At 43.9% G+C, this 144,179-nt stretch overlaps 1 long non-coding RNA gene across 1 annotated transcript; it reads right to left on the bottom strand.

The window, feature by feature from the left end:
• Window positions 1-35,672: 35,672 nt before the first annotated feature.
• On the bottom strand, window positions 35,673-86,562 carry LOC136637939 (uncharacterized). The gene is made up of 3 exons (XR_010793586.1): window positions 86,462-86,562; window positions 43,570-43,652; window positions 35,673-35,741 (listed from the first exon to the last, which is right to left on the bottom strand). It is a non-coding gene; the product is annotated as an uncharacterized lncRNA (long non-coding RNA).
• Between the last annotated feature and the right edge of the window lie 57,617 nt (window positions 86,563-144,179).

Raw genomic sequence — 144,179 nt, forward strand, 5'->3', positions numbered from 1 at the left:
TGTTCATAATTGAGGTATGATGAGTTACCTTAAGGAACCATTCTCAAAAGATGAAAATAACACAGAAAAGATCCTGATCTCACCCCTTTCCCTGGATTCATGTGGGGGAACACATTTTCTGAAATACATTAGGCCCAAGTCATTGATGAACACTGGCAATCTAAAGCAGATTACTTACTTGCACCTTGTCTTGACATAAAGCTTTCCAAGTGTGAGTATACATGACTGTAACAAACGGGGACATGCGTCAGAATACCTTTGGAACCTGACAAGCGCAGTTGCACTCTTATGCATGCCTTCTCAAAGTTCCATTATAGTCAATGGGCCTTTCTCCCAGGTAAGTGTGGATAGGCTGCAAGTGTGCAGCCTGAAGCATTTAATTTGGAAGAAGAGACAAATCTGACCTCAACTGCCTCTGTGAAGAACTAGATCAAATGGGTACAAACAGCAATATAGGTGTTTCAGGTTGGATATCAGGAAGAAATTCTTGATGGTAAGGGCAGTTCAACAGTGGAAAAGATTGCCAAGGGAGGTAGTGGATTCTTTCTCACTGGACATCTTCAAGCAGAGGATCGAAAGGCACCTGCTGGGAATGCTCTAGGAAAGCGTTAATCAAACTACGGCCTGCGGGCAGCATTCGGTGCAAAGCTGAAGCGCTCCACACTGTGAGCAGTGCTTACCATTCCAGCATGATACTCACAAGAAACCCACTCAATTGCTGTAACACAGCACTCTAAGCAGTTGGGTTTGCCTGGAAATGCACGTGCAAAGCTTGCTGGGGCAGTGGGCTACAGATGTGACTGCCTAGAGTCGTGTTGTAGCAATCAGGTGGGCTTCATTTGAGTGTTGCGCCAGAATGGTCGGAAAGACTTTGATCGGACTGGCATGATCAGGTTATTTCTGAATTTCTGCAGCATCCCGAATCAAACTGGAGCTGCAGCAGAAGCCAATGGTTGACTCAACGGACACTACAGACAGCCATGGATAAGAGGAAAGAGGAGGGAAGGATTCTCAAACTCCACCATCGCCTGCACTGCCATGCACCCAGGGTCAGCCCTGCAGCTGTCAACAAACTTTGTCCAGATTGTTGCAGTAAATGTTTTTCAAGAAGCATACACCATGGCCATTGAGGCCTACTTTGAATTTAGTGCTGCATTGTGCTTGACTCAGCTTAGAATTTCCATTGTATTCCTACATAATCTGGGCAGACCAAAGGTTAGTCTTAATGGGTTGCTATCTTACTACTGTGGTATGTGCAAGGAATAACACTTGGAGGCCCCCCTACAGGGCAGCTGCTGTCTTCAACATTCCCACAATTTTTTTTTTTCCATGAAAGGATAAAATGATCTAGAAACACAGGATACCTCCTAGTAGATTTGCTTTCTTCTCCCCTCCCCCAAACAACTCAGTATATTCAAATTTGCAAGACACTTGGGGGGGGGGTACTCTACAATAATGTTTAATCCTATTACTAATGCTTATTTTAGAACCTACTTGCCTATAAAGGCATGATAGGGATCTTAATTACCATCTCCGACATGTATTTGCTTGAAATAATTATAATACTTCATTCCTACAGAGACAATGAGATAAAAATCTAATTTGGTTTTATTGGCCTTCTATCCTTCAAGAAATGAGCTGCTTCAGAGGGCTTTGAAGTAGGTCCCCTTCACAGATTAAACCCCTCGAAAGTACATGAACCGAGGGAGGGAATGGGGGACTAGGGTAATTTACATCCCAGCAAATGTATAATGGGAACCAACAATGCAATGAGACCTACATGATGGTTGAGAGGGAAATGTTGAGACACGCTGTTCATGGGAGGGGGGGGGCTGTCTGCTTTAGCTTCAGCTTTTTGCTCAGGAAACAGCCAAAGGCTGCACTAAGTCAGAGGAAATAAATAGCAAAAAAGCTTCCCTAATCATATTTTCCAAATAAGAAAACACTTCATTGGATAAAAGATCATCAAATGCTTAACTGTCAGTTGGCTAACAGCCAAGCTTCAACCAGAAGGATTAGAATTAATGGTAAAGAGCCTGGTGAAAGAGGCTATAGATCTTGTTTTCCTCTCAGCATCCCTCCCTCTCTGAAGCGTTGATTTGATACAACAGAGCAGAAAATTACCAGAGTCTTTATTAAACTCAAAATGCCACAATATTTTAAAGGACTTTGCTTCATCCGCACAGCACCCTCCATCCCAGTTACAGCACGTACACATTGAACTGTTGAGGGAAAAGGTCTCCAAAGGCATCCGATTAAAAAAATACTCTAATGTATTATTAAAAAAAAAATGGACAGGGCTGTATCCACAGAATGTTAGGCATGACAAGTCCCATTGAAATTAACGCAACATAAACTTGACATGATGCTAATTTGTAACCAACCCATTATGTTTGGGTTAAATTCATCGTTCTGGTGGTTTGATGCATGATTTTATTTAGGATGTTGATCCCATGTGGGCCCCACCAATGGACAGCCTTAGACAGAAGAGACCACATGTGAACTTATCAGATCATATTTTGTGCACGGGCAGTTCTCAATTTTCACAGAACCTTTCTTCCAGACAAAATAATCCACCAAAAGAGGGGGGGAAAGGCTGAAATGGCACTGTGTATACATGACATAGCTGAATTTGTACAACAAAAACCTCAAGCCGTCATCAATGCTCAGTGTTTCAAACAATATTTGATTGATTCTGGATTGCGATGTTAGTTTTGTGATTTTTCTTGCACAAGGACACATTGAAACACTGATAACGAATTCTGCCCTTTTGTACTATCAGTTCTACCAGTTCACATAACATGGAGTCAACAGGAAGTGTTTAGCGCCAGACTTCCAGATCTCTGTTCTATCCCAAATAGAATACTATTGCATCTGGATGATGCAAAAATTGGACATATTTGCATATCTCCTGACTGGGCAAAATGGAGAAATGCAGAAATGTTATTTTGGATGTGATGATCAAATGAGACCGGAGGGACTTGGGCTTTTTAAACTCTAAGTGCCAGAGAAGACAAAAAAAAAAAAAAAAGATTTGTGCTATTCTCATATCTTCTGGACCAGTGTTTCTCAAACTGTGCTTTGGGACCCACTAGGTGGGTCGCGAACCAATTTCTGGTGGGTTCCCATTCATTTCAATATTTTATTTTTAATATGTTAGACTTGATGGTATGTGACTGGGGAAATGTTACAGCTCTATACTTTTAACTGGCTACTTAGGTATATGTTTTTAACAATGATAGTAAATGGAACTTACTCCTCGATAAGAGTGGGCAGAATTGCAGTCTAGGATTGTTAAAAATTTTCCTGCTTGATGATGTCACTTCCAGCCATGACATCTCTTCTGGTGGATCCTGACAGATTCTGACAGATAAGAAGTGGGTCCTGGTGCTAAATGTGTGAGAACCACTGTTCTGGACCATGGAGGTGAACAAGGGAACTGCAACTTAGTACGTAAGTTCAACTAGAGCAATGTTTAGGTAGCTTGTGTTTGGGTTTCATTTCATGTGCTTCTAATTTCAAGACCTGGTTTTCTGTAACTTCAGGTGCCTGTTTTCTTTTTTCTATTTTGAACCTTGTCTAATTTCCCTTTTGGCTCTTCTTCCCTTGACCCTTTCCACCTTCCACGCTGAGAAGATTCCAAGAAATCTGGCTTGCCCTGGACAGGAAGAAGGGTGTGATAAGGTGCCATGATTTTTTGATTCTCTTTTCCTTGTGGCACAATGACCTTTTCTGGGTCTGTCTCTGCCAGAGGGCCATGTTTGTCATAGTTACCCTAAGAGGTGAGCACGGATCTCCATAGAATGGTTAGGTGCAGGGCCTATGTGCCTTGCTTCTTCCACTATCCCTGCATAGTGGGCCATAGCAGCTTCACCACAGTTTGCAAACTATATGCAAATCAATGCCCCTTCATACTCTCTATCCATTGTGCTACAATAACTGAGGGCAAAAATCCTAACCCACTTTCCAGCACTGACATGAGGGCAATGCAACTTGGAGATAAGGGAACAAACATTCCCTTACTTTGAGGGGGCCTCTGTGAGTGCCACCCAATTGCAGGATGCACCACATGACCCACTGACACAGCTACGCAAGTGCTGGAAAGTTGGTTAGGATGTGGGGCTGAGACACTGGTTCAATGGTGTTTCAGTCCCACTTTGATCTTTCAGATCTTCTGAGGTGTCTGATTCTGTGGTAAATCTGTTGCAGGCAAATTCACCTTAGGCTTCAATTGAGCTCTGTGTAGGTGAAAGACAAGCACTGTGAGACCCCCAACTGTTTGTCGACTATTTGACAGTCCCTACTATCCTTTTTGGACCTTGCACGGAATATAGTGGTACTGCAACCAAGAACTCTCTCCACGACCTGAGTTCAATCCCAGTGGAAGCTGGGATCTCAGGTAGCCGACTCAAGGTTGACTCAGCCTTCCATCCTTCTGAGGTCAGTAAAATGAGCTTGCTGGGGGAAAGGTAACATGACTGGGGAAGACAATGGGAAACCACCCCACCTGTACTCTGCTATGAAAGTGTCACAGAAGCAGTGATACCCCAAGGGTCAGTAATGACCCGGTGCTTGCACAGGGGACCATTCATTTTTTACTATCCTTTTTGTTTAGATTATGAGCCCTTTGGGGAAAGGATCAAGGACTATATAATTGCTAAATCATCTTATATAAATAAAAAAGAACTTATATAATCATGCCAAAAAACTTTGAGGTTTGTTTATTTCTTTATCTCAATGCATATCTTGAAGTCTGGAAGCAGGGGTGTGTGTGTATAGATAGATGTACATATACATACACGCAAACACACATAAACACAAAAGTATTCTATTAAAATGCATATCTGCTAAAAATATAACATGGATAATTCTTGCACCTCCCAAACTAATCCAACGGAAACAAGAGTTAACAACATGTCTGAGGTCTAAACATCCAGGCAACTGAACACCAACCTCAATATTTCATCTGGCACCCAGCTTCTAAGTCTGGCTCCTCTCACTTTGCCCTAGACCAGTGGTTCTCAAACTTTTTAGTAACAGGACCCACCTAAAAAAAGTTTCACTTCACTCACCTCTCAAGCCTCTGTGGCTATAATGGTGATTGGGCTCCCTCCAAATAGCAGTTTGTTAAGCCCTTGATGCACGTAGCCTAATCTACCCTATCAGTTTCACAAACCACCAAGTATTGGGTTGTGACCCATTGGGGTGCCACAGTTTTAAGAACCACTGCCTCACGCAGTGAAAGGACTTTCAATCCTAGGATGATATGAAAGGTAGGATATAAGACCTTTTTGTTTACAATGTCACCTTGACTTCTTTTAGCTTCTGTTATTTCTTATTTTATTCTCCCAAATCAGGTGGTTTGTGTTTGGTTGTTGTTTTGCTTATTTCTGTAATTTTTGAGGATGAGAAGCCCTTGGGAACTAGAATACTATATTAAGATATAGAAAAATGCTCTAGGACTCTCTAAACCCCTAAGAAGGAGTGGAATATAACTCTTAACAAATTATGAATAAAAATGTGATACAGGAGTTCTGGGATTGGCCCTTCCCACTTTCTTTTCCAGCTCGCAAAGCAGATGTAGGATGGTGTATGGAAGTGACAGGTAAATCAAGTCGCAAAATTCAATCTGACGGAAGGGGCTGTGAATAGAATGTTGGTGGAATGAGAGTCAGACAAGGATGTTTGAGGATATTTTGAGATGAGGAACAAGGGAGCTGAAGTGTCCAGAGGGTCCCTAAAAATACAGGGACTCATATAATTGGTTCATCTAAGTGTGGATAAAGTTTTATTTTCACCTGTTAAGGCAAAGGATCCTCTCTATGGAGACAACATTGAATTGGTAACCAGGAAATGACCTTCTGAAGAAATCCAGACCTGTTTTGATGCTCACATGCAGTAACAGCACTACTGCTAGCCTCTGAAACTGAGGAATGTTACATTTTGGGATAGCTTTTATCAACACTACAGTGGTGTTAACTCCCACTGGATGTAATCAACCCTAAGTTATATTTCTAGAACAGGGAATTAGCATTGTAATTCTATGCACAGATACTCAGAAGTAATTCTCACTGTACTCAATGGGGCTCACTCCCCAGGTAAGTATGTAGCCCTCTGGCCCAATCAGATGGGCCAGTTATGACAGCAGACGTCACTGCTGTAAATGCAGTGGTCTGGCCACAAATGACACACCACAGTTGAAAGGTTTGGAGCTGCCAATGGATCCAGATGGCATCTTCATATGGCCACCATGGAGTCTGGCCCACACAGACTTAGGTAAATTGGCAGAGGGGGCAGAGAGGTATGGGTGGGAAGTGGGCTGGAGGGTATGGGTCTTACAACAAAAGTGTGCGCAACAAAAGCGCACACTAAATCCTATCCCCATTTTCCAACACACCCCACCCTCTTCTGCTCCTCTGATTTACAGCAGCTACACAGCATAAAATATAAATACGAGCTATTGTGGATCTGAGGAGACCCATAGGTAGTCAGAATATTTATTTATTTTTCACATTTTTATACCGCCCTTTCTCCAGAGAGCTCAGGGTGGTGTACACAGCTGCTCCCCTCCTTTTGTTCTCATAACAACCCTGTGAGGTAGGTGAGGCTGAGAGAAAGTGACTGGCCCAAGGTCACCCAGGAAGCTTTGTGGCTGAGGGGGGACTTGAACCTGGATCTTCCAGGTCTAAGTCCACCTCCCAAACCACTACACCACCCTGGCTCTAGTGTTTTACTTTCCTCTGGTTGGCCTTCTGGTTGCTTCCCACCCCAGCCCCACATTAGTTGCAACACGTGCTCCATCAGCATCTTGTACAATGATGGAGATTGGATTGGGCTGTTCATCTCTAAACACCATAAGATTTTTTAAAAATATGATCTATTCTACATTACACTTACTTACTGGATACTGGGTCTAATCTCTTACCATTGGATTATCATCTTTCCATTTAGGGATAGAAAAAAGGACTATCAAAAAATTGATATTATAATTTTATTTAAGATATAAATATATTTGTTGCTGTTGATTATTAGTTAGAACTATTTCTTATTCGGTTATTCCAAAGTAAAAGCTTATGTTTTACCAGTAGTTTGTTTAAAGTGAATGGGGGAAGGGGGAAAAACTCAACTTTAGCCTGGGAGCTCATGCCAAATTTATTTATTTTATACATTTCTACCTCACCTTTCTCCTGGTAAAGGCACTCAAGGCAGCTTACAAGATTTAAAAACATATAACAACGATAAAGCAATATGTTTGTTGGCAACCTTCAGTCTCGAAAGACTATGGTATCGCGCTCTGAAAGGTGGTTCTGGAACAGCGTCTAGTGTGGCTGAAAAGGCCAATTCGGGAGTGACAATCCCTTCCACACCGGGAGCAAGTGCAGTCTGTCCCTGGTCTGTCTCCCTGTTTAAAGCAATAAAACATTTTAAAAATTAAAAGCATCAAAAACAATCAACAGAACCCAGATGATTGCATTAAATTAGACAATTAAAATTACATTCAGTTTAAAAGCCATTCCACACATCAGCCATAGAAAGCCCTCCTGAATAAAAAGGTCTTAAGGCCCCACTGAAAGGTGTCCAAAGAAGGAGCAGTTCTTAGTTTGAAGGGAACAGAGTTTCACAATCATGGTACCACCACTGAGAAGGCTCTGTTCCTTGTGGCCATCTCCCTCACCTCCATCAGCGATGGTATGGTTAAAAGGGCACCTTTGACTTCAGAGGATGGGTTGGTTTATATAAAAAGAGGCGGTCCCTCCAATATCCTGGTACGGAGTCATAAAGTTTACTTCTAACTTGAACTTGACCCATTTGCTATCATAGAACTGCCAGCAAAGTAAGGTTAGTTTTCTGTGCATGGCACTGCCCCTGTTATTTTCTATCTCAAAAATTAGATGTGGGATTTGTACCCAATTTGAACAAGGCTCAAAATGCAGGGGAGGGGGCTATAATGCTTCATTCCTGCAGTGATCTTCCTTCAAAGCTACCGTTGGCCACAGAAGCAAAAATATATTGTGCTTCTAAGTTTTCCCCACCATGGCTAATCATAGCAGCTTCAGAGGGACAATTTAGATTGAGGTCATAGTGTTGGGACAATTGGTTAGCCCCAGCCCTTACCTTGATCCAAGTTGGGCTGCTTTTTGAGACAGAAAAAGAGCAGCTTAGGATTGGGCTGCCGGTTATATTTGCAACCTATTCTCTGAATGTGTTGTTAGATATGGCATTCCAAAGGTTCAGTCCACAGATGTGATGTTTGCGACCTGCTAGATCTGTGGTTCGCACACATTTAGCACCGGGACCCCTTTTTTAGAAAGAAAATCTGTCAGGATCCACCGGAAGTGATGTCATGACCAGAAGTGACGTAATCAAGCAGGAAGATTTTTAGCAATCCTAGGCTGCAATCCCACCCACACTTACTCAGGAGTAAATTCCATTGACTATTATTAAGAGAATATACATAGTAGCTCATTAAAAGCACAGGTTTGTAACATTTCCCCAAAGGCAGTCACATACCATGGTAGCATCAAATCTAATATATTAAAATATTGAAATGAATGAGGACCCACCTGAAATTGGCTCACGACCCACCTAGTGGGTCCTAGTTTGAGAAACCCTGTGCTAGATTATAAGTGCATCGGAAGAGCAGTGGGATGTCTCATCTTATGGAAGTAAGAGCTTTTGCTTGCCAGGAATGAAAATGTCATGCAACAGTCACATAAACTAACATTTCATTGCCAGAAACATGTCAGTTTGCAGGAAAGACACAAGCTAAGCCTAAAACCAGCAGTGGTTTTGTATAAAAACATGCAAAATAAAGTATACAATCCACAGAACTCAACAATGCTCTGTCAGAGTACAAATCCAAGCTAAAACAAGCCTTGGGAGAGATGAACAGCTATTCAAGTGAACCAGCTTATGATCTGGCATTCCCAAAGTATGAGTTTGCATGTCACATTATGCAACATGGGGAAACAGTATGTATCACTGCTGCAGAATTCAGCCACATCCTTTATGGGTAAACCATCAACAACCCCTGGAAGTAAAGGGCTGAGTGAGAACAGCTTTGGTAAAGTTTAGATTTGCATTTGGTGATGATAGGAAGACAACATATGCTGGTCATTTAAAAACTATACTGATTTGTGAAATACGACGTTGTGGCCCTCTAATTCTCTGCCACAGAATATTCATGGTGATAAAGGGAGCAGTTTTATTTTTTGCCAATCGAGAGGGCATAGTTTGAATGTTTATTAAAGCTTGCAACATATGTTACTCCCTGCACAGTCATTAATGTATAGTTGGTGCATACATTTAGATCAGCCTTTTTCAACCACTGTGCCACATTGGTGTGCTGCGAATGGTCCCCAGGTGTGCCACGGGAATTTGGGAGAGGGTCATTTATTAGTAGGCCATTGGGGGATGTGAGCCCCCCATTGGCAGCACAGCACGCCCTGTCCATTGTCAAAAAACCGGTGGTGTGCCTTCACCATTCTAGAGCCTTGCCAGTGTGCCATGAGATGAAAAAGGTTGAAAATCTCTGATTTAGATGCCACCATTTCCCCAACCATACAGCTACATTGTGTGGCACCTTAGCAGCACTCCCAATTTCCTGACCTGCCGCTGTAATTGCCCAATAAGATTGGACTGCTAGACCCTGAGTTTGCTTTTACACTTTTATGAAATGCTTAAAAGGGAAAAATATACTATTACTGACAGCCCAATCCCATGAATGTCTCTTCAGAAGTAAGTTCCATTGACTTCAATTAGGCTTGTTCCCAGGAAACTTTGTATAGAATTGCAGCCTTAGTGCTGTTTTATCTACCACCGGTCTCTTGCATGAGACTGCAAGATGGGCAGGATATCACCATGTCAGCTTTTTTCCGGCACGTGCTACCAGATTGATGGGAAGAAAGGCAAGGAAGTAGGAAAGATGCAGTGCCCTCTTTCCTGGTGGAATCCCAAGAAGTTCACAATGGGCATTAACCCAACAGAATCAGATCCAGGCAAGAAGCCAAAGGTTGGCATTCTAGACAAGGCACAGACACTCAAGCAAGGAAATACAAACTGGAAAAAGGCTATGAACACAAAAAGTATCACCATTCACTCTCAGAGCACAAGCCTATATATATCTACTCAGCCCAACTGTGTTCAATGGGGCTTACCCCAGGAAAATGTGTATAAGATGTCAGCCATAATCAATCACCCAGGTTGACTCCATGGGTGCAATCCTAACCATCTTTCCAGCACTGACCTAGCCACAATGCAGCCTCTAGGTAAGGTAACGACATGCCCTTACCATGAGGAGGCCTCCTTGACTGCCTCCCCACTGCAGGACTTAGTCACACACCATTGGCACAGCTATGTCAGTGCTGGAAAGCTGGTTAGGATTGTGCCCTATGTCTGAAATAAGTCCCAGTGAGCTCAGTGCTGCTAAATTAAGCCATTTCTGCCCAGTGTTGCATATATGCAACAGGGATCAAATGTGTACACCTGTGGGCTGGGCAGAAATGGCTTAAGTATGCATAAGATCACAGCCTGGTTGTTCCTAATTCCTTTTCTAGGAGTTATAGGGAGGCTGAAACCAATCAGCAAGAGAGACTTCTATGGCTTATTTTTCTGTGTTTGCTCACCTGGTGGCTCTCAGGTTTTAAATGAACTCACTCTATCAGATATTTCACCTGCAGTTCATTGTTCTTCCAAGCAGAATTAGGCTACATTTTTCTGAGGAAATCACCACTCCCAGACATTCATTTTGTTCCCCTGCCTGGCCTTAACCACAGCCTCTGTGTCAGAGCAATAAACTGCATCTTCTGTTCCCTTAAAAATTCTGCAGTGGATTCCATTTACTAATACTAACAGGAAATCCCATGAATCTGCCTCATGGCCTTTTACTGACTTCACAAATCCAATTGATACAGACAGAGCCAATTCCTGCAACTGCAGCTGTCTACACTTACAAAGCTCTAACTGTTAGATAAGGAAGTGCCAGCTGGAACAAGAAGTTTCCCTTACTACTCTCCATACCATATTCTTTGCCAAGTGGGCAGCTGTCAGCTTGGGTGGTGGCAAAACGACATAAATGGGAAACCCCAAGATCCGATCTGCACACTCATCCCAAAGCAATGTTCTGTTGTAACTTTACAGCTTGAAGCAGCAGAGAGTGAAAAGTGAGTTAAGCTCCATCTCAGAAGAATCGAGGTACCGTTGTGTCTCTGAGCCTCTGATTCCCAGCGTGCCATTGTGTCAACAGTGCAATCCCATGCATGTCTGCTCAGATAAGTCCCAATGGGGCTTACTCCCAGGAAAGTGTGCATAGGATCGCAGCCTACAGCAGGGAACTATTGAAGTCAGGATGTAAGAGGTAGTGGACAGGGATTCAGCAGCCAGGTCAACAAACATTTTAAAATGTTTTACTTATGGAGGCAAAAAAAGGCATTGGACAAAACACTGAATGTTTATCCTCTGTCTCAGATGGACTGTGGTTGCTGTGGTTTTGTGTATGTGTTTTAGGGAGCAATCCAAAGTTGGAAATGAGCCGCGCAGTCCCCTGTGCCAACTTGGGAGTTGGCTGGGCTGGTGCGGAGGAGGGCCAGATCCATCTCCTGTCCCTGTGCCAGCTGGACGGGTTTTGTTTGTGCTGGTCAGTGCGGGGGTGGGATCAACAGTGGCAGCACACACCAAATCTTTACCCCCACTCCTAGGCCTTGCACGGGCTGCTTGAATTTGTGCCAGCTAAAAAGCTGGTGGAGATCTGAGTAGCCCCATAGGGGTGGCTGGCTTCCACATGGGGTAAGGAGAAAAGTATCCCCTTATACCAAAGTGACCTCCAGCCACCTCCTAATCTGCAGTGGATACAGCGTAGTATTTACTGGCCTCAATCCAGACCAGTATTTAGAATTCCTTGGGTTACTCAACAACTAATAAGCCATTCCAGGACCAGACCAACAGGACAAGGAGGATTGTAAAAGAATGGACAGTAGTCTTGTATGCAGTGGTGTATCCAGGGTATGGCAAGCCAGTGCATGAACTCTGGGTGCCATTGGAAGGTGGGTACCAGCTGCCCTGTAAGTGTGTGCACACTCCAGTCACTTCTTGAGTCAGAAAGCAATTGCAGCATGCAGGCAGTCACAGCAAGAGCTGGGACAATTTTCACAGTGACAACTGTTAGCCAACATGCACTCCAGTCGTTTTCAAGCCGGGAATGACAAGGGCGTCTGTTGGGCATTCACAGCAGTGGTTGGGGTTCGTAGCGCTTCCCCTGAAGTGACATCACATGACTCATTATGTTACCCTATGTCACATGATGCTGCACCATTGCTGCCCAGCGTGCAGTAGCCTCCAGGTACACCACTGCTTGTATATTGAGAATTAAACCCTGCCTCTTCATCCCTCATCTTATTTGAAAGAGTGCCTGGCACTTTGTTATAAGGGGCACCCATGTCTATCAGCCCACTCACCTCCACTCCACTTCCTCTTCCCACTTCCTGGATTGGAAAAAGGAGGAGGGAGCAAAAGAGAATGTGCTAAAGAGAGGAGAGTAATGGGCTAGAGCCTCCCCAGGGAGTGGGAGAAGTAGAAACTAGCAGACTACCTATCACATTGCTAGGGTCCAGCACAGGAGGTCTTGGCTGCCCCAAGCCTGAGTATCTCCAAACACATTTGAAACCACTCATGTTCTATAGTACTTTCATCACTTTATTCTGCAAAACAGTTCACCATATTTTGCCTTCACAACAACTCCGTGAAAAACAGTGCATAGACCCCTACTTTTGCAGTGAGGCATTGCAATTGCATCGTGACTCCGTCTCTGGAGTCTATGCCATACATAGGTCTTGTAGAACATACATAAAACATGACAATGTGGCATTAACACCAGAGACACAGATAAATTAGATAGCAAGGATGGGAACTTGAGTCAGGTGACTCGAGTCAAAGTTGTGAAAATGCACTTTTTCGCTGACTTGTGCAGACTTGAGTCGCCAATGTCAAACACTTGTCAAAACACTCAAGTCCAGGACTCCTGACTCCTGAGTCGCAATGGATTTGGGTGACTCGAATCACCCTCAAATGGCCAGGGGTTGCACCGCCTCCATCTCACCTGAAAAACCTCTTGTGGTGAACCAGAAGCCTGACTTTGGGTGCGCAAGCAGCAGAACCAGCAATTGGGTCTGTTATGCTCAGACAGGGGCTGGGAGGGGGTGGAGCAAAATGGTTAACTTTTGTTTGTTTGGGCTTAAAATTTGCAAGGTCTCATGTTGCAGAACTTGTAACAACTTCTGCAGAAGTATCAGTTTTAGCTGGGATAGGTACTCCACATGAGGGCCCTGCAGATGTACACAATATGGGGGAGGGATGTGCTCTTTCTTGACCCCTGGGCCATCCATTGGATGGAGGATGTGTCTCCAGGAGAGGGAGGGGGAGAGGAGGAGATGTTTTTCACATAGGGACAAATGGGTTTTGCAAACAGGAGCTAGCCTCCCAGCTGCTGCAGGCGAACAGTGCATCCCGTCCACCCGCCTGAGGCCACTTCTATCCCTTCATTTGATTGCTTGTGCTCCCCCCCCATTCCCACCTGCATTGCCAAATTGGGATATGTCCCTCCTTCCCTCTCTCCCATGCCTGTGATGTGAAGGGGTGTGGGTTTCATCACGGCTGGGGTGGGATCATACAAAGAGAAACCATCGGTGTGTTCTGCACTACTGCCTTACAGATGGGTTGGGTGAGGACGGCAGGGGAGTGTTTAAAATGAACTCCAAAACACAGACAGACAGACTGGTAGCTGTCCCATTTTTTCCCGCGGCTTCGTGGCTGTCTTTATAAAGGGAATGTCTCACGACTCAAGTCTTTTCAAGTCACAAAACCACTCTGGGAGACTCAGAAAGTCCACCTGTTAGGACTCATTTTCAAGTCCAGTCATGGGGAGCGGAGACTCCTGACTCGAATCAAGCCCATCCTTGATAGATAGATTCAATCATACTCAGGGAAGGGGTTGTAACTCAATGGTAGAGCACATGTTTTGCATGCAATCCCCAGCATCTCTAGGTAGGACTGGACTGGTACCCTGGAGAGATGCTGCCAATCAGAACATCGGCCTGGTTAGACCAGCAGTCTGAATCAGTATAAGGGAAGGCCGGACTGGAGGAAGAAAGGGGGGGAACCCTGCTACAGTTGCCTTAAAAAGCAGCCAAGTTGGCCAGGACATGGAGAGGCAGAGATCTTCACCACTCCCCTTTCCCGGAACTTTGGTTGCCCTGGGCACAGCTTCCTCGTTTTGCTCTGTGACCATGTGAAATGATCCAGAAGGGTGGAGCTTACTGGGAGCCCAACATTTCATTTCAAACGACCCAGCGAAAGAGGACAAGGTGGGTGGCTCAGCTTGGCTTGGCTCCCTCCTTAGCCAGCTAAGGGTAGGATGGGTTCGTTAATGCATTTTTTTTTAACACTGGGGCAGGAAGGGGGAAAAACGCAGCACTCTAGAGCTGATTCAGGTAGCATGTCAATACTGGTGAGGCTTGGTCTAAGACCTCTTCATATTTTCATTTGGAATGGAAAGCTAATCTAGTCCAGTATCCCATTTCTAATTGTAGCTCACCCAAGCAGGGCACAGAACAACAACCCCTCTCCTTCTTGCTTGTTCCCAGTAGATGGCATGCCAATGTCTACCGCATTAGAACATGGAGGTTTATGTGGCTGCAATGGCTAATAGTTGCACATGCTGAGAAGCACTGTGCCTCAGCAGAAGCCTCCAGACGTGCATCAAAGGTTGGTGAGGTCCCAGTCCTTTCCATCTCAATGTTTGCAGTGGAATGCTGTCTGTGGTGGAAATTGGCTGGCTGCATCCTTCCTAGAAATTATAAAATGAGTCTGCCCAGAGAGCTCTCTCTTTGTGATTTGTGACATTCCTTGTCGTAACTTACGGCCTGGGAAAAGGCTCTTGAAGAAATCGTAACCATTGGCTGAAAATAAACAGCCAAATCTCGGCAGTAAATAAGGCATGGCATGCATTTTAATGGAAACTTTATATAGGGTCCCATGCAGGTTACGTCGATGGAAAGTAGCTTGTGGCTTTGTGGGATTCCTAATATAAATATCTTTGACATAAAAATTACTATCTTAGAAGGCAATGTGGATGGCCTGGAAAATACTTTCTTGTATGGAGACCAATGTAAACTCTTTAATAACTAAGAAGAGACTTCTACACTTTTTCAGAGAGAGAAGCCTTCCCTCCCTGGCCCCTTCCTGCAAAGGCTTCTGCCCCACACGGTCTCCTTTCTTATTTTGCAAAATTGATCCTTCCAGCAATCAGTTTCATGGCTTGCCTTTGGTTCAGTGCAAATTGCATCTCCTCTCCTGAGATTGCTAGCTTTTATTCTTTGAATTCTTTTCATAATGCCATAATTGCAACATTAGACGGAACAATTAGAGCTTAAGAGAGCCACTTCTGAGTGCCAGGGCCACATAATAGCTTAATTAAATAAACAGAAATATAATTAGTATGTAAATATTTCCTTTCTTTAATTCCTAGATATCCTGAGAGCGTGTTAAGTGAATTTTTTTTTTTTTTTTGGAAGAAAACATATTCAGCTGTTCCCCTTTTCACTGCATTTCTAACACTCCTCTGTGGCAGTGAACAGACCCAATTTTTTTTATTTTTTTTTGTTCAAACAAATTCGTCCTTGAACATGAAGGACGTGATAGCCAAATGTGTTTATCACTGGAGAGGAACCAGGAGGAGTAAAATGTCCTGTCATGTATATAACTGCTGAGTTCCTTCCTCAAATTATTTGCAGCCGACCATTTTCTCTGAGAAACACAAAGATTTTGATTTGTAAAGGAAAAGATGGACAGATTATGGTGACTCTGGGCACGTTTGCAGCGACTGGCAACTCCTAGAGCTGTTTGGGTGAGGTCAATGAGGGCGGGCGGCCACATTTTTGTGACAGATATGCCGGGTGCTTAAGAGCTGCAGCACAGGCAGACATTCAATAGGGGCAACCTCCACTCGTAAAGATGTGTGAACCGGGAAAAGCCACTGGAATTTGTACAGTGAGTTTTTCATCGTCCAGCATGAGTTCATTACTCAATCCAGAGATATTCCTGGAATTCCTTCAAGGTGCACTCAGTTTCTTCAAGAGCTAGTCAGTGATAAACTGAGAGCTGGCAGTGTCTCTAGCCACTCTGCATAGTACAGCAGACAGCAAAGCTATTCACTATTGTTAAAATGGTTAAATGCTACCTTTCGACCAAAAAGCCAAAGGTCTCAGAAAGGCCCATGGAAGTGACCAGAAGCGATTTCTGGTTTGCGAACACACCTTCCACTTTGACCAGAAGCTTCTTCTGGTTACTTCTGCAGGCTCTTCTGAGGCCCACAAAGGCCAATAGAGTGGGTGGCAGGCCCAGCACAACCTGAGAGGCTTCTAGGGCCACCTAATAAGACAGTGTGGCTCTACCAGGAGCATCATGTCGTGACCCACCATGGAGGATGAGGTGCATTTAGGAATCCCTGATCTAAAACATACATGCACAAAAGAGACAGCAGCAAACAATCAGTGGGAGAGATGCTGGTTGGCAACCTTCAGTCTTGAAAGACTATGGTATATAAGCCTACAGCACCTGGTATTCCTAGGCAGTCTCCTAACCAAGTACTAACCAGGCCTGACCCTGCTTAGCTTCTGAAATCAGACAAGATTGGGCATGTGCAGGGTAACAGTTGCTACAACTGGAGAGATGCTATGCTGGGATAAATGTGATCGTTGGTCTTCTCCTGCTAAATTTCAATGAATTACCACATTAAAAAGAGCCTTGTAGCCCTGTTAGCAGGAACAGCTGGGGCAAGAGGGGACACCTCATTCTCATTCAGAGAAAATACACAGTACAGTACTCCTGAGGGTTGAAAAGAGGTGATGTGTGTGATACATGTTCAGATCTTCCACTGTTATTTTTTTGCCCCTGACAAGCAGCTGCAAGGGGGCCCATTTTTTAACACTGCCAGGGGTGCTAGGGAGGGGGAATTTGGCCCCCTTTCCCTGGGCCATTTCCTAGATCTAAGTTGTCTCCCTCCAGCTGCTAACAGACCTGCAGCAGTGGGGAAAAAAGACAGGACTTGTAGTACGCCTGACTTTTTTTCTGCTGTTTTACATTGTGGGAAACATCACCAGGCAAGGATTAAACAGGGCTTCCACCAGCACTGCACTATGATTAGAATTGGCGCCCACAATGACTGTTTTTCAATGGGAAAAGTTCAGACAGTTGAACACGGATCACCTGTGTTGTCTCTTCTGACCCTAAGACTTCTGCTTCTGATCAGAACACAGATGTAGATGCGCATGGTGAAATACTCCCTCACATCAGAGAGCCAGTTCAGACAAGGGGCTGACACCTCCTCTCACAGGGGCATCATCTTGTCACCTAACTGGTCCAGGGGTAGTTTATCAGAGAATGGATTGAAAATGACTTCCTTTGCAATGGGTGATCCAGTTGAGAGAAAAATAGTAAGGAGAGCAGAATCATGTTTTTCCTGAATGTTTTGAACATATCAACAATCTGGATGAGTGGCCACAGTGGTCAGCAACATTAGGTCCACCACTCACTTTCTTTGCAATTGGTGATTTAAAGAGATGCAAAATGGGCATGCAAAAGACATGCTGGTGGACATGGCCTTCGAATTTGAAAAGTCTGATTACTGGACTACCATTTATGATTGCCTGGACAAAGCCCTCCTCATCTAGATAACTACCCTTTTCTTCAGTGCAGTGAATCTGTATAGGATTGGTACTGATATAAATAGTCAGTGAGAATATTCTCACTGAAATACACTGTACCACCAGATTTCAAAGAGAGGGTGGTTCATGAGAATAGAATAGAAAGGGACTATACAGTACATAGTTACATAAGCAACAACGTGATCAGGATGTAGCAAGAGTGTCATGTATGTTTACCAGCAGTCAGACATTTTAGCCTGTGATTCCTTCCCACCCAACCCCTGACATGGAAATGAAGCCATAGGAAAATAAAATTGTCAGTCCTACCTTAGTGACAGGGAAATGAGAGAAGGTGCAAGAGGATGCAGAAAAAATGGTGAAAACAATATCATCAAATAATGATAGGAAACAGTCACAATAAGGTGTGGTGCATAAATGATGGCTTCCTGAGCAGGTGGTGATCCCAGAATGCCATGTAAAGAGGTGATTATTCTTTTCATTGCAACTTGAAACATAGGAGTCAGGGTTGCTCTCTCTCTCTCTCTCTCTCTCTCTCTCTCTCTCTCTCTCAATTTCCTTTAATAGCGAGTAATAAAACTATAATACAATTACTAAACAAAATATTAACTGTAAAAAGACAAAACTATATTTAAAAAAACCAGTTTCAAGGAAAAACATGAGATTTAGTTGACAGAGAGATTGCACTATCTCCCTCAAGCAACAGTATGGACACCACACACATGCCCTTGGGAGGGTGGACTCCTCTCCCTTTGAGCAGCACCAAGGGCAGTTTAAGGGATCGTTCTGAAGTTCTCCCAAAGCAACAAGAGCTTTACTACAGTGGAAAAGACTCCATCAAGTGGATGGAGTTTCCTGAGCAGCTACAGTAATGGGTGCTCTAAAGGAGGGGTGTGTGCGTAGCTTAGGATTCTCATCATATCCCAAGATATCTGCCTAGAAGAAAGATATCAACTACATGTGGCCTAGATTAGTAGGCAACATTAGTACCACAGGCTACCACAGAGGTTAGGAACCAGCCAAGGATCCATGAGCCAAAGTATGTAAGATAATTGCTGGAAATCTTACAAGCAACCTAAGGACACACACACAAACCTGGGTTCGTAACTTGGCATCATACTAAGTAACAACCACAGTATGTAAATCTAGTAGATATATTTGAAGAGCAGATTCAATAGAACCAGCTACTAAATGACACCTAGCTGAAGATTCAGTTAGGGCACAATCCTAACCAATTTTCCAGCACTGGCATAGTTGTACCAGTGGGGCATGTGCTGCATCCTACAGTTGGGGGGCAGTAATGGAGGCCTCCTCAAGGTAAGGCAATGTTCGTTCCCTTACCTCGGAGTTGCATTACCCTTATGTCAGTGCTGGAAAGTTGGTTAGAATTGCAGCCTTGGGCACATTTAATTTGCATAAGAAAACATCACTAAGGTTTATGTGTTAAATAGAAGAAGAAGAAGAAGAAGAAGAAGAAGAAGAAGAAGAAGAAGAAGAAGAAGAAGAAGAAGAAGAAGAAGAAGAAGAAGAAGAAGAAGAAGAAGAAGAAGAAGAAGAAGAAGATTGTGCAAATGGAGCATCTCTCTCTGCTCTTTCTTTTTCATGAAGTCTAGTGTTTGGAGAAACTTTTGGGAGAACAGTAGCAACAGGTGCTTGCTTGGACACTGAGCACAGCCTTCTTCAGCAATAAAAGAATCAGGACTTGCAAGTTACAGAACACTAATTATAGGCAAACACTTTCCTTGGTGCTTCTGGCAATCGCTTCCTTCATTTCACAGTCTAATCCCATTACTTACAGCTGACAGCAGTCTCTCTCTCTCAGCCACTCGCTCCTACAGGCACACACACACACACACACACACACACACTCACAGGCTGGTTGTAAATGCCAAAAATCTTAATGGCACTTCTTGACTTCCTATATCAGCATGCCCAGTTATTTTCCCAAAGACCCTCAGTAGGCATACTAAATTATTTCCAAGCCTCAGTGAGTGCTTCCTCCTTATCATCCCTCTTTAGGCTGCAGATAGATTCCCCGCCACCCCCCATTCATTAGCCTAAGTGCATATTTTTTTTTATTTCATGAATCTGATGTTTTTAAAGAATCTACTGATGAAACGTCTCGTATCGCTGTAGGAGAAGCAGTGATGTAATTGGGCACAGAGCTTAAAAATAGATGTAGGCGATGCAGGCGCTTTGTTCCTCAAAGGAAAGGAAGATCATGTGTTGCTGCTGAAATTCACATGACCTGTTTGATAAAGCAGCAGTGTGTCCACATTCCAATAGCAGCAGCACTCTCTCACACATGGCGGGCTGGGGGGTGGGGGGAAACCAGGACCAGAGAAAACTGTCAGCCAGCACAAATTCCAGCTGTTGCCTGCACTCACTGCTTCCTCAAAAGGCTTTGGTTCTTTCCCTCCTAACATAAACCTGTCAGTTTTCCTTCAAACAAGTTACATTTCGGAAAAGATCAACGAAAAAAAAAAAAAATGTCTCTCTTTCTTATTACAATTTATACTATGGTGGGGCCTGATGGCTCCAGACAGGATCAGGATACTCTTTGTATTTCATGATATACAAAAAAGAGCACATGATACAATAACATTGTAGGGTGGTGGTTCTTCCTGTTTGATTGCCCCCTCTACCTCCTATCACGTGTAAAACGGACCCAAACAGATGACATTGTACTTTGCAGTGCATTCTGCTTGATTATTCCGAAGACATTTAACCTTAAGAGAATTGTCTTAAGGCAATGTCACCTTAATTGCATGTAAATCTCTAATCTCTCAAAAGTGAGGTCCGTGACTTTTGCTTTTACTGCTTTTTCACATCTAGCATGTACTCCTGCCAAGTATTCTGGGATCTCCCTTTCTGCTCCTCCAGAAACGTCAGTCCTTTTGTTCAAGAGGGTGAGAATCCATAGATACCCTGAATTTTTCTCCATTTTTCTGCTGCCGCTAACACAAAGACGTTTGCAAATCTGCTGATCATTCTCTGCTTTCAAATCCATAGACATGTGCAAAAAGTTCATTACACAGTCCGATCAGTTTTACTAAACTTATAAAGATACTGCTGATCTAAATGGAATTGGGCACTATTTTTTTTTTTAAGTTCTGAAAGCCAATGGTTCTTTAAATTAGAGGAAAACATCCCAGTCAAGTGTAGTTGTCTCCCCATTTCTGCATAATAGGAGACAGCAGGGCTATCTTTGCATGACCTTATAAAATCCAAAGTTTTATAAGATCATAAACAAAGATGTTTGTGTGTATTGCCCAAGTGCAACTTGGGAAGCTGTGTCATGGGATGGACTCACCACCTCAACTTGCTGCATTGTAAGCATCAGGACCATGATGCTGGAAGAGTGAATAATCAAAAACGGGGACAATATCAGTTGGCTGCACCAGGCAATGCAGTTTTTTGTTCGTTTTGCAGCATGCATTTTAATCCTGCCAACCTTTGACCAACATTCCCCTTTGCCATTTCTGTTTGCCTTTGGATTCATGCCGTGTTTTGATGGTTTGCATCCCCCTGTTGTTTTGTTCCTTCAGCCTTTTAAATAAACCCCTATTTTTCACTGATTTACCTGCCTGCCCTAAATACACTCAAGTGGGAGTGTGATTTATATGTCCAGCTACTGACCTGTTCTGTAAGAGGCTCTCCCGGATTTTGGTACTCTCTTGGAGGAAATGGTTTGTCCCAAGGTGGCCTCTTTCTGTCTGGCCTTCCTAGTATTAGAAGCAGAGCCAGCCTTAGGAGCTGCAGGACTCTTAGGATGCAATCTTAAGCAACTTTTGAGCACTGGCATAGCTGTGCCTGTGGGGCATGTGCTGAATCTTGCAGTTGGGGGGCAATCATGGAAGCCTCCTCAAGGTAAGGCACTGTTTGTTCCCTTACCTCGGAGCTGCATTGTCCTTATATCAGAGCTGGAAAAATGGGTTAGGATTGTGCCCTTAATTTGCTGCAGTCAGCTCTTACCTTCAGGTAACCACAGGGTTCTGGCAGTGGGAGAGTAGGAGGTGCGCTTCTCGTTAGGAGGGGGCACATGCCCTTCTCATCCTCTCTCTTGTAGGCAAACAGAGGCAATAGGATATGGAAGGAAAAGTGAGGGAAAGTAACACCTGCCTGGTTCCCTGAGAAACAGTGCAGTCCAGATCTTCAGAATATTTGGAATGGAATAGCCATTCAAAGAGCCAAACTCCATGTTATACTGTCTTAATAAAGTGTTTGACCCTCACATTCTTATGGCACAATCCTACCATCTGATAGGATTGGATCTGTCAGGATCCTGGTGGAATTGCTGCTGGTTACATGTGTTTGGTGGGGAAGAAGACACCATTCACTGGCTCCAAGTTGGGCAGCAGTGGGGGTGGGTGGTGAGAGGGACAGAGGAGGGAATGGGAGAAACAGGGTGCCTCTGAATGGGGGAGGAGAGGAACTGGGGGGAAAGGAGGAGGTGGGGGTGGATCCAGCTGCAATGGCACAAGCCAGACTGTATTACTTCTTTTATAAGCCTCTTCACCCTTCCCAGAATAAGTGGCATATGTCTGAGGAGACCCATGGGTGGCCCCAGGACTTATGCAGAGGTAACAATCATCCATCATAGGATTCAGCACGTGCGTTTTTGATGCATCTTCATCAGCACTGTTGGTGGGGGATAGGATTGCACAGTTAGTTTTGATTCAATGATAGCCACAAAGGAAAACCCAATCCAGATCAATACCAGGATTTGTCCTTTACCTACCACCATAATTGCTACAGATCAGCACCCACTCATTCCTAGCTGTTATTTGCCTTGGGGAAAAAAGCTTCCATTGGTGCCTACTTCCAGAGAGGCAACTGTCTTTCAGCCCAATCCTGAACTGCCCGGCGCATGTGGCTGCCTCAGCGCCAAAAATAGCTGCCATGGTATCCTGTGCGCACCAGGCAGCTCCTCATCCCCTTCCCCCAGGTAAGGGAAGCAGCCCTGCAATGGGGCTACTCAATTCTGCAGTTATACTGTGGTTATAGCTGGCACAGAATCAAGAAGTTCCGTATTGGGCTGCACAGCCCAACACAGGGCTCCAGATCCGGCAGAGCCGAGCTGCCAAGTTTCACCGATTCAATGTCACATGCCACTGCAATTGCTACCAACCAGTCTAGAGGGTGGCCTGGCAGCCTATATTTAGGCCACTGCTTGGCTAGCTAAATACAAGCATGGAATAACTTTGAGGTTTCCAGTTCAGCCCCTGACAGCAACCAAAGTAACAGTTTTGTCATTGCTGGAGATAGGAGAACAAACAGGAGTTCTCTTTCCTTTTTTTATAAAACTGTTTTGGCAAAGCACAAAGTTAGGGAGGGGAATGGTGTTTAGAGGCAAAGGACAATTCTAACAAAAGGTTTTTCGGACAAAGGAAATGAGTTGTTTGAGACAGAAGGAAACTGCATGAAATTCAGGCTATTATACATTGTACTTCTTGTTTTAGTTATGAAAATCACAATTTAGCATAATCTTACTCATTTGAATGGCCTCAGGACAGCTGAAAGACATGGATAATGTTCTTATGTTCTTATGATAAGTATGTGCTTGAATACATGGGAGTTATTTACATAGGCTTCCTCTGGTGTGTGCTATTCCAGCAGTGGTGGACTGTGGGGCAAAGGTCCGCAATCGCACCCTCATGAGATGTGAACAAATCTGTTCGCCTACTCACTGCAACATTATGGAGCTTCACATGATTCCAGGACACACTGGAGAAGGCTTCTCCGCAATAGTAAACTATGCTTCTGGCAACCATAAGAACAGTTTCCAACCATGTCGAGAGCCTCAGAGAGGCTTCCATGTGGTCCTAGAGCAGCCATTTTCAATCTTTTTCAGCTCGAGGCACACTGACAAGGCACTAAAATTGTCAAGGCACACTACTAGTTTTTTACTTACATTAAATTATTTATTATTTCCCCAGGAAATATTCCTGGGGAAGGGGGTGGGGCGGGGGAGAAGAGGAAAGAGAAGTGCCAATTGCCTGCCTGTGTATTTGAGAAAAAAGAGTGCAACCAAAAGCCCAATCCTAGGCATGCCTGCTCAGAAGTAAGCCCCATTATAGTCAATGGTGCTTACTCACAGGAAAGTGTAGATAGGATTGTGGCCCAGCGCCCTTCCTCTAAAAGTGCAGGGAGGGTTGCTTTGGGGAGTTGCAGGCAAACTGGCAAGGAAAAGGGACTTTCAGGGACCCTGAAGTCTTAGGTTGGAGGACTCAGCAGACTCGCTCGCTATGTACCTACTTGCCTTCTTCTGGTTCCCTCTTCTCACTCACTCAGCAGCTCCCACCTCCAGGCTTCTCCAGGCTTCTCTTGTTGGCCAATCAACATGCAGGCGGGCAACAACCTCCTTCCTGCCCAACCCTATGCATGACTACTCAGAAGTAAGCCCCATAGTAGCCAATGGGGCTTACTCCCAGGAAAGTGAGGGTAAGGTTGCAGCCTGAGTTGTGCTCAGTAGCAGGAGCTAGCTCCAAGCGGACTCTTCAGCTGCTACGTGGGATGCAAAGCAGCCTTGACCAGCCCCTTCCCTGGCTGCTCTCTTACTTGTGCTGCCTGCCATGGGAGGCTCAAAGCAACCGCTTCTCCCACACGCAGGCACGCAGCTGCTGCCTGCCTCCTCTGATCCTGTGTGCCATGTCACAGCAGTTGAAAACCACTGTCCTAGAGGCATGTGGGGCTCCGCACCCAGGACATTTGTCCAGTTCAGTGAATGGCAGGTCCACTACTGTATTTCAGTGACACCAATGGAAATGAAATCATAGGAAGTAGGGAAATTACTGAGGTTCACATAATGGGGTTTAATGTCATCCATAGTTTTTAAGACATGGAAAGATGGAATTTGAGTGCACTGGACATGCAGAAGTGGAAACTAGATATTGACTGAACTTAGGAGGCTGTCTAGATTTAGGCACATTTCTTCTGCTAGGTCATGTTGAGAGGAAGCAGCCTCATAGCCTGATTGGATACAAACCCAAATAAAAGCTGGAGTTCTCAGGTCAAATCTTTTGACAACAGGTCTGTTTGTACTTCTCTGGAAATCAGATCAGCTCAGCTAGCCACACCTACCAACATCATTACAAGCCAGCTGGGCAAGATAGTGGATTTTCCAGATGGGACTTCCAAGTAAGAAGACAAGTATTAGCCTTCTTAGGTAACTTCCCACCAATGAAGTGGGTATGAGCAAATGAGACCAAGAGAAAAAGAAAAGGACCCAGAGCTATAATTTCTTTCAGACTATAATCAGCTGCATTTCCTTTTGTAATCTCAAAAACCTAAGAAGTATGCAACCCTGTCATTGCAGCAATAGGATAATTATTATAGTACAAACTGTTAAAAGTAAAAATGTCCTTCATTTTCCTTTGATCTCCAAGGAAGAAGAATTAATTCAAAGACATGCAAAAATTAGGGGAATTTAAAATACAAAACAAATGTAGTCTCGTCTTGTCGAGGTCCAGCAAGCTTTTTATAGATGTTTCCGAGCTTGCTCCACCACAATGAAGCCCCCGGAGCTTTTCAGATCTCCTCTATAGGGTAGCCAGTTTATCCTAGACTACAGCAGCATAATTAAACCGATTCCAATTAAAGTGGGTCCAACTTTAAAAGATTCTTTTCTGCAGCCTTCTGCTCTCTCTGTGTCACTTCCTGCATATGGAAAAGATGAACAAATCAGACGTGAACAAGCTCGAGGCCGTCCAAACGAGATGCTTGAGACGGATCCTGGGTGGCTCTCTTTGTGATCGCCATCCTAATGAGACAATTTTGATAAGGTGTAATCATCAACCATCAGTTGAAGAGCAAATCCAAAAATGCAGGCTGCAATGGTTTGGCCACGTCTATAGAATGAACACCAGTTGGCTGCCACACAAGCTCCTCTGGTGAGAGCAACCTCCCTACTGGAGGGTTCATTGGGCAGTGCCAAAGAAAACATGGCTCAAACACATTGAGGAAGATCTAAGGAACCAGCGATTGACCATCGACATGGCGAGAAATATCGCCAGCAATCATAAAGATGGAAGAATGTCTTGAATGACACATGGACCACAGCGGCACCTACAGTAGTGTATTGGCTAAGAGGGCAACTTACTCTCCAAGCACCAGCTAAGGACTGAAGAAGAAGAAGAAGAAGAAGAAGAAGAAGAAGAAGAAGAAGAAGATGATGATGATGATGATGCAGGACACAGTCAGGTTGCGTGCTTTGTTCCTGTGCTTGTTAATGACTCTGCCCATTCCCTCTTACTGCCCCTCCTACCTGGAACTCCTTTTCCAGAACTCCTACATGGCACCCACCTCTTTTTCTTCAAATCTCTGCTGCTTCCACTTTTTCCATGAAATTGTTGGCTTAACCCAAGAGCCCTCAAGCCCAACTCAGATGAAGCCAAAGTAGGGACAACTGCATTCATCTGTGTTCATCCATTTTTACCTGTCAGCTTCTTTGGGTCAAACTACATAGTACAAGAAGCACATAGTGCTTCAGTGCTTGGTTTTCTTACAATAAATAACTAGCATAGCTAGCAGGGGAGCAAAACGGTAAATACTGCAGATGCTGCATTGCCACTGCTGCTTGGGGTGGCTGTGATGATGAGTGGGAGGGGCCACTTATGCAGCACATTACAGTGTCTGTAGTACTTACTATTTTGCCTGCCCCTTGCTACTCTACTGCAATAAACAATAGCTAGATCAGGCCATCTAGCACAACCACAGCAGGAAAAGGAGAAGTGAAACCAACCTCCTACAGTGGTCTCCAATCAATCCTACAGATTGCCTCCACAGCCACAGCTACTGTTTGTCAGGGGGAGAAAAGTTCCTATTTGTGCCAATGTGAAATTTTTTTTTCCCTTTCAGAGAAAGCACACCGGGGGGGGGGATCCAGATCAGTCCATGGGGTTGGGGTTAACCCCATCAGAAAGCAAGAAAGAGGCTTGCAGCCTTAAGGAAAGGGAACAAACATTCCCTTACCTAGAGGAGGCCTACATGGCTGCCCCCACCACAGGATGCAGTGCATGCCCCGTTGGCACAGCTGCACCAGCGCTGGAAAGTTGGATAGGATTTGGCCCTAAGGTTGCAGTCCTATCCACACTTACTTGGGAGAAAGCCCCAATGATATTAATGTGACTTACATCAGAGTAGACATGCATAGGATTGGGTTCTGAGGGCCCAGTCCTACACAACTTTCCTACACTGATGCAGCCATGCCAACAGGGGATGTGCTACATTCTGTGATGGGAGAGGCAGTCATGGAAGCCTCCTGAAGGTAAGGGAATGTTTGTACCCTTGCCTTGGAGCTGCATTGCAGCTGCATCGGTGCTGGAATGTTGGATAGGATTGGGCCCTAAATCATCTACACTTCAGCACAAAATATGTCAGAGGTTCCATTGCTGTCATGCTTCGACACACATGATGAACTCCTGCTTTGAGGGCCCACATCTACTACATGATGGTTGTTTGCCATGAAATTATTCTTGAAATGCATTCAGCCAAATGCTAATAACAAGACAAAATCTGTAGTGTATGAATTATAGTGTGCAGTTTGGATTCTGACTGTGATGTTTGGCAGCCATTCCAGTTGTTTAGTCTAATCTTCATTTCCTGTTGGCTTGCTCTGGGTAGGAATCAATGAACGTCCACAGAACTCTACAGGCTAGACTCACAGTTTGTCACACTTTTTAACACCCTATAACAATTGGTTATATAGCTTTTGATTGGAATGTCTTGGAATTCTTTGTTGCCAAGCTTATTGAGAGCCCAATCCTGTGGTCTGCGCCGTGCCTCCACGGCGCAGACCACAGTCGCAAACGTGCTGTAAGGCATGTTTGTGAGGCTTACTGCCGGACTCCCACCCGAGCTGGCTCAGCTCCAGCCGGTGCTGAGTCAGCACACAACGGGCACCCGCGTTCCGTGGCTCAGCGATCTCTGTGACCGCCAGGCTATGGAATGGGAGATGGAGGCGTGGTCAGGGGCGTGGGGGAGGCATTCTAGGGAGGGGGGAGGTGTGGCCAGGGGTGGGGGTGTGGGGGAGGCATGTCAGGGGCTGAGCTCTGCAGGATCCAAGGCACTCAGGCAGTGCTGCTCACCCTACATGAATGCCTTCACTTTAGCAGCGACCGAACAGTCACCACTAAAGTGAGTAGCCCCATTGCGGGGCTGCTTCCCTTACTCGGGGGAAGAGAACAAACGTCCCCTTCTCCCGAGGAGCCTCCCGCAGTAGCGCAGGAGGTGCTGGATCTGGCAGGAGCCTTCCATGGAGCCGCCAGGTCCCGCAGCTCTGGGCAACTCAGGATTGGGCTGCCCATCATGCAAAACGATGAGTATATCTGTAGCTCCAAGTTTTGCATAGGGTTTTAACTGAGTTTTTCTGTCCTGATTTTCAAACCTCTGGTCCAAAAGGAAATATATGTATATATAAGATTTAAACCCATCAGCATAAATTTGGAATAAATTTACAGCCCAATCCTGTGAGCTTTTAGCACTGGCAGAACTAATGTTCTGCTGGTGCTGGCTGCCTTATGGCAGTCATAAAGTATACCCTGGCAGCATGCAGGGATGCATGCTGCTGAAACGCTGGCGGAAAGGCCAGAGCTTTCCCATATCCATTGGATGATCACTCCAGACTGACAAAGGCAGGTGGGACAGTGGTGGGGGAGAGTAAAACAAAGGGGACAGATGGTGTAACAAAGCAGCGATGGGGTGGGGGAGAACAGTTTGGCTTCAGGAAGGGGGCAGGTTCAGTGGCAGCCACTGCCTAGCCTCCTTGCCAGAGAAGCCTCCTTCGGTACAGGTCTACACTAGCACAGTTCTGAGTAGACCCCTCCACACTGTGTAGGCTTATCCCGGGTAAGAGAACACAGAGAACGGACCCCCTCCATAGGATGCTATGGTAGCCATTTTGGCATCACTGCAATGGCTGGGAGAGACGAATGGAATTGGACTGTTATAATTGTATTATTGACACAAATTCGTTCTAGCATACCATACATTAGGATATGTCAAGATCACCAAATAGAATTACAGCCCATTCCTATGAGTATCTACTCAGAAGTAAGTTCCAGTAGAGTCAATGGGGCTTACTTCCACTGAAATTAAGTGTCAGGAAAATTAGAACAGACCAAAAGAACTATATCTTTACCCTGTGCATAATGAATCTGTGAAACTCCTTACTGCAGAATGTTGTGGAGGCACGTGGTCTAGATGTCTTTAAAAGGGCATTGGACAGATTTATGAAGGAAAAGTCCATCACAGGTTACAAGCCATGTTGACTATATGCAACCTCCAGGTTTTAGAGGTGGCCTATCTCTGAATGTCAGACGCATGGAAGTGGCAACAGGATACACATACTATGTTGTCTTGAATGTTCCCTGGGGCATCTGGTGGGCCACTGCGAGATACAGAAAGGGACAAGATGGAGAAGATGGGCACTTGGCAGGACTCTTCTTCTATTCTTATGTATCTGCTAGAGACAGGGCAGGGCTCAGGTTGGACAGCTGGTCTGGATGATATAGAGCATCCTCATTGGCTTATGGACCCAGCCAATCACATTCAGACTAGGATCAGGTAACCATATTCAGGCAGGAATGGGGTCAGCTAACATATACTAGCACCACTGACTTGAGGATGTCCCTGATTTATTTTCCCATCTTGTTTCCTTCTCTGAACTGAGAAACCAGAATTATGATAAAAGGGAGGCTGCTATAAGGGATACACATGAACTGGTCGCAGTATATGCCAATATTTCATAGGTTCATGAAGAAGGACTATAGATACTTAAATATTAAATTTCTACCACTGCAGCCATGTTGACAAGAAACCTTACATTCAACACTCTGCCCAAGTTACTAGAATATTTTTTTATTCTATCAGCTATCAGATCTGAGTAAAGAGCAGCTTTCGGCCGGGGGGGGGGGGGAATGAAAACATGTCTATATGCCAATGCATAATTCTCAGCTTTGAAAGCTGTGATTGCTCTGCCACAAAAGCTTGCACCGGGAACACATAGATACTGTGCAGTCAGTCTCTTGGTAGTGTCCATAGTGATCTATACCACATTATGTTGAAATGGAGGGGGGGGGAGTAGCAGAGTAATCTGTGTAAGCCCCCCCCCCAATGGTAAAGATATATCCCAGCACCCAAGCTTGCTGCTATCAATAAAACAGATGCAGGTGGGGAGGCTTTGTTAGGGTTTCATAAGAAATTACTTACTGTTCATAGCTGATCGCGTGCATGTTCTGATTGTTCAGAGGCCCTAATGCTTTTGGAACAGAAAACCTTAGAGATGCTCTCTTTGTATGCAAGCACATCCTTCTCCTTTGGTGTCTGGAGAGAAAGGGAGAATGTAAGGAGGCGAGGAAGGTAATCATTAAGGACCACACCTTTGGAAAGAACCATAGAGAGGGACAGGTAGATGATCTCAAGGATCTATAGAACTCTGCTCCACCATATCCTGAACTATGTGTCCATCTGGAGGGCCTGACACGTAGTTTGTCAAGTATGTGCCGGAAAAATAGCTCATGCAGACTTGGGAAGCCCCATTGTGGGGCTTGGGGCTTTCCCTAAGGAAGGGGACAAATGTCCCTTTCCCCTGAGGAAACCTCTGGCTGCTTCCTAGCTCCCGTTGGATACAGCAGTAGCCACTTTGGCACTGCTGCTCCAGAGGGATCCAGGAAGCTCCGAATTGGGCTGTTAGTCCACAGCATTCCTACTGATTTTATTGGGGCTGTCCCAGTGTAAGTGATTTGAGGCTTCCAGCCTAAGTAGATTTGAGTCCAGCTAAATTTACTGCCTAGTCTAAGGAAACTGGAATGCACTCCCCTTGGTTTTGTTGCTGCATTGATTTGCAATTAAATTCTGTTGGTCTCCATAAATGAAACAGCATGTCTACAATGGAGGTACATATGCTGTGTATTACAGCTCAGGGCACAGCAAATTTTGCTTCCTCTGACAGCAAGAAGTGGAGCACTTCAGTCATTTTCAACAGAAATTTTAAGAATTTTATCTGCAAGGCTCTCATTTCAATTAAATGTAAAACAACACGGCTGGTTTTATAATCTTCAGTGTTCAAAGGCTTTGTGTTATTATTGCCTGATACCATACAAATATCTGGGGGGGGGGGGGAAATGTGCTCATGCACATCTTTTTGAACACTTTCAAATTCTATCCCAGGCAAATTGGTCGCAAGAGCCTCTACAAGCTTTCTAGACCAATGATGGTGAATCTATGATATGCAAGACAAAGGGGACACACTGTGATGTTTTGTCTTCACCAACACCTGGCAACAACTGAGTTTCTTTTACTTGAATTTCAGTTTTATAATTGGTTTATGTTTCTTTATATAATTCAGGGATCTCCAAACTATGGCCTGGGGGCCATATCTGACCCACCATAAGATTTTATTTGGCCTGCAGTAACTTTATTTTGTTGGAGCATTTGCTAATTTTTGACATTTTTATTCATTATATATCATTTCTCAGTTTCAGCATGGCATTGATTTTTTAAAATTGGTGGTGTTTCTCTTTTGTTCTGAATCAGATCATGCTGCTTACAAAAAAGATCTAAGTAAAAACTTGTTCATTCATTTAAATTTCATTCATTCATATATAAAACCGATGTTTTCCAATCCACAAAAATGTTTAAAATATATGACATTGCCTTTGTACTGAAGAGTTTGGAGACCCCTGATATAATGCATAGCATCAGCATGACTGGACTGCATTTTTTAAAAATAAATGGATATGCAAAAATTTGTTTCTCTTTTGTTCAGGAGGGAGGTGTCATGTCAGCAGAGTCAGGCTTTACCAAATTTTTGACGCACTGAGCCCAAAAGATTTGCCATCACTGGTCTAGACATATGTGGGACTAAGGGTGCAATCCAAAGGTGCAGCTGGACTGGCAGAAGTCCCTTGCACTGGCCCAACATTGTTGCGAAAGTAACTTAAAGCACTTTCACGCCAATGCAGCTGCACTTCGGCCAGCACAAGGGACTTGCACAGGCCTCCCTGAGCCAATGTGGGCTCCGTGGAGGGTGAGTTTGGCTGGCCGAGCTCTGCCGGCACTGAGAGCTGGAGGGGGTATGGGAAGGGCGGGGAGGAGGTGAGATGGAGGCATTCTGGGGCAGGGGGTGGGTGGGTTCCCGGGGCAGGAAGTGGGAGGCTGGGCCAGGACCTGGTAGTTATGCCAGATCCTAGCCCCGTTCCCAGGCAGCCTGAGACAGTCCCGGTCTGCTCGGATTTGCACTGCTGATTGCGGGGGCACAGATCCGAGTAGCCCCATTGGGACTCCAGTGGCTCTTCCTGGGGTAAGGGGAAAGGTTTCCCCTTGCCTCAGGGCAAGCCTCTGGCTGTCTGAAACTTGCACTGGATACAGCAGCGCAAGTTAGAATTGCGCTGCACGGCAGCCAGTCTCCCTTCACTGTTTTTCAAGTAGGTTGGGGCTTGATGATCATGACTCTGTGCATTTGTACAGCACTTATGAGTGCTCAAAGGACTATGCATGACTTATCTTGATGCTGTCTTTACAACAACCATAGCAATGAGTAGTAGCCACAACCAGTTGCAGGGGAGTAATGGTGGGAAAGAAGACTCTCTCTTTCTTTCTCGCTCCCATTCTCTTTCTCTCTCTCTCTCTCTCTCTCTCCTGCTTGTGAGCTGAGCTTCACAGAGGCAGCAGGAGAGCCACTTTCGTAAACAGAATGCTGGACTAAATGGGCCTTTGGCCTGATCCACCAGGACTTTTCTTATTTTTTATGTAACCCTGTTCTTCCACAGCCTCAGTACACAGATAAAAGAGTCAACATCATCCATGTATTGTGATTCTCCTACAAGTCTGTGATATGTGATACCCTCCTAACCTGTTTACACAACTCTTCTCCTATTGAGAACACCTTGGACCCCACAAATAATATGGCCAAGATTTCATTCAAGAAGCCTGTATTCTATTGTCCGTCTGTGGAACATCTGGTTCTGATTCAGTCATTTTCATTGAGAAAAATGTGGTCTAAAAGCAAAGCTGCTGCAGCAAGAAATGTGGAGGCCCCCTGCAAGAGTATTTAACATCAACTGAACTGAGCAAGTGAAGTGCTTTCTATATTTAAAATGTATTAACTGTCATAGGCTATCCAATCAACATACATTCTACAACAGTGTAAACACATGCAAAACAAAACCATTAAAAACCAATTTCAAATGGGGAACCAGATATGCTGTAGAGGGTCATTATTACTGTGTTTGCTTTTTGTTCATATTAGTTAATGAATTGAGAATATCCAAGCTAATGTGCTAATTAGTGATGCACAACTGTCTTTCTTCAGCTCTGTTCAGGATCCAACTCAATAAACTGAGCAATTGGTCCTTTTCCAAACTCAATTCCAAATTTGGAAGATTTGCTGTGCTCCTGACAACATCGTCATGACCACAACTAGATTTCTGAATGCCCCCATGAGACCCTGGTCTCCTCCACATGATTCCCGCAAACACTGTCCCTTCCGCCATTACCTATCTGACCTGCCAGCTGGTGTTATAAAACCAATGGGCCAGACCTTTGGCAAACAGCATGTTATTGGTGGAAACTCCTTCTTGGAACTGAAGGGGAGTGCATTCACCCAAGGGAGCATTGTGCAAGCACATCCACAGAAGATCCTTCTGATGTCCCTGCACCAGTGCTCTGCATACTGTTCCACGGGCAGTTAAAAAATAATGCTGGTCACAGCAGGCTGGAAACCTGGATGTGGACAGTCCAATCCTATCCTTCCTTAGCACCCAAGGCTACAGCAGTGCCAAAATATGACCAATGTATCCTATAGGGTCAGGGAAGCAGCACCAGGTCTCCTCAGAGTAAGGAAACAAATGGTCCCTTACCCTATGTAACACGTATGTGACCGCAATGGGTCTCCTCAAATCTGTGCCCACTATTGAGCAGATGCAGAACTGAGGTGACCCATGTTGGGTTTCCCAGTCCGGGAGGGGGGTTAGGATACAGCAGTGGAGCCTGCCACCATTTCTGTCCTCCTCCTGGATATGCTCCTCCCCTCCCCCGCCCCTTTTTTGCCCATTTCTGCCCCCTTCCCACCCTCCCCCCTGCCCCAAGAAGTCTTGCCACCAGTCACCGGCCATACTCAACGTTGGGAGCTCTCAGCATTCAACTTCAGCACTTTTGCGACAACCTGGGTCAGCAGCACCAACAAAACATTGGCTCTGCAACCCATAGGATTGGGCCCCAAGTCCCCTGATCCACATCAGGTGGTGATGCTCTGTGAATCCTTTGCAGAGTAATTTCAGGACCCTTCCTTTCCCAAGGAAAGACTTGAGAACAACCCCCTCTCTATATAGCTTCAGAGGGAATTTAAAAACAAATCTATTTTACTTGACTTTTCAAGAGGGATTTCCTTAGTGGCCTCTTTTTAAATTATTGTGTATAGATTTTTCTGTGTGGCTTTTATGCAAAGTTTTATCCTTGCTCTATTAGATGTTTTAATCTGCTCGTTGTCTCATGGTTAATTGTTTTTATCCTTGCTCATTTTTCTTGTATTTTATTACTGTCATTTTATAAGTTTTATTACATTAACTTTGAGCATTTGGAAAAGTTGTTTGTACATCTTTTAAATAAAGAATATGATTAGAAAATTGGGATAATCTATGAGTACATATGCACCTCTCCTCCCTTCTCCTAGCTTACCTTTCTCTGTCATTTTTTAATCTAATTATGGTTAGCTTTACATTTCCACTGGCAGTTCAGTAACCATAGCTAGCTTAGCCCAGAGATTCCAGACCTGCTTTTAACCATGTTTGCAAATTATGGTTTGGTGATAACTATGGTTAGTGGAGACATTTGTGCATGTGTAATACTAATTAGAGCTCTGAAACTGAAATGGAAGGGAAAATAGTGGCATGAGAGGGGAAGAGTACATGAGCCTGTCAGGTATCTAAGCCTGTCTTATCCAACCATGGTTAGGAGACTGGATTGTATTATATTCTTACTGAGGCTATATATGAGGTATACAGAAGGATGGCCACAGTTCCCCAACTGTTAGCTAGGGGATGTACAACATACCTGTAGGTGCAGGAAAGAGAGTATATAAATCAAGGGTACATGCTTTCATCTGCCTTACTTTGCATCTACAGAAGCACTTTGAGAGTGCCACGTATTATCGCATACATGGTCACCATCGATCAAGATAATGGTAAAGTGAATCTGCGGGGGTGGGAGGGAGGGCTGAAGTCTCAGCAATTGCAGGATGCATTGCTGGCTACAGCCCTGTCTCAACACTATAAAAATTTCATAAAACATGATGGATCAATCAATTTATTCTTAATGTCCGCAGAGGTTTTCTGATTTAGCCCATCTTGAATCCTTAACAAGAGTAAGAGCAGCACCCAGTAGTGAGTACTGAAGAAATATTCCCAATGCCCCAAAGCACATTGACATATCAAAGGGATCCACTTAATCACGTTCACTGAGGTTTGGATCATGTTATCAGCAGTTCAGAGTCTATGTCTGAAGAGGCCTTTTGTCTGAGTAAACCAAATGCTTTTGGAAGCCAAGCTCCAAATGCAGTATTGATGGAGTGTGCAGTTAAAAAATCGACTGTTACTCAAAGAAGCAATCTAAGATTCGGTCCGAATTAAGCATGCTTGAATATTTGTGCTACAATGGCTGCACTCAGTCCTTTCACAGAAAGGCAGTTCATACAGTGTGTAGGGTGAGGAGCAAAGGCTTGAGGCTCCAAATGGGGAAAGTTGGGAGGGGGGAAGAGAAAAACCCCAAATTAGAAAAAAAAATGGAATCCACAGTCAGATGCCTTTAAAACAACCACAAACATTCTTGCTGCCTCAAGCTGCAAATGTCGTGAAACAATTACTGGGCTGGAGAACTTCAAAGGTTCACTGAGAGCAGTAGATTTATTTTTCAATCAAACCCAGGAATGGCCTTTTTTCTCAATGAAACTGCAGCCAGGCTTCCTGATTTCAAAAAATCCCTGTTCCGCTTCGCTTGACCACTCCATAACCTTAAGAGAAGCTCAAAAAACTGCAAAACAAAACAAAACAAAAACCACTGTGACTCATTTGAAGAGAAAAAGAGACATTCTTACATTTCATGAAAGTTTGGAAACTGCTGCATTCCCTCATGGTGGATTTAATAGGGAAGGTACTTAAAATCTGCAGCTGCTGGAAGCTGTGCTCAGTAACTTTCTGGTGTAACTCTAAATTTGTATTTCTTACTTGATGTGGCATGAGACTAACAGCATAGTGAGGGTAGCAGACAAAAGTTTTACTCCACACCATTCATTAAAGTGCTGGGACGTTTTTCATAATTGTTTGCCATTTTATATTTTTTATAAATTAAATAAAATATATTTTTATTGTATTATAAAAAGAACAAAATTGACTTATGTTTGCTTCATCATTTGAAGGTGCAATCCCGGGGTCCTTAAAATCCAATGGAGACATTGGCCCACATCTGTCTGAGGTTGCTGGCACATAGTTTATGTGCATAGACGGGTAGTCCTGGATGTGGCTATGAATTACTATTTGCATCAGAAGATGTATCCAGTCAGTTCAATAATGCCTGGCTGACATAATAGAGAGCTGGGATGTGCACATCAGGAGTACTGAGTTATGACTTGGAAATTATTTGCCTGTTTTTCACGTTTAGGGCTGAAATAAAAAGCAAGCTAGAAGTTGAATACCAAATTGCAAGAGCAAAGGTCACAGTATAACTGGTTGCAAAAGTGGAAAGAAAATAAACATTTTCTGTGATTTTTGATGTTATGAGTTCCAGTATGAGTTCTTCAGAACACTTAGCTGGAGAAAATGGCATTGGCAAACTCCAAATTCCATCCTTGTCAGAACCATAATTTTGACAATTTCAAAAGTGTGGTTTTTGTTTTCGAAATGTGACCATCGTGTTTTGTTTTTTGAAACAAGCCAACTCAGTCCTCTTCAAAATACAAAATCAGGTTTGGCATTGCCTTTGCCGATGCAGTTTTTCCCAAAGCTCTGCCCCTTCCAGAGGACAGGACCTCCGCAGCTGACAGTAGCCTATCTTCTGGCTGGATCCCAAGGGGTAACATTTGCTTTGACCCCCTTTGTATAAAGTCAGGCATACAAGAATCATGCTGGAATAACATGCTTCCCCATTCCCTCCCCCTGCTTTGAAGAGAACTGAGTCAGATTGTTAAAAATGAAACTGACTCATTGTAGAAGAAGTGGTCACTGGAATGGCATCTCCACAACTGCTGTGGTAAGAGAGGAAGCAGCCTGACCGCAACTGCCTTTGTGCTTGTTCTAGCTGTTTAGGTTCTAAAAGCCACAAAACCCCATTTGAAATTCCACCATTTAGCTGGGTTTGTGTAATGAGGTTACCATTCATAATAGGATCATTGACAACTGAAAACAGGCAGCATTAGTAGATGTGGACAGCTTTGGAAAGTGCGAGCAGAAGCACAGTGATGTCATTTTTAATTAAAAGTCTGCCCATGCCCCCATGCGCATTAATATAAATAGGATACAAATTAAGGAACATGCATTGATGCCCACCCCGTCTTCTCCAATGATAGGAAAGCCCTTCCAGTGAGCACAACGATGCTTCTTTGCATGCCCTATAAGTCATATGGCATGGCTTTAATGGAACTAATTCCCAAGTATTCTGCTTGTGTCATGCATGTCAGAATTCTGTTCCCACATTGAAAAGAAATTAGTCACAAAAGGGTAAGACCGAAAGATTATCCAGTGACACCTCCTTGATCTTGTTTAGTCAGTGCAGCAAATATGCAGATCGGAGGAGGAATTCAGGTTGCAGTGCTGTGCAGCCCCTGATCTCGGTAGGGTGTGCGGCCTGGCACTATTCCAGAGACAAGAGCAGTGACAATCTACTGACACACCACACAGTGCTCTGGTTTTCTTTGTACACCAAATTAGACTTAACTATAGTTGGCTCATTTATTTATATTTATAGCCTGCCTTCTCACAGGGGATCATGGAAGGTATCAGCTAAACCAGGGGTGACAAACCCGTGCCATATAGTGGGCCAAATCGCATTCATGGCACCTGCTGACGGCCAGAAGTGACATAACTAAGCAGGAAGTGATGTCATTAAACAGATGATGGTCAGAAATAAGCACTTTATTGTAGAAACTCCTTTGCTGGAAATGACAGAAGAGAAAATGTGCAAATCTTGATCCTATTTTCAAGAGAGAGCCCAATTATCACGTGGCCTGCCTGTTCAGCAGCGTCGCTTCTGCCAAAGTGTCACATCACAGCTCAGCAGCTGAGAGGTGCTCTGCAACGTGGCACTGCTTAAAGGGCAGCCCATGTGATAATTGGGCTCTTCCAGCATCCTGGCAGCATCTCCCTCTCTCATCCCTCTTGCTCTACCCCTTACCTCATAGTGTCCCTTGCCTTTTGAAACCTCCTTCTGTCTCTCCCTCCCAGAGAAGTGGCACTGCTGAAGGGGGCAGCTCTGGAAGAGCTCAGTTATCACAGGGACCAGATAAAGAGCTTCTGGGGGTCGCATCCAGCCTGAGGGCCAAACGTTTGACACCCCTGAGCTAAACCCTTTCCCCAAATCCTCTGTTGCCACTATGCCAGTGTAGTCCCATTAATGCTAGTGCAAGAAAATGAACCAATAATACTTGACATATTCACAAACGACAAAACTAGGTAATTTTATTTTCACAGTATTTTATATACTGTATAGAATTAGGACCGTATAGTCTGTACACATAAGAACATAAGAACAGCCCCACTGGATCAGGCCATAGGCCCATCTAGTCCAGCTTCCTGTATCTCACAGCGGCCCACCAAATGCCCCAGGGAGCACACCAGATAACAAGAGACCTGCATCCTGGTGCCCTCCCTTGCACCTGGCCTTCTGACATAGCCCATTTCTAAAAAAGATGCTCCATACATTTATAAATAAGCAAAATAAATGTATTAAGAAGATATCATACATTTATACTATACAAAGACCCTATATGAACCTGCCCAGGCCCTGAGATCAGCCATATGCGTCCTGGTTTTTGATCCATCTCTGTCAGACATGAGGTTGGTGGCTACCAGGAGCAGGGTCTGTAAGTGGTGCCACTGCAACTTTGGAACTCCCTCCTTGGGGAGATCAGACACAGTTCTTCTTTCCCCTGCTGTAAGCAGAAGCTGAAAACAATTTTGTTCCTGAGGGCTGTTAACATTACACTTTAATTGTGATTGCTGTGCTATAAATACTTAGAAGTGCTACAGGTAAGAAAGGTACTGTGGCCAGTTGCATTATATAACCAAACTGGTACATATGAAGCATCAGAAGCAAAGGAAGGATTTTAAATGAGCATCTGCTGTGAACTTTTGGCCATTAGCCATGCTAATGAATGAATCTGAGTCACATGCAGATATGCTAGAAATGTTCTTTGGTACTATTTGGAGATATAAACCCATGTACAGTGGCCACTGTAACCCATCAAGTGCCTAAAACTGGAAGAAGGTGAATGTATGGATGAGAGGAGATACTATTTGCTGGAATACCATTGAACAAAAGAAAAGATGAAATCCTGAACCAGTGACATTGGACTTTTGGCTTGATTCTGTCCATAAACTGGAGCAAATTTTTTTACCTTGGATTTGCTCATTTAAAGCCCAATCCTATGCAAGTCTACTCAGAAGTAAGTCCCACTATAGGCAATGCGGCTTACTCCCAGCAAGGTATGGTTAGAATTGCAGTCTCACTTCCTTATTCTTGAGGGACAAGGAACCTAAGCATCTTCCTCTTTGTCACAGGTTCTCACACACTGTAGTATCCAGCTCAGTTGAGAGGTTCTGAAGATGTCAGTTTACCTACTGAAGTGTTCAGTGGTTTGTATTCCTTCCAGTCATCCTACTTCCTTGAATTTTAGGTGTTGGCTATGATGAGCACAGTAGATAAAGCTAATTTTGTTTGCTTTAGAGGGGCTACTCCGGAATAACGGCATCAGCAAATTTCAAGACTGCCTTTGAAGATATTTGTTGGGGGAAGGCTGGGGGCCATGCAACAAGGACATACAAGCTCCAGTGCCACAGGAGAAGAAAAATGAGACAGCAGAAGTGTGTGGTAACACAAAAAGAATGTTATCTCGAAGAAGGGAAAAATATTTTCAAATGTATAATTGCAAACACATCCTTTCAGCAGCTAGTCCAGAGCCCTTTCAGATTCTGAAGTTAAGGGACTGGAAAGCATCCAAAGTATCAGTTTTATATGACAGATCAAAGCATTAAGGGAAAGAGAAGAGAATCAAGTATGATTGATAAAAATGACTTCTCCATTCAGTTGGCTTCTATTCTCTCCCCCCAGTCCCTCCTCCCCAAGCCACTAGAAGGAATGCCAGATCTGTACTACATCTAGTAACACATACTTGAATCTGGAGATGTGCCTATAGAGGAACACCTGCTTACTGCACATACCTGCAGAAAGTCACCATAGCGAGGCAGCTTGCACTCTCTCTGGGTAATCACAATATGATTCTTCCAGCTGTTTAAAAAAATATGTCTTTGGGGCTGAATTGTACAATTCGTCTTCATGACTGAATATGTGTGCGCATGAACAAAACAAAGCATTTAAACATACAACACAGGTTTTTTTCACCACACCTGAAGGTCCACTGATCATCAGGTGAGACATGCTCTAGACTAGAGCAGTGCTATCAAACTCATTTCATTCAGAGGACGGAAGTAAGCACTGATCGTGCTTGCTGAGGGCTGGAAGTGACCACATTAAGCAGAAAGTGACATCATTTTCAAGATATGAGAGAGCCCAAGATATGAGAGATCCCAATTATCAAGCTGGGAGAGCTTAATTATTACAGGGTCCAGATAAACTGCCAGGGGCTACATTTGGCCCATGGGCCTTATGTTTGACACTCAAACATAAGAAGAGCCCTGCTGGATCAGGCCAAAGGCCCATCTAGTCCAGCTTCCTGTATTTCATAGTGGCCCACCAAATGCCTCAGGGAGCACACAAGACAACAAGAGACCTGCATCCTGGTGCCCTCCCTTGCATTTGGCATTCTGACGTAGCCCATTTCTAAAATCACCTACCCATTATTGCACATACCCATTATGGCTTGTAACCCATAGTGGATTTTTCCTCCAGAAACTTTTCCAATCCCCTTTTAAAGGCATCTAGACCAGATGACATCACCACATGCTGTGACAAGGAGTTCCATAGACCAACCACATGCTGAGTAAAGAAATATTTTCTTTTGTCTGTCCTAACTCTCCCAATTCTCAATTTTAGTGGATGTGCCCTGGTTCTGGTGTTGTGTGAGAGGGTAAAGCATCTCTCTATCCACTCTGTCCACCCCCTGCCTAATTTTGTACGTCTCAATCATGCCCCCCCCCCTCTGCTGTACAATGATTGTATCTTCTTTGGGAAACTGAATAAGTTATAGATTTTCTGGGGGTGTCATTAGCAACTTCTTCAGAGTCCCCAAATCCCAATTTTTCATCCCATACCATGACTACTCAGAAGTCTCATTATAGTCAATGTTGCTTACTTCCAGGTAAGTGTGGACAGGATTGAAGCCTTTATTTCTAGCCCTGACAGAGTTGGCCCAAGACCTCCTAGTGCCTGAGGTAGTATCATAAATGCTGACCCCTTTACCCAATGCTACACTAGCCACCTCTGCTTGTCCTCCACCCAGTATCTGTACTTAGAAAGGAAGAGGGGAATGGAATGGAAGAGGAAGTGTGGAAGAATGGAGACTTAGAGCAGTGGTTCCCAATCTGTGGGACAGGGACCCACCAGTGGGTCATGACCCAATCTTTTGTGGTTCATGAAACTGACAAGGCAATTTAGACTATGTGCAGCAAGGGTGAGATAAGCTGCTTCTTCCTGAGGGGGGAACACTGCTAACCACACCCCTTGGCGTTTATACATCAGGCAGCAGTCTCTAGGGCAGTGATTTTCAACCTTTTCCATCTCATGGCACACTGACAAGGCATTAAAATGGTCAAGGCACACCACCAGGTTTTTGACAATTGACAAGGCACACCATGCTGCCAGTGGGGACTCACATCTTCCATTGTCCCTATTAATAAATGACCTTCCCCCAAATTCCTGTGGCACACCTGTGGACCACTCACGGCATACTAGTGTGCCACAGCACAGTGGTTGAAAATGGCTGCTCTAGGGTCTCGACAAAGTTTGGGAATCACTGAGCTAGTGCATTGGAGCTAGAGCTAGAGCACATTCTAGCCCAGGGCTGTCAAATTCCTATCATACAACAGGCATTCAAGGCAACCGCTGAGGGCTAAAAGTGCCATCATGTCCAGGATCTGGCCCAGGGCCCATACACCTTGGGCATCCGGCAGAAGCGAGCTCCCAGCCAGTGGGCTTCCCCACGGTGGCAGTAAGTTCTAATTCAGCTGTTCAGATTTCAGAGTAGCATTATATATTTATTTCTCTTAAAAGTGTATTTTAAGCTCAGTGTTTATATTCCATTTGGAGGTGATCTTTAACGTTTGGCAAGCACTACAAAAGGAAGAGAAAGGAGAGGAAGAGATGTGAGATGGAGATGCAGATGCAGCATCAATGTGTGATGGCTTCACATTCCCCTTCTCCCTTTTCTTACTTGTGTGGGGTGCACTGACCTTGCTTCCCTATGTAATGTTTTTTCCCAGTATGTTTCTGAAAATGCACTAGTGTCTGGGGCATGTCTGTCAGACCTGTATATCTTGCTCCAGCATGTATGGATATATAATGGCATATTTCAGTCTTTTAATTGGCTTTTAATGTGTCTTTTTCACCTTTCTAACCTTTCCCCATTTTTCACCCTTGAAAGCATCCTGCCTCTAGAACAGAGTTTCTCAACATTTGTTCCTGCTGTATACTTCACATAGTCCACCTATTGGAAGTATCACCTGAAGTAACTGGTAATGATGTCATAGTCAGTTACTTCTAGATTGGGAGGCCAGATGCAATACAACAAACACCAGTAAGATGCTCATGGGGGATGTGTGGGTTTTTTTTTTTGTTTTTTTTTTGAGCTTATTAAAAGCACACTCTGGGGCCAAGACTCCTACTATTTGTTGCATTGCATTGCTGGTCTCACTGCTAAGTAGTAGTGGGTCTAGGGGGGTCCACATATACCACCAGACACCACATCAAGTACCACTGTTTGACAAACACTGTTCTAGATTAAACATTCCTTTTTTCGTACATTTCGAAACAAAAGTTTCAGAACTTATTGATGGGCCGATCCCCAAACTTGGATTGGATCTGTCCATTTCGCTAACAGCAACAACCAGTGGGAATACATTTTTCCCAAATCCCAGTATTCTGGCTGAACTGGTTTATCCACTAGGGTACTAATAATTTCCAACCAATATTTTGTATCTTAGTATTACTGTTGGTCCCCAGGATGACAAATGCTACAGCGAAGAGCCACTTCTAAAAAGAATGGCATTATATCTTTCCTGTTAACTGGCATTTTGATGCTAAAATTGAAGTTTGAGCATTGGTTTTTAAAGAGAAAATTTCCGTGATTAAATGCAAATAGGATGGAATTGCCCCTTCTCCCTTTTGCTTTATTGTGTTTTCTCTTTATTTATCTCTGCCAATGCCTTCAGAGAAACACTCCATCACTACATCCTGTACACTGACACCTTTATACTCTGAGACATTCTGAGTGTATTGGGATAAAAAGATGCACTCAGTCAGGCTTCCTCCTATTAACATTTCTCAGATATCCTGGTTGGACTCTTTAACTTTGTTTTATTCAAAGACACAATGGCACCACCTAAAGGAAGTATGTACAATTAGATGCAGTGTTGATCATGTTCTCTGCTGTGTTATATATACCAGTTTAAAAAAAATGAAAACATGAACCTACTTGTAATCAATGGATCCTTTCAAAGAATTGTATCATTTGAAGTGTCCATGAATGGATTGCCAAGTGAGATCAAGGAGCAAGAGCTGTGAAGAAACAAAATGCACTTATTGCCATACTGGAAATGAGGACAGAAAATTTCTGTGATATCCCAAATGAACAGCCCAGCACGATGCATGTTAACTCAGAAGGAAGGTCCACGAAGTGCAGTGGGATTGATTCTCCAGTAAGTGTGTGTAGCATTGCAACCTGAGTCTTTTAGGAGAAGAAAGGAAGCAAGGGAATTATTAACTGACAGGCCTAAATGAGATAGGACAATTTGTAATTTATGCTGAGGTAAATGCAAGTAAGAGTGCAATCCTATGATGTCTACTGCCATTGAGTTAAATGGAATTTACTCCCAGGTAAGTGGGTATAGAAGTGTAATCTAAAAAGATACAATGCTTTGGGCTGTTTGTGTCACAGACTTGCATATTTATACCTCCGTCCTTCTAACCACACCAATTAGGATGCTCTATTGATTTCACACCTCATGAGATGCTGGGTGTGTTATTGAATCAAGCAGAGGATTAAGGCTGTTGGGCTGTGTCCATGCACATGAACTTTGAGTGTAAATTAGCATTATTGTGTTATTGGTATCATTCCATCATTGGGGGGGGGGGCTATAAATCTAAAGAAACAAAAAAGTCAATACATACTTGAGTGGAGTACCATGCACCTGACATCATGTCTTCAACTGGGTGACTGGTATGTATTACACATATCAGAGCTCCGTTTGCCACCTTGCCATACTACTGTTGGAAGTGTTGACAGGGGTGACCTGCTAAATGGGATACCAGCCCATGGAGTTTCATTGTAGTATAGTTTTTGTGTAGCACACTTTGGCCCCAATACTATACTAGTGTTCTGGTAGCAAAAGACTCTATGGCAGCACAAAAGCTGGACCTCTGTTGTGCGCTTCCACAAATGAGCAGGAGCACAGCACATGCAGCACTGGATCCCAAAGCCTCTGTTGGTGCTGTTAAGCCGGTGGCAGTCGTACTGTGGGCAGGGAGAGTGAGGGCAAGGGCAATTTTGGAATGGATCTGGGAGAGTGAAACAGGGAGGGCAAGGGCTGGATCTCAGTGGCAGCTGTGTGTGTCAGATCCTAATCCCACTTTCCCAGGATGCCCCACCCCTTTTCTCTCCTTGGATATATGCCAGCAAAATGGCTGGTGTATGTCCCAAGGGACCCACAGGCCTACTGCTGGCCTGCTGGCCATCCAATTTCTCCCTCCCCCCCCCCCACACCATTGAATGCAGGGGTAATAGGATTGGACAGCTTGTTTCACATGTACACTGGGTCTCAGTGACTTTACAACCAAGTAAAGATGTTGAATAAATGTTGAGTAAATGTACAGATGTACCAAAAACAGTAGAAGTGGTTCACGCAAAACGTGCACTTTGTGGATGCTGTTTCAAATTGCATTCAAGTAGTAGTAGTAGTGGTAGTAGTAGTAGTAGTAGTATTTAAATACCACTTTTCAACAAAAAGTTCACAAAGCGGTTTACAGATAAAACCAAATATCTAATGGCTCCCTATCCCAAAAGGGCTCACAATCTAAAAAGATGCAAAAGAACACCAGCAGACAGCCACTAGAAAAGACACTGCTGGGGTGAGGTGGGCCAGTTACTCTCCCCCTGCTAAGAAGAAGAGCACCCACTTGAAAAAGTACCTCTTACCCAGTTAGCAGGAGCAGTTAGTAAAAGTCTTCACATGGTAGTGTTCATGAAGTACATTTCTACTACTACAGTAAATGGCTTAGCAGTAGTGGAGTAGCTAGAGGGGGTGCAAAGCACTAAGTTTTGCAGGCATCTGAACATGCTATGCAAGCGGCCGCTCCCCTTTGGAGCCATTCTGGGCAGTGGGAGCAAAACTGATGTGACAGTGATGTCACATTGATGTCACAATGTCTCCATTTAACTCCCAGCACCAGGAATGGCTCCAAAGGGGAGGGGGGCTGCTTGCATGGCACATTCACGCACCTGAAAAATGTAATGCTTTGACCTCGCTAGGTACTCCACTGCTTAGCAGCAATGTTTTGTGGCAGCATAGAGACAATAGTGTAGCAGCCATAGATGGGGATTGCATTGGCTTACTTGCCACTGGATATGCATCAGGAGCTGTGAATTTGCAGATGTACAATTCCACATCACGCAAAGGAATGTGTGCACAGAAGCTTCTTTCTATGGATAGCTTCATTTGTCACACTGAGGATGACAGACTACAACCCTACAGTCAATTTCATCCCGTTGACTACAAAGGAGGTTGTATGAGTGTATTGCAGGGCAGCCTTCAGCCCACTGATTTCTTTGGGATTTCTGCAAGAGTCACTGCTCAGGAATAAATTGCAGGTTAAATATATTCTTGGGAGGCAGATAGAAGTGCAAGGTCAAATATGCGGTAGAGCATCAAGCACAGTGCAACATTCACATGTACACTGCATATCATCGGTCTTCACATGAAAACTGTTTAATAGTGAAGTCCACTCCAGCTATCATTGCTAATGACACAAATGGGATGGGAATGGCATCAGAAGTCTTTTTGGAACTTGGAAGTCCACTAAATTAATGGCCTTGATCGTGTGAATCACTGGGCTTGTGAGTCGAGATATTCCATAGAATGTCCTGACACAGCAACTGAATCAACTTGTGAGCAATGGAAATGAAACAAGTATATCTGGAATAGGCCCAGCCCAAGACTTCCTGACACCTGAAGCGACATGCTAAATGCTTCTCCTCCAAGTGCTCTTCCACCTCATTCAGTAAGCCCAATGAGTTGCCAGCCTCTGCTCCTCCCACTCAACAATGTTCAGCTCAGCACTCTCCTCCTTTCCATACTTCCTCTTCCTCTGTCCACTGCTTCCTTTTCCAATCCAGGGAGTGGCAGGAGAAGGGGCTGCAGGGGAGGCAAGCAATTGGCACAGCCCACCAATTACTGCCTGAGGCTTTAGCTGGCCCCATGGATAGGTCAGCCCTGATCTGAATGGAAGCTTCTTGACAATAGGACTTCTACAGATCGAGTTCTGGATCAAGAATGTATTTGATAAGTAGCAGTACAGTAAAAAGAATTCAAGGTTCAATCCTATGCACTTACCTGGGAGTAAGTCCCATTGACATAAATTGGACTTTCCTCTGAGTAGACATGCATAGGATTGTGCTCTCAAGACTCACAGAACTATGCCGTATTAATAGATTACATTTCCCACAGAGGAAAAGTGTGATATAAGACTGAGTGACTTGTCCAAATTATTAGTCTGTATCAGAGATACAAAAAAACCCAAGCTTCTTGATGTCTGTCTCTGTGGTTTAACCACAAGAGCACTAGCAATAGAAGACAATCAAAGAGACAATCATTTGTCTTCATATCTGCCTGACGCATTCTAATCAATCCCAGAATGAGACTTTGACTTCCTGTCTCTTTCTCAGTCTGTAGCTGAATAATCTTTGAAAAGATTTCACATTATTATAGATTGGCAGTACCCAAATGGTGGGCTGAGGACAACTAAGAGGTCATAGTACATTTGTATGTTGGCAGTCAAACCAATTGTGATTTAAAGTGCAAAACATTGGTTGGAGCTCCAGCAAAGACAAAGAGCCTGGAGCAGTGTCCAGCGCATGCACATCCTCCTTTTCCGGTGCCAGAGAAAACCGAAGAACAAGATAGGCATGTCCAAGGCAGTGTTTTCAACTTTAAGCAGAAAACTTTCAGATGTCTGGCACCTTATTCATTCAACGGGCAAGTTTCACTTGAACTAATAATAACTACTCAACTTCAATAATCATCTCTTGATTATTCTTGAGTTAAAGATAGTGAAGAAATAAGGGGTGGATTTTGTGACAAGGATGCTTTCGGCTCTGGTAACAAGCTATATGGAGAAATCCATTTTCCTCCTAGTAGACCTTCCTGAAACATATTATCAGTCAGTCTCAATGAAACACTGTTCCAAGAGCTGCAAGAACTGTCTAGACTAGAGTATGTTTTGAAAAAGACATGAATTGTCCTATATGTATGGAGCAAAAAGCAAAACTGAAAAGGGCCCACAAACAGAAGTGACACGGAAACTACAATACCACCAGGATCTGAGAAAAGATTCTAGCAGTGCAATCCTAGACATATTTACTGAGAAGTAAACCCAGTTGACAGCTCAATCCTATCCACACTTTCCTGGGAGTAAACCCCATTGACTCTGATGAGACTTACTTCTGAGTAGACATGCATAGGATTGGGCTGTGCGGCTACAATCCTATACACACTTAACTGGGAGTAAATCCCACTGAAATCAATGACACCTGAGTAGATGTGCATAGGACTGTCCTGTAAGTATGGTTCACCTACTATAGAAGTCAGGGGCAGTGCATCTATAGATTATATTCTGTACATCACTATTTAAAATAGAGTCTGTGTTTTTAACAGGCCATGGTCTTATTTGGATAAATGTAATATCCACGCTCAGATAAATTATACACTGGAAATACTGGCTAGTTGGATTAATTTTACAGCAGTCAATTTAGGGATATAAAAATTAAGATCAAAATGAAATGAACCCACACACACAAGTGCACATTCCATGCTGAATGCCCTATTCCTCTTCTGATTAACACAGCATATTCTGCATATTTTAAGCACAGTAGGTGTGCTCATTCATCATTCACAACTTGCTTTAAAATGTAAGCCCTCTGAAGTCAGCACATACCCTTAACACAAACCACACACGCTTTTGTGTTGCTTTCCTTCTGAAAAATGTCTTTGACTGCAAAATGAACAATTCAAAATTTCAATTGGCATCCCTCCAAAATAATTCCTCAAAGAGATTAAACAAAAATAAATGATAATATGCAGAGGTTATATTCTTGATATAGCCAATATGAGTAAAGGAAGATCTATTCTCCATGGCAGACTAATTTAAACCAGAATTTTTGTTTCCCTTCACCAATTCTTCTTAACAGAAGACCACTGAAATTCTGACCTGAAAAACAATTATGATTCCACCTTCTTATCTCTAAAAAGCTCTATATTTCATCCATGATGCTTCCAATCTGAGTTGCAGAGTGGCTAGCAATTGGAGTAAGGGTGACAATAGAGAGCTATATACATGCATATCATTTCACTATTTTTTTTTATCCTAAGCCAACTTATTTACATGCGCACCTTTACCATATAAACCCATGAAACAGTGATTCATTTAGAGATGTTTGAAAAGAACCGATCACATAGGGTAAATGACTTTTAATTTTTCATCATGAAAGAACAAAAGAAAAAAATGGATATTACTATATAGTATCCAGCTCCTTGTTTTATTATGTTTTGGAGCAATATTCTTCAAGCATCCCACACCATACATGCATTTGCTCACAGTCAATCACTTATCTGTGCTTTTTCAAAAAGTGGACATCGCTAATGCATGAATCAGCCTCTAAAAAGATTTTTTTTTCTTGCTTCATGTTCACTTGCTGACTGAATACATGAGCAAAACCTAACTAAAGGTGAAATTCCAGGGTGAAACTAGTCTTTAACTTGAGGATTCTACAGTAACATGAGCCACAAATAATGTGCTCAAATTCCATCTTTAGTACCACAACATTGCAGGAAGCAAAATAATAGTTGCTAGCATTTATCTATGTGGGTACTAAAGCATGCCCAACATATCTCAAAAGTTTTTGACAGATGTCTTTGCATCTATGAATGATTGAGAAGATGGAAGAATATTAACAGATAGTATGTGTAGGTAAGACAACATGGAGTGATGGAAAGACATGAGAATACAAATATAAAGACAACTACAGTATTGATGAAGGGAAGAGTATAACATTTTTCTAGTGTCTGGAAAGTCAATGGAAAGCTTTCTTTTTTTAATGCCAAAATACCATCCAATGAATTCAGGATAAGTTCCAATAAATGCTTGGACTGTCTAGCCATGTGTCATGGATCCATTCACAACTGATTTCTGACAACCAAGATAAGATATGTCAACAGCTCTGTCCATGTTTTTTCACTTAGGTGTGTGTGTTTTTAAGCTCAGTGGAATCACATTTTCCCAGTCCCTTTGCTAGAATGGCCATCTCTAGCAGCCCATAGCAAGAAGCTCAAGCAGAAATAATGACCTAACACAGTGACAAAAGGAATGATCATGAAATAAAAGAATAGCTTACAGTCATGTTTTAAGAGGTCCAGTTCCCATTATGTGCCAGGTAAGGTTCCCTCCTTATGCACCTCACAGTAGAAAACTTCTGGTTTCATTGTGTTCCTAAAAAGTGATAATTGGGTCTTGTCCATCTGAAAAACAGTTCCTGCACAGCATCACAGTATCAGAGCTAAGTGCCATCTTGAGAAAACTAATGACACATATGCTGCACCTCTGAACAATATCAACAGTTTCTGCTTATCTGCTCTTTTTACTTCTACCATCAAAGCAGCCATTAAAGCACTCAGAGCTCTTGGAAAGATAATAATGGAAGAGTGCCTATGTACCGCAAGGAATCTGGTGCATTCTGCCGGCTGATGGTCAGAAACTACTAATTAGAGGAGATACACCTTATTAGCCTTGAGTGACTTCCAGTTCAATAGTTGGATGTACTATGAATGTCATATGCAGGCTGCAGATCACATGTAGACCTCTAGATACCACTATGCAGCCTGGAGAGTCTTGCTTTCTAAGAACAGGGGATAGGGAGATATATGGAGATATATACAATATCTACTGAAGCACCAGAATTACCACCTCCCAACAGATCTGATAGAAGAGAGTGGCAGATGTAAATGGCTGTCTTCCTTCACCCTGCCTGAATAGGATGTAATTGGAATCTTTTATTTTTCGCTATGTTGGTGGTTCCACATAGACAAACTTTGAAACACCTTGAAATGCCTGCTTTGGCCAGACTACTTCTCTGAGCAGAGAGGCTGGGTCTTAGAGGGGTCTGTATCCTCTGTCCCTCTTCTGTCAGCTTGACTTCATTAGTTATCAGAAGTGTCCACGGGACAGAAGTTTCAGTGAGCTGCTGCCGGCCAGCAGAGCCTCTGGCCATGTGACCTAGTGGCCACAGCCCAGCAAGCAGTGGAATGGTTGCTGGAAGTGGTTGGCCCTCTGGATGGTGAGGGAGGGAAAGGGGAGATAAAAGGAGACTTAGAGATTGCAGAGAAATTAAATGAGTTCTTTGCATCTGTCTTCACGGCAGAAGACCTCGGGCAGATACCGCTGCCCGAACGTCCCCTCCTGACCGAGGAGTTAAGTCAGACAGAGGTTAAAAGAGAAGATGTTTCAGACCTCATTGATAAATTAAAGATCACTAAGTCACCGGGCCCTGATGGCATCCACCCAAGAGTTATTAAGGAATTGAAGAATGAAGTTGCTGATCTCTTGACTAAGGTATGCAACTTGTCCCTCAAAACGGCCACGGTGCCAGAAGATTGGAGGATAGCAAATGTCACGCCTATCTTTAAAAAGGGAAAGAGGGGGGAACCGGGAAACTATAGGCCGGTCAGCCTAACATCTATACTGGGTAAGATGGTGGAATGCCTCATCAAAGATAGGATCTCAAAACACATAGATGAACAGGCCTTGCTGAGGGAGAATCAGCATGGCTTCTGTAAGGGGAAGTCTTGCCTCACAAACCTTATAGAATTCTTTGAAAAGGTCAACAGGCATGTGGATGCGGGAGAACCCGTGGACATTATATATCTGGACTTTCAGAAGGTGTTCGACACGGTCCCTCATCAAAGGCTACTGAAAAAACTCCACAGTCAGGAAATTAGAGGACAGGTCCTCTCATGGATTGAAAACTGGTTGAAGGCCAGGAAACAGAGAGGGGGTGTCAATGGGCAATTTTCACAATGGAGAGAAGTGAAAAGCGGTGTGCCCCAAGGATCTGTCCTGGGACCGGTGCTTTTCAACCTCTTCATAAATGACCTGGAGACAGGGTTGAGCAGTGAGGTTGCAAAGTTTGCAGACGACACCAAACTTTTCTGAGTGGTGAAGACTAGAAGTGATTGCGAGGAGCTCCAGAAGGATCTCTCCAGATTGGCAGAATGGGCAGCAAAATGGCAGATGCGCTTCAATGTAAGTAAGTGTAAAGTCATGCACATTGGGGCAAAAAATCAAAACTTCACATATAGGCTGATGGGTTCTGAGCTGTTTGTGACAAATCAGGAGAGAGATCTTGGGGTGGTGGTGGACAGGTCAATGAAAGTGTCGACCCAATGTGCGGTGGCAGTGAAGAAGGCTTGGGATCAGTAGGAAGGGTATTGAGAACAAAACGGCTAATATTATAATGCCGAGATCAGCAATTTTGTAACAACTCCGGGCCAGCACAAGGCCCAAGGTGGCTCAGGATTGTGCCCTCAGTAACATAGCCGGGGGGGCAACACGGTAAGTGTCGGGGTTCCCCCACTCCCCACGGACCCCAACTTACCAGGATAGGGGTCCCAGAAGGCAGAGAGCATCTGCCAGGGCCCCATACTGGGTCAATTGATACCAGGGGTGGGGCCAGGAATGCCTAAGGACCAGCAACTGCCAGCAGGTGCTCCTTTTCAATCCCTCAGGCAGGAAGGGGAGCAGCAAGAGGAAGCAGGAAGCCCCATAAGAGGCAGGTGGCCAGTGATGACAGGCAGAGCAGAAAGACCGGTGAGGCAGGGCAGTCAACAGCTCCTGCCCAAGACCAGGGCAAACCAGCCAAACCAGGGAGGAGGACCAGGGTGCCTTGACTCCCTCTCCCTGAAACAAGTCTGAGGCCTCTTGCTGGGGCATGCCTGCTTCAAACCCCTACAGTAAGTACAGAAGGCACCACATTGAATTGTGTAAGCAGTTCCTCCCACTTGCCCTTGGAGCAGCTCTGGAGCAATTGCTGTCACTGTCTTGAATGGCTCCAAGGGTGAGTGGGAGGGGCCACTTATAAGGCACATTACGGCGCCTGCTGTACTTACTGTGCTGTCCCCCAACTATGTTACTGAATTGACTTTCCTTCACATTATAAAGTAATGAGAGTGCCAGCTGCTTCTTGGGATTGAAAAAGAAAGGTCTTCATTCACCATGGATTTCATGAGTTAATATCACTCCACGATGTTGTAGGTATGGAAAATTAAAAAATGTGCGGGTCGTGACGCACATGAGACAAACAGTCCACTTAGTATGCCAAGCATAAATCACCAGCTTGTAATGTCAATTAGCGCATGTACCACATAGCTTCTGCTATCACCATAGTTTTTACTCAAAACATCACAGTTTAGTTTCCTTTGAGGTTTGGGTATCACCCATTTCCCATCTGCCAAGATCTAGCTGATCTGTGCCTGCAAGCAACAGCTACGCTTTATGAGTTTAGCATTATAATTACAGAGGAGCCTGCGAGAATGAAAATCAGTTTCTTTGTCTACCGACAGGGATGCCTTACCTTTATAAGGATTTCAGACAGGCATTTCAAAAGGGTTTTAATAATCAGCTAGACCTAGTGCTATATACTGCAGACACCCGCCTGGAAGTGCTGTATCTAGTGCTATATCTGGCCACCCACAGATAAGTCGAGGACAAGTTTTGAGCCAACAATCATGGAATTTTCTAGAACCCTTGGATAAGTCGGGGGTTAAACTTAGGGGGGTGTCTGACTATAGTTTTGTCTGATTTTACCCACGGCCAGATCCTGAAAAATAACCTACCACTAATCGTTACCTAAGGACTGTAGTCTCTAATTTATTAAAAACACAGTAAAAGTTCATAAGATACATTTTTATTCTTTTTTAAATTCTGGTCTTCACCACCTTTTTGTAAACACTATCAGAGTAAGTGCACTGTAAACAACATACCAGTGGTTCCCAACCTGGTATTCATGTACTCCCAGGGACACCTAACAGGACCTTTAGGGGTACTTGAAAAAGAATGGAATAATGGCAGAAAAAGGCAGGCCATGCTGCAGAATGCACATCCTGAAAGGGAGGTAACTAGTTGGCTGTGAAAGCCCCACCAATAGCTAGTTTTTGGTCATCAATTCATCTATGAACCAGTGATTGAAAACCATCACAGTAAAAAAGCTGAAACATAATATGGAAAGTGATCAATCACACAGAATTTCTCAGCACACTTCTGGTGCAAAACAGTGCAAAGGCAGAGTCTTCTGTTCTTCAAACAGATGAAAAGAGAAAATATGTGATGAATACATGAAGTCTGGGCTTTCATATGGAGGAGATGAGGGCTTGTCTTACTAATTACAAACATTTTGCTAATAGGAAGGGTACAATTTATAGAAATGAGCTGCCAAGGGATATGCAAGTAGAAAAGGTTGAACCATGAATCAAATCCACCTTTAAGGTGTCTGGTGCGTTAAACCAGAAGCTCTACTTACAACATACAACCCATAACACATAACTGAGAGTGTGCAATTCAATTTACAGCAGAGAGATGAGATATTTGCAACTCTTTTACTCAGAAGTAGACCCACTGCTTTCCATGGGTGTTATTCTTAAGTAATAGTTCACTGAATTGTAGCCTGGGAAGGAGGGTCCCATCCTGGTGTCTCAAAAAACAGACCTGCTTTGCAAGCATTTGCAAAGCAGAACCAGGCTGCAGCAGAAGGAAGGAGATTAAAAGGTTAACTTTGGTTGGAATTTCCCAGTTGCATAGAAATGATCTCTGCCCTTCCTGCCTGGTGCCTGCCTGCTGCTTGAGAAACTTGGGCCTGTCTGCCACTTGAGCAAGGAAACTGTTCAAAGTTGAAAGGCTCTGCCCTCTGATTGACCCAGAGATCAGGCAAAGTGTGAACTAGAGCTTGATTACTTGGCAAAAATTTCACATACTATACGTGAGTATCTACGGTAATTTAATAGAACTATGCCAATGGCACCATGTCCTCAAATCTAGCATTGCAAATCTATCTATTCTCTCTAAAGTAATAGTTGCAACTTGTCCATAATATTTTGTTACCCCCTGGCTAAAGGAGTTCAAATGACCGAAAAAAAAACTTTACACATCAGAGAAAAATAGTTACAGGTTCAACCAGAATTCATATAGTTATCATGGCAAAGTAAATGTAAGATAACTGACCCATAGTAGGCCTATACACGTGTCACATGAGTGTATGATAAGCTGTGCAGAGGTGGGAGCACAGCTCCTCCTTCAATGTGGTCTGGGAATTCTAACCATGGTACCTTGGAATGGACCCTGCCACTACCTGTCATGACTTTTCAAAGCAGCATAACTCTGATGACAGCAACCAGCCACTGTCCAGAAATCTGGAACAAAATGTGATTTTGTGTGACTCTCCAGCAGTGCATCAAGGAAACAGGAACATGAACTAAGAAGTAGAGATGATTTACCATCCTATCCTTTTTTTTATAATAAAAAGACAACAGAGAGGATGAAATTGCATTTAATGTGGTCTATGACCAGTGGCGGACCTCCCCAATCCTGCGCCCCGGGGCAAAGTTCTGAGATGGCCCTCCCCCACGGGATGCTGTCACACACACACACACCCCAGTGCCCTCACCCGAGGCTCAGGGAGCCTCGAATGACCACAGGCTGCCTCAGGAAAGCTTCTTGAGGTTTCCTCAAGGCTTTAAACTGTTTCCGTTTTTCCATAAGTACAGTTACCAACCCCATCGGGAGCCTCAGAGAGGCTTCCATGGGGTCCTAAATGCTTGTGCCTGGGGCATATGCCCCATTGTTCTTAATGGGTGGTCCACCACTGGCTATGACCAATAAAGGTTGGGTTGAAATTGCCTGGATTCATCAGGCTTGATTTTGTCTACTGACTAGCAGTGGCCATTCTACCATGATCCTCTTGGTTGTAGATGCCAGGTACTGAATGTGAGACCTTCTGTAAGCAGAGCATGTGCTCTTCCACTGTGCAATTGCCCCTTCCTTGACACCCAGGTAACTCAGAGGAGAAATTCATGTGACATGTCACATGAATATGGTTGCCACTGAGTTCAGCTGAAAACGAATTTGTGAGTTAATTTTAGGCAACCAACATATTTTGCTGACAATATGAGCACCAAGAAAATAGAGAAATGGCTTTGAAGGCAGCCACATGTCTTCACTCTGGTTCAGTGTAACACAAGCCTACTCCCCAATGTTAAACTGAACCTTACACTGCAAGCAGTGTTGTGGCCATACGATGGGAAAATGGCTTATCTCTCTGAATGTGTAAGCAATGTCCCATAAGAACATAAGAACAGCCCCACTGGATCAGGCCATAGGCCCATCTAGTCCAGCTTCCTGTATCTCACAGCGGCCCACCAAATGCCCCAGGGAGCACACCAGATAACAAGAGACCTCATCCTGGTGCCCTCCCTTGCATCTGGCATATCTAATCCCTAATCCCTAGTCCCCCTAATCTAACCATTTCTTTTCCATGTAAGCTTTCCATATGCAGGAGGATTTTGCTGTGACGTTACTTTAAACCAAGCAGAGTCCCTCATGCATTGTGAAATGCATAATGATACAATTCCACTGAAGACATGTACCACATGTCTGAACACCCTGATGCATTCTGCATTAGGGTGTTAACTTTGATCCTGGAATCAACCTTCACCATACAGATGGGAGACTCCTATCATGAACTATTTGCAATTATTTGCAAAGCCCTTGGATGCTGTCACATTCGCAGGGATGGCTTCCACTCTCAACAAAGTTCCCAAGGAAGTTAGACAACCATCAGGAACTAGTCTCAGGCCCTGGCAAGTACACTGAATTCCCATAATACTTCTGATGACCCAACAGTCCATTTTTCTCTTTTGTGACATTTAGAATAAGGAGGGTGTTGAAAAATAATTTTTAAGATGTGTTCACTTTGCAAAGAATTGACATATTTGCCTGGGTATACATGGTGCCCTAGAATATATGTTTGCCCTTATATTGGAACAGCAGCCTGGATGAAACAATTTGTGTGTCTTGAAATTCAAACATATTCCAAAACATGTGTTTACAAGATAGATCATACCAGCCATGAAGGAGCCTTCCTAATCTACATGGAAATATTTGACATGTTCTTTTAGGTATGTGTGCCAGCAGGCATCTGAAGTTGCATAAATACTGTACCATTCCTAGATGCCAAGGTACATATTCAGACAATTCAAATCAGAACACTACGTGGGCTACAATTCATGTACAGACTAATGGCTTTGGCTTTGTGAAACAGGAGTACAGCATGGGTGGGGTAAATAGTTTCTTTATGTCATCAGCTCCACTGTCAAATAAGCTAACATGTCAAAAATGAGAAAGGGAATGTTATATACCATCATTGTATTCACAATAAATGTGTACTAGTTTAATGTGTCTGCTTTAATTTAATTCTTTTTCTTGCCATAAGAGGCGACATGGCAAAAGAAATCAAATTGGCTTATCATATTACATCCAGCTGCCTTTTCAGCTTTGACCCCATTTTTATTTTCATTTTTATTCTAAAACATTGATATTCCATCTTTCCTACTAGGGGACAGCCAAAAGTGGCATACAAGGAATTAAACCACAGCAAGCAATAAAATAAAGCATGAAAAACAAATTGTAATCAGCAAAAACAAAACAAAACAAAACCCACATCCCATTACATCATAAAGTTAACATAACTTTAGTGAAGCAAAAAATAAACTACATAGCACTAGCCAACAGAAATCACTCACAAAAAGGATAAGGAAACTATCAAGTTTTTACAATGCAATAAAAAGAGATGCAGAACGGGGGCCTTTTTGGGCCTCTGATGGGAGATGATTATGATTGATGCCACTACTGAAAAGATCCTGCTCCTAGTGCAATGGCTACCAGGATCATGGTGCCCCCCGCAGCTTCTTCTTGAGTGCCACCATCTTGGATCTCATAAAATCTCACCAGATCCAAGATGACGGCAGTAGAGGACTTACCCCTCCTCGCCCCCAGGGCAAAGGTCTGCGATGCTGCCCACCCATGAGATACCACCGCCCATGTGCAAAGCCGCCCCCTACCTTTTGAGTGCGACAGAGCCTCATGTGCGTTAGAACCAACTGTGGAAGCCTTCTGAGGCTTATCCGCAGTCTTAAACTGTACTTCCAGAAAAGCAGAAGTACAGAAGTAGAAGTTTCTGACCATGTCGGGAGCCTCAGTGAGTCACACAGGCTCAGCACCTGGGGCATTTACTCCATTTTCCCAGTGCTAGGTCCGCTACTATATGATGGCACCCAAATCTCACAAGCTCTCATGAGATTCAAGATAGCGGCTCCCAAATTTTACAAGATCCAAGATGGCAGTGCCAGGAGAGTCGGTAGGAGGAGCAACTGGGGACATCCCGCAGCTCCCCTAGGAGTGCCATGGCACACAGTTTAGAAGCCACTGTCCTAGTGGATGCTTCATGCAGCTTTTGCACCCAGACCAAGGGCTCTGTTGATGATTTGAGTGTAGACAGAGGCCTGTGTGGGTGCGGACCAATTCCAATACTGTGAAACTAGTCATATAAACTACGCAGTATCAGAATCTTCACATCTCCTAAGCCATTGAGGCAGGGTAAGTTTCCATTGAGGAGTAGGATATTTGACAAACAGGAAAAAAAACCCAAGTTTGCTTGCTATCTTCACGGTGAAATGATTGTGGCAGGTATTTGTGCTCCCTGCAGTGTTTCTGTTCCAAATAGGACATATTCCTAAGAAGGGTGTGGTTCATCCTTTAACAATAACTTGGGTTAATCTCTCCATTGTGCCTCATGAACTGCCATGAATCTATCATTTGAACCACTCGGCTGAAAGAAACCAATGAGATTTCAATTTAGGATGTATATTCAATCTGTATAATGACCCTCATTTCTTTGTAGGTCTGCCTGCACATTTGACTTTTCCTAAACCAGTCCAATGAGAGGGAGAGAAAAGTGGTGGGCTTTGTTTGGGGAACTGGTTGCTTTTCACCTGGAGCCTTGGAACCCTTGGAATTATCCAAAGCACCCAGTTGAAGACACTTCCAAACGAAAATACAATTAATAGAGCTGGGGCAAAACATATGCAAACCTCATTCCTTTGGGTAGGCAAAGAACAGCATGAGCAAATTTTAGCTACTGGAATACAGAGGAGGAAAAGGGAATCTGAATGTAAGGCTCCTTTATGGCTGGAAACTATTAGCTCCAGGTTTTGTTTAAATAGCTCCCTGATGGCAGGCGAGAGGCAGTTTCCATATGTGTAGCCTTCATCCGACATCGGCTAGCTGGATTGACCATTTAATGCTCTCTGCCACTTCTGACAAAGTACTTCCTTCTGGATACTGGAGAGAGTGGATGTTTGCCAGCTTGCCACTGGCCCATAGCAGAATTACAAGCTCGTAAGTGATTCTGCTCCTCCCCAACACTACCAGGTGACCAGGAATTCTCGGGCAGACATAATATAAAATGTGTCACGCTTCCTCGGAAAGAAAATAAACAGGGTTCTGATGTCCACCTTGAGACATGAATGCATGGCTTTATGAGTCATTCTGTTCCACTCTGAGAGTGGTGGGAGGTCAGGAATGTGATCACCCTGTGCAGTGTTATCATGGTATAGAATTTGAATGGGATTTCATTGTTGTTGTTTCATGATACTTGGGATATTTGAATTGTGTTTATAAACCATATGACTGTCAAGCAGGGCCTCTGAAACTTAGAGCACAAGCCTATGCTTGTCTACTTAGAAGTAAGTCTCAGTTCCTTCAATGGGGCTTACTCCCAGGAAAGTGTAGATAGGATTGCAACCTAATTTTCTCAGGAGGTATAAAGTTTCTTTCAGGGGTATGAAGTTTATTTGGGACCCTTCCCTTCTCCATTGGATCATTATTTCATACAATCATTGGATCATCATTTCTATGAACTACGATATTTAAAGTATGTAGGCTTACACAAAATGTGAATGCTAATCTTCACACAATATATGCAAACATTTTCTTAGATCCCAGGAAATGTCTAACTTCCCTCTTTTGGCTCCCAGGCCACCTTTTTGACCATGTACCTCCTTGCATACCTCTCTGACTAAATCAGAAAATGTAAGATCCCAGGAAACTTTTGGGCCCCCTCCTTTGACTTCTGGACCCCCCCCTTTTGACCCCGGGGGGTGGGAGTCCAGCATCTATCCGCTGCACACTTCTCTCATGGGCCCTGATGTCAAGATGTGAGTTGGGTGGGGGAATAAAAAAACTCTTTAAACAAAACGCTAAGGGGCCAATCCAGCTGGTTCCTTATGCACTCTGTCAGCAGCAAGAGGTCTACTAACAGGGATGAGGACAGGTGAAAGGCAACTGAAAGGAAGTGGCAAGAAACTGGATCATGTCTAAATTAGGATGCAATCCTAACCAACTTTCCAGCTCTGAGGTAAGGGCAATACAGCTCGGAGGTAAGGGAACAAACATTCCCTTAGCCTGAGGAAGGCTCTGAGGCTGCCAACCTGCTGCAGGATGCAGCATGCACCCCATTGGCACAGCTATGCCAGTGCTGGAAAGTTGATTGGGATTTGGGCCTTAATTAATTACCATGAAAGATTTGGGAGATGAAGAGAAGAGGCACTTGTAATGTGTAATGCAGGGAGCAGGCAGGCAGGCAGGCAGGCGGTTCAAAGGAGTATTCAGATTTTTGCAGCAACCCAGTTCTGCTATTATCATCATCATCAACACCAGGGGTGCCCAAACCCCGGCCCTGGGGCCACTTGCAGCCCTCGAGGCCTCTCAATGCGGCCCTCAGGGAGCTCCCAGTTTCCAATAAGCCTCTGGCCGTCCAGTGATTTGTTGGAGCCCACACTGGCCCGATGCAACTGGTCTCAGTGTGAGGGCGATTGTTTGACCTCTCACATGAGCTGTGGGATGAGGGCTCCCTCCACTGCTTGCTGTTTCACATCTGCAATGCAGTAGCGGCAGCAAAGGAAAGGCCAGCCTTGCTTTGTGCAAGGCCTTTTATAGGCCTTGAGCTATTGCAAGACCTTCGTTCATACATGTAAGTTCATCTTTAACATATTCATTTATGTAAATGTATGTAAATTTATTCAAATTTGAAATGTAAATTAATTTTTTTTCCCGTGTCAGTGTCAGAGAGACACAGTGTCAGAGAGACAATGTGGCCCTCCTGCCAAAAACTTTGGACACCCCTGATCAACACCATCATCATCATGCAATGTTGCACTAGCCTCTGTACATTAAAAACAGAACATAATTCCCTGCTAGTGGTTTCTAACGTACAAATCACAATCCTCCCAATTAAACGTCTAATCCAGCTTTTAAAAAGTGGCAATTAAGGAAATCTGCACACATCTAGGAAATATTCTCTAATGCAATGGTTCTCACAGATGCAGCACTGGGACCCACTTTTAGAATGAGAATCTGTCAGGACCTGCAGGAAGTGATGTCATGACCGGAAGTGACATCATCATGCAGGAAAAATTTCATCATGCAGGAAAAATGCAGCCTAACAATTCTAGGCTGCAATCCTACCTACCCCAGGAGTAAGTTCCAATTACTATCACTGTTAAAAGCATATACATAGTAGCTTGTTCAAAGTACAGAGCTGTAACATTAACCCAAATGCAGTCACATACATGGTAGCATCAAGACTAATATCTTAAAAATAAAATATTGAAATGAATGGGACCCACCTGAAATTGGCTCACGACCCACAGTTTGAGAAACACTGCTCTAATGATTGGTGTTGCGAAATGGTGGGGTGCTGCCTAAGTTTGAGTGGAATAAGATATACATTGAAGGAAATGCATCCCTACAGACATGAACAGTACCCTAGAACAGAAGTATATGCTAGAGGGGCGCAGTACGATAAATACAGCAGGCGCTGTAACATGCTGTGCATGCGGCCCTCCTCCTCACTGTCGGGGCAGCAATGGCAATGCACAGCGTGTTGCTGTTACTGCCCCGTATGGCTCCAATGAAGAAGGGGAGAGGACATGTGCACAGGGCATTGCAGCACCTGCCATACTTACCATGCTGCCCCCCCCCAGCTACACTTCTGCCTTAGAAGTATGATTAAATGAGGGTCCACAGAACTGCCATAGGGATTTAATTTGGTTTTTCACACACATTACCCATACATTTTCACTCTTCTGGCTACTGTGCTGTTACGGCCAGGGCTTCTGTTTGTAAATGAATACAGGGATGGCTTGATTTTGCGTATACTACCTGATTCTGTGGACTATAAATAGATTTCATTGTATGTGCCCTGATCACAGCTGTGCATCTTTCTTGACTTTGTATGTGTAGGTGGCTTTGCTGGCTGCTACTGCTGCCACTGTCGATTACCGGCAAATGTAAAAGTTACTGGTGATTTATTTAGGCACCAAACCACCATGAGTCAGGCTTTGTGGCTGAGGGAAAGTGCTGCAGTGCTAAAACTTTCAATCAAGCCACAGGGTTGTCTCTATTTAAGAGCAGGATGAATCATGATCAAGTGACTCCCAGCAAGCTTCCGAATGCATTGTTGGCCCTACAAGACTATAATTAAAACTCTATCCCTTTAGCACAGGCAATTCTTGCAGGCGGATTCCTGTTCAGCCCCTCCTCTTGATGCCCCTCATGTCCACTACACAACCTTGATTGCCAGCATTATCTGCAACAATATTTGGAAGTCCACACACGAACGTGATACAGCCCACAGCCAACCAATCTTTTAAGCACTGAGTTAAAGCACAGGTTTAGAACCACTTCAGTGCCCAAAAGCATGGAGATGCAATAATTGATTTTACAACCGTAGATGAAATCTCGTTCAAAGCAAAGCTCGGGGTATTGAAAGGTTTCGTTTTTCAAACCAGGCACAATCAAGGTATTTGAGGCCTAATTCTCAAGTTAAGTCCCCAAACCTCTCTACAATATGTTCACATTTCATTTAATATGCTTTTAATGCCATTGAGAGCTAACAGCTTTTTTGTTCCCTCCTGCTGAGGCATGCATTCCAAGTGCCCCCCTATTTACAGTTCCAATTTCCGTTGCTACAGTATATTCTCATCTTAATGTGTTATTAATTTTTTAACCATTTTCCTCCTATTGCCTATTTGTGTATATGCATGCACAAGGTATGCATATGTAGAGCCATATAGTCATGGAGGAATCACAGACTAGACGGAAGTCTCCAGCATGTTGGATTTTTTGCTTTTTGTTTGTTTTTGGTCTAGCAACATTGGTCAACATTTCTTCATTCACAGAAGGACTAAGGCTATGTACCCCCCCTTCTGGGCTTCCAGGGAGCCACTTCTTAGCTATAGAAGAAGGAAGTGGAGCAGAGCAATGATGCAAACTGACTGTGACATTGCTAGGGGGTGCCTTAGGAGCCCATGGGCCCTCAACCAGTGCTGAACCTGGAGTTCAAAGATAGATCTCAAGAAGTGGGGCTTTTGAAAATCAGCTATTAATATTTGCTACACCTAGCCTATAAAAGAAGATAATGTTCCCTGTATGAAAACCTGATGTGAGGGGTGTCCCTAAAAGGGGGGGTCTCGGGGCGTCATCTGGTGGGGTGCCGAGGGTCGGCTGGATGGTCTCATGGGACCCCTGGGTGGGGTGTCCACCTCCCTGGGGTTCCTTGCAGGGGAAGCCTCAGACCAAGCCAGGGGGAGGGGTTCACGACACCCTTTTCCTCCTCCCTGGAGACAGCACTGAGGCCCTTGGTCTACAGACAGGGGCTCCGGCTCCAGCTCCAGCCTCCTGCCTTCCCTCTCCAGAACTGCCTGTCATCACAGGCCTCCCTGCTTTCATCCTCCCCAGCCACACTCTCGGCTCCTCCCCTTCCTCCCTCTCCAGGCTTAAAGGGGCCCTGACCCTGGCCTGCTTCCCTTCTCTTTGGTGGTTAATGGTAACTCGGCCTCGCTCACTGCTCAGGTCAGGTGAGCCCTGGGGGGGGCCGGTCTCTCCCACCCGGCTGCCCTACATCTTACCTGGTCAGCTGGAGAGGTGGTGGCGGCTCTATGGCCAGGCAGTTCTGCCCCTGGACTGCAGCCAGGTAAGGCAGGGGTCGGACAAGGGCTCGACCCCTGACACCTGATGTGTAGCAGTTGCTGATTATCCATTAGACTGGCAGGAACCCATCCTATGTGGTCCCTCTGGAGAACATGGTGATGAGGTCTCCCAAAAACATGGAGAATCAGGGCTCCTAATACAGGCACGGGAAGGATCTATTACATGGCCCAGCCATGAGATGCAGAACATTTCTATGGTACTGCTACAGTTTGGGAGTCTGCTACAGTCTGCTACTTGGGTAATGTACATACTAAAGCCAACCTTCTTTTGATACTTGGCACAAGCATGCAAAAGATGGTGGACAGCTTTTTATGCATCTTGGAAGTAAGCTCCAGTGAAATCACATGGACTTGCTGCCAAATAAATATATTTAGGAGCACAGTGCAAGCTTTCATTCATGCATGCTAACGCATTCCCACCACACCTTTACCCAAGATGAATTTGTTCTCCCTGAAATCATTAATACAGAGGTTCTGTGTTTCATGTACCAACACCACACCTTTATTGTACTTGCTGCTAGGACATATTTTAACTTGGGCCAGCAGTCTTTGTGATAAGGAAGTGCAGTAGGAGTGCCTTTATTATTATTATCATGCAGCCTCTAGCTCATAAGTTGTAATAATGCCCATCTTACTCAGTAGAGTCAACAGTGTCAAGTGTTGTCTTGCATAGTTTCCCAGAAGTTCACAAAAGATTATTTTCTGCTATGTAGAAGGTCTACTCTACCTCAACAATGGTTTCATATGGATATCTTAATTCCTGTAGGTTACCCAGTCAGTCTTCTAATTAGTGATGGTTCTGAACAGAACCACCCTGTGAGTTATCTTGTGTACTCTCCGGTGGGACACATTGATTTGCTTCTGGAAGCTGGACTGGATGGGTTCTTGGCCTGTTCCACCAAGGGTCTTCTTATGTCCTCATCTTATCAACACAGCATGAAATCGAAATTTGATTGGGCTTATAATGCCTCTATAATATAATATAATATAATATAATATAATATAATATAATATAATATAATATAATATAATATAGCCTCAATACAAGGCAATATTACAACCCCCAAAATTGAACCTTTGCTATGATTAATAGTTACATTGCTAATTAATTGAAAGCCATCCTCCATCCTTGCCTCCCATCTATTTATGTCTTATTTTACCAGAAGCTCTGGGAGAACTACATTTCCCAGTCCTCCCTGCTAAGTTAGTGTGCCAGGTATTGGGAAAGGGGGAAGAGAGATCCGTATTTCTTCTCCTGTCTCCACCAGAACAGCAAGAAGGATAAGGGACTGGTTGGGTGGCAGTTGTGCAAGGGTGAGTTGGATGCTAATGGGGGGGGGGGGCTTGTGGAAGGGGTTTGTCACAATCCAAGCAACATTATTGGTGATGCAACACAATCTAAAATAGACTTGGAATTGGGTTCAAACAACCTGAGCTATTCCTGAGTTTAGGGAAATGGCTATTCCCCTCCTTCAAATCCAATTCTAAGTTTGATTTGGGGGGGGGGGGATTTACCAGTTCTAATAACATCAAATCTCTTGCAAAAAAAGGGGAGGGATTATGCTTACAAAGTGATCTCATGAGCATAATTTTCTGTCCTTTTAGACACATTTTAACCTATGAAGGTTTAGAGAAGTTATTCCTTTGTTTTTGATTGTGTCATAGAAAAAGTAGCAACCAATTTCTTGTGTATCAAATGACTGAAGGTCGTTTTAAGTGGGTATGTCGTTCTGATAGAAGTAATTATACAACTTGGTGGATTGATGCATTTCTTTGCGTCAGTGCCAAAGAGACTCGGGTACCTGCAGTTACTTCACTATTTTATATAGGAATAGAGGTGATTTTCATCAGGTATGTCTTAGGCAACCTCTCTGCTCAAAATCATCCCTCCCAAACTGTTTTTTTCCTTTAAAAAATATCTATTGGAATTTTTTTTACCCATATTTACATGTAGCATGTAGTTAGACCTAAAGTCTCCCAGCAAGCAAAATGATCAAGAACTCTATGTTTATCCCAGAGATGTAGTAGACTGCTTACTCTCAAGGCTTCTCACTCTCAGTCATCTCTGCAAATATTGTTTCACATTTTTTTTTGCTAACTTTTCTCCAACAGAAGCTATCACTGTGCTGTAATAATATAAGGAATGGCTGATAAATACTACAGTTGACCTTCCTTATCCGTGAGCTTGGCATCCACGGATTGGAATATCAGTAGAAGCCGAGCCCACTGCTGGAGGGCCTCATAGGACCTCCCAGACGTGACCAGAAGTGACTTTTGGACATGCCTGGGAGGGGTTCTGAGGCAGGGGGAGGCCATGTGCAGCCTCCCTGTGCCTCAGAAGGCCTTCCAGTTGCGACTGGAAGGCACTTCTGGTTTGCCAGAGCAAACTGGAACTGCCTTAATGTCACTTCCAGGAGGTTTCTGCACAAGTTCCCCCCATGGAATTCGGTATCCTTGGGTGGTCCTGGGACAGATCCCTCATGGTTACCTAGGGGCCACTATATTCAGTGCTGATGATAGAGGTAGCAGAATATGAACTTTGAAGCGGTTTTAGGAACTACCGTCACACACATGTGGTAGCTCATCTCCTCACAGGAGTAGGTAAAGTCAGTAGTCTGCCAATTACACTGGCTACTAGTAACTTTTCAGTCACAATTCAAGGCAGCCATCATTACCTATAAACATATCTGAGGAAGAAACAATTCATTAATGATCCTACAACTAATAAAGCCATGCCTTCAGACAAGAACTTGTGCTGGAATCCATCTAACCAGGAAGGGATGGCCTATAAAGTCACCGAACAAGATCTTTGTGACCCTGGCAACTCAGGTTTGGAAGTCCTCCCAAGGAAAGCTCACCTTTTTCTTGGGCCAAATCTAGATACCGTGTTTTGGAACTGTTCCCCTAAGAATGATACAACTGACATCTCTTTCATTTGCTCTGGTATTATTTTATTAGGTGAGGGCATGCTCTACAGAACTTGCAGGGAATTTCCTTTTCCAGGTAGGTGGTGTACCTTTATGTTTGCTTGCTTTTTTTTTTTTAAACTTCCTGTGTGCTATGCTTTATTTATCTCTTGGCACTGATTCTGATGGTGAAGTTCTTGCGCACCCTTTGAGCCATTCAAGAGCTGGCAGCTTTCCTAAACCTCTCATCTGTCATGCCCCAGCCATCATGGTTCTGAAGGTGCAAGCATTAACATTTACAAACGGGAACAAGGAACTATTTCCTTAACCTTTCAAAGGCCATGGATATATATCTCCTTCAGCTAGAACATGACTTTGGCCTGGAGCCTGATTATATTGACAAAGACCATAGTCTTCAAACCACATTCTAAGGACAGATCCCTCTGATAATCTTCAGTGAGGGTTGTTACAGTATCTCGGAGACAGCAATTACAGCCATGAAACTTATTTTAAAAATGCTAATGAAGCCAGAGCATACTCAGTGTTTGCTAAAAATCTGTTACAAAATGACTTACAACATCAAGGGCATGGATGGACACTGGCAGCCCAGGATCACATCTGGACCCTCACCATCTCCATACCACATAAGAAAAGGGCTGCTTCCAACCTGCAAAGTTCCCCTCTGCAGTGCAAGAGAGGACATTCTAGAGGCCTCAGGAAAGCTTTCTTTCTTTCTTTCTTTCTTTCTTTCTTTCTTTCTTTCTTTCTTTCTTTCTTTCTTTCTTTCTTTCTTTCTTTCTTTCAGAATCGTCCCAACATTCTGTCAGATGGGAATGTGTGCACTGCTTTTGCCCGGACAGCTTCTTGGCAAGGAAGAACCCAGGTCTGTAGCCTGGAGCACGCAACAACTCAGTAGCGTAGCTAGAGGAGGAGGGCAAAACACCATGTAAGCAGCCCCTCCCACTTGCCAACAGCAATACACAGGAGACATCATTTGGTTTGGCAAGTGCCTATGTATTGCCATTGCTGCCCAGAATGGCTCCAACAGTGAGGGGGAGGGGTTATTTACATGGTGCTTTCCCACTGGTGCAATTTCAAGAAAGCACCTCTGCACCCGTTGAAGAGAGTTATTCAGGAGTAGACTTCCACCCACAAAAAAGTATTAAGAATATGAGGTTGTCTAAGGATCTTTGCATTTGGGCCAGTTGTTTCTATAGGACATTCAGGTATTCAGAAACTGCATTTCAGTTACTCTGTTTTATTGGTTTATTTGTCTTTCTTTCCTTTTCTTTCTTTCTTTTTTATTTTGTTAGGATTGGATCTGAACTTGCATTATCAAAATGAAGCACATGAAAAGAATCTTCCCTACCCTTCTTCCCCACTGCAGTTCCTTACTTCCTGGAACGCCTCTCCTGAGGACTGGAGATCCTCAGAAAGGGGTGAAGTAAGACAGGGGGCTGAAGGGGAAGAGGGAAATACCTGGCAATCAAGCACAGGCTTTTTAAAGGTGCGAGGGTCTCCTGTGAGAATAAGGGGGTAGTGATGATCCCTTGTGCAACTGATGATCCACTCGCATACCTAGTGTCCAACCCATTGTTTTTTTCACTGTAGAAAAATTAATTTAGTTTTGTTTTTCACTTCCCTGATGGGCCTTTGTGAATGGAAAGGTGATATATAAATTTCAAGATTAAATCAAATGAAATCCTTTCCCACAATGAATGATGTGCATATGGAAAATGGGTGTTAAACATATTATCTTGTGATAAGAGAGAAGCACTGTGACGTTCCTGAGGGGTGTCACAACAAAGTTATCAATTTTAGTAGCAGAAGGTTGGTATATCTTTCATGGGGTGCAAAACTGGTGAATACTACTAAGGCACCATGCCACAAACAGGGAAGGGAAATGCTAGTCGGAGACCATGATAGGATGCATGGTGCGGCACAGTCCCACACCACATCCTCTTGCTGTTTTCACTAACAGATCACAAAAGCTGATGCAGACATACCCATAGGCAAGGAGCATGATTTGAATAAAGCCCCATTGAATAAAGGGTGCAACCCAGCCGAAGTTAAGCACTTTTAAGTATCATTGATTTCAAGGAGCAAGACTTGCTTAATGAGACAGAGAAGTACAGAACTATGGTTGGAATGCACCCATGCATCATTACATTGAAACTTATTTCCTGACTCTTGAATTCTCGCCACATTTCCTTGGGAGAAAACTTCATTGGTTCCAACCAAAATATCATTCAAGGCAATGTGCTAGGGCCTTCAAGAGTGCTCTTCATCCAGAATGGTTTCTGGACAGCTCTAGTTCATTGCAGTGGTTCCCCTTCTCTCTATTTCCATTTCGTTTTCATTCCCTTATTCACAAAACCGCATTCCATTACACTTTTGTTTGACCTTTGGAATATTTACAGTGCAAAGTTACGTTACGCATCTGGCATCTGGGGCACAAAAATTCTTAACACCCCCCTCACACACACACACACACACACACACACACTCCATATCCCCTTAATGCCCTCCACACACTGTATAACCATTAGGGGGTGTCTTAGAGACCTTTGAAGGGCACTTCTGGTTTTCACCAAAAACCAGGAGTGCCCTTCAAAGGCCTCTAAGACACCCTCTAAAGATGTGCTGCCCAGGGCCCTTTACCCCACCTTAGCTATGCCACTGTAGTGCAATCTTATATGTGCATATTCAGAAGTAAATCCAATTGTGTTCAATGGGGCTGATTCCCAGGAAAGCATGTCACAGGAGTGCAGCCTACGAAGATCCTATCAAATACAGTGTACACTGTGGATAGCCGTCACATACTGACATTTTCCCAGGCGATGTGGCGGTTCATAACTCAGCCCATGGAGTCATTATTCTTCAGTCCCAGCAGATTTTTTAAAATGTATTAACTAAGGTGTGTCCCTGATATCACTTTCAAGGCCCTGTTGGAATCCGTGGGGAAATAAAGAACATTGATACAGCAAATAAGGGCGCAAAACAATTGCTTGGGTTGTCAAGAAATCAAGTCTTAGCCCACAGAAGAATGCATTAACATCTCCGGGTTTTTGTACTGAAGAGATAAAGTGACTAGTAACTATTCTCCATAAACAAAGGTTTTGGCAAACGCAAGTCATGTCTTTACACTATGCTATGCATACCTTGCATTTATTGACTGGCTTCCAAATCTGAAGCTTTCCCATGGGAAGACAAAGAAACAATGGCAATTTCTTCTGAATGAAACGCTCTTTACAGGTGAAGGGTAAACATACAGTGTACAGCCTGAGAGTTTGCTTTTAACTGCACAAGTGGTCAATTACATAACTCATTAAAATAGCTTTGAAAGGAATTCCACATGGGAGGATAAAAGGAGGAAGAGGACAGTACATCAGAAAGAGAAAGTAAGAGGTAGGCACCTAAGCCCCTCTTTTGAGAAAAAGAAAGTCTTTAAAAACCCAAAGGATATATCATTGAATTGAAATGACTGTTCAGAAGATGATTTTTCCGAATTCTGCACTAATTTCGCCAAATTTGGAATACATGAGTGAACATGTAAAAACATGCTGGTTTTAGATTCAGAATTTTCCGACAAAGGAAAGTGCATTGAATAATTCTCTGATTGCAATCTACTGAAGCAGAGGAAAATCTTGCATTATTTGATACATATTTGCAATATTTGTTATATGACAATGATGGGAAAGAAGGAAAGCCATAGAACAGTGTTTCTAAACGGTGGGTTGTGACCCACTAGGTTGGTCGTGAGCCAATTTTAGGTGGGTCCCCATTCATTTCAATATTTTATTTTTAATATATTAGGCTTGATGCTACCATGGTATATGACTGCATTTGGGGAACTGTTACAGACCTGTACTTTGAACAAGCTACTATGTATATTCTTTTAACAATGATAGTCAATGGGACTTAGTCCTAGGTAAGTGTGGGTAGGACTGCAGCCGAGGGTTAAAAATCTTCCTGCTTGATGGTGTCACTTCCAGTCATGACATCATTTCCTGTGGGTCCTGACAGATTCTCATTCTAAAAAGTGGGTCCCAGTGCTAAATGTGTGAGAACCACTGCCATAGAATATTTTAGGGTAGTATCAGAACAGATGTGAGATAAAAGGCACTGGGCAAAACAGGATAGACAAGAAGTTGAAAGTGCGTCATTATACTACACATGATGTTAAGTATGTCATTGTAGTTCTGACTTTTTAAGAGACCAAGACCCTTCCCCACCTCCCACTTGTTCAGCTGTGCCAGAAAGGTGAATTATTTTCCCTAACTCCTCTGAAAGCCTCCCACTCTACAGTTGGTCTCCTTGGAGCTGTGCCAGCTCTAGCACAAATCCAAGGAGAAGAAAGGGCAGGGAGGTTGCAAAAAGGGAATATGGAATCCTGTGTGCACCATCACCACCCTGTCCAGCCCTTCCCGCAGCCTTTCCACCCCTGTTTCTCCGGCCTCCCTACCTTATTTTGCATCCTCCCCACCCCCTCCACAGCCTTACCAGCTCCAGTGGCCACAGAGAGTCCAGCAATGTTCCGGGAGCATTGCAGCCTCTTGTGGCCAGAAGGACCACTATTTAGACAAGAAAGGAATAGCGGAACCAAAACACTTACAGAAAAACAGGGGGCAGAAATCAACCCGTCACCCAAAACCAGTCAAAGCCGAAGTGTTTTGAGCCCTCACCAAAAAGCCATGAGGGAATTCCCCTGGAAGAGAATTTCAAAGTTGTGGTGCCATTACAGAGAATACTCGCCCTTGCGCTGACTTCCCTCTGACTTGGGACAAAGGCGGCAATTGTAGGAGATGACCTAAGAGGGTGGTCTCATATATATGAGATAATACAGTTCTGAAAAGAGGTTTTTAGGCACTTTTCATGTGGTATTACATGCCAATATTCTCAATGTATAACTTTCTTTTCTTTCTGGCTTTTTATGAGAGACCCAGAAGTGTCAAAGTATTTTCTCAAACAATCTCCAAACAGAATCAGCTGTGACAAGCTCTTTATTATATCTCTTTTCATATATGTAAATCTCTGAACTGTAGGTTAACTACCAGACATCATATATTTTCAGCCTTGCTAATTTCAGACCAGACTGGAAACTGACTATAGTAATTCTTGTTTTATTTTTTGTAAAAAGCATTTGAAAGAGACATTTTGTTGTCAGGACAACTGGTGGATCTAAAGGCCAATATGCAAATATCGGACCTTCTGAAGACCATTTGCCCCTGACCAGTAAAGAAAGGAGCTACTTGTACCATCTCAAGGTAGTTCTTTATGGAGACATAAGTTTGGGGAAGGAAGGTGAGGGCCCAATCATATACAGTGTGTGCCAGCTCACCGCCGGCTTGCACTGTCGCAAATGTGCCATAAGGCATGTTTGCGGGCCCTAGCACCAGTAGAATGGCAGTGCTAGCCCAGTGCTAGCCAGCACTGGGTGAGCACCAGAGCTCCACTGCTCAGCATGGTCCACTGGGCAGTGGAAAGGTAGGTGGGGGGCATGGGGGAAGGCATTCTGTGGCAGGGGGAGGCGGGTGGAGGGCAGGGAGAGGGTAGGGTGGAGGCATGCCGGAGGGAGGGAGAGGGGCAGGAGTGAGGCAGGACGGGTGAAGCTTTGCTCCACCAGATCCTGAGTCTCCGTTTTGGGCCACCAGCCCGACATGGAGGCTCAAAATTCTATGCCAACCTTTATTGCAGGGCTACTCCTCTTACCCGGGAGAAGGGGATGAAAGTCCCCTTCTCCCGAGGAGCTGCTGACACTGCCTGCAGAGCATGCAGGATGCAACAGCAGCCATTTTCAGTGCACCTACAGCCCTGGGCGCCAGGAGCACAGGATTGGGCTGTGAGTCCGTAGTGAAGGCACAGATTAAAAGGTTACCTTTCCTACTAGAAGACAGACATCTCACCACTATAATTGCTTAAGAAGTTCTATAACCTAATAATTAGAAACAATTACAATAGAATTAGCTTGCTGTGGTTTGTTTAAAGAATATTTTGTGAAGAATGAAATTGAAACCTTTCAAATTGTTCAAGTAATGGAGCTAGATCAGGATCAAGACCTTAGATTGCAATCCTATACATAGGTTCAAGTGCCATTAATGGCGCAACCCTATCCCCCATCATTCCATGGTGTGCTGTTGCACCAACAGAGCACACACTGCATGCTGTGGTATAGGCAGTGATCAGACAGACAGCCATGGTGTAGGCTTCCTCATGAAGAAGCTGCTTGAACCATTCACTAATGAGGCTATACTGTATCTCCAAAACTAGATATGATAGGGCAAAACCGATGCCATTTTTGGAATCGGCACCCCAAATATACCCAGGAATTGGTGTAACGTTTAAGGAAGCAAAATGCGTGTTGGCTTGTGTAATCGTAGAACTTTTTTTCCCCTTTATTAAACACAAATATTGGTTATCTTCCAACTTGAGTCACAAACCTTCATGAATCCACCATCCAACAGTAGCCCGTTCTGATTTAAGAGATATTGAGCAATAAAGCCAAGATGATCAACACTACAGGCCACATTTAAGGCAAAAATGACTGTTGAATTCAAGAATAAACAATTCAGCTTGTCCTCAGGGCCTCTGCTGTATTACTTTCCCAGCTTGGGCAGCAATCCTAATATGCGCAATTGGAATGCTTAAATCCCATTGACTTCAGTGGGGTTTAAGCAGCCTATCTTTGCACATGATTACAGCCTTGAATTGTTTTGATTTTCAGGAATGCTTTTTTCCCCCCTTTCATTCCTTCCTTTTTATCCTTTTGCCCTTTAGATTCCTTGAAACTTCAGAGATGGTTGAATAAAAGACACTTTCTTTGCTGAAGGGAAATGTCTGGATGAATAATGCTAATGTTGTCCTTTAGTCATAGATAATACATTCCAAGCATTGCTTTTTCTTCTAAGAAATGTCAGGGAAGCCTGCTATACTAGAACGACTGATTTTGTACAACAGCTTTCATCATGCCAACGGACACAGCAGCAAACAGTAAAATGACACAAATGAGAACTGTGTCCTTTACAACAGCACAATTTAGCCCTCTGAAAAAAAAAACATAAGAGCTATACATTTATTTTAAAGTCATAGTCATAGCCGGTTATCAGACTGTACCAGTATCCACAAACAGTATCTGTGTTGTATCTGTGCAGTATCTGTGCAACGTAAAGGAAATGCACAAAATGAGGTGTAGAATCCAGATACTTAAGGATTTTTGTTGTTGTTTTTGTTTTGTTTCATTTTTAAGCATGTTTCCAGTCCTTATGCCCACAAAATTACACTTGAAAGCAACTGGTAGGCAATGCCTGGTAACCAGAATAGTGTCCAAATAAGATGCCACTCCTTCCAGGCTACCCAACCAGCTACATGTAATGTCCTGATGCTGATTGAATGAAAAGCAAGAAACACAATCAAAGGTGAGAAATATAATCCTATGCTTTCTTTTCCATGCTGATTTTTCTGGGGGGGGGGGGGGGGAGGATTTTGCGTGCCTGCACAGTCCTGTGCTTTTCCTTTTGGCTAGAAATAAAGAATGAATAATGCAAAACCAGCAACATACACTTGATTTGCAGAATTTACAGTAATCGCCAAATTTTTCCTTTCGTGGAGTAATATGTGAGTTCCTTTGTTTCTTCAACTGAGTTGTGGACATAGTGGTCTGGCCTCAAGAAAGCAATGTTTCAGACTAGTATATATAGTATATATATACATACTATATACAGTAAATAGTATATATATATATATATATATACATACTATATACAGTAAATAGTATATATATATATATATATATATATATATATATATATATATAATAAATGCAAAATTCCAAAAACCTGTAACAACTAAAACCAAAGAAACAAAACTGTCAAACATAATTGAGAAGGGTCATTGAAACAGTGAGAGGACAAAAAGAACCTCCTGCAGGAGGGAGTTTCATAGGAGGGGTCTGCCTCTAAGAAGTGCCTCTAATGAGTTTCACCACCAAGTGAGGTACCCAGAAGCTACCCCACAGATGACAGTGGGACATGCAAGACAGCTCTCTACATCCTCAGAGGATCTCAAAACACAGGTACACTCATGTTGAGGGAGGAACAAAGTCATAATCCAAGGGTCCTTTGCCTTGTTCAATGACTCAAAGACAGGCATAAAAGACAGGGGGACCACATGGGCTCAAATGGAGGGTTTCCAGAGAAGCCTGGAAAATATCAAGAATTGTCAATGTACAGACATTCATCACAAGGATGGGGAAAAAAACATAGAGTTCACCGACATGCTCACATGTGCATAAAGAGATATATAGCTCAACACTCCCTATTCCCCACTCTCTCATTGGCACTTCTGTTTATATTGTTTGCTTTCACAACATGTATTCACCACAGAATCAGTAGCAATTTTAGTATAGTCTCATAATATAAACTTTATATGGAGAGAGAGAGAGAGCGTGCTAAATTGCATAAACTGCACCCTGCCCTGCAACTTTAGGAAAAGCCCCACATTCCCCCAGATGCAAGGAGAGAAGCCAAGATCCTAGAGGGCAATTAACTCTTGGGTCTAGTTCAGGCAATAAAGCATCATCCAAACCAGCCATTTTTTAAGGATGTGTTCATGGGACTAAAAGAATCCCAAGATAAAATCATGTATTGACAGTTATGCAGCACTTTTTTTAATGATGAGAATGGAGAAAATCTCACTACACAGAGAAACTACACATTAATTGCATGATGAACCATAATATTTTCAGGATTAATTAAACCAAACAAAACAAAACTCCCTGAAACTTAAGATTTCACTTGACTTTTAAAATCTCCCTGTCTACACAAAGGAAAAACTACACACTTGAGCTTTAGATCTAAGGTAAACAGTTGCTCAGCAGTTGTTTTGAACTCAGATGGGTTTTTGAACACCGCTTATAAGTGGCAGGCCTCCCCAGCCTTGCGCCCTGGGGAAAAGGTCCTGGATGGCGCCCCCTGTGGGATGATTGCCCCAACTGTACAAATCTGTCCCCCCCCCCCCATTCACCTGAGACTCATGGAGCCTTGCATGACCGCAGGCTGCATCAAGGAAGCTTCCTCAGAAGCTTTAAACTGTACTTCTATTTTTCTAGAAACGCAGTTTCTGATCCCTTTGGGAGTCTCAGAGAGGCTTCCGCAGGGTCCTAAAGTGTCGCGCCTAGAGCTTTTGTCCATAATACTCCTCCATAATGGGAGATCCGCCACTGCTTACAATTTCACCCTGAGTGTCTGATGAAGCAGAAACATCTGGAACTGAAAAATGGAACCAATGTCCCAAGCAGCCAAAAAAACAAAAAACAAAAAAAACCACCCCACAATCGTTCAAAAACCATCCTTATGTAAAACCCACTGGAAAAATGATGATTTGCATAAGAGCATAGCCATGTGGCAAGAAATTTATCATCCACTTAGCACTTTATCCAAAGATCTCCAAGGAATTCTTTTATATTGCATATAGATCACATTTGCCAGTGTCTTATAGCTCTTTTTTTATGACTGGTTCAGTGCTTTGTTTGCTTAAAGGCACCAGGTGTATATGCATAAGCTGGTAGAAGCAACATTAAATATTTGTACACATAGAGTGCTTCCTTTTTTTAATCTTAATCTGCATGCCAGTGATTTGTCCATTCATAAACTTTTCTTCTTTGGAAAAAGTCGGAGATAATTGGTCTGTGCTATCATAGAGTACGATGTTAACAGCCGGTTTATGAATTAAACACCGCATCATTGGATAGGGCCACCCAGGTTTTCAGGGTGTTAACCACAACAAACTCATTCACAGAGCCATAAAAGAAAGCAAACTGGTGTGTGCATATTGGAGGACTATAACTGAAGTCCACTGCTGAATGACCCACACCAAAGACTGGAAAAATACGAATGACTACACACACGTTCCAAGCAACTTTTTAAGACCAATGCAAAGTCAAACAAAACACAGCAGAGACTTTGAACTAAAGGAAGCAGATGCTGTTACTGCTGTGACATGCATTTCCACCCAGCAGTTATATGGGCTGAAATCCTGTGCTGTCGAGTCTTTAAGGAGACCAGGAGAAGCCAGCAATAATAAGACTTTCACAGCCAGTTGTCTGATATAAGGAAGTTAGACATTTCAGCTATTTCATATTTTATTTGTCTTGAGATGAGCTGCTGAAAGTTAAATGAAAAAAATGAAATGCACACAGCCTTTTTATTGTTCATTCATAAATACAGGCCAAGTACTGATACAATGCCAAATGATTGTTTAACATGAATGAGCACAAGCAAGGGAGAGGAAGAGGTGGGAACTTTCATTCCTGTTTTAAAATACACTTCAGTATCCTGTTTCAGCCAGGCTCAGGAAAATGTGGTTTGTTCAGCCCGCAGTTTACCCACACACCCCCAAATAAGAACGCAAAACCAAGGCTTTGGACTTAATGGCCACTTTTAGAAAATTATTAATAAGATAAATACTTGCAGCAGAGCACTAAATAAAAACCCCATAACATGTGGGATCTTAGTGGGAGAAACCACTCTCCCAGGTGATCTGGATGATCCAACGGGTGTCCCCCTGGCTCCAGACTCCAGCCAGTCAAGGATCAGCTAAGCCTGTTATCACCAACCCAAAGAGTTATGATCAAGCTGGCTCACCCTGACCAAGTCAAAGGTAGCCTTTGCAGAATCCGACTGGGGAAAATCCACCAGCTTCATCAAGTCAGGTAGGCAGCATGTGAGTGGCCCTGACAATTCCCCAGCCATGCCGCTGCAGGATGGAGACCAAATACATACACCTTCCTACCCCAGCCGCATGAGAGTTGGGGGAAAGTCAGCCTAGTGCTTGGCCCCCATTGCCCCACCACTAGGAAGCAATACTTTCCTAATGCCTTACTGCAAATCAATAAGAAAAATGTAAGTTCTGGCAATTGATAAATGGACCCCGACACTTCAAAACAATGTGGGCAGTGCAAAATATATTTGCGGATGAAATATGACTGCCCCACTATGTTTTCACTAACTCACTAATTGGGGTAAAAGCCAGCCCCAGCGCATCCCTCTTCTGGTCACCCAGGAAAAGTTTGCCAGATAGCCCAGCCCCAACTGGATGCCGTAATTGCTGATGGCCACCCTTTTGCACAGAAGATGATTGAGTGGCCACAAATAAGGATTCTAATGGGGCATGACCAGGATCTTGTCTGATCTTGGAAGCTAAGCAGGGTCAGGCCTGGTTAGTACTTGGATGGGAGACCACCTGGGAATACCAGGTGCTGTTGGCTTATACCATAGTCTTTCGAGACTGAAGGTTGCCAACCATGACCAGGAAACACCTGCCGAAAGCAAGGAAAAATGTGTGAGTGCAGAAACTTAGAACTTTCAAACCAGCAACCCTGCAAGCTGATACAGTGCCATGCACCTGGAAAAAAAAGAGGAGACCAACTTCAGCAATCAGGTGACCACCACCTACCAATCCTTTAAGTTACCCCGAGGGGGGGGGGGAGGCCAACTCTGTCTGCAGTACTGGCTGCCCCAATTCATAATGAATGCAGATCATAATAGTCCCTGGCGAGGCCCAACAAAGAGAGGTGTCTCTGAAAAAGTGAGTGGAACTGAAATTGAGTAAGTGGGGAAAGATCCAAATGTATAAACAGGTAGCCCACAGCCAGGAGCCGCATTTCCATGAACCTGTCCATGGCGAAACTGGGCATATGGCAGCATCTGGTGAGCTCTCAAGCCTAATTTTTTGACCATGTTCCCTTTGATTGGTCTTTGATCTCCTAAGAAATATAAGGATACAGTTAGTCCTAGTGCTGAGGTCACCAATCTGAAAGGCCCTGCCATAAGCATCAATCCTAGAAGTGGTCACAATCTCATTCATGTGAAAGCCCCCCCCCCCCAAATCAAAGTGAAAACTGCCCTGAACAGGGTTGTTGCATAGGGAGGTGCACATAAGATAGGGAACAAACCACACAAACCCTTAAGAAATTTTGGGGGTAATTGGCTCCACAGCTGGCTAGGAGATGCCATGACCAGAAAGGCCACCCAAACATGTGAGCAAAGGCTCACATGGGCCATGACCTGCACAAGAGAGCCCGAGATGAGGAGGCAATCTGCTGAGATTGCTGGCCATGGCTCAACTGAAGCTGGGTGTGGATGGATGAATGCACTCACCCCAGCCAACGATCATGCATCTCATGGCCCTTCAAAGCCTCACCCCAGCATGCCTGGGGGGGGCAGGGCAAAGGGCAAAGACATGGTATTGACACATCATCTTTATCAACCAACTAGGATTATCAACCAGAATTGGTTGAGAGCCTCTAAAGGAATGGGGGGGGCGACCCAATCACGAAGCCACTGCCACTGCTGCCACCAGACAGAGGCGCTAATAAAGAGTGTGCCATGGCATCTTCAGGGGTTCTGTTCTTAGAACCCCCACAGATGCTAAAACCACGGATAAAGAAATCCATGGTCCAACCAGAGGTCACGTCCAAGAGTCTTCTGAGTTACAAGGAGGCAAACACGCGACCTCCCCGCAACTCAGAAGACTGCCCAGAGCCTTTTAAAAGGGACTTCTGGTCACCTCTGGGGGGTCCTCTGTGGGTCCTCCTGCTGCAGGTTCAGAACCCACAGTAGGTTAAATCCATGGATACCAAATTCATGGATAACGACGACCCACTGTATATTCAAGCAATAACCTTATTCATAGGAATTTTTATCACTGATTACAAGCTTTTATCTTCATCGTAGTACTGCCTGGAGTAATCTTGCACAGTATGATGCACATATGCTGAAATAACTTATTGAACGCCGTAAGATGCAGCAATTGCCACCAGTTTAGATGGCTGTTAAAAAGGAGAAGACAAATCCATGCCAGAGAGGTCAATCAACAGCTATCAACTATCATAGCTAAAAGGAAATTCCACGTGGAGACAGACCATACCTCTGAGTACTAGATGTTGAGAGCAACAACATCAGACTCCCATCGTCTTCAGGCCCTGCTTAAGAGGCATCCGGCTGGAGACAGAGGATTGGACTAAATGGGCATTGGTCTGATCCAGCAAAGCAGTTCCTCTCTTCTCCTGTTTTTATTTTCCAAGGCAAACAAATTCTCATGTTCCTTAATCTTGGCATAATCATATCTCAGTTCTGAGTGTTTCAGGCAGCTGCCCCTTACATAAAGTCTGTATATATTGAATAGTACGTCTGACTTTTGCTCTGTGTAATATTCAATAAACAGTAGGCCTTTATTAAGGAAACTTTAAGGAGGAAATGAAAGGCACATTCAATAAAATTTAGCTTTCAATATAGAGAGAAGGGAGATTAAGAACACTGCACATTGGAAACCCTTGTTACTTAATTTGCATGTAAGCTCTGATTTAATGACCATATTTTAAAGGAAGGAAAAAGCCCCGGCATCTTTTTATTTTTCTTAAGAACTGGATAGGTCAAGATAGTGGGCCAGGATTAATTAATATTTGCAAAGAGGCCTTCAACCCAAAGCCATAATAAATTAATCTCTCTAGATTTATAAATCTCCCAAATTATTCTGCCTCTATCCAAACATCTTCAGCAAATGGGCCCTTTTAAAAGACCTTTTCTGCCTTTTCTTGACTTTTACAATATACCAGTGTTGCTGCAGTCAATTAGGGCTTAATTTATGAGCAAGAAGCCATGTTTGTTGCTCCTGTGGATCTATCACACAGGAAAGATTAAAGTTTATTAATTCAAATACTGACACACAAGCGTGTCACAGAGGTTCACAGTCAGGGTTAAGACAACTGTGGTGTTACCACTAATTCTGGCTGGAGCTCACATTGAGGGGCTTCTAGCCAGAGGGACAGACTATATCATTGTGGATTGCCATAACAAGTCTAGGGACTCCTTCCTCAATCAGAAACACCCAAGGCCAACTTCAACCTGGAACGCACATCAAGTGGGATACCCAAAGGAAAATCACATTCAAAATAATTCATTAGAGTTCAAAATCAACAGCTCTACTTCAATGCTATGCTCCCAATCTGAATCACAAACCTGTAAGGGGGGGTGTTACTTCTAATTTAATTTTGGCAGCCCAATCCTATCTGTCTGCCATGTGGAGAGAGGATAGGATTTACCGCTTGCTGCTCCTGAGTTGCCTCTCCCATGATACACCCCAGTCCCTCCCTCCACATTTGCCAGGGTTGAGCTGGTGCCTGGGTTGTTCCCAACTTACAAAGGCATAGCATTTCGGTCCCATTGCACCAGTGCGAGGTTTACATTTATAAGTGGAAGCTGTCCGCCACTGGCAGGGCTGTCACTGCAGTGGTGGAGCTCTTTACACCAGCATTTCTTGTGTACAGAATTGGGCCAATAATGTAATGTGCAGTTTTGCTTTGAAGTGGGATTATTTGGGAGCCAGCAGATCGAAGACTATAGATCAAAGTTTAAAGAAAGGTAGACAAGGTGTTATGCAGTGTTATCCTGTGCATTCTGTCTCAGGTGTAAGTGTAAATCTTAGGAACGTTCCCAAATTGATTCAATATTCCTACCCCAATGACCTCGCTAAGCAAACTACAGTTTTACAGAAGCAAGATGCAGGGGTTTTTCTTAGCCCTTAGAATGTCAGACAACACAGTCACAACACAGTGACTGTCACAGTCACAACACAGTTCCAAACAACACAGTCCTGGAACGTGCTGGAATCCCTAGCATGTATTCACTGCATGTATACCCCTGGGGTATACATGTATTCACTAGCATGTATTCACTGCATGTATACCCCTGGGGGCTGGGGGCCAAGAATAGGCCCTCAGTTTGGCTGTACTTGTCGTAAGAGGCGACTAAACAGCCACCGGGTAGATGGGACTCGTCAGCCTAGGAAGGCAGCTCATCTAAGAGAAGGAAACTCTGATCCCAAACCTCCACTGCCTTGTGGCTACATCCAGTTCTGGAAAAGGCTTCAGGAGTCAACCTCGAGGCAAAATCAGGAGCCGGAGTCCCTTAGGCAGTTCATGGCTGAACACAGTCACGTTCTGGCAACTCCTGCGACGCCGCTGGAACCAACCGTATTGGCTTCTGCCTTTCCATTGGACCATTCCAGCGACGTGGAGAGGGGGGATTTGCTGCATGGGTAACAGCCTATCCTCCATACCTTCTTTACCCAGGCTTTGCGCACTGGAGAGGACACTCCAACTTCGCCATACGGCGTCGGCACAACACGGGAAGCAGCAGTTTACCGGTTATAAGTCTTTGCTCGATTGGCGTAGAGCATGACGCCAGGGGCTGCTTCCGACGGTGGGAGAGATCATTGCATCTCATTGGGCAGCTACCGCCCGCCTTAAGCTGGGCAGTCCCCAGCCAGTAAGGTGTTGCCTCGCCACGGTCCGTTAACCTCATGGGGTGCGTGGGGTTTAGGGTGAAAACCGACAAGCGGATCGACAACTCTGCACCATGCAACAGAAAACAGAAAACTACTGCCCTAAAGCTGGGCACCTGGAACGTTAGGACAATGACACCTGGCTTCTCTGATGACCTGCAAGAAATAGACGACGCACGCAAAACAGCTGTCATCGACATGGAGCTGAGCAGACTGCAGATGGACATCGTCGCCCTTCAAGAGACTAGGCTGCCAGATTCCGGATCTGTCAAGGAGAGAAATTTCTCATTTTTCTGGCAGGGAAAACCACCAAACGAAACCAGGGAACATGGCGTTGGCTTTGCGGTCAGAAATACCCTGCTGAAATCCATCATCCCACCTACTGTGGGAAGTGAAAGAATTTTGTCCCTGCAGCTCCAGTCATCAGCAGGACCTATCACTCTCATCAGTGCTTATGCACCGACTCTGTCGTCTCCAGCAGAAGCCAAAGACAAATTCTATGATGACCTGGCCACCACTGTCAAGAAAATCCCTGTAAAAGAGCCATTGTTCATCCTCGGCGATTTCAATGCTAGAGTTGGTGCTGATAACAGTTCATGGCCCACTTGCTTAGGTCAGTTTGGCACTGGGAGGATGAACGAAAATGGCCAACGCCTGCTAGAGTTTTGCTGTCATCACGGTCTCTGTGTCAGCAACACATTCTTCAACACAAAGCCCCAACATAGAGTCTCTTGGAGACATCCAAGATCAAAGCACTGGCACCAGCTCGACCTGATCCTCACCAGACGCTCCAGCCTTCCCAGCATCAAGATCACACGCAGTTATCATGGTGCTGCCTGCGGCACTGACCACTCCCTGGTGTGCAGCAGAGTGAAACTGCAAACAAAGCGACTGTATCACACGAAAAAGGAAGGAAGACCTCGCATTGATACCAGCAAGACCCGGGATCAGAGAAAAGTGGAGGAATTTGCACAAGCGCTTGAGGAATCTCTTCCAGGCCCGGCCGACGCAAACGCATCCAACAGATGGGAACATTTCAAGAATACCGTTTACAACACCGCCTTGTCCATATTCGGCAAGAAGACCAACAAGGCGGCAGACTGGTTTGAAGCCCACTCTGAGGAGTTGACACCAGTCATTGAGGAAAAGAGGAGAGCTCAAGCAGCATACAAGGCCTGTCCCAGTGAGCGCAACCTGCAGGTCCTCCGAACTGCTCGCAGCAAAGTCCAACAGACTGCCAGGAGATGTGCTAACGACTACTGGCTCCAGCTCTGTTCCGAGATACAGATAGCAGCTGACACGGGCAACATCAAGGGGATGTATGATGGTATCAAGCAGGCCCTAGGTCCAACACAGAAGAAAATTGCCCCTCTGAAGTCTGCCACAGGCGAGGTCATCCAGGATCGGGCGCAGCAGATGGAACGCTGGGTGCAGCACTACTCTGAGCTATATTCCAGAGAAAATGTAGTCACCGAAGAAGCACTGAACAACATTGAGTGCCTGCCTGTGCTGGAAGAGCTTGACAGTGAACCAACCCTAGAAGAACTTCACGTGGCCCTGGACTCCCTTGCCTTTGGCAAGGCACCTGGAAAAGACAGCATCCCTGCTGAAGTCCTAAAATGCTGCAAAGAGATCATCGTCACTGAGCTGCATGAAATCCTCTGTCTCTGCTGGAGAGAAGGTGGAGTACCTCAAGACATGAGGGATGCAAACATCATCACGCTGTACAAGAACAAAGGTGACAGGGGTGACTGCAACAACTACCGCGGCATCTCTCTCCTTAGCGTTGTAGGAAAGCTGTTTGCCCGAGTTGTACTAAAGAGGCTCCAGGTACTTGCAGAGAGCGTCTATCCAGAATCGCAGTGTGGATTCCGAGCCAACAGGTCCACCACTGATATGGTATTCTCCCTTAGACAACTGCAGGAGAAATGCAGGGAACAACGACAGCCACTCTTTATAGCCTTCATAGATCTCACAAAGGCTTTCGACCTGGTCAGCAGAGACGGCCTCTTCAAGATTCTCCCCAAGATTGGATGTCCACCCAGGCTCCTCAGCATCATCAGATCCTTCCACAAGGACATGAAGGGCACTGTTGTCTTCGATGGCTCCACATCAGACCCTTTTGACATCCGAAGCGGAGTGAAGCAGGGCTGTGTTCTTGCACCAACCTTGTTTGGGATTTTCTTCGCTGTCCTGCTGAAGCAGGCCTTTGGAACTGCAACAGAAGGCATCTATCTCCGGACCAGATCAGACGGAAAGCTCTTCAACCTCTCCAGACTGAGAGCAAAATCCAAAGTCCAGCTGAAATGTCTGCGTGACTTCCTCTTTGCCGACGATGCAGCTGTCACTACCCACTCTGCCAAAGATCTCCAGCAGCTCATGGATCGTTTTAGCAAGGCCTGCCAAGATTTTGGACTGACAATCAGCCTGAAGAAAACACAGGTCATGGTTCAGGATGTGGACTCACCTCCCTGCATTACAATCTCTGAGCATGAACTGGAGGTTGTCCATGACTTTGTGTACCTTGGCTCAACGATCTCCGACACTCATTCTCTCGATGCCGAGCTAAACAGGCGCATCGGTAAAGCAGCTACCACGTTTTCCAGACTCACAAAGAGAGTCTGGTCCAACAAGAAGCTGACGGAACATACCAAGATCCAGGTCTACAGAGCTTGCGTCCTGAGTACACTTCTGTACTGCAGCGAGTCATGGACTCTTCACCCACAACAGGAGAGGAAACTGAGCGCTTTCCACATGCACTGCCTCCGACGCATCCTCGGCATCACCTGGCAGGACAAAGTTCCAAACAACACAGTCCTGGAACGTGCTGGAATCCCTAGCATGTATTCACTGCTGAAACAGAGACGCCTGCGTTGGCTTGGTCATGTCGTGAGAATGGATGATGGCCGGATCCCAAAGGATCTCCTCTATGGAGAACTCGTGCAAGGAAAGCGCCCTACAGGTAGACCACAGCTGCGATACAAGGACATCTGCAAGAGGGATCTGAAGGCCTTAGGGATGGACCTCAACAAGTGGGAAACCCTGGCCTCTGAGCGGCCCGCTTGGAGGCAGGCTGTGCAGCATGGCCTTTCCCAGTTTGAAGAGACACTTTGCCAACAGTCTGAGGCTAAGAGGCAAAGAAGGAAGGCCCATAGCCAGGGAGACAGACCAGGGACAGACTGCACTTGCTCCCGGTGTGGAAGGGATTGTCACTCCCGGATTGGCCTTTTCAGCCACACTAGACGCTGTGCCAGAACCACCTTTCAGAGCGCGATACCATAGTCTTTCGAGACTGAAGGTTGCCAATACAAATTCACTGCTGAAACAGAGACGCCTGCGTTGGCTCAGTCATGTCGTGAGAATGGATGATGGCCGGATCCCAAAGGATCTCCTCTATGGAGAACTCGTGCAAGGAAAGCGCCCTACAGGTAGACCACAGCTGCGATACAAGGACATCTGCAAGAGGGATCTGAAGGCCTTAGGGATGGACCTCAACAGGTGGGAAACCCTGGCCTCTGAGCGGCCCGCTTGGAGGCAGGCTGTGCAGCATGGCCTTTCCCAGTTTGAAGAGACACTTTGCCAACAGTCTGAGGCTAAGAGGCAAAGAAGGAAGGCCCATAGCCAGGGAGACAGACCAGGGACAGACTGCACTTGCTCCCGGTGTGGAAGGGATTGTCACTCCCGGATTGGCCTTTTCAGCCACACTAGACGCTGTGCCAGAACCACCTTTCAGAGCGCGATACCATAGTCTTTCGAGACTGAAGGTTGCCAATACAAAGAATGTCAGATGAAAAACACCTTCACTGAACAATGTAGTAAAACTGAGTGTCTTTGCTTAGGAATGCATTTGGGATGGACTGAGGATTTTGGAGTTCTGGATTGTCAGTCTTCTCATTTTTCATGCAGATAAAGAGTGTTAATTCCCACCCCACCCTTAGACTCTCAAACCTGCTGCCCTCAAACGCCATGGCAACCTCTAGGATGACCTATAAACATTAACAACATTTGCTTCTTAAAACTATATTCACATTCACACTGTAAATACTAGAGGGTGTATAACTTGCCTTATCAGTTAACGATAAAGAAATAGGAAACAGTTGGTAGGTTTTTTAATGTCATGACTAAGTAATATATTACCGGAAATACCTTTTCAATGTCACCCTGAAATATTTGCCCATAAAATATTTTCTGAGCAAGGAATTAGCACTAACAACACAACCCTATATATGCTTATTCAGAAGAAAATTCCATTATATTACATGTATGCAAGAGTTTATTTTCTGGTAAATGCATAGCTTTAATAAATGTCAGTGGCTACCCAAATACTAAGCATATAACATGAATGTAATCGTCACTGATTCCATGGAACTTACACTCCTGTAATGTGTTACCAAACAGGCTATATCTTGGGCTCTTAGGGCTCAATCCTAAATTGCACTGGAACAGCCAGGCCAAGGGGTAGGTAGATGCCAGCTGGAGGTCAACTTGGATCTGCGCCAGAAAAATCCCTAGTGCAAATCCGAGCAAAGGCTGATTAGGCTGGGAGTGGGGGGGGGGGGTGAGGATTTGGCCAGCACTGCTGTGGCCAGTCCCACCGCCCTCCTGGGCCAAATCCGCCTCCAGGACCAGCCTCCTCCACCCAAAATACCCCTCCCCACCTCCGTTTCACCCTCCCACCATCTTATCCCACCCCTACACTGGCCTGCTTCGTCCAGCACGATCTCATCAGCGCAGGGTCTGGATTCGGCTTTTGGGAGCCAGCATGGGCCTTTGTGCTGGCCTCCCTGTCTCCCAAAGTAGCGCAAACATGCTTTACAGCATGTTTGCAACACTGGCAGGCTGACACAGGGGGACTGCACCAGCATAAGCCCAGGAATGCCTGGCTTATTTTAACTCTGTCATTGATATCAAGCTGCAACCAGCTCTCTGGAAACAGAAGATAACTCTGAACAGAAACAGTGAAACACAGAAGAAAACAAATAGGTAGAAAGTTCTTGCTTGTAATTGAGGGTGCATGTAGTTCAGTTATGTGATAAAAGCATACCCATGCTCAAGAGCACATGCTCAGGACATCTCTTAAACATTCCAGCATTTGCATGAGGAGGAAATTGTCAGTAATAAAATTTAAATTACTACTTGATTGAATTGTTTTCCACCTGCCAGTGATCAGTGTAACCAAGAACAGAGGGCTAGATACAAAACCAGGGCATTTTTCATGCTAGATGTTGCCCATGAGAAGAGAAATCATGAGGAAGGGTGGGATATAATATAACCTCCAGCAATGGAAAAATTATAGGAGGTGTTTCATGATTTTGAAGATATAAAAGAAAAGATATCCTTGTTAAACCATAGGTAAAGTAAGCTACTTGCATCATCACACCATGGAGCTGATGCCTTTGAAGCAGTGCTGCTTTGATCTAAAACAGGTGATAAATATATTATGATTTAAATGGGTTGTATACAGCATGTTAAACTCACTGACAGGTTAGAGCCAGTAAGGTCCCAGGGTGACAAACAGCAGTCAAGTGCAAGGCTGAGATTTATTGCATCCTGGATTGAAGAGAACAAGACTATCTGGAGGTCTCTATGTGTACAGGGTGAGAGAGAATGTGCTCAGTCAAACAAATCAATTACATTTTTTAAAACCACCTTGAGCTTCAGTTCTGATTAAAAGATGGTGTGTGCATTTTTAATGGCTATACATAAAGTTAAACATTTTTAATTGAAAATGTGTCCAAAATTTGAGTGCAAAAATCAAAACATAGAACTTAACAATATCCTAATTTTTTAAAAGCACTCTTGCCAGAAGGGTTGGCTTACAAAGGTATGTTAAGCAGTCCATTAGTCATGCCAGGATAAGAAAGGAAAACAGAGGAAAGGAATGTGATAGTGTTATACAATAATGTTCTTCAGCCTTTGGGTTGGGACCCAATGGGGTCGCAAAGCCTTAGTTGAGGGGTCGCAGCAAATTATGGGAATGAAAAAGGTTGAATACCACTACAGCACCACCAGGAAACAGGGCAGGGATCTGGCATACCCCTTCAGGTATCAGGAGACTGTCTCTGAGTCTTGCTCAGGTTCTTAGCAATTTTGCTAAAATAGCTTTGACTAGTGCCAGGCTTCATGGTAAGTTTTTCTGCCCGCGCTAATATTTGGTTACAGTGAACAATGCTGGGAGGACATTATGGGGGTGGGGAGTGGGTGGCGATGGGGGCAGGGATGAAAGGATAGGGTGCCAGGAGGGGGGGTGGATTGACTGTGGGTCACCAGTCTTATACTGTATTTATTTATTCGGGTCATAGCATGAAAAAGGTTGAAGACCACTGTGATACAGGAAGAGGTAAGGAAAGTCATATGCAAGAAATCAAATAGGAAATTTATGTGATGTGCCATATATATGCAAATAGCAGCCCGAGCACAAGGATAGAGAACTTCGCAGATTCTTTCTAGAAAGAAGATTTTGAAGCCTTATGCTTGTACTTGAAGTCATTGTTTTTAAGCATCTATGGGAAGTTAGAGTGCAGTCAGAAACTAATGTAAGGAATCTGCACTTTTTTATATTCATAAATATTGGCAATAGGACCATATTGTATGTCTATGAGGTTGCAGTATAAGACAACTAGTAAGCATTTTTACAACTCTTCCATACCATGCATAGAATATTAGAAGTGGTAGGTGTCTTGGAGGTCATGTAGCCCAGCCCCCAACTCAGTGCAGGCAACTGGTACTGCATTCTTGACAGACGTCCAGCCTCTGCTTGAAAACTTCGTGGAAGAAAAGTTCAGGTGTACAAACTTAAGTACACAGGACTTTGGCGTTGCTGCTGTTTATGAAAGAAATACTTTTCAACTATTTAAAAAATGTAAATGCAAAGCCTTGCCTTCTTCTTTACCTTTTTACAGTCTTCCTTCAAAATGAGGAACAAAAATTTAAAGACAATCATAAACTAATCTACTTTCAGTTCAGCTGTATTGGTCTGCTTTTATATGGCCTATTCTGGTATCTTATATCCTAGTAAATATGACTTTCAGCTTTTTATCTCCTACACCTGCCACTAAAAAGAACAGCTCAAAGGCATTAAGTCTTATTCCTCTATGAGCTGTTCCATGATATCAGATCCAACAAGTACAATCACAGTACATTTTCCGCACCCTCCAAAGAGCACGAAGGCTGTAAAAGAGTGACAATTGGACATTCTGGCATATGAAATAGCTTCCTGCAATAACAGCATGGAGCATATGGGTGTTCCTAAGTTAATAATGCTATTTAAAAGCTGTCGAGGAATAAAAGAGTCAACTGTTATTACTGATAGGCTAATGAACAATGTCGTTTGCAAAGGACTATGGGAGGGTGCACTTTGGTAGTTCAGTTCGTAAGGGAAATGAATTTTATGGCCCATAAATTCATCCCTATACATTTGTAAACCCTGTCATTCTGCACCTAAGGAAATTGTATTATGTCTCTAAGGGCGCAATCCTAACCCCTTAAGTCAGTGTTTTCCAGCACTGACATAAGGGCAATGCAGCTCTGAGATAAGGGAACATTCCCTTACTTTGAGGAGGCCTCCGTGAGTGACACCCAACTGCAGGATGCAGCACATGTCTGATTGGCACCGCTATACCAGTGCTGGAAAGCACTGACATAAGGGGTTAGGACTGCACCCTAAATTTTAAATATAATTGTTGCTATTTTTTTTCTTCAGAAAGAACATTTTCATATTGTGAGGATACCCTAGAGCTATTGCTAGCTTTGCTTCCAATAGTTATAGGATCTCTGGTAGACAGAAGCATCTTGGGAAGGCCAAGTGTGGGTTGTGAACAAAGTCTTCAGGCAGTATTTTTCTTTGTATGCAGACAAAGAACTCATGGTAGGGAAAAGAGCGGAAATAAATGGAGACAGAAAGATGCAAAAGAAGAAGGAAAACTGGAAAGAGGGGGGAAAGTAATAGAAAGGAAGAGAGGAAAATGAACAGATTGAAGACAGAGAAAAAATTGAAGGACAAACTGAGCATGAAAACAAATACGGAAAGGTAGCACGTACCAGCTGTGCCCTCCATGTGTCTTACATTCAGGAGAATTTGCTACAGATGGAATTTATGATTGGTACGGACAGGATCCAACATACAAGACCCAAAGAGTTATTATGCCCAGGGTTCCAGCGGCATCAAAATGGCAACCTCAGGATCCTGTGGGTGCCACGGCTATTGCTGGGGTCTCCTTGGGGGAAGGGAGCGTTCACTCCCAGGCAGACAGCATCTGGTGGCAATGGGTCTCCCCAGCTCTGCACCCATGTTTTAACGGGCACAGAGTTGAGAAGGCCTGTGTCAGGCCACTCGGCTCGTGGAGAGGGGTTCAGGATGAGACAGCAGCTACCACCGCTGTCTCCACCCCCTCGCAGGTCCGATCCTCTCCTCCCCCTGCCCAGTTCTGCCCTCCCCACACTTTCCCGTCCCCCTCCCCCAACCCAAAAAGCCACGCCACCATACAGAGGTCTCGCTTCCCTCTGACAGTGGTGTGGCATCCTATTTGTGGTGCTGAGTCCCAGTGCCAATGCTGGCTTCAGGGTTGGGCTGCTCCTCCCAGGTCAAGTGTTTAGGATTGTATCCTAAATGGCTTAAATATGCCTTTATTTTTTCAAAACGGCCACACCTGCGCCATATCTCAAGCTGCTTCTGGTACTTTCTCCAGTTTCCAGAGTGGTTTTCTATGCAGTATGGGCAGCAGCTGCAGTGGTATCACTGAGAGGTGCAGGCCACACTGGGTGATGTCACCGGGGGGGGGGGTGACACCATTAGTGACCAAAATAGCTAAAATTGCAGTTTGTGGGAATAATAGCATAATGATATAACTTTTGATGTGTAATTTACAGTAGAGTGCAATGAAAAAAACAGAGTGAGATATCTCAATTCCATCAAAAGTTATGGCCAAAAAATTGGCAGGAGTGGGGCGATGGTACATCACCACTGCATGGAGGAGGTCCATCATGGGGGTGACACGCTGGCCTCCCACATCATGTGACGCAGTCCCTAGTGGCGCCACTGAGCTGCTGTTCCAAAAAGCAAAAGCTCAAAGTTCTTGGGTATGCAGAACCAGTGGTGACATTGCTGGTATCCCAGCAACCAGTAAAAATGTTACAGTTCTAGAGTGTCTGTCATAAGATAGAAGTTGCTGATGAGTTTTTTTTTTCTTTTTTTAAAGTTTTGTCATTTTTTCACTAGTTCTGGAGTGGGGACAATTATTTGTATAGTATTTGGGCATAAAGGTGAAGCTTTATGCATTCTTAATCCTATACACAGCTTTCCCCTAGGAGTAAAATAAGATTGCAAGCACAGAAAAAAGAAACTGAAGCCCAAACTAAAATGGCTGCCTTTCCCTACAAGGGCTGGACTTGGTGGATTGTGTCTAAGTAGCAATGCTCTCTTGCTGGACTAATTTCTATCCAAGCTTTACAGTGCTGGTTGGCAACCTTCAGTCTCGAAAGACTATGGTATAAGCATACAGCACCCGGTATTCCCAGGCAGTCTTCCATCCAAGTACTGACCAGGCCTGACCCTGCTTAGCTTCCGAGATCAGACGAGATCCAGCATGTGCAGGGTAACAGTGCTAGTAAGGGATGATATAATATTGTTAAATCCTTACATAGTTAAAGCCTATTAAAGCAAAAGATGATGAACCAAGGGCAACCCTGGGAAATGAGAAGGGTGCTGGAAAAGATTATATATTATATTATATGTTGTTTTTGTTGCAACAAACCGTGGTCAACACTTTGATCTTTCGCAGCACTGTGTGGCGCAAAGCTTTAAAGGAATTAATTAAATATTCTTTTCTTGTTCATCCAGAATAGTACACAACAGATGAAAAACAAACGGATATTCTTCCACTATCATAAGGCTTCTGCATTTTTCCTTGCAATGGTTTCATTCCAAGCCTAAGGGAAGTCATATGGTTTCTTGACCATTTAATGTAATTACGACTGAACTTATAACAGTCAGTGTCTGCTACTTCTTTGTCTCTCTTTCCAAATAAATAGCACCAGAGAGATTGCCTTGATCCTACCATTAGCTGCAGGGTGATGGACCAGGTAACCCTACTTCCCAAAAGGGAATCTTGCTTGCTGTTCATTAGTAGAGCACAACAATGCCAGTTGTTCACAGCCATTTTTGTAAGAATACAACCTGACCTTAGCATTCTTCGCAATGGATTTACCACACTAACTACTCATCGTCATTGACTTTCATATAGAAATTATTAATGTCTATACTGTAACAAAAAATTTTTTACCTCGTTTGATTTGGGTACATGTACTAGGGTTCTTGGTTTACTAAATTGGGGCTATGGATGCCATCAATACCAAGTGGCAACCAAGGAGGAAGAGCTCTAGACCCCCACATTTCCTTCTTCCTCGCACCCCCTCCCATCCCCTCTTCCAATCCAGGGGGTGGAAGGAGGAGGGGCTTGCACATCATCAGGTAAGGGAGGCAGCACTTGGTACACCACCACAGACACCAGAAGGACTTGGGCAGGTTTCTTGAAGCCCTAGTCATGAATTTATGTTGCATTATTGAAAAACAATCAAATGCAATAATTAAAGCAATGGTTGAGAATAAAACAGCAAGTGCCCTTGTAGAGGTCCTTTAACATGTCCACAGTTAGAAAAATGCATTCAGTTCTAAACTTCCCAGCTTGAAAATGATATCACTGGAGAAGGTGCAAAAAGAGACAATTAAAATACCTGGAGAATGTACTATTTATCTAAACATCTAGACATGTAGGCAGGTAGTCGGTTATTTTATAAAAGCACTAGAGGCCCAATCCTAAACCCTCCCAGTGCCAGTACTGAGCTCCAGTGTCGACACTAGGTGCTGTAAACATGCCATAAAGCACATTTACAGCACCAGGAGAGCAAGGAGTGCCAGTACTGGACCCTTGCCAGTTGTCACTGGGCAAGTGCTGGGAGGCCGATGCTGGGGAGTGCCTCTGGTAGGGCACACTGCCGGGTGGTGGTGATGGGTTACTGGGCAGGAGGAGAGGCATTCCAGGGCAAGGGGAGAGTGAGGGGAGTGTGACGTGGGAGGAGGAGCGGGGGTCGGAGAGGGATGGGACTGGTGAAGCCCTGCTTTGTCGGATCCTATGCTCTGTGTAGGGCTGAAAAGCCTGACACAGAGCTCCTCCAGTCTGCGCTGGCAAAATAGCTGGCTTAGACTGGAGGAGACACATTGCAAGTCCTGAGCCCTTACCCGGGGATAGGGTATAAATGTTGCCTTCCCCTGAGGAGACTCCGGGGTTGCCGTGCCGCTGCTGAAAGTTTTAGAGCCGCAGTTTCAGTGCTGCTGCTGATTTCAGTGCCGCTACTCCTCTGGGTAGTTTAGGATTGGGCTGTAGATGAGACAGGTATATAAAGTTCAGGACTAGTACAGATGTAGTCGATAGGGAAAAGGTAATTTACTGCCTCTGAAAAATACAAAAACTCATATTCTGCCCTGGAAATGGAAAGGCAGAAGGTTTAAAACAAACTGAAGCACTTCTTCACACAACCCATAATAACCACTAGAAGTCACTGAGACAGACTAATGCAACAGAGATTAGCTGATATAGTGCAGTAGTAGTTGAGGGTCAACCTAGACCTGGATCCAATTTCTTACTCAGCTATAAAATTCCCTGCATTACCTTGGGAAGTCACTTTCTCCCAGCTTAATCTTGGCTGTTGTGAGCACAAAAGGGAAGATGTACAATGGGTGTTGCCCTATGCTCCTTGGAGTAAGGGTGGGATAACAGTCAATAAATAAATGGTTTAAATGATAGGGGAGGCTATAATGAGGTCAATTCAGATGTTTGCTTTTAAAAACTCTGCATCATGGTGGCAACCTTCAGTCTCGAAAGACTATGGTATCGCGCTGTGAATGGTGGTTCTGGAACAGCGTCTAGTGTGGCTGAAAAGGCCGATTTGGGAGTGACAATCCCTTCCACACCGGCATCATATCCTTACCATTTTAGGGCACAATCCTAACCAGGTCTACTCAGAAGTAAGTCCTATTTTGTTCAATGGGGCTTACTCTTAGGAAAGCATGGTTAGGATTGCAGCCTTAATTCCACTGTGCCAATAATTCAACAATGGTAGCACTATGGATAGGGATATATCAGTTTTATCAGAAATATAAGAAATAAGCCCTTCATTCTGGAAAGGCTGAACAAACAACCTTCAAAGCAGTGGCGGCCCTGACTATATTCTTGCCAGGGGCCGCCCCTGACCTGGAAGTAATTGCAGTGGTTCACCACTGCAATTACTACCATGCTGCCGCTGCCTCCTTTCTCCCTTTGAAAAAGAAGGGAAGAGGAAGGAAGTGGCCCAGGTGGCTCTGCTAAGTGGTGCGAAAGGCTCCGTCGGAGCTAGAAGCGTCACACGTCTCCTCCATAATTGACGGAGGCGAGCACCGCTTTTGGCTGGCTGCCTGGCTGTTCTGAGGGCCACCTCTTCTCCTCCCCTTTAAAGAAAGGGGAGGAGAAAAGGACAGCCCTCAGATCAGTGCAGAACTGCGCCAACAGTGGCTATGAGAGCACAGCCACTGTCAGCACAGTTCCAGACCGCACAAAAAAGCCCATGGCAGAGGGAGTGGGTCGTGGCAGTGCCCCTCCAAGCCTGGCACTTGGGGTATCTGCCCCTTCTGGGTATACCACTGCTTCAAAGAACCAGACTGCATTAAAAAAAATGGTTAAAAGCCTGTAAAAAGAAAAAATCACCATCTTCCTTTCACTTCCAAGTTCTTGTGGGAAGTGCCTTTTTAGAGCAGGTCAGGCCTTCCAGTTATCATCAGGGCTTAGATATATTATTTCGTCCAGGAGTGTGTTGCATTTTCATACTCCTAGGCAGCCTTTCACACTTGCCTTAAAAACACTGCTTGCATGTTTCACAATATTGCTATAGAGATTAATGAATAACAACAATTTTTTAAAAAAAGAAAAAGAAAGAAAGCTCTCTTTGACCTTAGGACAATACAATGGAGCGTTGATAAAATAAGCTTTTCTTTTCCTGTTTGATGTTACTTTCTAAAAATTTTATTTAATAACTGCTCCAGCATAGCCCAACAATGACTACATTTCCGTTAATGATGTTTTGAACAAGAATTACATCCTTTACATCAACAGTGAAATTGAACATGCTGCACAAATTAAGGCGAAGCCAAAATGGCTTTCCCCATTCTGCAGCCCTGTTTGCAGGCTACGTATTCTCCTCCTTTTCTGTAATTCTTCAGTGGCTGAAAAGGATGCATACATGTGTGGATATACACATCCAGGCTCCCCTACTCAGGACTTGTCCCTGTGGTGCCAGTGCACTTGTAGCAGGACCCTAGAATGAGTAGCCTGCAGCCTTAATTGGTTGTAATTCTTTTTTTTTTCTTTTTAGAACATCATGCAGCTGATCAGCTTTTGCTCCCTGATTATGACACTGAGAGCAAATGAAGCTTATTAGACTGAGGGAAACTGGCCCCTCAGTTCACTCAGTTCACATTCACACTAGCCCCACTCAGTTGTTGCAATTGCATGGAGACTACAGGTGGGGCTTCTGAAGGAAAAATCCATTATGGGTTACAAGCCATGATGTGTACGTGCAATCTCCTGATTTTAGAAATGGGCTATGTCGGATGCAAGGGAGGGCACCAGGATGCAGGTCTCCTGTTATCTGGTGTGCTCCCTGGGGCATTTGGTGAGGCCGCTGTGAGATACAGGAAGCTAGACTAGATGGGCCTATGGCCTGATTCAGTGGGGCTGTTCTTATGTTCTTATGGCCTCAATATCCATAGGGGATCCATTCTGAGACACATACACACACACACACACACCCGGATACTGAAATTCGAGGATAATTAAATCCACGAACCAGCCCCTTAAGCCCTCTGAAGGGGACCAGAGCTATGGACCGGAAGCCTCCAGGGGCTTCCCCGTGACTCAGAATGCCTTATATGGCGTCTGTTCAGCCATTTTGAAGCCTGCAAGGCAGCAAGAAGACACTGCTTCAGAAAGCCCTCCAGAGGTGACTGCAGCTCAGGTTGGGCCAAGACCAGCTCCACGTGCGTCCAGGGGACCCATGTTGAGCTGTGGATGCAAAATCCAGATATGATGGCCCTACCTGTATCTGCATGAAGAGGGAGAACAAGAGTGAACTGGCAAGCCAATTCTGTCATGCTCCCAAAGCCTTGCCCCCTGCCCTGCTCATGGAGTGCTTGCAGCAATAGATATGGGCATGGGATTTTGGAATTTGCCAGCACACTCTCATTTCCCCTCCTAATTACCCAGGCACTGTGCACACAATTATTATGCCTGAAAAGGGCTCCTGAATTAGTTTCATTTGCCCTCAGTGCTATTGTAACATAGCAATTGTAACATAGCAAGCAGCCCAATCCTAATTTGCACTGGAACAGGCAGGCTGAAGGGCCTATGCACAAGGTACGTGCCGGCTGGAGCACAACTCGGGGGAAGGAGATATTTTTCCCCTTACCATGTGTCGCACGCCAGCCACTCCTATGGGGCTACTTGGACCCGGGCTAGTGAATTCGCTGATGCAAATCTGAGCAGCCCGTGTAAGGCTGATTGGGCCGGGAGTGGGGGTTAGGATTTAGCCTGTGCTGACACAGCTGATCCCACTCCACTCCCAGGCCCAATCCACTTCCTGATCCACCCCACCCACCCAAAAATGTCCCCTCCCCACCCCGGAACACTGTCCCACCACCCTTTACAACCCCTTCGCTAGCCTGCTTCGATGGACGAATAATCAAATTCAGGACAAGACAATTTCATATATTTAAAGTCCCCTTTGAGTCAAAAATGTTTAGCTATTAACGCTCAGCACAGTCTTGATGCTATTTTTGGGAAACAAATTCATGACCACATATGGCACACATTTCATTTTGCTCTGGTGACATTTTGTATCTTTGCAAGGCAACTTCATATATGCTTACTTATTGTTGGCCTTGCTTCAGAAAAGCCCTAAAGCCAACAGGCCCTTAAATATTTGAAGGGAGTGATGAGTAAATCATAATCCACAGGGAATGATGCCAATATGGGCAAAAAAAATTGGACAGCACCATAAAAAAAATGGGCTGTCTCCTGAGAGTGGGAAGGGAATGGTTGTGTCTTCACGGCCTTCTAGTTGCACCTATATCACTCCATTGTGTTCATTCAACAGGAGCACGGCAGCACTAGCCTGGGCACTTTTTTTTTATCAAAGGGAAATCCTGCTGAGCTTTTGAGTGGTGATTAATTGTCAATCTCCAGGCAAAGGCCAGCTTTCCCTTGGCAAACGCTGAAAAATAATTGGCCATCTCACTTTGTGAAGTTGGGATGTCGAATCAGCAATACTCTCTCCGATACACATGCCCACTGCTTCTGCCCCTGACCCTTTCTCCCATCCCCTTCGAATGCCCTCACAGGCCACAACTATCCAGCTGGTTTTGTATCAAAATACTATGTAGGCTATGTTTAGAGGGTCTCGAACAGCATTCAGACCACCGGCTCACCACCGCTGGTCAATTTCTGCTTGGCAAGCCAGATTCTGCCCTGCACGTTAATAATGCATCCTTTTTCCCTCTAATGCCTTTCTTGTATAAATAAGGCACACTTTTGTTAATTCTTTTGGTTTTGGATTACTTCTTTGCTTCCACGCACAACGTTCACTAAAGAGGATTTACAGCCTGGACCTATACACATTTACACAGAAACACTTTGTTTGGTGACTTACTTCCAAGGGAGCGTGCATAGAATGATTCCCCAAATGTGCTGAGGTTTTTAGACCTGGCCTTGGAAGGGTTTTGTGTTTTTTTTTAATGGACAAGTACATGATTCATTTCCGATCTTTAAGATTTTGAAAAGATTAACACTTTTCCTATGACTCACACAGCACATCAAACAATGAAACAGAACCTTGTTTGAAGCTTTGTTTTGACACACATGAAGACCCTGCTAATATATATTTTTTTTAAAAAATGGAACTGCTTAACAATGTTATTTCTATTATTAGCTACCAAAAGTTGGTGTTTCCCTTTCCATTCCTTTTGAAAGGAAATCAGTGACTAATATGAAGGTTCCACTGAAGCAATCGCCAAAAATAAAAGAGAACACTATACACTGGACAGGGTGGGACCCTGGCTCATTACAATGATGACATATTCTGAATTCTGTGGCAAAAGGGGACAGGGAACAGTTGACTACAACATGAAGATAGATCAAGCCTAGCTAACCTGCAGAGCCAGAGGCAGCCATGAATAATGAATCCATCATTGGCTATATAAATGCCTTGATTTGGGTGCCTGGCTGGAGGGCAGACCTTATGACCTTCAATGACTATTGGTAATTTTTTTGCAGGGTGGAGAGCACATGAGTTCCAAGACTGAGGACAAGCACACAGACTAGACTGCAGGGTCTTCCGGTATGGGAGAAACAGATGGGAATACAATGGACCCCTCTCCCCCAGAACTGTGGACTTGGCTTCCATGTATTTGAGCCACCACTGATTTAACAAAAGTCTTTTTTTTGCCTCCCTGCAACTCAGAACACCTGCAGTAAGCAAGTGAAAGTGACTTCTGGTTTGCATACGTAACTTTCAGCTGCATCCAGGAGGCATTCTGAGGCATGGGAAGACCCACAATTCACTTCATTGGCCTCCTCATGCTTCAGAATGCTCCCAGAAGCAAACTGGAAGTCAAGAGTGTGAACCGTAAGTCACTTATGGTCACTTCCTGAAGCACAGGAGTGGGCTGTGGGCTCAGCATCACCTCCACAGGCTCACAAGTAAGGCAAGGTACAGGTAAGGTAAGTAAATGCCAGTCCCTGCAGTCCCCTGAGCGACACGATCCTGTGAATCGCGTGGCTGCTTTTCCCCTGCCCCCGCCCCTTAAGGGGGCAGAGGCCAGGGCTGTCGGGCTGGGGCATCACAATGCCCCAGTTTGAAAAGCTCTGTGTTAAACATTTGTACACTAAACATCTAAAGTATGAAGGTGGTGCAAACACTGCAGATTTGGGCTGGGGGGAAAAAATGTTTTTTTCAACCCAATGTGTCCTAAGTTTGCAGAAGAAGTTCCCTTTACATAAGGGGGAGGAGAGACTTTTGTCAGCCTTCCATCCCACTGCAGCCTCTTGCACCCACAAGTGGTGATGGGTTGCAATGAACTGAGAAAGGTGAGATTAAGAGAAAGGTGAGATCAAGAGAAAGGTGAAATTAGTGAAAATTGTAATTCCCCCTTGTACAAATGGAGATACTTTTATAAATGGAAGAACTTGGGAAACAACCAATTATCCCCTTAATACAAATGTAATTTTAAGGGAAGGCATGTGGGTGCAACAAAGAAGAAACAAGTATGGATTTTGATGGTCAGGAACAAATCAAATACAGTAGTTCAGGAAATCAATACAGCAAACCTTGCTGTATTGAGCTCTGTGATAGGGTAGAAGGTAGAAAAATGCAGACACACTCAAAAGGATCGAATTGTGCATGATTTTAAACATGTCACTATAGTTCTATCTGTTTCAATGTTCCTTCCTGACACAGTTCTGATGTTAGCATAAAGTTTAGATGCACTGAAGGTTTCAACCCCAGTGTGTTCCAGGCCTTTGGGGAAAAAAAAATGTCAGGTACAGTAAAAACAATTGTTGCATATTTGTTTAATTTTTTGTTTTCCCTCTAAAAGTGCAGAAGCATTTTGCAAGATCTGTCATCATGTGACCAACATTGGTACCCACTGGAAAATCCAAAGAAACCTTCCTTCTTAAAAATCCACACAGGGAACTGAACAGCTACCACATGGCATCAGTCATGGCTGCCTTATACAGTAATGAAAAGATCCACGCCCCATTTATTCCTCCTCTCCCCATAGCCCAGCCTCTCCAAGCTGTTGCTTGTTTTGGGCTTTTGTCCAGCATTCAATGAATATTGCAAGCAGTACGTAATAGTGTGTTCTCATGACAGATGAAGGTTTCTTAAGTGACTTCCCCCAATTTCTTTGAAATGTGTTATAAGCCATCTGTTTTTAAATTGGGCCCATTTTTTTCTTTCCCAAGAAAAGAGGCTACAAGTCTTTTGTTTTTATGCAAATAATGAGTTCAGCAGCCTCTTGGTATTTGCATCTAGGAGCTTGATTTACACATTTATCTATTTTTGTTAGTTCTGTATGGAAAGCTGGGCTTAATTCATCCAGCCAAGTTTTGACATCCTTTTGTAAGAAATAGGCTGGAACAGCCAGAAATACTTCTGAACACAAAGTCTGCAGATATGTGAAGTTTTTTTTCCCCCTTTCTATTTACAATTGAACTTTAGTGCTCATAAAACAGGGTTGATAAGCTGAGGCCAGCCAGGTGTGCTGTTTGTGGGTACTGTTGTACGGGCTTTGTCTGTGCAGGTAAAACAATGTGTCAAAGCACAGACATTGATGCATAATGATGGACATTAATGCTGCTTAGGTATAGAGAAGTAAAGCTATTTAAGTAGACTACAATACTCATTGGCGTATCTATAGAGAACACCCACCCATTTGGTCATATTCACACCAGCAAATTGAAAGTTGCAATCCTGAACACATTGACCAGGGAGAAAACCTCACTAAATTGGATTTCCTTCTGAATAACACAACTGAACTGCACATCTGTAACTAGGACCTGCAAAGGTATTCCAGACTGTTCTTGTAAATATTCAGGATTCTTTTCAAAAAGCGGGGGGGGGGGGGGAAGAGAGATGCTACAGCTCCCTTCCTGTACAGAAAAATGCATGGATTCAACCCTGCAACATATATGTCTGGGGAAACGTACATAGGGCTAGGCAATATGCCTATAGCTGTGGCCCCCAGAAATATTCTAGGTTGCTTTTCTGTATGTTTGAGATTCCTTTAAAAAATCATGGAATATAATGTTTATTAATAGATGGATACCCCTCTGCATATATAGTCACAGTTCTTCATATGAGCACAGCTGCACGTGTGTTGAACCAGTGTGTACCTAGCAGGGGGTCACATAGTCCAGGGCAGCACATCTGGGGGGTAGAGGTACTTCCCAGCCATGCCGCCCCTCCATTGGTTACGCCCACTGCTGCCTGTTTCAGGGTTGGAGAGGCCACATGCGGGCTTCCCAAACCTCCATAGGCCTCATAAAGCTCTCGGAGGGCTGAAAAAGTAACTTCTGGTTTCTTAGGGAAACCAGAAGTGGCTTTTTATGCCTGTAGAAGACGTCCCTGCCCCTCAGAAAGCCTTCTAATGGCAAAAAAAAGTCACTTCCAGTTTCCGGCAAGAAATCAGGAGTGATTTTTTCAGCTTTCTAAGGACCTTATGAGGCCTTTCGTGGGTTGAGAAACCTGCGCATGGCCTCTCTGGCTGTACAAAGGTCTCCGGAAGAAAGCAAGGCGGTGATGTTTTTCAGCCCTCCAAGGGCCCTATGAGGCCTTCGGTGGGTCGAGAAGCCTGCACATGGCCTCTCTGTCTATACAAAGGCCTCTGGAAGGAAGGAAAGCAGTGGGCAGGAATTGTGGGGGAGGGGGGAGGCAGTGGCCCGGCTGTGTGGGGGCAGCAGCAGCAGGTTGTGGTCATGGCCCTCAGCAGCATTGGGGCCACGATTGGAGGGGCCCTTCTGCATTTGGAAAGCACATCCTGCTCATGGAAATGCCCCTTTCCAACTAGAGCACTGCATTATAAAAATGGAACTAAAGCCCAAGATCTTCTGCCGTTATAAAAATGGAACTAAAGCCCAAGATCTTCTGCCACTTGCTGGTGTGTGTGTGGACATGGAGGGGAGGATCAAGGCAGGTATTGAGGTCAAGTGTATTGGGGAGGACAGGAGCATTTAACAGCGGCAATGGTGCCGCCAGTATTCTATGACCCCTGCCCAATGTCACCACACCCCCTTGGTTCCACTTGGACTTGCACCAACCAAAGAGCTTGCACAGATCCAAGTAGATCCATTGAGGACCATGGTCTGGCAGACGAGGTAAGAATTTTGTTTACTTACTACTCCATCATGTCATGTCCCTCAGCAATCTGCAGTCAAGGCTTCATCAGCACCACTACACCTTGCAGGCCAGCTGAAGATAGGATTGGGTCATAAGGCTTTTCCCCAACCAGGCTTCTTTTCCAGATCACCCCTCCCATACACACATGTACACATATTTACCATAGGGGAAAAAAATTCTGTCTTCAGTATAAAGCTGTGGTTTGCACCACTTACATGAAATGAGAAAAGCAGGGTCACATTACATCCTCTTGTATTTCTGACAATAACAAAATATTTCCCAGTGTTGTACAGGTCCATTTGTGGCTTATTTGTGGAATCATCATCATTATCATCATGGTGATAGTAATATCATTTCTCTAACAGCAGGCCATTCCTTTTACTTGAAAAGCCAAGAAAAGTAAAGTGAAGGGAACATCAATATTTTCATCTCTTTGCTCTGCACCTCAAAGGCCGTTGGTTATTATGTGAGCTATTGACTGTTCTTGATTGACAGGGTTTTGCCCAGTGTGGAAAGTCATATTCAGTACTTCCAGCATGGCCTGAAGGATGGTTCTCTCAGGGGCAAACCTTCAGATTTCAATTGAAAAGGTTGCAGAAATTTCAGGGAGCAAAAATCACAGCAAGATTGAAAGCCTGAATTGGCCGCCTTGAGCATATCCAACACAAAATTTTCAAAAGCAACGTATTTTACAGGAATCTGCTTGATTATTCATTTAGTTACTGCATTATTGATTGCCTTTTCATCAGCTGCTCAAATTGGCATAAAAGACAAGTTGCGGTTGTTTTCTTTTTGTCATATGCTTATCTGCGAGAACAAACTTATGTTGCACCATTTGCTGGCTATTCTCAGCTATCCACACCCATGCTGAAGCTCTCTGCAGTGGCCATTTTGAATCCGTGACTGCAATTTTGAAACCACCAATGGCCATTCTTAAGCTATCCACAGCCATTCTGGAGCTATCTGAAGCTACACCTCCTCCTGTAGCTACCCCTCCTCCTGTACAGCATCAAAGTCCTGCTCATTTCTATAACTGGGATCATCATAACAAAAAAGGGTACCAATTTGATTTTCCCCCCATTTTCCCGTAGGGTCAATGATCTTGTATCTGCTGATTCAATACAGCTGGCACCTGCCGCATCCCACTGAAAATCGGGTCATAACTCACTGGTGGGTCATGACCCACAGTCTGGGAGCCACGGTTCCATTATGAGATCACCATCATATATGTGGTCAGCCATTGACCAACACATTGTTATGTAGAGCATACCTGTATGCATGTATGTATGTATGTATGTATGTATGTATGTATGTATGTATGTATGTATGTGTATAGGTATGTATACATATCCTGCTAACTGGGCAAGAGACACTTTTCCAAGTGGTGTTCCTCTTACATTTAGCAATGTAACTGTAAGTAACTGTCCCTGTTCACCCCAGCACAGTGTCTTTTCTGGTGGCTGTTTGCTTGTTCTTCTAGATTTTTTCTTAGATTGTGAGACCTTTTGGGTCAGGGAGCCATCAATTATGTGACTTGCCTGTAAACCACTTTGTGAACTTTTTTTGGTATAAAAGTAGTGTAAATTTTAGATATTAAACCACCATCTACATAGGACTTGTGTCTGTTTCCTTCAATAAACTGCTTCATACCTTTGAACTCTGCCATCACCACTGTGCTTCACTGTGGCTATCAAATACATAAGCAGCTTTGGGATAGTTGAGTAACTGGAGCCACGTTCTTTATTCTTGCAGCTGGAGTTCATACCCTCCCTCCCTTTCTCTGGCTCACGTTTTTCCCCATCCATCCTTGAAATCCACTGTCACACCCTCTCCTCCCACACAGCTGCTAGGTCTTTGTCCATTTCTTCTTAGAAGCTAATGACTTTCATATGCTAGGCCTTCCTTTTCTTTCTGAGGGTACTTTACTCCTGTGCAACCTCTTTTATCTAGACCAGAGTTCTGACCAAGTCATGGTAAAGTCCATGACAAACTTAAGCACTTTATAAAGTCCCACTGACTTTACTGGGAGCTATTTAAGTGTGGGCTTAATTTTCCCACTGACATCAATGGGATTTTAAAGTGGTTAACTTTGAATGAATTGTATCCATTGCCCATAGTTTCATTCATAAGTAAAATAAAATGCCTTCAAGAGTTGTAAGACATGTGGCTTTTTCAGATGGGCCTTTTGTAGCACCAATCTATTCTTGCTTTTCCACTTGCAGTCACCAATGTGAAATTGCAATGTTCCTTCCACACTGCAGTATATATAAAGTGTATACAGCACATAACCTGTTTTTTGCTTTTTTGGTCAGGCAGATGGGTAACAAACAGTGGCTAGGGGAGTGGGGGGGGGTGCTAGCCACACCAGGTGATGCGCCACACCAGGAGACACCACTACTGGTCAAAATTTTTAAAATCTTGGTATTTTTGAATAATACCATCATGTTATATATCATTCTATGTGTAATTTTCATGCAGAACACAGTGAAACATACCATGTTGAAATATCTCTATTCTATCAAAAGTTATAGGCAAAAAACCAGTGGGGACAGGGCAGTGTTGCCACACCGACTGCATGGGAAGAGGTCTATCGGGGGAATGATGCACTGGCCTCCTGCACTGGGTGACACAAACCCTAGTGATGCCACTGGTAACAAATGTCAGTCCCAGGCCATACTGGAACTACTGCTCACTCCAATCTTCTATCTCTGGGCTCTGCCCTGGTACCAGATTCTGTTTTGTTTTTCAAGGTTTGGAAATCACCAGGCCTTGCATTGTGACTGGCCCAGTCTCAAAAAAACTCAGGTTTTGGGTTACATCTATCCTGGCAGTCATAGTATGTGGGCTGAAGGCGGCCCATCAGGGTTTTGCATGTGGCCCATGAGACATCTTGTTTACCATTTACCATTGCTCATGCCCAGATTTCCGTAAGCAGTCATGGTTCAATTTCCATATTATAACCCACTGCAATAAAAGAGGGACATTCATGCAGCCCACCCAGCGGCTTAGGTTTCTCATCACTGGTGTGAATTAACCTGTCTCAATAGAAGTAGACATTTCAGGGCTCTTGCACCACAAAGGTTATTTAAAAAGTTAACCCATAATATATTTCCATTTCTCTGTTACTTACGTAATCCCTGATAACCATCTATGCCAGTGGTTCGCAAATGGTGGGTCAGGACCAACCAGTGGGTTACAAGCCAGTTTTTGGTGGATCTCAAAACCGATGAAGAAAATGTATCGAGGTCCTATGAAAACTGAAACAGAGTAGTACATGTGTGTTTACTCATGAACAGGTGACCGTACCTTGGCTCTTATTGAAAGTCCGGTAAAGGGAAACACGTGATAACCAAATTGGTCTTGATCCAATGAATGTGGAGCTCAACAAACACTCCAGAATTTGGTTCCCCCACCATATTAAAAGGATAAAAACAGCGGCTTGAACAATTGATAAAGTGAAACTTTCTTTTAGTCTCATAAAGCTAGGTGGGTCCTTACATAGTGTTGTTTTAAAAAGTGGGTCCCAGTGCTAAGAAGTTTGGAAACCACTGATCTATGCCATCTAAGTTTATCCTGATGCTTGAATGAATTGTTCTCCTAGTTTTTCCTAGTTTGCAAGTAAAAAGGCTATGGGTTGTAGCCTAATGTTTCGTTTCTCTTGAAGATTTAATCTTCCTCTAGTCTCAGCAGTCCTGCAGGAGGAAGGCTTCTTCAGCAGGAGGAAGGAAACTTTAGGCTACAACCCTTTGCCTAAATGTTATATAATTCATTTGATCCTGTGGAGGCAGAACTTTGTAGTAAATGTATTCATACAGAAGGAGTAGAGCTCTCTGATTCAGTGAAGGACAGGATTTCTGCACCTTCAGTAACTGTGTGGTAGTCAGAATATTGCAGCTTCTCACAGAGATGTGAGAAAGTGCATCTGCTAAAATTCTCCCTTTTTACACAAGATCTTCATGGAGCATGCCAATTACAATTCTGGGCCGACTAGTAATAAAGTAAGATAAGTAATAAAAGTAATAAAGTAAGTAATAAGTAATTACTTACTTTAGTAATAAGTAATAAAGTAAGTAATAAGTAATTACTTAGTAAAAAGGCCGATAAGTAATAAAAAATACTTATTCCCATCAAGAATGTGAATATGGACCATTCCAAAATCAGTTCCCAATTTGCTTGATTTGCCCAACTGTAATTGTTAATGGAAGGTCTCTGCTTCTTGTCAGAGAAAAGCAAAGCAGGGAGGGGGGAGAGAGAGAAAAGAAAGCAAAAAGTTCCCTTGATTCCTGGATGTCTGTTGTACGTGAAGGAAGAAACAGGATAGCCGTAGCAAAGGAATGCACAAAATGTGATGTATTTTTGTTGCAGCCACTTGAAAGCCGACTCAGTTGATTCAGTAGAAAAAAATGAAAAGTAAGAAAATTCCCAGCAAAAAAGATACTAAACGGTACTATGTCTGCTTTCAGTGCTGATGTAATGTGCAGTTCAACAGCATACTCTACTGAGATGTTTCTCAAACTGTGGGTCAGGACCCACTAGGTGAGTCACGAGCCAATTTCAGGTGGGTCCCCATTCACTTCAATATTTTATTTTTAATTTATTAGACTTGATGCCACCATGATATGCGACTGCATTTGGGAAAATGTTACTGATCTGTACTTTTAACAAGCTACCATGCCTATGCTTTTAACAATGATAATCAATGGGACTTACTCCTGGGTAAGTGTAGATAGGATTGCAGCCCAGGATTGTTAAAAATTTCTGTTTGATGATGTCACTTCCAGTCATGACATCACTTCCGGTGGGTCCCAACAGATTCTCATTCTAAAAAGTGGGTCCCGGTGCTAAAAGTTTGAGAACGACTGCTCTACTGAATCAAAGCACAGACGTTCAGGATGAACTTCAGGATGTAGCCAAAATACATGTTAGGTTAAACACTACATTGTCCCCATTATACTTTATTTTTCTTCAATAAGTAGCAGCCTTGCAGGAGGGCTGGAGTCCAAAACTGGTAAACAGCAGTTCTGATTGTGTGTGAGAGAGATACAGATCAAGCTAACCATGATAGCAAAATTACAAAGTCCCCCCTCCACATTCAATTCAAAGTGCTGAACTGAATTCCCCTCTCAAAGCAGACAGCAAAAAAAACAAAAACAAAAAACCCTGAACACATCAGAGAGTGGCATGTTTAACATAACATTTGGCTAAAATATTGGTTCCTAACATGGGGGTCGTGACCCCCCCCCCCCAGGCAGCAGGAAACACTGTATTCCCCCTTCAGGGGAGTGATGCACTGGCACTTCCAGGTTCACACCACCACCGACTAATGAAAAGAAGAGTTTTTTGAACTTACCCATGTTCATTAGCAGCAAGAACCTGGGTTTTGCAGTGTCTCCAGCTGCCACTGAACATGGGTAAGTCCAAAAAGCCCTTTCCTTAGTTGGTAGTGGCAGCTGATTCCGATTGGACATCAGGAAAAAATACTCCTATACTCTTCTGACTTGCTGAGAAGGATTACAGCAGTGGCATCCTCCTTCTTCCTCCAGCACTACTGGAGGAAAAGTGGGAAGAGAAAAAGGTACTGTGGTTCCAGGATCATTTCTGCCTGCGTACTTGGTGCACCGTATAAGCAAAGAAAGGCAATTTGGAGTCTGCCCCAGCTTGCCTTCTTCTCTTCTCTTCCCTTTCTTTTACTTTAGTGGTTCTCAAACTTTTTAGAACTGGGACCCACTTTTGAGAATGACAATCTGTTGGAACCCACTGGAAGTGATGTCATTAACCTGGAAGTGATGTCCGCCCTGGGTCCCTTTAGGGAGAAGGGCGGGATAGAAATAAAGTTTATTATTTATTATTATTATGTCATGACTGAAATTAAAAGTTTACAATAAGTATAAGTTTAAAGCTTTACAGGTTGTCCCTCGTTATCTGCTGGTGTTCCGTTCCAAAACCCCTAGTGAATAAAAAAAATCTATGGATAAAAAGACATTGGAAAAATAGATTTAAAAAGCCACTTCCAGGTTTCTTGCCCTCCCACTGCTCCTAGTGGAATAACATCCTCGACATCCACAAGTGTTTTATTCTAGAACTCCCTGCTGATACCATAAAATGTGTTAAATAAAAGCAGTTAAAAAAATTAAAAAGTGCTTTCCTTTACAATTATGATTTAAAAGCAGCATTTCTTACTTTTGTAGAGAGGCAGTCAGCAAAGGACCCCCTGCCTTTGCCTGGCTCAGCTGAAGAATGGAATGATCGCTTGCATGACTGTCTCTCTAAAACAGTAAGAAAAACAGTTTTTTAAACTATGATTTTAAAGAGAGGCATTTTCCCCTTCTCCAGGGATCAGCACATTCCTTCTCATTTGCAGTGGCCATTTGTGTTGAGTCAAATCTGTGCATAAAAAATCCGTGTATAACAAAGTTGAACCTGTATTTAAAATAAAGAAGAACCCTCCCAAACAGTTACTGATCTGTTTGAAAAGAACATTCCCCAAACAACCCAATGGCTGCAATCCTATCCACACTTTCCCAGGAGTAAGCCCCATGAACTATAATTGTTTCAAGCATGTACATAATAGCCTGTTAAAAGTACAGATACGTATCATTTCCCCAAATGTAGTCACATACTATGGTAGCATCAAGTCTTATGTAAAGTAAAGTAAAAGTAAAAGTAAAATGCATGAAATTGGCTCATGACCCACCTAGTGGGCCCTGACCTACAGTTTGAGAAATGCTGTTTTACTTACGATGAATGTGGTATGCAGCATTCCTGCACCATATAAGCAAAGAAAGGCAGTTTGGAGTCTGCCCCAGCTTCTGTTTGCAATGAGCCGGGAATACTGGGTTCCCATATCTCACCTTTCCACTCTTTCAGACACTCTAACTCAGAATATATAATAAAAACAATCAATAAAAAATACAAAGCAATAACAGCAGCCAGTAAAAGAAAAAACAGACTGAGCCCCCCCCCCCCCAAAGACAAAAGACACACTAACCAGTAAATGGAACTTACTCCCAGTGTGGGTAGAATTGTAGCCTAGGATTGTAAAAAAATTTTCCTGCTCGATGATGTCACTTCCAGTCATGACATCACTTCCAGTGGGTCCTGACAGAATCTCTTTCTAAAAAGTGGGTCCTGGTGCTAAATATGTGAGAACCACTGGCCTAGTGGATCTGTTCTGTACAATTGAAGTTTCTGAGCAGACTTCAAAGCCAGCCCTATGTAGGCTGTCTTACAACAATCCAGTCTAGATGTTACCAATACATGGGTAACTGTAACCAAATATGCCAGGAATGGATGGAGCTGGCAAATTAGTTAAAGTTGATTAATGGCACCCTTGGGCAAATCCAGGAGTGAGGCTGAATTCAAGAGCATTCTGAAACTTTGAACCTGCTTTTTCAAGGGGAGTGCTACCCCATCAAGAACAAGATGACAATCCATATGCCAAGTCAACAATCTCAACACCAACAGCCTATACATATAAAATGTTTTCATTACTTTGGAAAAAATATTTTATTGTTATGTTTTGTATGGGTCTGATGGGATATTGTCTTTATGCTTCTTCTGTATTATTTCCTTCATATTTAAAATCATCAACAGCATCATCACAAAGAAGTCCTCATCCAGCCATGCCCATTTCTGCCAACACCTGTCCTAAAGGAACATCTGAAAACAAACGAAAATGTGAGTGTAATGATTTCTCAACCTTTAATCAGATTTCCTTTTCACGTTGGTCAAAATAGTGGAGTGGTCATCTCTGAAACTCCTTTTAACAATTTCCTGGCTTGTTCGGAATGGAAAGAAAATTGCGGCAAAGGCAGAGGAACAAAGCCTTGTGATTAAATACAGACTAGCCACACATCTATGGGTGAGGGAATGGAGGAGTGAGAAACAAGTGGAGAAAGGAAAAAGTGTCTTAAGGCCAGATGGAATCAGTGTGACTTATTGGTATTTCTCCATCTGTAATTTCCATGATCCGATGGAAAACAGAAAAAAACATAAGTCTATAGGGCCAAGCATTAACAGATGTAACTTTAAAATTAGGGAAATTGGGAACACAAAGTGAGTTTAGACAGAGCAGCTTAACACAGAGGATATCCAACATGTGGAGTAAGTTACGAAAAGGAAATACTGCAATAAAGAGCATCCGTGGGCTCAAGAGGAGATAATATTGTGCATTTCTAATCTAAGGGTGGATCAGGGAGACACCACTGAAAACATTAATGAAAACCAAATACAAAGAAGTGAAGAATAAGGCTTCCAAAGTTTAGCATTTTTCTTGGAGGTTCCTGATGATTCATTTGCTGCATCCAAAAAAGAAAAAGGAAAAAAAATCTCTTTTCATAGTTGTAAATCTTCCTTGATTCATTTTTCCTCCGGCTACTATTATCTCATAGACTTACTCGGCAACACAGCATATGGATTCCAAACTTTCACATCACAAGCACACAGAGGTCTCTCTCTAAAATCAATAGGATTTATATCTGTACACCTTTCTGCAAGGATTGCTGTCCAAATAATCTAAATAAAACAATTCTACAAGGTTATAAAATAATGTAATGTTTGGGGTGTTATATATCAACTATTCTCAGATAAAAATCCCATAAGTTGCTTTCATTTCAGCACTGTTTATACAACCAGTTAGTTAATCAAAAGCTAAAGAGAGTTCAGAATAAAGAAAGGAGTCCCTGGATAATGGGGACGGGGTGCCAACTCATCTGTTCTCATGCCTTTCCTCTCCTTGGTTGGCAACCTTCAGTCTCAAACGACTATGGTATAAGCCTACAGCACCCGGTATTCCCAGGTGGTCTCCCATCCAAGTACTAACCAGGCCTGACCCTGCTTAGCTTCTGAGATCAGACGAGATCAGGCATGTAGGCTACCATCAGAGATTCCTAAAAAATTGTTTAGGTGCAACTTGAAAAATGCATTCTCTGTATTGTATGTTAAGGATTGTATCTCCAACGAGTGGTGTAGCTAAAGATCGTGTAGTCCAGTGCTAAGCTCAAAATGATGCCCCGGAAGTGATGTCACAACTGGAAGTGACATTATGCCTGGGCTTTTTAAAAAGTGAAAATTGGGGGGAAACCTGCCTCCTCCTACCCCCAGCAGCTCGCCACCCATTCCTCTGCCACCTCCCCCCAGCCAGTGGCATAGCTAAGGCATCTGCCTGCTACTTGGGATCAAAGAATATTTGTAGCCCCCCCCCCCCAAGATAAAATCAAATTTAACTAAGTAAATAAATAAAAAGTGTGCTCCTGATTGGTTTGAGAACTGTGCTAGGGTGAAGAGGGACGGTTATTCTCCCCCTGCTAAATATAAGAAGAGCACCACTTGAAAAGGTGCCTCAGTTTACCCAGTTAGCAGGGGTAACTGTATTATGATACATGGAAATGAGAGCTGACTCATATTAACACCTTACTGGTTCCATGCTGTATCATAAGAACATATCATTAGCTGTCAGAACAATCTGTTCTCATAGGTCAGTTTTGAGTTAAAGAAATCTCCTTTTTGTTCCATAAGGCAGTTGTGTTTCCATTTTCTGGTTAACTGCATTAAATTACCTTTCCAGTGATATATAATATGATGGTATTATTCATTCATACCAAGATTTTCACAATTTTGGTCACTAGTGTCAAGCTCAGCCTATTGCCCCCCTAATGCTTGATGCCCAGTGCAACTGCTGCCCCCTGCACCCCCTTAGCTATGCTACTGTCTCCAACAAATCTAGAGATTCCAACAGAATATAATAGAACAGGGTATCAAACATAAGGCCCACAGGCCAGACGTGGCCCGGGAAATAATTTATCTGCCCCTATTATAATTGGGCTCTCCCAGAATGATAACTGGGCTCTCTCATATATTGAAATTATGGACAAGATTTGCACATTTTCTCTTCTGTCATTTGCAGCTAATGTTTCTATGTGAGAAAAAAGTGCTTATTTCTGGCCATCATCTGCTTAATGATGTCACTTCCTGTTTAATGATGCCACTTCCCGCCATCAGCAGGCACACTGAACGCTATTCGGCCCTCTACATGAAATGAGTTTGACAACCCTGTAGTAGAGGGTACAGTCTATTATCAAGGTTATTAAAAAGACCAAAAACAACATCACCAAAAACAGCATCACAAGGAGACAGATGAGAATCATTTTCAAAAGAGATATGCATTCTAATGCATGCAGCTTTTCCTATTTGGGCTACACATTAACAGACCAATCCTAATAGGGCTGCCTGTACTGCAATACAGCAGCACTGAACCACTGTATCCCCCTTGGTCAGGGAGGCAGACGGAGGTTCCTTCAAGAAAACATTTGTTCCCTGACCTTGGGTCAAGCCCCATCTTGGCCAATGGGGCTACTTGGATTTAGACCAGCTCAATCACTGGTGCAGAATAGCCCTGTATAAGACTTTGAGGCCCAGAAGGAAAGTTAGGTTAGATCTGGTGGAGGCTTCCTTTACCTTCCCTGCCCTCCTCCCTGACCTGAACTGTCCTCCAACCTGCAGCAGCAGAGAAGACTTCAGAGCCTGCTGGAGAAGGTATTGCTGTGCCCCTGGAACTTCTCACAGCTCCGAGAAGTGGGACACGAGCACACAACTCTGTGTAAACATCAGTGGTGAAAGTGTTCTGAGCTTCCCATGCTACCTGGTGTCTCATATTACGTTTGCACAACAATGTTTTGTTTTTCAGATAACGTTTCAGAATCTTTCAGAAGATTATTTCCTTCTCTCCTCTTTTTCTCTTCATGCCCGGTCTGTTTTTATAAATGATTCCCCTTTTCTCTTTCCAGCTTAGTAATACAACCAAGTCAAAACTTGTTTCAATTAAAAACACTGGAATTGAACCCTAGAGTGTACTGCACTCCTAATTCCTTGCAGGGGTGTGATCTTGTCTTCAGATCCCAAAAGGCAATTTCAATTAAGTTAAGTCTGGCTCCAAGACGGAAATTAAAAGTGCAATGGGAATATATCCATTTCAATGGCACACCATTGTATATATCATTATAATGCCATGGCAACTTTAATAAGTGATGCCCAGGGTTCACCCAGTCACAATCTCAGTATTTGCAGTGGTAGATTCCAAGTTGTGTAAAATATGCAGCTTCAGACTGGGTTGGGATAGTAGAAACAACTAGTTTAAGTCTCCACAAGTAGAAATAGGCAGACGCCCAACAATCTGATTTGTAATTAATCTGTTAAAAAAAACTTTATTAATTAACTGAACATTCTAGATGCCTGGAAAACCAATCCATCTTCTACAAATTACTGAATAAGGTTGCCTCAGTCCTGGCACACGCACGAAGGGGTACAGTGGGGCCACAGACCTCGAGGTTTTGACGCGTGGCAATAAAATTCATCAGCTCCTGCCAAGACCTAGAGGCCGGTATTCATTTCAGATCAAACTCAATTCAATTGAATCTGAAATGAGATAATCTGGAGGATGTTTGGATGCCCAAATTCCCATAAACAGCCAGGTACTTATTTTCAATTATTAAAAGAAAATCAAATCTAAATCTAAAAAGTCAACAATATGTTACACACCTGTGGATTCACTGTAAACATTTCACCAAGAAAAATCCAATCTGAAGTCTCCAGAAAGATAGTTACATAATTATAGGTGCAGGATTCTGCCCTGGTGCCACGGAGACAGACAGCACCACACCCTGTAGCATGATGATGGTGGTCTTACATCTACGAGCTCCTCAGCTAACAATATTTGGCACACACTAGACTGCTGTCTGTCACACACGATGATCACATTAATAAGACATGTATCAACACTATCCATTCAAGAACACTTGTGCATTCTAGTTCAATTTCTTATGCGAAGGAGGAGAGGAACTGCTCTCATTTTGCTGTCAAGCTTCCAATGATGATATCCTATATAATTGGTCTCCTAATTTTGCACATTAGATATTATTGGAGTATGAGGACTTGGGCTGATCTTCTACAGCTCAAATCTATCCTACTCTGGCCCAGAGTGAGCAGCAGCATGAACACAGTCTCCACGACATGCTATGGGCTGCCCAAGAACCAGGCAGCAGTGGAGAGGTAGTACAGAACTTTTATACTTACCTACTCCACTGCTCCCTGGTCCCCAATGGGCCTGCTTGGATCTATGCCAGCTCCTTTGAATACATCTGAGTACAAATCTGAGTCAGTCCAAAGGAGTGTGTCGGGCAAGAGCTGTGGACGTAGGATATCCACATGGCTGCTGCTACTGAGATCAGCTCTGTCCTCCACATGCCCCTGGCCTTGGTCGATCTTCACCACAATCCTCCACAAATAATTAATGCTGGTGTGCTTCTCATAGGATAAGATTGCCAACTCTCTAGGAAAGGCTTGATGTCTCCAGGAATCAGTATCAATGTCCAGGTGGCTACTAAAAGCAATCCTGGAGGCTTTAATGGGGCCTGCAGGAATTTCCAACATTACATTATGTTGGGGGGAAAAATCTCCAGGAATAACTTCCATCAGAATTGGCAACCTTAGGTATGACCAAAGGTTGAATTAAAAGATTATGCCAGGTATTTGGAATCTGCAGAAAAGCCCGTTCCTGTGGTTGGATTCCACATAGTGCATCTGTATTTACAAGTTCCTTGTACCTTGAGTCTCCATACATCTCTCTGCATGCTAAGGTAATAGGTGCAATGCATGCTACAAGCAGTTGAGGGCCTTCCATTAGGTCCAATGGTGCAAAAGCCCAAGGCGCGAGGCTCTAGGACCCTGCAGAAGCCTCTCTGAGGTCCCAACAGGTGTGGAAACTGTGCTTCCAGTTTCCTGGAAGCACAATTTATAGCGTCGGGGAACCTCAGAAAAGCTTCCCCGCCACAGTCCTGGGTCATGTGAGGCACCATGAACCTCCAGTGAGTAAGGCGGGTGTATTTTTGTGCAGGGGGTGGCGATAGCCTGTGGGGAGGGCGACATCACGGACCTTTGCCCCAGGCACGAGGCTGGGGAGGTCCACTGCTGGTTACAAGGAGGTTTTCAGTGCAAGCACTAACCACATGGAGTCTCATCACAAGGAAAGACCTTTCAGCAATCTTTGTATAGAAGCACAATGTTTAAAAGTGGTCTTCAGCCTCACAGTGTCAAGAGCTTGACCAATAACTAGAAACCCTCCCAGGTGAGTGGTCACTGCTAGCAAGCTGAATGTGTTGGGGCAGGCATTATTTGCAAAGATAAGACCATTACAATGATCAAATAGACTGTCTAGCACAAGGTAGAATAGCCAGAGTAGATGGGAGTTGACAGGAGCAATCACAAAAGTTATACTCTCTTCCTAGACCTCTTTGGCTGATTAAGGTAAGAATTTTCCACTCTTGGACTTAGAAGACCCGTGTTTTGTCCCAACAAGCTTTAGCAAATATTCACTGCTGCAGTTACCATCATTCTCTCCCTAAGGGAGGTTCTCTCTCATGAAGGAATGTTTAGCAAACAAAACAAAACACACAACTTTGATCAGGTACAGACAGTGATGTAAGCAGATGTTTCAATCAAGTTTACAGAAGCTTCACACTTGTATACAGGATCATACGCATTGAATACCTGCTTCATATATGAAGAGCGTATCTATCTTTTTCACCATTGTTTCCACCACAGATAACTCTCACAGCCTTTCTGATCTATCCTGTTTGTTTCTGCACTGAATGAGACAAGATGCAAATAGGAGTTGTTATAAGTCATATTCATCTGTGCAGACCTTCCCTATAATGCATCCGTGTAGTGAAAATGAGATACCTTCTGGATATGGTTGTGGTTTCCACCCTAAGTAAGTCCTCTTTACCAGGAAAGTGTGCTAGCATCTCTAAAGGGACACCTATGCAAGTGGAAGGCAGCCATGATGAGCGATGAGCAAAATCTGGTGGTTTTCATCAATCCGTGAAATAAAAGGTCCTTCTGGTGAGTTAACCACATGCAGTCTGTTTTTTTGTAGTGCTGAGCCTTCTAGAAATTCTATTCTATTTCCCAGAGGAGTGTATCTTAACTGCTACCATTAAGGTGACAAACAATGGAGAATATTTCATCATTTGACCAAAATGCCATTTTGACTATAGCAAACATATACTTCAACCTTCTGATTCCAGGCATTGTCAATGAACCATAATTTTCAAGCTGTCAGGCACAATTATTTCTGGTAACGATTATACACAATACCCACACCTGTAACCTTTTTTTTGCTGGTTCCTATGTGAATTAAAACCCTCCTGATATTGTTCTGTGCCTATAATATTACTCGTGGTTCAGAAACCATGCAGGATTATGTTGGAGAGGGGGAAACCCCTACAAGACCAGACATACACATCAGCATTTATGGCCTCTGGATGAATGACAGTATGTCATTCAAAATGGTCTCATCCAAATTGAAACCACAAAAAGGAAAGTTGCCTGTTATTTGCTAGTTGTTATAGTCTGACAAATAATACACAGTAATTTTCATCCCATGCACCAGTTGGTTAATTTCTGTTTCATGTCAACATTTCAAATAAATATTTCCATTAAAACATCAGCTGCTAACAAAATAAAGGCCAATCTACATAGGAAAGCCTTCTCATGCTGATGGTTGATCTAGGTCTACATAGTCAACAGTGACTGGCAGCAGTTCTCCAGGTTTTCAGAGAGAGATCTTTCCCAGTTGTACCTGGAAATGCCAGGAATGTGCATGGGACCGTCTTCATGCAATGCATGTGCCTCCACCTGTGGTCCCATAAGCAAATTCATGAATCTCATGCACAGGCTGCCAAAAAAAATACTTCTGTGTAAGTTACTCTGACAAACTTGAGACCTTGACAACCACCACCAGTGAGCCATGATGCATAGACCATCCCTGAGGACAAATGTGTTAGGATCAGTTAAACATTAAATTCACAGGCGTTGGTTGCAATTCTATGCACAGTTTCCTGAGAGTAAGTCTCGCTGAATTTAATGGAATTTACCTCTGAGCAGACATGTCTAGGTTTGAACTGTTAAGCCATTTCAGCCCAACACTGAATATGCGCAACAGGGATAATGTGTACACCTGTGAGCTGGGCACAAATGGGTTAAACGATGTCTGAGGTGACAACTAGTCAGTGAAAGTTGGTGGGACATAGCAACAAAGAGCTTGAGCTATGATTCAGGAAACCCCTGGTTTAAACCTCACCACCCTGTATTAACTGGGTGCCGCTAGCAAACAACTCCCTCTCAGCCCCCTCGGTCTGCAAAAAGGGGTTATAGTTATACTTTTTCAGAGTTATTGTGAGGATTAATAATAATAATAATAATAATAATAATAATAATAAAACTTTATTTTTATCCCGCCCTTCTCCCAAAAAGGGACCCAGGGTGGCTAACATATAAAACAGATTAAAACATAATTTCACAAACAGATAAAAACATATTAAAAAACACATTAGCAGAACCCATAAAAACAGTAGTCAGAAGAGTCAGAATAAAAGAGCATAAAACAGCAGTTCTTAGAGGAATCGGGCCTGTAAAAAAGCAACTAAAAGATATATAAAAGATGTTAAAAAGGCCATAACGTCAGAAGGCTTGGTTAAACAACAAGGTCTTCAGGCCTCGTCGAAAGGTCTCGAGGGAGGGAGCCATTCTCAAGTCAAGGGGAAGGGAGTTCCACAACGTTGGTGCCACTACTGAGAAGGCCCTATTTCTTGCCGCCGCCCCACGTACCTCCTTAGGCGGCGGCACTCGTAAAAAAAATTACAAGACAAGACATTGAAATGCTTTGAACATTCAAAAGCACTATGCAAATGCTAAGCATTAATTGGCCTGATTGTAAAAATGACAGACCAAGTGAATGCTGCCCAGATCAATTTTCAGTGTAAAAGGTCTCTATAGCACTATATTGCAGAGAAAAGCTTTACAAGCACTAAACCTGAGACTCGATGGACAAAAGTGACACTATATGTACAGCACAATCCTATGCAAGTCTGCTCAGAAGTAAGTTCCAATGAACTCAATGGGATTTACTCCCAGGAAAGGGCATATTGTATTGGAGCCAGGCAGTCATGGCGTGGCTGCCTTTTATAACAGTGGAGCACAGTTCCATTGTTGTAAATGTCCATCTGGCGGTGCACACAGTGCGCCACTGGCAGCCATTTTGGGTCTGCTGCTGCGAACGGTGGCAGTGCTGGAGGCCTGCTATCACTACCAGCTACCTCCGGTGGCAAAGCTAAGTTGGTAGAAAGATGGCAAGTGAATGGGGTGGGCGGAATAGGGCAGAGTGGGGGAGGAACCAGGGAGTTTCTGGGAAGAGAAAGGGCAGGAGGTGGGAGGGGCGGATTTCAGGGACTCTGTGCTTGATCTGTGTCCCCTTTCCCCTCCCTTACTCTCCTTAGTTCTGCACCAGCAAAGCGGCTGGTGCAGATCTGGCACAGGTTGAAAGTTTCATTGTGTTAAATGGGGCTTACTCCCAGCAAGGGATGTACAGAATTGCAGCTTATTTGCACTGCAAATAATCCTCATTATAAAAGAAATAAAGTGAACTGTGACATCCTTAGACAAACACCCCCTCCCCCCATTTTTCCTGGAATTCTTCTACCTTAGCAAAAGGAACTGGAAGCAAAGTGCAACTCTTGCTTATATGAACTTTAAAAAAAAAAATTTATTGGGAACTCCCTTTGAAGAACTTCACAGCAATGAGTCCTTGCATGTCTTTGAGTCAAGTTCTTATCTCCATGATAGAAGAAACCAGTTATTGGACCCACATTCGGCAAGTTCAAACAAAAGCGTGGAGAAAGTTTATGGAAAATCGTTTTAATAACTGTATATATACCCTTTTAATGACAGAGATTTCAGAGCAAAGTTCTCATAGCGATGCAATATCTTTACCGTGGGTGGCTCTTAAATGATTTGCATTGTAGGATAGCAATCACATATAGACAAGGTGATTTTCTGACAGCGATGAAACTGACACCAGATCGTTCATTCCAGTACGTCCTACGGTGCTGAATCTACCTGGCCATTTCACCCAGCCATCACTCCAGTCCCAAAATGTTCGCAGAGTGAGAAAAGTGAGACAACAGCACAATCCAATTCTTCTAGCATTGCTGCCACAGGCCAAGGTTGCAGGGGTGCGCTGCAAGAAGAGTGATTGGAATAGGATTGCACGATGTCCTCCTCCAGCACCCAAACAGTCATTTCTTCAAAAGGGGCTGGGTGGGATTTAGACTTCTTCCACTCCTAGCATTCTCCTTCACAGACTATTTGGAAGTAGCTGCTAGGTGGGTCCTGGAGGCAGAGGAAGAGGCAGTGCAGGGGCAGAGGAAAAAATAGGTGGAGGTTCAGGGTATGCATGCTGTTTAAAAACAGTGGCACAGCTTTAACCTGGCCTTGAAGCTCTGATGGTGATCATTGGAAGTTGCCTTGTACTGAACAAGACCATTGGTCCATCAAGGCCACTACTGTCAACACAGAATGGCAGTGGCTCGCCAGGGTTTTAGGCAGAAATTTCTTTTCTGTCCAATCAGAAGTGGTTTGGGGACTGAACCTGGGATCTTCCGCAGGCAAGGCATGTGCTCCACCACTGAGCCACAGCTTTTGTCCCAATGACAATGGGAGGAGAAACTAAGTCACAAACTGAAGCACATGTGAGTTTAAAAAGAAACAAACACACATCTTGTAGGGGTCTGAGGCAGGCATGCCTCAGTGAGAGGCCTCAGGCTTGCTTCAGGGAGAGGGCCTGAGGCACCCTGGTTTGGCTGGTCTGCCCTGTGCTTGGGCAGGTGCTGTTGACTGCACAGCCTCCTGCCTCACCCTTCTTTCTGCTCTGCCTGTCATCACCAACCTTCTGCCTCTTATGGGGCTCCCTGCTTCCTCTTGCCCCTCACCTTCCTGCCTGAGGAGTTGAAAAGGAGCACCTCTGGCAGCTGCTGGCCCTTAGGCATTCCTGGCCCCACCCTGGTATCCACTGACCCAGTACGAGGTGCTGGCTGCTGGTCTCTGCCTTCTGGGACCCCTGCCCTGGTAAGTCAGGGTCCGTGGGGAGCGGGGAAACCCTGACACATCTTCAAATTCTTTGCATACATCTTTTCTGGTGCAATGCTCCTAATTCTATTAAAGTTCTATTAGGCCTTGCAAATCAATGTGACAATCTCATCCAAGGCTAACCACAAGCTCACAGCCTTTCCCCAATTCCATCTTCATCACTATTTGCTCCAGAGTCACCACATAAAGCTAAACTTGCATATACTCAAAACTGCCTTGAAAATCCCTAACATCCAGAAAAGGCATACTGTCTCTTTAACAACTATGCAAGACAGGCAGGAACTGAGACTGAACAGCAGCTTCGTTCTCTGATCTCAAGCTCCCTCTAGGACATTTATTTAGTAAGAAGAATGGCCTGCGGAATCACCTGCACTAGTTAAACTGCTGGTTTTTGGTTTGTCAATTGTGTGAAGTTGAATTTGCGCAAGTCTACTGCTTGCAGGATGCAGGCTGACTCTATGGCAAAAATAGCACTTGACAGTATATTCTGCTACATTTTAAGGCAGCACAACACAAGAGAGAATGGGCTTCTCTAAGAAGCTAAATCAGAACTGGTGCATTTCATTTCCTGCTCTATCCCTTGACTTACACGTTGACCCTCAAGTCCAAAGTTCTGCACATTTCATGGACTCCATGTGTGGAATTGCGTTTATTAATAATTTGATCCATTTGTGGGGGTGCTGTGAGGCTTCATTAATGAATGTGCTTAAAAGTGTGTGCGTTGAGGTCATGTGGCGCAAAGCACTACAGAGACACAAAGTCTGATTATTTTCCAAAAGGCATATTCTCAAACAGAGGTGCCATAAAAATAATAGGTTCTCTGAATTGAATAACTGGCTGGTGTTTTCTGCTGAACAGATTATCCCTGGCTGTGAACAATGTGAGTGTAGACCCTTTATTCCCACATTTCAATTCATTGAATCTTCTTGAAGGGGTGGAAAAAAAATCCCTACCACCATAGGAACTCCCCATTTTGAAGGACCCACAGGCTAGATAGGAATTTGCATTAAAACTTACTCCAGATGAAAACATACTGCACAAATTCATCAAACAAGAAATCCCCCCTGAGAATAATGCCATGATTAGAGAATGAATAATGGGAAAGGCAGGCCTGTAAGCCTTTCAAGAGAGTGTACATGACCCTGAAGCAACTCTCAAACCATCCGCCCAGGGGCTGAAGTGATTATACAGTCATCCATATCTTTCATGTGCTGCACATGTATGGCATGCTCTGCATTTTTGTTCAGCGACTCTAGTGCTAAAGGAATAATAAAGACCCACAAATGGTTTCTTCATTTGAAATTAAAAGAACTTTCCTGCTTACTCTCACAAGAAGGACCCTCCTGGCCTTTGGAACTTCAATTTGGTTAAGAATCCACAAGCATCAGATCTTCTGAGCAAAGACCACCTGGCTCTGGACAATTAAGATGGAAATCTCATTACAACAGGGAGGGGACGGGAGGGGTGTATCCCAGAGTTCTGTCCCACACATACACACTGTGCCATTCTCAAACCCAGGAAAAGAGCATTGCTCAGATTTAAAATGTTTAGTTAATTTAAAGCTACAGAAACATATGAAACAAATCAAGTATGCATTCCCAACTGTATGAATGTCAATTATCTAACCAAAAGCAGGAGAAAGCTTTCTGCTTGTATTAAGGCTTGTTCAAATGTGCATATATACTGTTTCTCTACTTGAGTCTGAACAACAAATGTAGGATGCAGGGTCAGGCCATCCATGAGGCCAACTAGTTGCCTCAGGCAGAAGATGGAAGGTGGAGGGACATTCATCTCTGTCCACCACAGACGTATGGTAAGGGAAGGCAGTAGACTTGCCCCGTCATCATCCATGGAAAAGAGCCACAGCCTTCCTTGTGATTGTGTACAGAGAAATCAAACACATGCAGAGTCAGCAGGTGGGTGGAGCATGTGCGCAATCACAGGGAGGCTGCAGCTATTTTCTGTGTACTACTATCAGGGACTGGTCTGCCTCCTCTGCCTTCCCTCACCACATGCCCCTGCTGTCCACTACTTTCCTTCATTGCCCCTTCTTTTCCTTTCACTACTTGAATTAGAAAATGAGGGGGAATACATAGAAGGAGGCAATGTGGAAGGAGGGGAGTTCTAAGAGTGGGAGGAGAGGATGGCACAATGGAGAGTGGGAGGACCAGAGGCTGGCACATCATCAGGTAAGGGGACAGCATTTGGCATGCTGCCTCAAGCATCAGGAGGACTTGGGATGGCACTAGTAGAATGTCTGGCTATGCAGATGGAAGAGCAAAACTGGGGCAGTAAGACCTGCCATTGGCTACACACATTCAATCTTTTGTAAGAACAAAGCACATTTGCATAGGCTGGGAGTCTTCTTTTTGAAGGATCACACATATAGAGCTGATGTGCATACAGTTTAAAGTGTGTAAGGTCTATACACATGGCAGATGGTATGCGCATAGCGTTGGGAAGGGCCTGCCACCATATCGTTCTCCCTCCCTCCCTGAATGCATGCTCACTTGATATATTTGTTGCCTTAAAGGGCATTGATAATAGTGATGGAATGAGTGACTTGACTTCATTGCCAAGTCAAGTACCCTTTGCATTCGAGTTGACACCTGGGACAAAGTAAGCAAAGTTTGAAATGTTAACAAAGTTAACCTCTGGTGGCTGATTCATTTCAGAGTTAGCATCTTAATGTAATATTATAGGCTTCCATCTTCAGAGACATTGGGCGCTTTCCATCCTCAACTGCCACTGCTAGAATTTATTAAGCTATTAGAATTTGCATTTACTGGTCTAGAGGGTAGAGCCTCCATTTGCCTGAAGATAACATCTGAAGGTCGCCAGTTCGAGAACATCGGCACCGTGCGACCTTGAAGCAGCTGACAAGCTGAGCCGAGTTACTCCATCTGCTCTGAGCGTGGGAGGATGGAGGCCAGAATGTGCGACCAGACCAGAAAGAAACATCTGAATGTTGTGGTTCTTGGAAGATAGAACCTTCTTTCAATTGTAAAAATCCCTACGGGGATTTAAATAACCTGCCTACGTAAACCACCTTGAATAAAGTCTTGAATAAAGACCAAGAAAGGCAGTATATAAATACCTGTATTATTAATTAATTATTATTATTATTACTACTACTACTGTAGTATTTTTGAGATCCAAGCATGTTGCATAACTTGAAAGGAGTGTCCATATGAGTGTTATCTATCGAATACAACACCCCTGCCCCATCTAGGATGTAGATACTGTAGATACTTCTAAATACTGAGAAACAGACTCAATTTATAATAATAATAATAATAATACAGGTATTTATATACCGCCTTTCTTGGTCATCAGATTTCTCCTCAGACTTTAATTCAAGGCGGTTTACATACGCAGGCTATACTAAATCCCAATAGGGATTTTTACAATTGAAGAAGGTTCTGTCTTTCAAGAACCACAACATTTCAGATGGATCTTTTATGATCTGGCATCACATTCTGGCTTCCATTTTCCTCCCACGCAGGCTGACAGCGGCCAAAGAGCAGGTGGAATAACTCGGCTAGGCTTGTCAGCTGCTTCAAGGTCTCGCCATTCACAGTGCCAGTGGCCTTGAACTGGCGACCTTCGGATGTTACCTTTAGGCAAACGGAGGCTCTACCCTCTAGACAAGACCTCCTGCCCTGGTCTATATAATATCATTATAAATGAATGATATTGAAAGTCAAAGCCTCTCCTCTTTCCAAATGGTCCATGAATACATGGACTGATGCTCTTTTTATATTACTTTAATGCTCACTGATATTATTTTTTTCCAGTTGGATTCCCTGCTAGTCTGACTTTTTAATCACAGTAGGGGTAACACTCAAGAGAACTGTATTGTTGCAAAACTGGAGCCATGAATCAAAAGAACATATCTTTTATTTGTCCTTCCAAAACAGCAGTCAATGCAAAGTGCCCCACAGACTTTAAAGTGAACCAAAGGCAAGGACAGGAAGCTGCTGTCAGCTCCTTTTTGCCCTGGCAAATCAGAGTTCCCAACCAACCCTTATAGGTTTTTCAGGGAGGCAGGACACGAAGAAGGGGCTGCCAGTAGCCTCCAGGCCACTGCTGCAGTAGCAGCCAGCTCCACAGTTCTCTGCCTTCTAGAAGAAGCAGTGGGGGAAATAAGAGTGATGGTGACATGCTCTGCCACCCCACTCTCCTCCACTTCTTCTATTCGCTCCATTTACTTTTCAAAAAGCAGGAATTTTTTCCCTTCGCTGAGTAGATTAGCACCGTGAACCTGAGTGGGAAAAACAGCACTTTGTCCAGTGAGACGTATCATTCAGAATCATTCCTTTGGTGGGTACCACCCGGTGTGGCACTTACCTGGGGAAGCTCAGTATTCTGGAAGCTTGGGGCTGACGTACTGACACAATCATGTCGCCCCTGACCTTCCAGGCTATCACATTGCTTTAAATGCAAAAAGCACACCACCAGACCACCTCTGTTCAGCAGTCTTCAGCCTGCCCCAGGTCCGGTTGCTTTGTGTTCTTGCAAGCAAGTGGCAAAAATGTGATTGTCAGCAAGAGCACAATGTAGCTGGGCCCGGAGCGAACCAAAGATAACCAAATGGGAGGCTCAGTGTCACCCCAACTGAGGGTGATGGCCAGTTTGGCCCACACACCCCCCATGCCCCTGTTATGCCACTACTGGTATCATTACAATTCTGTCTCCAGCTGGTTTAGAGCAGCAACTTCTCAGCGGCATTAAAAGGTCCTCGTGTGGAAGCAGCCTGAAAACCCAGAAATGCCTAGGGCGCACCAGCTAGTGGATGGGCTGCGTTTGCTAGAAGCATCAAACACTGCCATTTGTGAATCACACCCTTTGAAGTCAGTATTACCTTCTCAGAGTATTATAGAATATTGCTTCTTTCATGAAAACATTTTTATGCTGCATCATAAGAATGAAAATTAAAATGTATATATACATGAAAAGATACCTGCGTATTTTTTTCAAAGAGCAAGGCTTTTCGCTGGGTTTTTTTTCTTTCAGAAAAGGAGGATTGCAATTGTACTCTGGGCACCTGTCCCAAAGGATTTCAAAGATCTTTTAGCATATTTGCCATTGGGAGTGCACCATGGCACTCCAGATGGGGCCCAGCCAATACCTCATTGAGTAATAATATATCTTTCTTTTGCTTGATATTCTATCCCTCTGCTTACGTAGCCTAGGTTGCTTCTTTGGGGCTTACACATACACTAGACAGAAGGCTTTCAAAGATCAAACATCCTCAAAGTGTATTTCATACTATACCTATATATACATCAAACCATAGCTTTTCTGATTGGGAAAAGAACAGCAAAGCTATCTAAGGAAAAACAAAAAATAGAAAAGAATCCAGAGTTTAACTTGTGTGATTTTTTTTTCCATCTGTAAGAAAAATTTCCTGCTTCAAAATTATGGCCTCGAATTTCAGCACAACTGCAGCAAATAAGAGGTTTCAGGCTTCCAGCCTATGATATTAAACACCAAGCATTACAGACGGTTGACAAAGCCCGTAAATGCATCTGTGAACCAGAGCTCTAATGGAGAGAGGTGACGGTGTGATGCATACCCCAAAGGGCATTGATTTGTAGAAGAGTTTGGGTGGTGTGGTTTTCTACTTTTTCAAAATAGATCATGAGTTGAAAAACGAACAGTAGCATTCCCACTAATTGGCAAGATACATCCATCTGTTTCAATAGGAGGGATATAGTGCGTGCTTAATGTATTCCATTTGAAACCTATGAGACATTAAGGGCACAATCCTAAGCGCCCCTTTGGCTGGTGCAAGTCCCTTGCAGTGCCCGATGAGTGCCACAAAAGTGCCATAAAGTATGTGCACCAGACATGCATTGGCCTCCCCGCGCCGATGTGGGCCCTGGGGACAGGTGAGTTTGTGTCAGCCAAGCTCAGCCGGGATCTGTGGGGGGGAGGGCATGGAGGAGGCGGAAGGGAGGCGATTCAAGGTGGGGGAAGGGTGGGCAGCGGGCGTTTCTGGGGTGAGCGAGGAGCAGGTGGTGAGACCAGTTATGCCAGATCCTAGCCCTGCTCCTGGGTGGTGCAGAGCAGTCCTGGGATGCTCAGATCTGTGCCACCTCTTGAGGTGGCACAGATTCAAGTAGCCCTGTCGGTACTGCTACGGTTCTCCCTCCGGTAAGGGGAAAAGTTTCCTCTTGCTCAGGTTGAGCCTCAGATAGCCCAAAACTTGAGCTGGATACAATGCAGGCCCGCCAGCCAGCCTGTTCAAGTGAAAGTTAGGATTGTGTTGTCCTTTCGATGGGATTGAGTTCTATATATGTAACTTATAACATGCAAATTTATTGTAAATCTGAAAATTTGCTTTTGGTGCGTTTCAAAATGCAAGTACAAACTATTGTCATTTTAGTTTATTTTTCTTGGAATTCTGAGAACTGGAATGCACCCAGGGAAGCAATATTTGCAGACATCAATTTAAAAGCCTATACAATTCTGCTACAAAAATACCTTAGCAAAAAAGATCATGTTCTTTTGTCAGGCGCTGGGAAGATAAATTTGAGTTTTCCTACTGTAACCACCCAAATTTTGGGCATTAAAGGTTCACCATCATGCACACAGTATGATACTTGTAAATTGTGATTGCAAAATTAATAAATAAATGCCTGCCCTCATTTGGAGGAAATGAAAAAGGGACGGAAATTGACGGGTAATTATCAGATGTAAATCTGAAAATCACAGCAACTCATCCTACCATTCTAAACTTATGCAACACCATACGTTTCTCAGTTGTAAAATGTTCTCGCATATGAATTTCAGAAACAGTCAACCCATTTTGTCTAAACTAATTTTAGAACTATTCTTTGTTTGCATAGCACCATCACTGTATATGGAGCAAAACGATAGGCCCCTGCCCCAGGACACTTACAATATAAACATAGACACAAGGGAGACAACAGAGAAAGAGAAAGGGATGAAGAAACAGTGTTTTGAAAGCGTGTCAGGTTTCTATGAAGTCAAGCAGTGGGCAGAGGGAGAGTGTGGGATCAAGACAAGGCTATCTGCAATAGACTAAGTGAGGCTAAGGTGGTGACAAGAGAGGCCTGTTGCAACTTGGGCAAAGGACAGCAGCTGACTTGTTGCAGAGGGGAAGTTTATCCTGGGACCTTTTATAGGGGTCACTCGTTACTATCTAATCTGCTTTGGGGCACTGTTTTTCAAAGGCCTTCTTTGATTGTCCTATTTATTATCCCGTAGCTTCCTCTTTTGTCTAGAACTTGGTACTGGCACACATGTTGGCATCCACCTCCCATTTCATCTCCTTTCAAATGGAAACAAAAATGGTCTTCTACTCTTCTATTCCAACAGAATGTTAATCAGGAAAACATCTTGGTATGTTTTAATTGACAGAAAAGCTGAGGTTTTTCTCCAAGAAAAACATTGGAAAATGCATTGACAATTTTAACATTTTAAAAAAGAAAGATATTCTTCTCAGGAATTTGCCGTTGTAGTGCAGCAGCATGAGTTGGCAAATTACTAATTTGTAAAGCTCATAATCTTTAGCTATGTTATATTTTTTAAGAGATGGAAAGACTGCTCTATGTCACAGGACCAAAAAGGGCTGTTGTATTTTCTAGACTATTCATTTTGATTGGAATCTAGTTTGCTCGTTTTCTTTAGGAGCTCATCTATAGTTCAACAGCTAGTCCAAGACCTCAGTAGATTCCCTTCAACTCTGATCTAGCCTGACATCACTTTATTTACATAAATATTTTATGTGAGGTCAATTTTTAATTGAAGTGGCTCATAATTAGGAGCACACGCTTTTTGAGGTTGTTTTCGTTCCAGCATATATCTATTTGTTTTGTTTATATTCCATCTTTCTGCCATTGTAGAGCTCATTTGGTATGCCTCTCCTGCTTGTGGAATTCCCAGATGAAATTGGGTAGATCATTGTGGGAAATAGGATGTTGGATTAGAGGAGACTTTGGCCTGATCCAGCAAATAAGAATTCTTTTTATGTTCTGGGTAATGATCAAACCTAGACCTTCTTGACTTCAGCATGGTGGCAGAATCCTTGTCCTTACAACATACCCTGGGATTCAACATAGTACCATTATATGAAAGTACTGGTATATATGGTACCAATAAGTGCCAGTGTAAATACCATATCAGATGAAACAAAATATTACACATTATTAAGAGTGTGGCCTTTTCCTCTATCAATGGCCACTAGTGTTTGTCAATCAATATCTTCCTTCAGTATCTCAAAAAGGTGTTGGTCAAATGCACATGTGAATTCAGTCAACTCACAGTTCTTTAAATGGTTGAAATCTATAATTTTATGAACTTGCTTTTCACTAAAGTTCAGGCATTGTAGTGGACACCAATTTCAAATAACCCAAAGCAAGCTTTGAGTCCAAGGATGGAGGAATTTGACCCAAAGATTTTAACCACACTAAATGTGACCTTGTCAATGCTTCAAAGAAAAGAAAAGCGAAGTCAGAATCACAGGTTATGAGAGAGATCATATAAAGTGCTGGGCACCTTAAAATTGCAGCTATCATTAAGCAATATAAATTTATTACTGCCAAAAGATTTCACATGAATGAGGAACAATGCCTGGTTGAAAGATATCAAGCTGAACTTTATCTGTTAATCCTTTGATAAAATTAATGAATGGATATGAAAGTAAAACTCAGTGCTAAAAATGCTCAGTGCTAAAATGTAACAATTTTTTGTATAGAAAACAAGAACACTTTTCCATTGCGATTTGTTTTAGACTCAGTAGTGACTAATAATGATACCCTGAATCATTAATGTCATTAATGACAGCTGAATTTTGCTTTCAGCTATAGTTCGACACAATGTTATAGCCCAATCCTATTCAGACACTGGTGTGACATCTGTAATATCCTAAGGCCATCCAGGCAATGCCACATGAAAACATCTCTCCCAGTAATGCTAGTATAATCCTAGCAATACAAGCAGTATTGTATCTCCCTTCCCCACTGTCCCTCTTTCTCTGCCCCCTATTTACAAGCCATGTGATCAGAGAAACTGACCAGGATTAGAGCAGCAGACAGCAGTTTCCATCTCCCCAGGACAGAGAGCACAGCTGAACTGGCTCCCCAGAATCACCCCATTTCTTTAAGAGTGAAATCCCCCTGACAGCCTTGATCCTGTTATAAATCAAGAGGAGGAAACAGCCCTCAGACCAGGTGAAGGTGGGCTTGTTCCAGCTGCAGGATGCACCTTCCCTGAAAGTGCAAACACTCCCATCAAATGTGTAACAAGCTACAATTCAGAGCGCCATTACTTACGAATAACACCCAGGGAAAGCAATGGGTCTGCTTCTGAGTAAATAGGGTTTCAGCTATGTGCAGCTGCACTTGGTCACAGCCATTTGCTGTTGCTTGTCTGTGCTGTGAATTGAATTGCACACTCCCAGTTGTATTCTAAGTTGTATGTTATATGTAGAGCTTCTGGCTTAACACACCAGACAGCTTAATGGTGGATTTGATTCCTGGTTCTCTTGCAGTGGTTCCCAAACTTTTTCACTGGCATATCCCTTAGCAGCCCATTTCCATAAATTGTACCCTTCATATTAGCAAAATGTTTGTAATTAATAATAGAGATGTATACAATACAAATACAAATGTAATTTGTAATAATCTCCTTCATATGAAAACCCAAACTTCATATATTCTTCACAGTATTTTCTCTCTTTATCTGTTAAAGAACAGAAGACTCTGCCTTTGCACTGTTTTGTACCAGAAGTGTCCTGAGAAATTCTGGGTGATGATCACTTTCCATATTATGTTTCAGCTTTTTTACTGTACTGGTTTTCGATCACTGGTTCATACATGAATTGATCACCAAAAACTAGCTATTGGTGGGGCTTTCACAGTCAACTAGCTACCTCCCTTCATGCCTTGCTGGCCCTGCAAGGCATTCTGGAGCACTGCCATTATTTCATTCTCTTTCAAGTACCCCTAAAGGTGCCCCTGGGGGTACATGAACCCCAGGTTGGGAACCACTGTTCTATTAGTATGTGTTTACAGTGCAGTTACTCTCTGATAGTGTTTACAAAAAGATGGTGAAGAGCAGAATTTAAAAGTTTATGAATAAAAATGAATCTTATGATATTTTACTATATTTTTAATAAATTAGAGACTGTCAGTTCTTAGGTAACAATTACTGGTAGGTTATTTTTCAGGATCTGGCCTAGGGTAAAATCAGACACCCACCTAAGTTTATGACCCAACTTATCCGAGGGTCATAGAAAATTCTATGATTCTTGCCTCAAAACTGCCCTCGACTTATCTGTGAGATTGACTTATGGTCAAGTATCTGTGGTGGTTCATAGGGGTGGCTGCTGTCCTTAGACCCATCCTGTCCAATACAATGGCTACGATTCACAAGAAATTCAAGTATGAATTTGCACTCTGAGTTCTCTTTCACTATTTTCATTGCCAAATTGCAAAAAAAAAAAAAAATTTAACCCACGCAACGTGCAGAGGAAAAGCATGCTAGATTCACTGCTAACAACTGTAACATTGAGAGAAAAAATCAATACAAAATAATGTAGTGGAGAGGTTTTGACATTGCACAGTACAGGTGTGCCCCCTTATCTGCAGGGGTTCTGTTCTGGAACCCCCATGAATAACTGAAACTGCAGATATGGGTGAATGCTCATCCCCATGGTTCTGAGGGGCCACACCGCCTCCGGAGACAAGGGGAGTCTCAGAAGAGTAGAAGCCAGGGGCATCCAACCCCAGCCCCTGCTGAGCTCAGACTGAGCTCAGAAACTGAAAACATGTGACTTCTACTTTCACGGAGAAACTGGAAATGACGTTTTTAATGCCTTATAAGGCATTGGGAGGCCCGAGGAAGCCCTGGAGCTCTGATCCCCTCGCCTCCGAATAAGTGAATCTGCAGATTCAGAGAGGTGAGTCTGAGCATATGGAATCCACGGTTATGGCAGCCCGCCTGTAATTATGAAACATACATGATGCCTGCTTTACAACAGTCAACGCCAACAGAAGAGGTGTGACGACAACAAATGGCCCCTTTCAGATTGAGCTGTAAAGCACTGAGGTCCTAAAAGTGCATGGGGTTATTTTCCTGCTTCAATTATATTTGACCTCCTGCAATTTGCATCTCCAATCCCCATTTACCCTCACTACTCCTTGTTGAAGAAAAACACATTGCAATGTTTTGTATAAGCAAATAGATCTACATGAATGTGGTCATTGGAATTGTCTATTTTTTCAATGCGCTGGGTGTTCATGCAAAACTTATGCAAAGTTATGTATCCATCAAAATTCCTCCAAAGAGCATGAGTCATCACAAGGCTGACTGAGGAGCAGCTTTGATGACTAGTTCATACTGCCATCTAGTTTCCAGTTCTTTGTGTTAAACCTTCAGGATGCAGCACCTTCCCCAGGGGTAGGAAGATACACTGCTACAGCTAGAAGAAGCTAATTTTAGCCACATACCGTATACATTCTGTAACATGTATAAACAGAACAAAGCATGTGCCATCATAAACCCTTTTAAAGGAGAATGCTTGACATAAGAAAGCAGCTATAGGCCATAACCAACTTGGGAGCCAACTGTGGAAAAAGCACGGCTGAGAAGAGCTTTTACCCTAAAGGGAGCCAAACTTGATATCACAGATCTGGAAATTCCAACTTCTTGAGACAATCCAGGTCTGGTTGAGAATTTGGCAGCACTTTAGAGAGCTGTGCCTCTTTGTGTTATTTGGCCACAGGTAAGGATGTGTCAGGGCTGATGGTCTGGACTCAACGATCAGACTAGGAAATAGGCAGGCCTTAAACAGGGAAAGTAGCTCAGATTGCACCAAGCCAGAGCAATGCACCAGGTGAGCAACAGAATCTGAGCACACTACTCTGAGAGATAACACTAGGACTAATGGAACATGATTGGTTCCATGGATTGTCTGATGCCTGCTAAGCTGGTTGTGCTATCACTTTCTGATGTCTTCAGTAGACAGACTGCACTGAATAAGAACAAAGAATGGACCAGCAGCTTTCTCCATTGAAAGTTATCATGATGTCACAGGCTAAAGCACCTGTGCCCCTATATCAGAGTCCTTTTGGCAAGACAGCAAGACCCTACATCACTATCCAAAGAGGCCTCTATTTTTTATTTTTTTTTACAAAGTGTAGTCATGGGTATTCTGTAAAGTAAAATTTACAGAATTTAGCATTCTGTAAAGTAAAATTTAATAACCAAAACCCCCAAAACAAAGAACTAGGTCCTTTCATAGATCAGATTTGTTCTGGGCTTAATAGTGCATTTCAAGACTGCTGGGTAGAAAACATTTTTCACGTCTTACAAATAAATAATAAAAAATGCAAGAAGGGTAATCTATAACTTTGGTGTACAATTTAGGCCCATAAAGTAATGACTCTAGAAGGCTGTGGGCAGAAATGTCGTTCCATCTCTGAAGCTAGACAATCTGAGGTTGCACACTTTCTCACTGAATGACTGTCCGAGTACTCCATGTATGCAGCTCAGAGGTTCTTAAAAAAAAAAAAAAAGGATGGGACCCATGCATACCAAACAAAATACTTTAATGACTCAATCCTATCCACCTCCTCCACCAACATAACTAGCGTTGCGCTGGGAGAAGCTGTTTGATAGCATTCGCAAAGCAGCCTCCACCAGTGACTGCCACAGACACACTGACAGGTGGTCTGTGACAACCACCCATGTACCAGCGGATTCCACCAGAGGAGGTAAGCCCATGCAGGGGGTTGGAGAGATGCAGAGAGGGGTTTGAACAGGGCAGTGGTGAGAGCCAGATCAAGCCAGGAAGGAGGTCAGGTTCGGCAGTGGCAATGCACACTGAATCTTAACCCCATTTTCGGACCTGATCAGCCTACATAATAATATAATAATAATATACAGTATTTATATACCGCCTTTCTTGGTCTTTATTCAAGACTTTATTCAAGGCGGTTTACACAGGCAGGCTTATTAAATCCACGCAGGGATTTTTACAAATTGAAAGAAGGTTCTCTCTTTCAAGAACCACCACATTCAAGGTGTTACACTCCGATCTGGTTTAACATTCTGGCCTCCATCCTCCCACGCTCCGAGCAGATGGAACAGCTCAGCTGCAGCTTGCTAGCTGCTTCAAGGTCGCACGGTGCCGGTGGCCTCGAACTGGCGACCTTGTGGATGTTAATCTTCAGGCAAATGGAGGCTCTACCCTCTAGACCAGACCTCCTGCCCTGATAGATCAACATAGATCTATCCCATAGATCTCCTGCCCATAGATCAACACAGACTTGCACAAGCAGTATTGCTGGTGCAGGTTCAAGATTAACCATAGTGGCTGCTAGGGCTCAATCCAGATTTAAGTGGATAAATTAAACCCAAATTTAAACAGCCCACATTCTGGCACGTTGATGGGTCACAGATGGTCTCCAATCCTTCCTCCTCCCCCACCCAGCCTATTTCCTACTTTTGTTTTAATTGTTCCTGGAAAACAAGATTCCATTTGAACTCCAGTGCAAGGCCCCAGAGCTTCAAAAACATATTGAGCACCCCCCACAGTGCCCAGGTTAAGTTCATTCAAACTCTGCTGTGCTGCAATTGTAACGGTTGCACTCTCTGCTTTACTCCCCTGCCCCTCCACCCACCACCAACCCCAGCACCCCAGCAGGTTTGTTTCTGGTCATAAATTCTGACTCATGGAGGAATTATTGAGGTTGTACAAGTTAGTAAAGAGTGTCCTTAATACATGGGCCACTCTCATCTTTCCCAGATCTCAAGGGCACTGTCTTTGATTTCCTAACCTTACTGCACTTTACTATGAAATTGCCCTTTTTTCTGTACATCAAGCCTGCATTTAAAGTACTTCATTAGCATCTCTTGCAGGGACGGTAGCAATACGGCAAACCCCAACATTAGTCTGGGGCAAGCCACCGGCCTTTTTCTTGCTGCCGAACATCTAAACCTCCTTGACAAAGTCCTTTCTCCAAATTTACTTCTTTTGTTTTGCCTCAGTTTCTCTAAAAAGCTCTTTAAACTTCGATGTACTCCAGGATGACTCCTGAACAAAAATCATGTCTGGCCCAGCCAGTAAATCTACCCTCCATTCAATGGGATTAAATAAATGCTTCTCGTCTATTGTAAAGGGCTCTTAAAAGATCCTGCATCTTTAAGAGTTTCCTACAATAAATTAAATACATCTCAGCCTTTGTAAAACCAAACAAAATCAACCATATGAGAGCTGAACCTACGAGGAGATCCATAGAAGTAGCACTGTCCTTCTGATTCCGTAAATTAATGAGAAAACAGTATATGTTAACAACAATCAATTCATACCAGAGTTTAATTTGGTCTGTATTTAATTCACGTCAAGAAAACAGTGTTCTTTTTACGCAACCTTCCTTGAATCTACTGCCTACGTTTTGACTGGCTGCAAAGTTAAGTGAAGTGTTTGGCTCAGTTCAATATTTCTGAGTCTGTAACTTTTCCAGCCTGAGATTTCAGAACTGCAAACCTCCATCTACAGCCAGAAACCAGTGCTGAGAATGGGGAGGAAGATATTCCAAAGGGTATGAGCATTTGCATTTCACAGTCCACAGAAAATGAACACAATTGTTTATGAGCAAATTGGGAAACAAATGGTCCAAAGAGCTTCAGTAATGCTAGAGGAACAAGAGGGAGAATTGGAGAGAGATTACAGAGGTGAAAGCAACCTTTTTTGCAAGGGGATGTGTGTGAGAAGGACAAGATTACCTCTGCAACATCCAAATTCATGTAGTACCACCTCCCTATATTAGCACACTAATATGCAGAGTGGATCAATGTCTATCCCAGATCAGCAACTAGGTAAATGCAATACTCAACAGGTTGCCTCTTGATACACTCGCCTCTTGTTACACTCAAGCACATGTATTGCAACCCCAAGAGCAATGGCGTAGCTAGAGAGGGTGCAAAGCAGTGGAGCCTCACCACAGCATGCAACCATCCCCCCCCCCCCAGAGCCATTCTGGGCCACGAAAGCAAAATGGAGCCAGTGGAAAACTTAGTGATTTGCACCCCCTCTAGCTACACCACTGAACAAACCTCAATGACTTTGTCACAAAATGCCTTGCAAACATGCCAGTGGGCCACCTCCTCTTCTTCTGATAGGTCAAGATGAAAACGGCCCTTAAACATTCAGTAAAGCACTACTGGACAGTTCATAGCTGACACAATGGTGGCTGAGAACTATACATTATCTGCTACGATATCTGCCACAGAATAAGCAACCTCAACAAGAGCTGTCAGATTCATCATGGGTCTTCCTTCAATGTTGTTCTAGCCGTCATGCCAACCACTTCATCCCAAAAGCTCCTAAGAAAACCAAAGATCATTTACTCTACCTGAAGGGAAAGAGCATCTAGGAGCAATCATATCCCCATTCAGGTTGTTTCCCCATTCCAGAGGTCAGCCAGGGCTTCATCATGACTGCCAGCAGGGCTAGCCCATCCATCAGGAAAACTGAAGCAGTTACCTCAAGCAGCAAATTGATAGGGCATCTAGCGCTGTCCACCAACTTGTTTCCATTGCTCCTCCTTCTCCTTCCACTCCCTGGAAGGAAGAGGAATCTGGAGGGGAGAAGAATGCTAAGCTAGAACATTGGAAAGCTGGAGAAACAGAGGCTGGCACGTCATCGGGTACATTGGGTACATGGCATGCTCTCAAGAAGCAGGATGTGTGGGCTGGCCCTGTTTGCCATTCATGGCAACACTAAACTTCCTCAGAGCCTTAAGGATTATTCAGGAAATATCTGCCTGGAGGAGGGGCATGTCTTCTTAATAAGCTCTATCCTTGATGCTGTCCAAAAGAACAGAACAGCTGCTCCAGACCCTGGGGCGGTACCCTGCTATGGGTCCCTTTGTTCCTGCTCATATCACTGCCCCATAAGTCAGCCCTGCCATGACCTACCTACCTACTTAACTTTCTTTCTTTCTTATGGCCTGGACTCCCTTGCCTCTGGCAAGGCACCTGGGAAAGACAGCATCCCTGCTGAGTCCTAAAGTGCTGCGAAGAGATCAACGCCACTGAGCTGCATGAAATCCTCTGTCTCTGCTGGAGAGAAGGTGGAGTACCCCAAGACATGAGGGATGCAAACATTGTCACACTGTACAAGAACAAAGGCGACAGGGGTGACTGCAATAACTACCACGGCATCTCTCTCCTTAGCGTTGTCAGAAAGCTGTTTGCCCGAGTTGCACTAAAGAGGCTCCAGGTACTTGCAGAGAGCGTCCATCCAGAATCGAAGTGTGGATTCCGAGCCAACAGATCCACCACTGATATGGTATTCTCCCTTAGACAGCTGCAGGAGAAATGCAGGGAACAATGACAGCCACGCTTTATAGCCTTCATAGATCTCACACAGGCTTTCGACCTGGTCAGCAGGGATGGCCTCTTCAAGATTCTCCCCAAGATCAGATGTCCACCCAGGCTCCTCAGCATAATCTGGTCTTTCCACGAGGGCATGAAGGGCACTGTAGTCTTTGATGGTCCACATCACACCCCTTTGACATCCAAAGCAGAGTGAAGCAGGGCTGTGTTCTTGCGCCGACCTTGTTTGGGGTTTTCTTCGCTGTCCTGCTGAAGCATGCCTTTGGAACTGCAACAGAAGGCATCTATCTCCGGACCAGATCAGACGGAAAGCTCTTCAACCTCTCCAGACTGAGAGCAAAGTCCAAAGTCCAGCTGAAATGTCTGCGTGACTTCCTCTTTGCCAACGATGCAGCTGTCACCGCCCACTCTGCCAAAGATCTCCAGCGCTCATGAATCGTTTTAGCAAAGCCTGCCAAGACTTTGGACTGACGATCAGCCTTAAGAAAACACAGGTCATGGTTCAGGATGTGGACTCACCTCCCTGCATTACAATCTCTCCGCATGAACTGGAGGTTGTCCATGACTTTGTGTACCTTGGCTCAACTATCTCTGACACTCTTTCTCTCGATACCGAGCTAAACAAATGCATCAGTAAAGCAGCTACCACATTTTACAGACTCACAAAGAGAGTCTGGTCCAACAAGAAGCTGACGGAACATACCAAGATCCAGGTCTACAGAGCTTGCGTCCTGAGTACACTGCTGTACTGCAGTGAGTCATGGACTCTCCGCTCACAACAGGAGAGGAAACTGAACGCTTTCCACATGCGCTGCCTCTGACGCATTCTCGGCATCACCTGGCAGGACAAAGTTCCAAACAACACAATCCTGAAATGAGCTGGAATCCCTAGCATGTATGCACTGCTGAAACAGAGATGCCTGCGTTGGCTTGGTCATGTCATGAGAATGGGTGATAGCCGGATCCGAAAGGATCTCCTCTATGGAGAACTCATGCAGGGTAAGCGCCCTACAAGTAGACCACAGCTGCGATACAAGGACATCTGCAAGAGGGATCTGAAGGCCTTAGGAGTGGACCTTAACAAGTGGGAAACCCTGGCCTCTGAGCGGCCTGCTTGGAGGCAGGCTGTGCAGCATGGCCTTTCCCAGTTTGAAGAGACACTTGGCCAACAGTCTGAGGCAAAGAGGCAAAGAAGGAAGGCCCATAGCCAGGGAGACAGACCAGGGACAGGCTGCACTTGCTCCCAGTGTGGAAGGGATTGTCACTCCCGGATTGGCCTTTTCAGCCACACTAGACGCTGTTCCAGAACCACTTTTCAAAGCGCGATACCATAATCTTCTGAGACTGAAGAATGCCAATGATGGTGATAGACAGGTGGATCCCTCCTTGCAGGCATCTCACAGGCCAAAAATTTCTCTTGTGAAAAAAATCTGTTTTCTGGGGCTCCCAGATTTTGCTACTACAGCAAATGGAAGCCACTGGCCTGGAAAGCCCACAGCCACGTGGGTTCCCCCATTCTGCCCTGGCCACCAGTCAGCTTGCTTCTAAGGTCCCATGATCTCTTCTCCATGATCTCTGCTTTCAGTAAGCCAAGAACTCCGGAGTCATCATATAACTCTAGATTGTCCCATCGTTTTTTGAGTTGGCCTCCTGGGCAGTTTACATGTGTAGACTCCTGAACTATGCCCAAGTATGCATCTCTTCTGATGCTGCCACTGCTGGACAAGGTGTGATATGATACCCAACATGGTGCATGTCACTCTGAAACTCAGTAGGACTTCTCTTAAACAAATGCTTTGAAGGTGGCCATCACAGGGCCTCTCTTTTTCCTCAGATGCAGCACCCCCTCCCTGCTTAGCTCTCGGCCCTCTTCTGTTGCTAATTCTGTCCATATGAATAACTGTCAGAGAGGTCATGTTCTTTACACATTCTGCTGCAGGAAGTAACCATCACATCTTCTTAAATATAGCAGGATGTTCTGTCATAGCGGTGCAGAGTTCTACCCAACCACCACTTTTTCAGTGGCTCATTTTGGCAGCTAACTACAAAGGGCAAAGTCAAAGGAAATTGTCTTATTCTCTACACCTCTTCCCTTTACCACCCCAACTGAGGTTTCTTTTGGAGCTGTTTTCCCAATGATATATGAGGACTGTGTTTCTGCAAACTGGAACAGCAGAAGAGATTGCCGGAAACTGCTAGTGTCCTGTAGCAGTTAAGAGACTGAGCTGAAAATCTGCCATTAACTCATTAGGGCTGCAATCCTATCCACGCTTACCTAAGCTCCATTGACTATAGTAGGACTTACTTCTGAGTAGACCAGCATACGATTGGGCCCTAGGTGGCCATAGGCATGCTGCTTCCCAGTTGCCATGTAGGGTAGGGTAGGATTGCCTCAAACCTAATCCAATTTGCATATTATGCCATCCCCCCCCCACTCCCATGTATGTACTTTTTTTTTTTAATTCAAGTTTACAACCTATTGTATAGGAATATTCAATGGGTGCATTTGGTGTAATTCTTTCTAAGGCTAAATATGTAATTTTTTTATTTTTTTTTTAAAGAAAGGTCACAATCCCAAACACACTTACTACAGAACAAGCCCCAAGTGATCAAAGTAGAGTTTACTTGTGAATAAAGTAAGCATAAGACTGCTTTGTCAGTGTGCTTAAAATGTCCAGCACCCTGTCTTAAGGCTATTACAAACTGCTGGCTTTAGGGCTTGTGTGTTCTATAAAGTGTGAAGTGCCTGTTGCTTCCAGATATGAACAATTCAATTCTATGTATGTCTACTCAGAAGTCAGTCCCACTGAGTTCAATGTGACCTACTCCCAGGTGTGTATAGGATTGCAGCCTAAGAGGTATAACCTAAGGGTCAGTTCAGACACCTTTAATCATCTTCACTTGCTATGATTTAGCTGTCCCTATGGATATATTTTCATAGGAATGTAACATTTTCCCCAGTCCATTCACAATGTTCATTGTGAAACAGACTGCAGAGGTGAAAAAAACATGGTAGATTCACCAGAACAGCTATAGCACTGAAGAATGAGGAAGAAGCTACACAAGGGCTCCCTCCCTGGATCTGATAAAGGGAGGAGAAGCGGCATCTTTTTTTAATTCAGACTTCTCACTTGCCCTTCCATGAGTACTGCAGAAGGAGGTCATAGTAAATGCTTCTACCTGACAAATCAAAAGCAAAAAACAAACATGCTTTGTTGTTCCATAGAGTTTAAATCAGGGGTGTCAAACATAAGGCCCGGGGGCTGGATGCGACCCGCGGAAGCTTTTTATCTGGCCCTGAGGTTCTCAGCTGCTGAGTAGTGCTGAGGTGTTACTGCTGAAAGGGCAGCCCACATGAAAATTGGGCTCTCCCATATCTTGAAATATGATAAAGATTTGTGTATTTTCTGTTCTGTCATTTGCAGCTAATGACTTCCTAAGTGAGAAAAAGTGGCGCATATTTTTGGTTATGACCAGTTTAATGACATCACTTCTTGCCAATGACATCACTTCCGGCCCTCAGAAGGCATCATGAATGCTATTTGGCCCTCTGTATGAAACGAGTTTGACACCCCTAGTTTAAATTCTGTATAATTGTCACAAAGCTAGCATGACATTTATGCAGCAATAAACAAACCAAAGCAAATCACTTCTTCATTTTCATCCAGATTCCTCATAACTCTCCCTAACCCTGACATGAAAGCACTGAGATCCTAAAAGTGCATGGGGTTCTTTTCCTGCTTCAATTATATTTGACCTCCTAGTATTTGCATCTCCTATCCCCATTATCTTTCCCCACAGCTTGTTGAAGAAGAACGCATTGTAATGTTTTGTATAAGTAAATAAATCTACATGAACTTTTGGTCCTTGAATTTGTCTTTTTTTTTTTTTAATGCACTATGTGCACATGCAGAACTTAGGCAAAGTTATGTATCCATCAAAATTCCTCCAAAGAGCGTGAGTCATCACAAGGCTGACTGAGAAGCAGCTTTGATGACTAGTTCATACTGCCATCTAGTTTCCAGTTCTTTGTGTTAAACCTTCTGGATGCAGCAGCTTCCCCAGGGGTAGGAAGATACACTGCTACAGCTAGAAGAAGCTAATTTTAGCCACATACCGTATACATTCTGTAACATATATAAACAGAACAAAGCATGTGCCATCATAAACCCTTTTAAAGGAGAATGCTTGACATAAGAAAGCAGCTATAGCCCATAACCAACTTAGGAGCCAACTGTGGAAAAAGCACAGCTAAGAAGAGCTTTTACCCTAAAGGGAGCCAAACTTGATATCACAGATCTGGAAATTCCAACTTCTTGAAACGATTCACGTCTGATTGAGAATTTGGCAGCACTTTAGAGAGCTGTGCCTCTTTGTGTTATTTGGCCACAGGTAAGGGGAGGCAAGCAGGTAATCAGACTAGGAAATAGGCAGGCATAAAGAAGAAGTGGGAACTCTGCTCAGTTTGTACCAAGCCAGAGCAATGCACCAGGTCAGCATCAGAATCTAAACACATTGCTCAGAGTGATGCATTAAGACTAATGGAACTTTATTGGTTCCTTATGTTGTCTGATGCCTATTAAGCTCATTGTGATATCACTTTCTGGCATTTTCCGTGGATAGTATTTTCAGTGGATTTTCAGGTTGCACTGAATACAAACAAAGAATGGGCCAGCAGCTTCCTCCGTTGGCAAGCTACCACACCTGAGCCCCTGTACCAGAATCCTTGTTGCAAGACCACAGACTTCACAATCCGAAGAGGCCTTCATTTTTTCCTACAAAGGGCAGTCACAGATACCCTATGTAATAAAGTAAAAGAACAGAAATCTTCAAAACAAAGAACTACAGCATTTGGGTAGATCATACTTTTTTTGTTCTGGGCTTTTGGTGCATTTCAAGAGTGCTGGGTAAAAGTGGTTTGTCATGTTCTACAAATATAAAATAAAAACACAAGAAAGAATAAAAAACACAATTTTTGCACACAACTTAGGTCTGCCAAACAATGACTGTAATGGAGAGTGGGCTGAAAATGCCTGGTCCAGTCCTGTCTCTGAAACTACACAGATCTGAGCCCGCACAGTTCCTCACTGAATGTCCATCTGGATACTCCACATATGCAGCTGGAGATTCTCAGAAAAAAGGATGGGACCCATGCGAACCAATCTAAGAACATTAAAACAGGAGGGAATACAAGACCAGGCTGCTTTATTGCACAGTTCTTTTATGCGTGATTCTTGAGAAAGGGGCTTCAAAACAGCGTAGAAATACAAAGCCCCACTGAATTACCCTCCAGCTCCTAGGTCATGAATAGGAAGAATAAAAGATACAAATCTGAGCATTATTGCAAGTCCAGTACAATCAGGCCCTCACAATAAACCCAACCAAACCGAAGTACTGAATAAAATCCCATCTCCAGAATTGGGGGGGGGGATCTCAATCAAAGCCTCTTTAAACTGGATGAAGCAATAACTCTGAGCTTCTTGTGTGCTCCATGCAAACTCAGAATGTTTTTGGTGATGGGCTAAGCAGACCCTGGCAAAGCCAAATTCTGAACCTCAATGCCATCTGGAACCAGCCCTGGCTGAACTATGGCTGATGGACTTTGGTTCCCATTAACCTTTTCCCAAGCAGAATCAGTGAGAGTTAGAAGGTGCATTCCATAATCATGGAACTAGCAGAGCTGTAAGCACGTCTGCAGATACAATTATATATTTTGCTGAATTTCAGCTCCTGGGCTGAAAAGCTCAACTAGGGCACAATCCAGAACTAAGTGGATAAATTAAACCCAAAATGAAACAGCCCACATTCTGGCACGTTGATGGGTCACAGATGGTCTCCAATCCTTCCTCCTCCCCCACCCAGCTTTTTTCTTGCTTTTGTTTTAATTGTTCCTGAAAAACGAGATTCCATTTGAACTCCAGTGCAAGGCCCCAGAGCTTCAAAAACATATTGAGCACCCCCACAGTGCCCAGGTTAAGTTCATTCAAACTCTGCTGTGCTGCAACTGTAAGGAGCGACACTCTGCTTTGCTTTCCCGCCCCCACCCCTCCATCATCACCCACCCTCAGCTCCCCACAGGTTTGTTTCTGGTCATAAATTCTGGCTCATGGAGGAATTATTGAGGTTGTACAAGTTAGTAAAGACATGGGCCACTGTCGTCTTTCGCAGATCTCAGGGGCACCGTCTTTGATTTCCTAACCTTGTTGCACTTTACTATGAAATTGCCCTTTTTTCTGTACATCAAGCCTGCATTTAAAGTACTTCATTAGCATCTCTTGCAGGGATGGCAACGATACAGCAAACGCTAACATTTGTCTGAGGCAAGCCACCGGTCTTTTTCTTGCTGCCGAACATCTAAACCTCCTTGACAAAGTCCTTTCTCCAAATTTACTTCTTTTGTTTCGCCTCAGTTTCTCTAAAAAGCTCTTTAAACTTCGATGTACTCCAGGATGACTCCTGAACAAAAATCATGTCTGGCCCAGCCAGTAAATCTACCCTCCATTCAATGGGATTAAATAAATGCTTCACGTCTATTGTAAAGAGCTTTAAAAAGATCCTGCATCTTTAAGAGTTTCGTACAATAAATTAAATACATCTCAGCCATTGTAAAACAAAACAAAATCAACCATATGAGAGCTGGTGTAGATCCATAGAAGAAGCACTCTTCTTCCTATTCTATGGAATTAGTACTCAGTGGGAAAACAGCCAATGTTATTGACAATCAGTTGACACCAGAGTTTAATTCGTTCTGTATTTATTCCATGTCAAGAAAACAGTGTTTTGCTCATGCAACTTTCCTTGGATTTTTTTGACTGGCTGCAAATTTAAGTGAAGTGTTCAGGATTACCTCGATGGTGACATTTGTATCCTGAAACCTCCAGCCAGTAACCAGTGCAGAGAATGGGGAGGGAGACATTCCAACCTGTGATATGTGCATTTGCATTTTACAGTCACAGAAAATGAACAGAACAGTTGTTCATGAGCAAAGTGGGGCTGGAGTCAGGCAATGCAGGAGAGAACCTCCTTCCTCCTCCACTCCACATGCAGTTCCTAGGCATAAATAGTCCTTATCACGTTGTCAGTGTTTGAGACTAATGTGATGGGGGGGGGGCAACATCATGTCTGGTATAGTTAACCTAACCTTAGCCTTGGCCCTTGTTCAGCCTGAGTAGCAATGGTTGCAATGATGGACAAGAGGTTGAGGATTCATAGAAGAGAAATCTGGGCATGGGTTTGGAAAATTGCCTTGAAATCTCCCTCCCTCCTCCACAGCAGCAAGTAAAACTTTATGGACCTGTGAATAACATTAGCTGACTTTGAGATGTGAAAAAGTTGCTTCTTTCTATTTCATCGATTGATATGCCATATAGGGCTTCAAAAATAGATTTGAATAACGTTGCTTGCAGTCACAACAGGGGTGGGCCTCCACATGTAAACTGCCCAGCCTAGAACAAACCAAGGGACTCCCTTGCTCTTCATCAGATGCCTGATTTGGCCAATAAGACCCTCTGGCAATGCAATCCTTGAGATCAGAATCCACACAGGCAGTGGTGGACTTCCCCCTCCTCGCTCCCATGCCAAAGGTCCACAAAGCCGCCCAATGTGAGATGCTGCCCCCTCTGCATGAAGCCGCCCCCTACCTTTGAAGCATGACGGAGCCTTGCGTGACCATAGGAAGTGCAGTTTCGAACTGCGTCAGGAGCCTCATTGAGGCTTTCCGCGTGGCCCTAGACTAGCACAGGCTCAGCACCTGGGGCATTTACCCCGTTTGCCCAGTGCTAGGTCCACTGCCGCTCATAGGAAGTGGGCTTGAAGGAATGGCCCTCCTCTCTCACTTATATCACTGCCGGTTTTGGCTGTCTATGTTTGGATGGGGGGGGGCAAAGAGAAAGCTCTTCCTAGAAGGCCTCAAAGGTAGCGTTCTCTGAAGTGCTACCTGTTCCACGCGCAGGGCCAGCTAGGCAGGCGGAGATCAGGGGTCTCAATGCGTGGATGAGACGGTGGTGTAGGGAGGAGGGGTTTAGATTCGTTAGGCACTGGGGAACGTTTTGGGACAAGTGGGGCCTGTACAAGAGGGACGGGCTCCA

Source organism: Tiliqua scincoides, chromosome 1 (genome assembly GCF_035046505.1).
Source record: "Tiliqua scincoides isolate rTilSci1 chromosome 1, rTilSci1.hap2, whole genome shotgun sequence".
Classification (NCBI taxonomy): domain Eukaryota; kingdom Metazoa; phylum Chordata; class Lepidosauria; order Squamata; family Scincidae; genus Tiliqua; species Tiliqua scincoides.